The following is a 118,236-nucleotide window of genomic DNA, read 5'->3' on the forward strand; positions in this document are numbered from 1 at the left end:
TAGGACATGGATGCAACCTGGAGACGGCTTTTGCTATAGGAGCAGCATCATGAGGAGCCGGTCGACAGTGATGGTGTGGAGGTTGGCGGTGGGAAAATTAAATGATAGCACGCCAAAAACAGTCAAATGAAAGCAATAAGCAATCGTGATTGCTCAAAAAAAAAAAAAAAAAAGAGAAAGAAAAAGAATTTTGTGCCCCATAAAACAGTTCTTTCATTTCCATTTAGTACTCTTAGATGGGATGGTTTTCCCATTGTTTGTGATATCTTCTGGAATATTAAGCAATAAAAAAAAGAATACATGAAAATGTATGAAAAATGTATATGCTGTTAAAAAAAGTGAGCCAAACTAAATAAAATAATGTATTTTAATGAAAACTAATTGTAAATAAATATTATACATCAAATTTTTCGTGACAGTATGAAAGACCATTTTCTTCAAATTGCTTTCTAGTAACAATAAGTTTTGAGAACTCTGGATCTTTTGAAAGCATAGCTCCTCCTTCCCACGCATATGTGACAGGGCTATGTAAAATAACATTAATTACAAAATATACCAATTTATTATATAAAAAATTAGTATGTAAAAACATAATAAGTAAAAACTCACTTTTCTGGCAAGGTTACTTTTACATTGAATAGATGTGGTGCGTTTGAACGAACATCATTATATCTAAAATATAAATTATAGAGATCTTTTATAACTTCAGTTCATTATATATAGTACTCCAACCAGTGAATGAACAGTTCTAGTTTTATAAAATACTAAATAAAACTTGAAAACTTTGCTTGCCTACCGATTAAACATGTTCATTTACTGGGTTTCTGAGTCTCCCCCCCCCCCCCCAAAAAAAAAAAATTACACGGCAATAAAAGTGTTTTTAATGTTATGTTCAAAATACCATAATTCCTAACAAAATTATAAATTTCTAAAATTAAAATTGTGCTTAAGCTTTTTTAGGGCAACAAGAATTTAGGGGAACCTCTATAATTTCATAAATAATAGAGGTATAGAAGTTTTTTCAATTTGCCTGACTTTTCCAGGTTTTCCAAACCCCAAACAAAATATTTCCAGGTGCTTTTTTAAAGGTCAGTTTAGCTACTTTCACTATTTTTTAAATGGTTGGCTGTGCTTATGTGACATTCTATAAACATTGCATTTATATCACTGTTTAATGTAAATTTTAAACCATTACATCCATCCATCCCTAAAAAAGATTTTTTTTAGGGTGGGGGGGGGGGGGACTTTTAAGTTATTGTTTTTTTGGGAAGCTTAGAACTTTTAAGAAATCACTTCATTAAATTGTTTTAAGCATCAAATACATCTCTTCACACAGGAAAGGGGGCATTGGTTTAAGAACCTGGAATCTTTTTTAAAAACCTTGCAATTCTGATGCCACCGAAATAAAAAATCCAACTTTGCTTCCAAAAGTTGTCATAGGTATTTGCATTTTGTTCAACATTAGCAACCTCTTGCCTTTTGAACAAAAACTTTCAAAAGTGGCAAAATGTCTAAAGCCCTTGTTGCAACAGCTGAGCTCTCTATCCACTGAATCAAACAAAATTTTAGTGGTAAAACATTTTTCTTTGATGACATTTTTAGTTTGTTTGGTTCTGTTTCAAGAGGAATTGTTCCAAAGTATTTAAACATAAATTAACAAACACATCTCTACAGAGATAAAGAACTACACAAACACCTAAGTAATACTGAAATCGAATAATAAGCTATAAACTAGTTTACCCTTACTTTGGAGAGCTTATCTATAACTGAGATGGGAAAACTGAACAGTTTTTTATCAGTAGTTGCAGAAGCCACCTAACTACCATTGTTAGGGGGTGTAAACTTCTGAACTCCCAAGGGAAACTGGAATGTGCAAAACTAAAGAACAAAAGGTGGAGTTGAAGAACTATTTTAAGGGAAGAAATGTTCTCTGTTAGTAATTTCAAGTTGCATGAATTTCTGACCAAATTTATTTTACTAAACTGCAAAAAAGGGAAACAAATCTTTGAAACTGGTTATAATTTAAAAAAAACATATCCAGGTTTTCTGCATACAAAAGTAAATTTTCCTGACTTTTCCCTGACATTTCCAGTACAAAACATTTTCCTGATATTTCCATGTTTTCTAGGAAGGTACACACCTTGAAGTAAGAATTGAAAAATATTTTTGAACCATTATTTCAGGCCACTACATATGAGTAAAGAGAATTAAATATTGCGCTCTAAGATATGGCATGAGGTCATGTGCAGAATCGTAAAAAATGGTCAGATCTTATCTTTTTAAGCATGCTCTTTCAGAAAAAAATACATATGCTGCTACTTTGTATTCTAAATTCAAGTGTATTTCAAAGTTACTTACAGGTGAAGAACTAAAGCTAAAACACCAAACTACAATGGGGTTTCCTTTTAGTCACTGAATTGATAGAAAAGCAAAAAAAAAAAGAAAAACATGGAGCGAGGAAAAAAAACTTTCATTTTCCAAATGCTTAATTTTTTTAAATGTCTGATTTTGAAAATAAGGCGTGTCTTTATGACGTCACAAATGACGTACCTTGGCGCATCTCCTGAATGTTGACACTAGCTGTTTCCTGCATTTTCAGATTATGATAATTCAGAAGCAAATTAAAATTGCATTCTACGCTTGCTATCAACCATATCATTGCCACTACATATGAGTAAAGAGAATTAAATATTGCGCTCTAAGATATGGCATGAGGTCATGTGCAGAAGCGTAAAAATGGTCAGATCTTATCTTTTTAAGCATGCTCTTTCAGAAAAAAATACATTTAAAATTTTGGAAACGACCCCATTAAGCAATCCATTATGTACTGCAAAAGCACTTATTTTCACGAGCCATAATTTTCGCGAAAATGAAGATATTGGTGATTTCAAGTGCTGAAAACTGAGCCAAAAGTTGAAAAAAAATTTTTTTTTACATATTTCTCGAGGCTTAAATTTTTGCAATTACGACAGCTAAGTGAGAAACACGAAAATGAAAGCCATGCAAAATAATTTCTGTAATATGGAGTAGCCAATTAATTCATACAAAAGCAAGCATGGAATTGAAGTTAGGATATAAAAGTCAGGCGCCATTGGTTGGCACCTATGTTTTTTTTATTTTAATTGTCTAAAGCATAATTTTGAAAAATAATTTCTTAAGCAGAGCTGCCGATTGCTAAATGCTACGAAAGTTATGCCACTGTTAAAAAATATCTCAAAATATCCCAGCGTTTTTGACAATATTATGGATGAGTAAGCAAATAATTGTTGGAGAACAATTTCTAATGAAAAATTTTATGAAATTGGCAGTGTTACTTAGGTGCATTCATGTGTACAGATGCTTACATACATTAGCGTTTGCAAACTAAAATACAGGATAATAAGCTTAACCATTTTATCATATGATTTATACAGAGGAAAACATTTACATTATAAAATATGTAATGCAATAAATTATTACAATACAAAATACAATTATGGAGACTTGGTACAACCTAGAATCCCGGAAATGTTCTAGTTGTCTTGTGCAAAACGACTTGCAATGGCCATTGACACAAGGAATAGGCAAAGCTCAAAAAAACTAGTATGTTGTGGCCATCACGAAACTTTCTTCTATATCTTTCTTATAATTCTGATCCTTCCCCATGCTTGACGAGGAAGCAATATTCCCAACAAAAACAAAATTACACATGTAAAAACTTGATGACCATCCCAATGTCTGAATTACTGCAAAAGCAAAGCAAAGAGCGAAAATTGAAAGTTATTTTAAAAGCCTTGCTTGAATTAATTACAAATATTTTATTTGTTAACAAACATAAGATAGCAACAGTTAAAAATTTTAAATCATTGACACAATATTTCCGATCATTTTCATCCAATTAAAATCACGAGAAATATGCAGATGACGATCTATTACGATTTATCTCTCTTATTGTCGCATTAATAAAGCTATTTTTATTCGAAAAAAAAAAAAAAATCAACACCTCTTGGAGCGATTGGCGTCAAAATTGAACCAAACCCTGTTTACATATGGATTCACTATATTCCAAATTTCAACCAGAATGTAGCATTACTTCTTGAGATAGGGCACTTACAAAGGAAAAAAACAACGGGCGATTGCGCTACCCTCTTTTTAGCTGTTGACACCAAAATAAAATCAGCTCTTATACCCACTAAGGGCTACTTGCCGATAAATTTTTCTTTCATTCCGTTCATTATTTCTTGAGATACAGCAGTCACAATTGACGATAAAAAACGTTCTGTGGCTCAACCCCCGTTTGAGTTATCGACACCAAAATTGAATCAGCACCTGTTCCTATTAATGGCAACATATGGACCAAATTTTGTTTGATTCCGCCAGCTACTTCTTGAGGAATAGCAAGCACGCGTAACTCAAAAAACGTCCCATTGCTCCACCCCCCTTGGAGGAATTCGCGCCAAAAACCAATGGGCACAAGTTCACATAACGGCACATATGTGTACCGAATTTCGTTCGATTTCATGTGGTAGTTTTTGCTGTAGAACGACCACAAAAAACTGGTCACACACAGACGTGACACACACATGGACACTAGGGTGGTCACAAGGTACATGGGGAAAAACTTTTTTCACCTAATCTTTTGCGGCATCCCCCTAAAATGTGCCAATATACTAGAAAATGTGATTTGCAAAGTTTCAAGTCATTTTGATGATATTAACATGTGCCGCAAAGAGACTAAAGTTACGAAAAATGGCAATTTTTAGCGAAAAATTGTAGTTTTTCAGCTGTAAAACCAAAACTATTCATCCTAAAAATTTCGTTCTGATCTCAATTTATAGGGAATTTTATTCTCTTTAAGTCTAATTTCGTCTAAATTCTTGAAAAAATTGATTGAACATTATTCAGTATTTTTCAAGTCAGGTCGTAGCTAATATGCTCAAAGTCGCGTAAAAAGAAAGAATCATTATATAATATAAATTGTACTGCTTCTTTTAATTAATGGTTGTAACCCCCTTACAAAGTTAAGCTAACAGAGCAAAAACAGCAATATTATCAGAAATATATGCAGTAAAATCCCGTTACAACGAAATATATGTTTCAACGAAAGAAATTTTCAGCTCCGATTTGATTTCCATTACGTTGCTTGAATTTCATAACTACTAAAACCTCGTTACAATGAAAATTTCTGGTTGAAATTCGAAGTTCGTTGTAACAGAATTTCACTGTACTATAGTCATGCCTCTAAAACTGAAAGCTAAAACAAACAACTGCATGTAAAACTAATGAAATTAGCTGTAGAGGTCATAAATACGGAACGTTGCTTTCCTACTCGGTGGTCAGCGCTAAACACTAGCTTAAAAATCCCAGTCATGTAAGGGTTTTACACCCGCATCCCCCAGAGAAAGGAAAAACTACGTTTCCCAGGAAAGTAGCCTGTGTTCTTAGACGAGGACTTGTTAGGGCTTTAGTTAAAATGACAGTTATTTTATGGCTCCTTTCTGCAGTACAAACTTGCATTTTGTGAGTACAGTTGTTACAGGAAAAGTTTTTGTACTTAGCATGTCGCTACCACATTTTAGAAGTTGGTTTGAAAGGAGTTTTGATTTACAAAATGGGTACATCCACTAGTCCTGAAACAGATGTTTTTCAAGAATTTCAGGATGAATGGTATAGATAAGAAGCAATTCAAAGCAAGTATAGAAAATTAAAAACAAAATCAGCAATCCAGGTGAAATTTCAAGCTTTCTTTTTGAGAAATGAAAACATTAGCAGTTTAGGGATGCCTATAAAAAGTTCATTCCACTTTGCTTAACTTATTTAGGGAGTCTTTCTCCAAACAATGTTACTTTTCGAGTACCTGGCGCTATTCATCACACAAGATGGATGGCAAAGGCCATATGACGTAGTGAGAAGCAAAGGGATGTAAGTAACTTTTAGTAAAGTAAACTTTTTAAAGTTCCTTATAAAATGCCTTCAAAGTGCAGATCCTAGGTAGGCTTTCATTGAACTTTTTTCCCAGCTCATGCTATACAACAGAACCTACCAAGGCTACTAGTAAAATCTCTTGCCCCTAAGCAGAGGAGATGTTCCCCTATAATTTGTAATGATTATCTCAAAAATTTTAATTTTGTCAATTACATTCCTTTGCTTCTCACTGCTTCATATACTCTTTAAAAAATATATCTTCTCAGCGATCAGCTTTCCTTAATCGATTTAAAGATAAAAGGTATTGAAGATATTTGGTTGTTTATCAACAATATTTATGGAGAAGTAAGGTTTATTGTCTGCGATCCAGCTTTGGCCCCCAACCAAGATCTACAGTTAGTAAAATCTTTGGTTCAATACAAGAGTATTTATGAAGATGATGTAGGTACAGAACTACCTAAAATAATTAACCATTTGTAGTCTCTGAACTCAAAGAAGGTTGCATTTCCCTTTTTACTTTAGGGAGAAAAAAAGAGATAAAACAAAGAAGGTGGCAAAATTAAAGTCCGAAGTAGGAGATAATGAAGAGGATTGTGATGATAGGGATAGAAAAGCACAGCTCAATTTGAAGGAAGCTTAGTTTATTGGATAAAGAAGTAGATTTTTTCATTTCTCCTCAAACTTTTTAAGAGATAAATTTTTTTAAATGGATTCGAAATGGATACAAAGTTTTTAAATACTGATCTTGATGAATAGTGAGAAAACCAATATTATATTAAAGCTAAAAATATAGTAAACAGTTTAAGGGTTGTCAATAGCACAGCTAAAACAGGTGTAAAACTAATTTCTAACGAACGACAGTTTCTATTACAAGTTATGTCCGAATGCAGGCATATTTTTCCACATTCATCAAAATCTATCATATCAAAGTCATTATCACTTTAACTTCTCAACGAAAAGTAATAACATAATGATGCATAATTTAACAGTGTAAACAATAGAATGCATTAGAATTTTTCTTTTCTTTTTTGTAATTTTTTTAACTCTGCTTTCTCTTCTGAACTGCTTAGTTAATTTGTTTTAAATCAGCAATTTGTTGCATTTCATTTTTAAAGTACCTCCAAATGAAGCCTTTTTAATGGATACATTAAAATCAGCAAAGAGCAAATAAATGTAATTGAGTATTGTAATGCTTTTTGGTCTTTGCACAAAAATTCCTCATGATGATATCTTCCATGACATGACCTGAAAAATGCCAAGTATCATTCTATAAATTTTGTCTAAAAATTGAATAAGATAACTCATCACGAGAACAAAATTTCCTATAAGATGTGACCAGAACGAAATTTCTAGGATGAAAAGTTTTGGTTTTAAAGAAGAAAAACTACGTTTTTTCGCTGAAAATCACTGTTTCTCGTAACTTTAGCCTTTTTGCGGCACGTGTTAATATGATCGGATTGAGCTGAAACTTTGCAAGTCATGTTTTTTATTCCATTGGCACATTTTAGGGGGGTGCCGCGGAATAAATTTGGAAATCGATTTTTTGTGACCACCCTAATGGACACACATACACACACATTTTCCAAAAATAGTCGAAATGGACTCAGCACACCTCAAAACGTTCGAATCCGTCAAAATTCGAAATTCGAAAATTTGCCCGAATCCAATACTTTCTTCTATATATTAGATATAGAAGAAAGTAAAAAGGGGGGAGGCACTGAAAGTAAATGTTCAAATGCTACATAGTTGTACATTTTTTTTTATTATTTAATAGGTGATAAAAAAAAATGTTTTTGAAACAGAAATCTGAAGGTTTTCCCAAAAGAAAAACCTTCAGAACATTCTAATAATGTTCATTCATTCTAATCTACATTAAGAACTCTAGAAATGTTGAATATCTTGTTTTCTTTTGTTGTGTGTGAATACAAATACATACATATTACAATTCGTAACGTTCAATTACAATTCGTTCGACCACAATCAGCTTTTGTGGTCTATATTCAAATTCTAGATCATGTCATATTTTCTTTTATTCTACAAAAATTGCAGTTATTATAAATTAAAAGAAAAGTTTAAAATCTTAACTATGTCTATAGTATTGTTTTTGTTGAGTGGTATGAAAGCTATTTATTTCTTGCTGCCTGAAAGTTTTCATACCAGTGTTGCCAACCTTGGGGAAACAATTTGATTAGCATCTGTGGTGATTTTGAGGAGCATTTTGAAATTTTGCGGAGCAGTGCGGTATTTTGCATAAAATTCAATAGAAAAATTAAAACCACCTATCTAAAATTGTTTTTAAACTTTGATAATCTCTTTAAGCACTAGTGTAAAAATAAACACTTTGTCATGCTTGAAACTGCTCGTCCGGAAAATGCGGAGCAAGATATCTTTTTTGCAGAGTTTCACTATTATTATTGCGGAGCAACTTTGCAAGGTGGGGAGCAGTTGAAACCCTGTCATACTATTCTTTTTAATTTGCTGCACATATTTAAAAGTTCAAAATAATAATTCAAAGGTAAATAATATGGAAAAAATGTTGATATGCACTTTGGGGAAGGTTGTTAAAGGCTTTGAAGGCCAAAATAATGATTGTTTGTTTTAATTTAAAAAAAAAAAAAAACTTACACTCTGTCTCTGAATCCAGGAAAACATGCATTTCCTCCAGTCAGAACAATGTTTTTGTATAAATGTGGCTGGACTTCTAGAAAAATAAACAGTCAAGTTTAATAAATAAGTAAAATAAAACTTGAAACATTTTGATAATTTTTTGCAATTTTTTTTGACACTTAAAGTAATACAAAATATTAATTCATAAAACCCCAGTTTTTAAAATATTTTAAAAATTTTCTTTACTTTAAGTTTAAAAAATGAAAATAAATACTTGATAAAATAGTAATTTTTAAAATGATTTTGTTAAAATTTTGCAATACAGATTAAAATTTTTGACACATAATATAAATTTGTAGGAATTAATTTTTTATCACATAATAGTTGAAAGGATCAGAATATATTCAAATGATTGAGTTAAAAAGAAGATATGCTAATATAAATATATATACGTAAAATGTAAGAACATGCATACCTTCAGGTGTAGTTGAAATGCAATAAAGTATGGAATCAGATAAGCCCATTTCATTGAGATTAACATCAGCTGGATGAAAAAGCGTTTCAGGTATCATATATCTTTCTGTATTCATTCTTATTAACTAAAATGCCAAAGAAAGGAAGCAAAAGGAACTCTCATTAAGAATTTTGAAAACAATAAAGAAATGAAAGCACAAATAAAATATACAATAGCTTTATACAATAGTATGTGAGTGGCTTTTCCATTAAAGTTACATTCAAGTGTCTAAATTAATAAATTCAATCTTATTCAATCCTTATGTGGCTTTTTAATTAAAAAAATGAGACTTTTTTGAGGGGTAACCAAATTTGCTAATGAAAATAGCTTCTAACAACAAATGTGACTGACACCCAATTTTTTTTTTTTTTTTTTTTTTTAATTAGGTTTGAATATACCTTAAAAGTTATTACTTCTTCACGTTTTAAAATTAGTTGCTAAAATTGCAAGTTAAATCAAAACATATTTTTTTTTTTTTGCATCGCATTATCCGCTGATTATACGCCCCAGCAGATTATACGAAGATTTTTTTCTTTTTCAGGCTGATTTTAGGATCTGTGGATAATATGCAGGAAAATACAGAAATATGAAATTTCCATGTGTCTTTTAGCAACCCATTTCTGCCCATTTGGCTCCAAATTTGCTGCAATCACCCTTAATACAAAATGAAGATAATTGGTTGTTTTGGAACTTTTCAGAACAGTCTTCGGTTCGTAATATTGAATTGAACAATGGGCCATATGTGGCCCATGGGCTGTAGGTTGGGAGCACCATTGCTTTCCATTATTTAATTTGTCAATATTTACTTATTGTGATGATTCCAAAAATACTAGTGGGCAAGTCATCTGTACAACAGTTAAGGTTATTAAGTTTTAAGTTATTAACCTTGGACCATGTAAAAATATTGTACAGTGAAATCCCGTTACAAAGAACTTCAAGGGATTGTAAATTTTGTTTGTTGTAACCGGAATTTCAGTGCAATGAAATTCAAATAACGTGATGAAAATTAAAGCAGAACTAAAAACTTATTTCGTTGAAATGGATGTTTCCTTATATTGGTATTTGTTGTAACAAAATTTCATTATTTTTATATGGATAATAATTATTTAACAAAAGAAAAAAAAAAGCTGCAATGGAAAACAAAAAAAATACTGATAATTTGTTTGAAAGTATAAAAACAAAGTACAAAAGCTAAAATTTCCCACCCCAATCAACTACTTATTTTCCAAATTTAGAAATTCTGTTCTGAAAATGTGATCTTTGTGGCACAAGTACATGAAACTCGGCACCTTGATACGTTTATATCAACCATATGCAATTCATTAAGTTTCCATGTGCAATTTAATGTTTATTTTTACAGTAACATATGACAACAGAAAGAGCAATCGAGTGAGTTTTGAAGTACTTGTTCGTTATCCTTTGCACGGCCATTCGTTTCTTCCGGTGGCCTCACATAGCCTCTTTTAATAACAGTGTAATCAGGTAGCACATAATCTCGAATTATTGTATTACTTTCATTTTTCAACCTATAAAAGTTGGAATAAACATAATTAATTTGGCAAAAATTATTGACAAGTCAAACATTTAAAATAAGATAAAGAAAAGTTAAAAAATAAATAAATCATATAACGGTTTCATATTCTTGCAGTATAATATCAGCTTTCACTGTAAAAGTAAAATTTTTCTTCAGAGTTTGTGTCATAAAAGAAGTTCTGCTAAAGTTTGTTAGACATACTTTTCAATTTGTTTTGCCCATCATGCTAAATGAATGAATATTCACTGTTTGAGCTAAGTTTTAAAAAAGTGATTTTCCTGCCCCAATAATCTATATACATAAATGGCTACTTCTGTATTTAAGGATGTCTGGGGTAGTTTTCAAAACTACTGGACCGATTTTAACCATTTTCCCACCATAGATAGCTACATTCTCAGGAAGCAACATAGGCAATAATTAATTTTTTAAAAACTTAGTTTAAAAAAAGTTGTGATGGAAAACAGTATATTTCAGGCAATTTCCCCATTAAATGATTAAATATAAAACCCATTGTAACAAAAATTTGTTGCCTTACAACAGCAATATTCAGAGTAATCATAATGAAAATTTTGGATCAAGGCTTCTCCGAAGCAAGCATGAAATTTATTATTAGGATTTTTATCCTCATCTCTGCCAATAATTAATAAGGGTGCTAAGTAAAAAGACAATTGATTTTGGAAACATTTAGAAAATAGAAAGTGTTTATAGTCTAAAATTACACAAGCCTGAAAAATTCAGGTCACGAAAAAATGATTGTATGGTAATGAGTGACTTTCTCAATCACATAAGATATTTAAACCTATTGAGCTTTAACATATAAGCAGAAAAGCCTATTTTTTTTCTATTTTGGGAGAAAGAAAGTCTTTTCAAAATATCTGTAAGTTTATTACTTACAAACGAGTTTATGCATCAGACATACATTTGGAAATCATTTACTAAATATATATTAATTTCATAGTAATTAGAACAGTTACCAATAATTAATTATAACAATTCAATTATGACGTAAGTCAATTTATTCAACTGGCGCTGTTTTTGAAGCCAAAGACAACGTAATAATGTTTCTCGGCTTTCACCATGTAACCAAAATATTGCTGTTAAAAGACTCTTTAAAACTTTTGTTACAATGTAAAATAATCCACTAACTAAATTAGGCAAATCCATAAACAGGGGATATTGCTATAATTGAGAATCTGGCAATCTTTCTTCATTGGCACCAATTTTTGGCTCTAGTGCCTGCACGAGAGGTATTTTTCATTGCAAATCTAAACAAAGAGAACAGAAATATCTATTTACAAAGGGTTGATATAAATCAGTAGAGTTACCAAAATAAAACTACTTAAGCCAAAAATAAGATGACCACGCAAGATTCCCAATTATCGAAATATCCCCATAAACAGCACAAAAACTTCTATTAATTTGTCTTTGTGAACAATTTCAAACACTCGCCAAGTTTTGTTTTTTATTTCGGAGACATTTCAGATGAAAATGCTTAGCATCATTTTATGGTCACCAAAAAATCTCAGTATTTGGCGACAATATCTCAATGAAAATTAATAACAGAAAGTTTTACAAAGTAGAGAGGGGGAGCATTAACCAAGGTATCCCAAAATGGTTACTAAAAATTTGGTAACATTTTAGATCGCACCAAGAGCTCACAATAATTGAAATTTCCCAAAATAACTGAAGCAAGTATAGTGGGATTACGGGCAACTGTATTTTTCAAAATCGTTTGTATTTCAGTAGCCATAAGGAGAAAGTATTGGACTATGTTCAAAAAAAGGAAAAATATATTAATCGATAAATCTTAACTTCATACTTTATAAATTCTTCAAATTTTTAAATGCTTAAACATCGTTCTTTCATTTCTAATTGTATACTATTTTCTTTTTTATACTTATTGCTATTTTACTTTTATGGGTAAGGAAGAAGCTAGATTTTTATTCACGTCAAAGTGGTGTGTTTTGAGTTCTTTCAGTTAAAACAGAAAACGAATGAAAGTAGTAATTGTTTCTCAAAATTACTACTGACCCAGGCAACGGCGGGTATTTTTATTGGTTTATTCATAAAACTTTTTAACCAGCAGTGATTAAATTAAAACATCTTGAAATGATAATTCAGTAACATATACAACTAGTTCTAAGTATGGTAGATCAAGTCTATTTCCAATTGATCCACTTTAGCTCTGAACGTTTCATTTAAAACGTACAAAGCTATAAAATGTTAAGTTTATAAATGAGGCATTCAGAGCAAAAGTTGATCAAATCGAAATGGGTCTTAATTCAATTCATTTTATTTCAATCAGCATAACATTTTTTACAAAAAATGCATTTCACAGATAAAATAACAGAAAAGAAACTACAAACAGAAGTATAATACTGATATACTTTAGCTCTGAATGCTTTATGTATTTCTAAATCTCAAAATGATTAATCCGTCCTGTATGCAATAATGTATAGCTTAGTTTCGATGATGTATTTTTCAATGTAATATAAAGTTATACATGCAAAGTAATAAAAAAAAGAGATAACATACCGTGCTATTTTGTCATCTTCATATACATTACTTGAAACATAGCAAACATCTTCTTTCACTTGATTCACAACATACGTTTCATCCATGACGTTTAAATGACGATATGAAATCACTTCTTTCAAATGATTTGTCAAAACCTTTCCTCCTATATCAAGTCTGAAAGAGTCAAATTTTTAGTTTTGTGGATTTCAGGCGGAAGAAACAATCAAATGATGGAATGAACTTTTAACTTTTACCTTGAAAAGGGAAATGAAATACAAAAATTACTTTTACTGTCATAAGCTCATCTCTTTTGCATTGAAAAAGGGCCCAGTTCGTATGTATGCAGTTTTCAAAAATTTGTGCGATTTAACACTTAATTTTTTTTTTGTACCTTATAAGTGGTTCTGATTCCTTCCATAATTCTAAGAAATGAAGGTCAACATTTACCAACAAGGAGGTCAATTTATATATATAAATTGATGAAAAACGTCTTTATCTGAAACAGAGGTTTTTGCACAATTCTTTTCCAAAGTAAACAACTTTTTAGCAATTAACTATTGATACAAATCCTTTTGGAGTTCAGTATTAATTGTTCTGAAAAGTTTTTGGTCTTTTTTAAGCTTAAAAGGGATTTAAAGTAGTAGAAAACTTGTATTTTCTGCAGAACAAACTTTTTTTTTTATTTCAAAACAACAAGAAACACCCTTTTACTTTTTTTTACATAGCAAGAGAATGATTTAAATATGGTACAAAAAAAAAAAAAAAATTGATACAGATCATAGTAGATACTCCAGAAATATAACTTATTTAATCTCCCAATTGAAAAAACATAAAAACTGACTTTAGATAAAGAGTGGAAACACCCAACTCTGTTCATATAGAATACTTTCTGTCATTCTCACTAAAAGAGAAAAATATTAGCTTGAAATTGATACCAAATTCAGCTTAATTGGTAAATATAAAGAAATTATAGATTTTCTGAATTCATGCAAAAACGGCGACTCCAAAAAATGATCAAAAATCGAATTTTTAAAAAAATTCTCCAAAGCGTAATTTTTATTCAAAAAATCTAAAAAAATAATTTGGACTCTGCTCATAGTTATCCATTTGTAAAAAAATAATCGACAAAATTGGAGACATGACGGCACAGCCGACTATTAATTTAGGCCATTTGACGTGGAATGATCCTTGCACTTTTTTATTAATTGTAAAATCTGTCTTAAACAAAAGCCAATTTTTTACAACTACTCGGTATTGTCCGAGTATCTGATCAAAATTTGGCTGAGTACTGAGTAGTTACCGAGTAGAGTACTTGGTACGTTTCTATTTTATTTTATTTCAAGTGCTTATATGACTACTATAGACAAAAGATTACTTAGATTTTTCCCTCATATTTCTAACACAATATCTTACCTTCGGGTTGAATTCCGAAGTTTCTTTCCCTTTATGTATGGAATAAAATGCGTAAAAGAAAATCCAGAATCTACAACTAAACAACACATCTCTGATGGAAATGTCTTTTGAGCTTTATATGCAGAAAGTGTGGCAGCTAAAAAATATCATAAAGACAAAACAAAACATTATTCAACAAAAACTAGCAAACAAAAACATGTGAAAATGATTCCTAACATAGGTTTAGGAGCAAAAATAAAGCTAGTTTTATATATTAATATTTATATTTCAAAAAATAATTCAAATAAATGTATGAAATTTAATATTCATAATCAAATATGCAACAGATTGACGACAGAAAATGATGTATTTATTTACAAATAAAATTTGTCTGCAGGTTTAAAAATTATTCCAGATAAAATCTCTTTGATACCTTATCAACATTTTATCTGCTACTTTATCAATCTTAGCAGAATATTTGAATACATTTCGGCACAAAATGTAGCTTATTTCTTGCATAGCTTCCCTTCTTTGCACGGAAGAAAGGCTCAGGTGCTTCCATGGCACCAGCATACATTGCTGCCATGCTATACCTCAAAACTCAAATTTTGAATTGGTAGCCAATGGCTACCAGATCCTCACAAAATGGTAGCCAAATCTCAAAAAATGATCGCCAAACTTTATTTTAATTTAAATTATTTAATTTATTTTAATCCGTTTATTTATTTAGTAATTGTGAATATGTCATTGGCATAGCAAAGAACGTTTCTTATAAAATAATAATTAAAAATAAATAAGTAAATAAAAAATATTAAAAAAATAAATAAAATAAAATAAAAACGAGCTAAAAATAAAAAAGGAAAAGAGGGTTGAGGAAAAATTTTGGAGGGGGGGGGATTGAACTTGGGGGGAACGGGCACCCCTGCCCAGATATTATTTAACACATCTTTTGCAAACTATAATCTGCATTAATTTATCTTTAAGCAAAACACATCAGGATAAAAAAATAAATAAAGAAGATTATTATTATTATTAATTTTTTTTTCAGCTTTCAAAACTTCTAGAAACATCACAGCTTTCAACCAAAACACGAGTTAGTTCCTTGATAAAGAAAACAACAAAATACCAAAAACTTGAACAGAATGTAAAACCTAAACCATTTGCGATTCTACAAAAATATTTTTTTGTTTTTACAAATGCATGCAGAATTTTATAAAAATCGAAGCCAGAGTGTCAAAAAATAAATAAATAAAAGAAAGGTAAACAATATAAAACAAAACGAAAAAAAAAATAAAAAGTGAAATAAAAGATCCAGCAGAAGAAAAAATGTCATCTTTTCATGTTAAAACACCAAAACCATCTCTCATAAATTCACCAAAGATTGCCTAAATTAGTGTTTTTAAGACTCCAAATTTTTGATTTTTTTTTAAACCTCCCCCTCCCCCCTTTAACATCATTAAAGACAGACTAATAAGTTTTAAGAGTTTGCAGAAGAGAAATATCAAACTACTCCTAGCTTCAAAAATGGCTTTCAATTCAGTTTTTCGATAGTTTATACTGTAACCCTTAAGTAACACCTCCCCCCCCCCTCTTAGATTGTCCAAGGTATCAACTTTTTAAAACCTCAGTATCGTGGGTTAATTTGCGAACTGATTACCCTCTTTGCAAGAGCAGCGTTTTTTCGCAAATTCGTGCCCTCCCATATTTACTATCTAGCGATTGTTAGATTCAATGACATTGGAATTTAGTGATTCCTAAAGTCTTTGAAAAAAATGCAGGAACGATTGCTCATCGGTGTTTCCAACCAGCTTGAGATTTCCTCTCGATTATTTCCAAAATTCCCATTTTCATTGAAATATTCAAAAACCCTGATAGTTTCCGTTTTACCTGGTATGTGGACGCACTTTGATGTGGCGAAAACATTTCATCTTGTCAGCAATCACTCTCAATCGGTGATTCAGATTCAGCTCTTTAAGACATTTTAAGAGTGTACATAATTTTCATTTATGCGTGTAAAGTTTGCAAAAAAAAAACAAACCGCAAATGAAAAAAATGAAAGAATGATCGAAAATAGCATGAGAAAAGGCTAAATTTTCAATTAGAGTCAATTATTTCGAAAAAACAGGGAGAATAGCGAGTAACTCATCGGTCTGCAATGCAGTGAGTTGGAAATAACAGAGCTATACCTAAAAAAAGTCAAACGGCGCAAGTCGAAAAGCCACTCCTCCAAAAGCACGTTGCAAACAAAACAAGCCCATGGCAGAAAACCGAGAGAATATCGATGTAAATTCGTGGTTATGGAACGGTCCAGTAATTAAAGCATATTTTCCAAACACTTAATTTCTCTTTTTTAAGTAAAAACTGAAAGATAGGCATCGAATTTCTTTCCGTCCCGACCTCCGTCTCGGAAATTTGTCCAAGACGGAAATCCGTCCTGAGACAGAAGGTCTTGCACCCATGCCTCCCTCCCCCCAAAACCCGAAGCTGAAAATAGTGTAACTTTTTACCAAACAATATGTGGACTGCATAGAACAATTTGGAGATGGAGAGAAACTTTTACTTTGGATGTTGAGGTTAGGCCTTTTTTTTGTCTATTTGCACCGTACTAATAAATATTGTTACTGTATTTACCGTACAGTACTATTATAGTGCAACATTTTATTATTACTACATACTATGTTGTTGTTTTTTATGTCTTTTCCTCCCATCGATCATTCATTTTATGCAACTTAAAGTATTTCATGTTGAACTAAACAGTTTTTTATTTTTTAAATACAATACAAGTTCAGTACTTTAAGTAAGAAACTGTAGTGTATAGTTGAGGAATGCTTTATAGCAGTTTGAGGGGTGTTTATAAGTATCTAGAAGAATTTTGTATGCTTCTAAAAAAATTATATGCATATATTTTTTTCACAACGCGAAATTTTGACTTACGCGAGGAGTCTTGGAACGTTTCCCTCGCGTAAGTCGCGACTCGACTGTATTTTTTTTTAAATGGCATTTTTTGTGAACTACCAATGGGCAATTCAACAATTTTTGTGGGCTACTTTTGGCCCAGGGGTTGTGCATCTCCGTCCAAGTGGTTTTAAATTTGTTTTGAGCCGTAGGTCACTCCCTAGTGATCACAATTTTATTATTTGCATTGTACTTCATTAAATAAGTGTTAGAAAGTTTGTAATTGGCAAGTTTCAAAGGCTATTAACATGTATATTTATTACAAGGATTATAAAAATCAGTAGAATGCTTACGATTTATTCTTAGAGCTGAATGAAATTTGTAATCTTCAAACAAAATTTCAGTTAACATTTCTTGCAAAGATGTAAAATTGAAATAAGGTTCAGTTACAATAAGACACGTTTCTTTGAAATCAACCTGAAAAGAAAGTGAAATCAATATATTTAGGTCTATAAAATCACTAAAGCATGCGCTCAAAAAAAAAAAGTGAAAGGAGCACTGTAACCTCCCAAAAGATATCTTTATATGGCAAATTTTTTCTACCGACTACATTTTCTTCAGAAACAAACTAAATATTGATCAATAGGAAGTTCAGAAATAGACTTCTTGCTTTCTGTGCAGTATATCATATATTAGAAAAATTTAAGCTGCATAATAGTCATTTCCCTCCCCCCCCCCCCCGTATTTTTTTTGAGGTATGTACTCGACTAAAATAAGCAATGATTATTTCAATCAAATTCCAAGGTTTAAAAAAAAAATGTTGGGGTAAAATACTTTGATTAATATAAACCAGCCATCTGTTTTTTAACAGCAGCTTAATGCAAGATTTCCAAGAGAAAAAGTCAAAAATTTCAAAAGTCAATTTCGATTGACCCTCTCTTACATCTGCCCTTACTGGAAATAACTTCGAGATATGAAGTAAAAACGTACACTGTGTTCCAAAATTAAAAATGTACAGATTATTTTTTCCTTTGATAAATTAAATGCCAAATATTTTTTACAAATTACGTTGGTCTACAAATCCTCACCTCAGGTTAACTATAATATTTCGCTCGAACGTTACTGCATAAAGGCGCTCAAAAGACTTTTGCACGACGGCGTCAATCGAGTTGGCGAGGGCCTGGGGACAGCCATGCAATTTTTCTTTTTAGCTATGCCCAATGCCTCTTCTCAGTAGATGTACCTGTGCATTCTTACATTTTTGTCATTTGGTATAGTTCAGCTTCCTTTTGTATACAGAGAACCTCCTATTTCTCAAAAATTCAAGTGCGGCAAGGCAAAAGACACTTGTTTATTAGGAATACGAAACAGCCTGAAGTATAAACTAATAGCTATCCTTCACAAAACTTGTAACATGTATTCAATGAATTAGAAAATAAGTAATATACTTTAATTTTAAGTTCATTTTGTGTGCATAAAACTATAAAAACAACTACTATCAGGGTTGGCAAGTTTCTGCCGAGGCGATTAAAACCACCGGTAGAAACCGGTTAAAACCGGCATGGCAAAAACCACTTTCTGCCACATTGCGGCAGAAACTAGCAAAAACTCACAAAATGAAAAATTAATTCTTGATATACAACTGAAAATGCATGGAAAAATTAATTAATTGTTAAAAACAGAACTGAAATTTTATTACAAAATCATTACAATTTAAAATCAACTGTTACATTGTTTGGAGCCTGCAATTGCCTCTCAGAAAAGGTGGTTTCAAAAAATCTAAACAGGTTCTCAATTCACTACGCACAAATGAGAAATTTTGGAATATTCTTATAACAGAAGAGCTAGCAGACAATGCATCAAGGAGCAAGCAATGTTCATGAAACTTTCATCTATTGTATAACTGGTCCACTATGTAGTAACTGGGGTTGTGGTAAAAATTTCACTGGAAAAATAAGTTTTGAGAAATGGGGCCAATTTGCTTTGCTAAGCTGTGACATTAGGTAAAAAATTTAGGCAAGTAAAATTCTGGCACTTTCTTCTTGAAGTACATGACATGATGATTTCAATCACAAACCATTTAGAGGAAGCATATAAGTGAGCAAATTACAATCAGTAATGCCTGTTTAGTTCTGTATGTCACTCCTCTTTCCTAAGCACTCCTATATGATTTTTTATCCTTTGCTAAATTAATCCAAATACTACGAGCCTCTGCAATTGGAAAGTTAACTTTCTGAACTAAATCAAGGGCACTAGCATGGGATTTTATTTTTTTAAATGATGAAATGATGTTTAATTTTTTAGTTACTTAAACAAATATCATTTACTAATTACTTGAGTTATTAAAGACATTTTAAAGTTTTTGCCAGTTTCTGCCGGTTTTTACCGGTTATAACCAGTTTCTGCCACTGGCACGGCAAAAACTAGTTTCTGTCGGCAGAAAGTCAACCCTGACTACTATATATTGTGCTGCTTACACTGTTTGAAAGATATTTTAAAACAACTATGACATGTTTCTCCTATGATGTCACTTTCTTAAACATCCCACCATTTACTACTTGCCTAGGGTGCAAATTAACTGCTTACTGAAATAATGAACAGTGACTGATTATGGGATTGATGTTTCATATGTCTTTTAATTATGTACTCATTTATTTTGATTAAAAATTTCATTATTTCTTGTATCCACATCTAATGGCCAAAACTGGACAAAACTGATTTTATCCAAGCCAGTTTTAGCCGTTTTTATCCATGGTTAAAACTACCACTGGCTGAAAAACTCTTACAACTCTGCCTTTAAGTGGGATATAGAATATTCCCAATTTTAGGCGGTGTGGGGACTTCTCCCCCCGGAGGAAATTTAAAAAAAAAAGATGTAGACTTTTGCCTTTTGAGGCGCACTTAGTGAGGCATTCTTCAACCTGGAGTACGGAAAAATGGAATTCAATATTGAAACAAAAAAGAACTCGTTTTCCCCATTGAAAAAAACCAGGAAAAAAGTCTCCAAGAATGTTCTCCAACTTCCATGACATCAAGACTGATAAAAGTGATTGAAAAAAAAAGAAGATATTATAGATTACTAGAGTTTTTGAGGGAAAAATGCTCATTATCCTTATAATTTTGCCTGGTTTTAACAATGACATTTTTTAATAAATCACGGGAACACATTTATATTTTGTATTTTTTAATGTTCTGCATTCCACTTCTAGCATAAAAAGGCACTTTGTGTGTAGATTTCATTGAATTATTTGAGATTTTTTTTTCTGTGCATTTTTTTCTGCTGTCCTTATAATTCTGACCACCACTTTAGAATGTAATATAATTTTTACAATATAGTAATGAAAAAGCTAAACAATAAATTGGATTTTAAAAAGGAGCGCAAATAGTAAAAAGTATTCATAAAAAAAAGAGTAAGATAGAAAAAAAAAAACTTACATTATACATATCACTGCTAAATATATGATCCCATACTGTCTTTTCAATATCCCAGTTCACTAAATAACCCTAGAATAAATCATTTCATGTAAATATGAATTATATAAATTTAACATTAAGCAATTAAATGATACAGACAGAAAGGAAAAATAATGTAACTATATTTTTATTTCATCACTGACAGATGTATGTGCTTGGTTACTTTATGAACTTTAAATGCAACATATCAATGCAAACGAACAATAAAAATTTAAATTTAAAAAAATAAATAAATGCTTTATTAATATTAAAATATTGTGGTTTTATTCCTTTAAATTTTATAACATTAGTAAATTTATTAATGACAAAATGTTAGCACGGCTATACAGCAATAAGAAACAACTCATCTCAAGAAAAAGATATTCAAAAAATGTTTGATAATTAACAATGCAGTCTTTCAGGTCAAAAGATTTCATGAAAAACATACTGCTTTTGAATAATTATGACATGTTCTGCACTCAGAGCAAAAACTTCAATTTTTTTGAGCCAGGACAAATCTTGAAACTGATGCTCTTACTCATCTTCTATTCAATTTTTACATCAAGTTTCAAAAAAAAAAAAAAAAAAACGAAATATAGCAAATTGCCTCCCTTCCCCCAGGTGTTGCTGCTGGACTTGCTCCTCTCTAGATACAGCAGTAGCTGCATTGATGTACGATAAAAAGATTTTGAATAGAAAATAGGAAAAAATGAAAACAATATACAGTGAAACCTCCCTTAACGGACACTCCCGAATAACGGACACCTCTAATTAATGGACATTTTTGCAAGTCCCAGTCCCTCAATATAGGCCATTGCATGTAATTCACTCTGAATAACGGACACTCCGAATAACGGACAGTTATTTCACAAAAAATTTCCCTTACGATCGTAGCACTTCCGGGTTTTTTTTTCTTTTCACAGAATATCTTAGTAACTGCTTGCATTACAAAGCTTTTCATCCTTCACAACTGATATCCCCCCCCCCCATCATTTCCTTATCACTGTTTCTTGGAATTAAAAGGGTGGTAATGGGCAGAGGCAGCGATTGGGGCTTAAAAGTTGGGAGCAAAAAAAAAAGAACTAAATGGGATGGTACTTTTTGCGGGCAGCAAAAAATGAAAAAGAAAATAAAAGTCATAATTTTGTAACGGCTAGTTTTGAGAGTATTGAAGCAAATAAGTGAAAACTGATGTCAGTCTAACAATTAACGTACGTTTTTCTTAAGATTTTAATGAATTTCGTACACAATAACTATTCAAAAGTTACGATAAAAAAGAGGAAATTGGGCGCTTTTTCTAACTGGGGCTCTCAGGAGATGCAATTGAGCAGACCGGCGCCGGTAGTAGTCGGCTTTATGGCGCCGTGGTTTCGTTGGGTTGTTTAATTTTTAGACATGAAAAAGATTTGCCCATATTCAAGGTCATATTGCCAACTGTCAATCATACATCATGCAATAGTGATACTCGAGATAAAATAAATAAATTAACCATAAAAAGTGTGTGTGTGTGTGGGGGGGGGGGTTGCTCCGCCGAATCGCCGTCGTTGGTAATGCAAAAAAGAGATGTAAAACTGTTTTAACTGTTTACTTTAATTGATTAAATGCTTTTTAAGACAAATGTATGCTGTCAGTATACCTTTATTAAGAAAAAACAGATTAATTACACTTGACGTAAAATGTAGTAAACCTTTCGCAATTGTTTCGATTGTGTTCTAAAAAGGGAACAACAGCCCATTTTGAAAAAGGTAAATTAAGTAGTTCCTCCTAATAGCGGACACCTCCCAATAACGGACAAAACTTCTGGTCCCTTGACTGTCCGCTATTGGGAGGTTTCACTGTAATACAATTTCTCAAAATTCAAAATAATTCTATAAGAATTAAAATGCATGCAATATACCAGACAGCCTAGTTATCACTTCCAGAGACTGCAGTTTCATTCTTATTAGAACTCCTCAGTCTGGAATAGTGAATAAGCGAGCTGGAGGCAGATGTCATCTCATTGAAGCTGAGAGCACCAACAAATTGGTAGATAAAGTTTATCTTACCAGCAAGTGTCTGCAGCATGGTATGGTTTGACTTGTGAATTGAAGCCAAAGCTTGGGTATTTAGCAGTATGTTACCGTCCATAAGCCAGGGCCCCTAAGGCAGAACGATATGCAGTACACCAGACAGACCACTTATCGCATCCAGAGACTGCAGTTTTGTAAGATGTCTTTCGTGAGACATCCATTTCTGGTGAGATAAATTTACTTTATCAACCAGTTTGTTGCCACTCTCAGCTTCAATGAGATGACATCTGCCTCTAGCCCGGGTATTCACTATTTCAAACTGAGTTAAGAACAGAACTTCAGTCTCTGGATGTGATAACCAGGTTGTCTGGTATATTGTATGTGGTTCTGCCTTAGCTGCGGCTGGTAACTTACTGCCAGAATAAAAATGGATTTAAAAAACACCTTTCAATAGCTTAAAAGATTTATTTCTTCAAATATTTCAACAGACATATGTACCATTCCCTAAAACTAAGATAACAGAAGCAGACAATTCCCAATTCAAATAAATTATAGGTTATAGGAGAGGCTGTTGTCTCTGGCTAATGGTAGCTAAAAAAGGTTGAATAACTTAATTTAGATTGTTTCAATAGTCCAACTTCGGACAAATATCATTACATACAGTTTTTAAAATGCTATTTAAAATCGTGTAGAAATCAAAATACAGTGAAACCTGTGTAAGTTGACCACTCGCGGTGCAGTACTTTGGCGGTCAACTTAGACAGGTGGTCAACTTATAAAGGGTGTTTTTTTTTTTTTTTTTGTCATTTCTTGCACCATGTATTCCATTTTTTTTTTTTTTTTTTGAGGAATTCACCCTTACTCTTTCTGTTCAACTTCACTTTCATTGTTTAACATTATTGAAAGTGAAACAATAATTAAAAATACTATTCAAACACTTTTGTTATTTTTCCCTTGTTTTTAACTATATGTAGTTTCAGAAATTCCATATATGCCAGCTAATCTTCTCTGGCTTATAGCACAAAAAGCAACAAGCTCAACTCTCCCAGTTCATAAAGGCAAAATTAAAATGTCCTATCTCTAAATCCCTTGCACCAGAAACATGTAACTTTACTCATTAGCAGGCCCAGATCTGCATGCAAGGAGTGCGAGGGGCCCGCGTCCTTAAAGGAGATAACGGCCCTAGAAACTGAAAAAAGTGGGAAAAAAAATAGCACTAAGGCTTATTCGTTTTACAAATAGACACTGCTGGCCACTAGGGAGAGATCCTACATATTTTGTTACAGGGGGCCCAAAATGTATAGATCTGGACCTGCTCTTTTTAGCAGAATTCCTGTGCTGCCACAACATATTGCAACCGAAAGAAAAGACTGAACTTTTATACCGACACCCATTTTCATTGAACAGAGTACAAAAAGCTATCTCAAATAGAACAACAAATGAAAAACAAAGTTTGTAGAATAAAGAGCAGCATAAGCTTTATACTGCTGGGGGGTTTAGTTAGTAAAATTCTAGTATGCCATCAAAGCATTAAAAACATTCTTTGAAAGTTATCAAAAAAAAAAAAATATATTATTATTATTATCATTATTATTATAAATAAATAATAAAATAAAATAATATTCTGAAGAAAGTTTAAAAAAATAAACCAAGTGGTCAATTTACAAAGGGTTTTTTACAATACTCCAGACCAAATTTGGCGTACATTAGTGGTCAAGATAGACAGGTGGTCAACATAGAGGAGGATGCTAGAGGACATCTTGGAGTATGCTGTTCAGTTTTGGTCGCCTTATCTGAAGAAAGATATTTTTGTATTGGAAAGGGTTCAAAGAAGGGTAACTAAATTAGTAAGGGGACTCTCAGATTTAGATTATGATACCAGACTTAATAGGCTTAACATGTACAGCCTGGAGCAAAGGAGACTCAGAGGGGACATGATTCAGTTATTTAAATTTATCAAAATGAAAGATGTAAATGGATTAAATTTTTGCGGGAAAAGCAGAACAAGGGGTCATTGTTTTAAGCTATTTAAATCTCAGGCTAACTTGGAAATCAGGAAAAACTACTACTTTAGCAGGGTCGTGGGCACTTGGAATAGCTTACCGGAAGGGGCGGTAATGAGCAAGGGATTGGATAGCTTTAAGAGGGCCATTGATCTTCATTGGGGACTAATTAATTGACTAGGACCAGCCTAGCTGGGCCCAGAGCCTGTTGCTGGTCGTCACATTTGTATTTGTTGTATTTGTATAGAGAGGTGGTCAAGTTACAGAGGTTTTCCTTCATTATATGAGATAGAGCTAATTCCGTTCCTGACAAAAGCGGTCAACATAGACAGGTGGTCAACTTACAAGGGTGGTCAACTTTACAGGTTTTACTGTATACATAAACTCATTTGTTTTGATATTAACACTTTCAAGGGGTTAAACTTTTATATTTTAAGAATTCTCTAATGATAATTTCTGAATACTTGGAATCAGATATTTAAAATTTATTTTTTCCCCAACACTTTCAGTTTTATTTAGATTAAAATGCCTATAATTTAAAAAAGAAACACCTTTCTAAATTTTTAAAATATATTTTGTGCCCATGATTACTTAAAAGCCCATTAAAGACATAAAAATTAATTGGAAAACTGTTCACATACTGAAATATGTATTACTAACATAATACTGAAAATCTTAACACTCATTTAGAAGTTTGTCTTAAATTTACTTATTGAAAAAGACCAAAAAGAGATCTTGTAACCAAATAATTCAGATAAGAAAAAAAAAATATTATGAACAAAGTAACTTACACGTTGAAATGGATATGAATAATATAATGCTGAATAATCTTTGCATTCATCAAGCTGATTACCAATAAAAGCTCTGCGCCTTTCACTCTTTGCCTTTGTGATGCAATTTGGAATAACACTGAAATAAAATTGAGAATTCAGGGGAAGCACCTTAAAACATTATGTTTAAATATAATTTTTCTGCAACATTTCCTTTTGTAATTAAACTTGAAATTTGGCTTAAGTTTAAAATTTTGCAGGACACACCCATGAATTTTGCAAGAAATAAAAGCACATAAATAAATAGACCAGCGGCTCCCAAACTTTTTTTAATTTTAAGACAATGTTTTTTAGAATTAAAATCTTCAACACAGCTTATCCCCAGGCAACAGGCTTGGAGTAATCGCCGATTACAGTCATAATCTGCGTAATCGATTACATTTTTGTGTAATCGTAATCATTATCTGGCAATGAGACACTCTTGTAATCGTAATTTTAATTAACTGTTTCTTGTATAATCGTAACTGTATTCTAAATTTCAATAATCGAAATTTAGCTTCATAATTGTGTAATCCTGACTTGCTGCAACTGAAAACTTATTAGTTGAGATTCTACAATGATGTAAAGGAGATGGAATTCAGACAGAGAAGAAGATAAGACTTCAATAGAAAAGTAAAAAGGAGGGCCTTTAAGCACTGCTGACGGTTGTCAAATGAGACGTTTCATAAGTCTTTTACCCTGTAGGTGCCATCGACAGGGACCCTGCAGGAATGTCTCTGTCTCTTGGGTTTTAAGGATTGGTCATCAATTTTCCTTTTTATCACTCAATGACAGGCAAACAAGCGAAGCTACCACCTCGGAAAGGGAACAATATGAACAGTACTAGCATAAGTTTTCGGTTTGAGAAAGTTTTGAAAAAGAGTTATATGCCTTTTGGTGTTTTTTTTACTTTTATTCGCAGAAGATGTGTCACCAAAACTGTCTTTAAAAAAAAGAAAAAGAAAGAAATTGCTCACATTTTTGGAAAACCTGCCCACACTTCCAAAAGTGATAATTCTTTCATAAATGGAAGAGAAACTAAAAGCTTACGAAAACAGCGCACCAAATGAGCATGATATTGATCTCCTAAAATACTGGGTATCAGTATCAAACATTCATGTGTATCCATTGCTTAGTAAAATTGCACCTTTGCACATCATCTGCTCCAGTTAAGCATTTGTTCAGCATTGCTGGAAAATTTTACATTTTTGGAGAATGACAATGAAACCTGATAGTTTTAAAACTTTAGTGTTATTGAAATGTAATAAAAGACCACAAAAACTGATCTTAAAAAACATAGGCAAATTAAATTGCCGTTTTACGAAAATACTGCGCGTGTTTGTGCTCTTTTTCCCCCTCCTTTTTCAAAGCCAAAAAATATGTGTCAGGCTTGTCAAGTGGCCCGGAGTCAGAGGCGTAGCGTGACGAAACATTTTGAGGGGGCACAGGCCTCTAACGCCAGGGCAGATCCCCCCCCCCACCAACTTAGATTATGGCAGTACACTACACACACACACATTAACAATTCCTCGAAAGAAAAAATAATATGTTGAGATGACTCAATTTTAGAAGAAACAAAGATTCTGTTCAAACCTATTGGGTTTTATGCTAAAAATCACGAGTTTCAAAAAGTTTTCTTGCACTAATTGAAACGAAGGAATATTGTTTTTCGCTCTTGCAGTGAGTATGATTTTAAAAATAATATTTATTTATCAAAATAATACGTGTTTCTTGATTAACTACACAAAATTTTTAATTTAGCAATTTAAATAAACAATCTTATAAAAAGGTTAGAACAACATTATGATTTTACAATTTATGTTTATTATTACTGTGCTTCTTCTTAAGTGGTACGACAGCCCCGGGTGGGCCGTGGTCATTTCAGGAATTCATTGATTACTGATAGCTTGTTTTAGTCTTCCTAGAAAAGAAATATAGTGTGTTAGCATTCTTTTGAAAAATATTACTTATAAAGTACGGTTATGAAAGTAAGTAATTTTATTGTCGCTGCATCATTCGATGTCTTTCTTATTTAAAGGTTGAATCCGGTTCCGGGCCGTTTCCTTGAAACTCAAAAGTAAACAAGAATGAAAACCAAAGTTATTCCCTTCTGTTCAAAATACTCATTAAATCAATTTCATATATGATTGTGTGTGTAATTAATGTCAAATTATGACTGCTTCTATTTATATTTCTAAGTAATAGAATTGGCTATTTTTAGCTTGTACACCCCCCGATTGAGAAATATCTTGTTCTGCTTTTAGAAAAGACATATAAAGAATGAATGCACGCAGTCGACAGATTCTCAAGAAAGGACTATTTCTTAATTGAGGCGGAATTTTTTTTTTTTAAATAAGTAAAAAATCTTAAATTCTTGAGAATAAATTTGTATTGTATTTCACGGATTCTGGCGGATATAGTCCATATGTAACAGGTATTTGTAACTTTAAGCTCAGCATCTTTTTTTTTTTTTTGCATTTTTACGAATGATCTAATTTTGATTTATTTCGCAATATAATTTTTTAAGCATTTTAAACCTGCATCGAATAGGGCTGAATTCTTTTCCTGTGCTAATGCGTAGTAACAGTTAATAAGCAAACCCATCTTAGTTACAGCTCTTATTGTAAAAAAGTGGTGCATACACGTACGTCAGGGTTTTAAGAATAGCTTATCAAAGAATACAGTTGCATTGCAGTTCTTTGTAATCATAGCTGAAATTCTACTAAAAGAAGCGAAAGAACCCTACATTTCCCTCAACTTAGTTTTAACTTTTATACATAAATAGCTTCAAGTTTGCCTAAAATGATAAAATCTAACAAAAATTGGAAGGCAATACTGGAGCTCGGCGGCTCGGCCCCTGTAAGCTCCTACGCGAATTTAACTCTGTTTTCCAAGTTACGTTTGTGCTACGCCTTTTATAGCAATATTTGTTACAAACACTATGCTGGTATTTTCTCATTAATTTTTTTCATACAAAAATAAATGTTTTACAATACCTTGTAATGTCAGTAGAATTTGAGCCTTCTATCGGTTGAGGATGCAAATTTTTCTACCAGATCGTCAAGCTCGTTGGGCTCCATCAATTGTGCTGTAACCTCCTGTTCAACAGCCATTAACGCTAATCCGCTTAATCTGTCCTGCCCCATAGTAGTCCTCAAATATGTTTTTAGACGGCGAAGAGTGGAAAACGATCGTTCTGCGTTTGCTGCAGTGATAGGCCATGACAGTGCTACTTCAAACAGCTCCAAAATAGAAGGGATACTAGTTGATAAGTTGTGTTTCAGGAATGAATTTCCAAATTCTGATAGAGTGGGAGACAGCTTGTTGAAGTTTAATTTTGCATAGTTGTGATAAAATCGGAGCTGTGTGGTGACGTCAAATTTCATTTTGTAAAATTCTTTAATGCTATCTGCAGAGGACTCATTTAAGGGATCTTTTAAATTGAGAAGTATGTCTGAAATAACTTTGATTTTACTATAATCATTTTCAGAAAATCTTTGTCTTAAATTGAAGAGGATAGTGTCTAATCCTTGGTAGTAAATATTAACTTTGTATGCCTCTTCTGCAGAAGTAGGAAAAAATGCCGATTGGAAATTTCCATCGTCAAGTCTTCTTGGCACTTTTCTTTTCCGGTGGAGGTGTGGTTGTCTAATTTCGAAACCATCAGAAGAGAGTTTGTTGCATACGTCCTCAGTCTCCTCCCAAATACGCTTAAAATACTCATCATTTCTCTCAGATGATAAACAGTGTAGCAGTGCTTCGACTTTTGAAAAAAAAGATGAAAGGTCCAATGTTATGCTTTGTATTTCTTTTGACAGAATATCAGTCACACTTAAAACACGGAACAAAAATTTTAAACAGAATATAAATTCAAAGTTCGTTACTAATGTCAGCAAGCCATCTGCTTGACTAGCTATTTTTACATCTGACAAATCATCGGAAATATTAAGTAGTGTCTGAATTATCTCTTGCAAATTTTCTATCACCACTGATAGAGCACGATGACGAACTGTCCAACGTGTTTTGGACAAACTACAAAGTCTTCCAAAAACTGAACCTTCACTTTTCTTGCAAATATTTTCAAATATTGCGAACCTTTTGCATTTATTAAGTTATATAATGAATTGACAACGCTAAGAGCATCTCTCAGCTCCTTTATTTCTTCACAGAATCGCATTACTGCCAAATCAAGAAGATGAGCGTGACAGTGAGTGTATAGTGCTCTTGGTTCTTCATCTTTGAATCTTGCAGCAACTCCGTTAAATTTTCCACTCATATTTGAAGCGCCATCGTATGCCTGTCCACGCAGTTTGCTCAAATCTATCCCTGTTTTCTGCAAATAATTTTTTATAGTACGATGCAAATTTTCTCCCGTCGTCTCTTCAACGTCAACAAATCCCAAAAACCTTTCTTTAACTAAAAAGGAATCTGCTGTTTTCTGTGGATACCTCACGCAAATACTGACTTGATCATTTGTGCTACGGTCGGTTGTTTCGTCGCAAATTATTGAAAAAGCAGACGCAGAATTTACTTCATTAACAATATCGACTACAATCTTGTTTTTTATGATATTTATTATTTCGTTCTGAATCTGGCCACTCTTATATGAATGAATTTTTGAGCTCATCATTTGGATAATGTCCACTCCTTTATCTTTAGCACGAAGCTGTAGCAACTCAAGGAAGTTCCCTTTGTTCAGAGAAGACATTGTTTCATCATGACCCCTCAACGCTAAGCATTGCTTACCCAAAATCAAAATAGTTTCGATAACAAACCTCAAATACGTTCTATTTTGTTGCACTTGCTTTGTATGAGCATAAGACAAATTGTCACATATGGTGTTACCACTAATTTTCTTCTCATTCCAAAACTGCAATGATTTCAAATGCATCTCTGATTTTTCATGTTTTCGGAATTTTTCCAAAGCTTTCTTCCAGTTCGAAACCCCTTTTCTTGTGAAATTATCTTCACCCCGACCTAATTTTTCACAACAAAATAACCTGCAGTAGTAGCAGAAAGCTGCATCTTTCATAATGCTATACTCAAGCCAAGGAAACTCAGAGTACCAAGAGTCTTTAAAACTTCTAGACTTTCCTTGACATTTCTGAATTTATTAAAATCTTTCGGCTGAAAAGGACCAGTGTTAATATTTGCATATCTTATGCCAGGCTCGGACTGGCCCGCCTGCCAACCTGCCCGAGGGCAGGTGCGCCCTTCCTACTTTTTAAGATAAAATGCAATGCAAACGCCTTCGCTGAAAAACAAAAATAGAAACTTGTCTTGCAAATTCAGAACGAAAGTTTTCTAATTGATTCGAAAGCTCTCATACCTTCCCCTCATTTTGAAGTTTCGAAAATTTTCCTCCAAGCCCGCTTTACCTAATGTTATCGTCTAAAATTTTCCGTCTTTTGAATTTCAATTTCGAAAAATTGCCGGGGAAAGTTCCTTCTATCCCATTCCCTCCCTTCCCGTAATGATTCTAAAGATGACCAACAAAAGCATTTTTAAGACTCTTATTTCAAAAAAAAAAAAAAGAAAAGGGAGAGACCTTCGAATCTTCAGTCAAAAAGACTGCCTATTCTGGAACTTCGATTTCGAAAACGTTCTGGAAGACAGTTTCGAATCTCATTTTTTCTCTAACGTCATTAAAGATGGACGGCAACAGCGTTTTAGGATTAAAATTAGAAAAAAATTCTGGAGGTGGAGGCCTTCTCTCTTTATCTTCTAGCATCATCGAAGTTAGTCTAAAACTGCATTTTTGAATTACATGAATAAGTTTATTATTATTGGTAGAGTCGGTAGTGGTTGCCGTTTGAATACAGTTGTCTAGGCGTTTGTCAGTGAGTTTTTCTACTCTTATTTTTAATGAATTTCATAGTGGAAAAGTTGAATTTCGTGTAGATATGGAGCAGTGCGCGTTTTATAACACAATGACCACTTGACATCAATGTAGCCTAGTGGAAAAAATATCACTCAGAAGATGCGAAATCAAACAACTGGGCGACTTCAGAAATTCCGAATGTACTTATTCATTATTTTTTGTAAATTGCCGTTTTTGGCACTTGATTGAAAAAACTAGTGAAACGTGCCTTCCCCTAAAAGTTAACAAAGATGGCCTACAGTCAAGTTTTTACAATTTCAATGAGAAGTCCACAAAATCTCTCCTCTCCCAAATAAACAAAAATTCTCTAAAATTGTGTTAAAAAAATTACGGGAAAAGTTCACCAAACTTCCTTACTCCTCGCACCCCCAACACATCACAAAAAATCGTCTACAACTGTATTTTTATGACTTTAATTCCAAAAATTTTGCAGGGGAGAGTTCCGCAACCCCCTCTCCCCAATGCCATCGAAGATTGTCAAAACTTCTGTATTTTTGGAGCTTTAATTTTGAAAAAAATCGCCGGAATCGAGAACTTTTTCGAAAATGTCGTTAATGAGGGCTTTCAATTACGTTTTTGAACTTTAATTCCGAAAAAATTCCGGGGGAGAGCCCTCGATTTCGAGTCCTTCTCCTAACGTCAATAAAGACCCACTAACATTATGTTTTTGAAGTTTCAATATTGAAAATTTGACGGTTTACTCCTGATTCCATCCGTTCCCTTTACGCTACCAAAGATGGCTAACCATCGTATTTCAAAGCTCCAATTTCCAAAATTTTCCAATGGAAAGTTCCAAACCCCGTTCCTTCCCCCTACGTCATAAAAGATGGCTTACAACTGCGTTTATGAGACTTCAATTTCAAAAAATTTCCGGGGAGGATCCCCCATGTCTTTCTTTCCTCATCTTCCAACATCATTCAAAGCTCGTCTAAAACAGCGTTTTTGGAACTCCTACATCGAAAAGTTTCTGTTGAAAAGTTCTAAACCCCATGTCTTCTGCTACTTCATCAAAAATGGCCTACAGTTGCGTTTTTAGGACTTCAATTCCAAAAAATTTTCCGGGGGAAAGACCCCGAACCCCCTGGTTTTTAGCAGTACTAAAATTGCGTTTTTGAAGCTATCATAAAATGACTGGGGAGAACTCATGTCTCTCATCTTTCCCTTCAAGAACACAAAGATAGCAAATAATTGTGTTTTCAAAAATATACCCTTAAATTTCCAAAAAAAAAAAAAAATCCGGAACGGGACCCTCCCTTCCACTTGTTAACCTCCAAATAGTCTAAAAATGCGTTCCGAACAAAAATTTTCGGGAGAAAACCTGCAAACACTTTGAGCGAATATTAAACAAAACTCAATCAACAAACAAATTCAAATCTATCTTCAAATTTTACTTACAAATGCAATTTTAGTATTTCATTATGTTCGGTACGTAAACTGGTAAAAAGAGATGCCATTTTGGTGCTGCAACCTTTCTTTTATAAGGAAAAAATAACAGTTGAGGACCTGAATAACAACTGAGAAAACTTCACGAGTTTTCAAACGAATCAAAAGTTAAAGGGTTTAATTTAGATAATAGATCTAGAATATTAGTAGAAACTCTTTTTTCAATTTTTTATTTTTGTGTGTGTGATGTTCGAAACACTTATAACTTTCATTCAAACTCTTTGAACGAAGCACATTATTTGAAAAAAAAAAAAAAAACATGCTTCAGTTCTTAAACTTTTAAAAATTTTTTATTTTCATTAGTCCCCCTCCCCCTCTTAATGAATTACTCAATGGCCCCTCTCAACAGGATCGTCTGGATCCGCCACTGATCGCTCCCCTAAAATGATCGTCTATATCCTTTCCGCGACCCCCACCCCCATTGGCATGCGCCTTCAGACAAATTGGGGTATGCGCCTTTTTGAGGACCCAGTCCGACCCTGTCTTATGCCATTAGCAGGATTACCATTGTTTATTTCGGTATCTCGTTGTTGACTTTCAAAATCATCAGTAGGCTTTGATTTTTCTTCATCTATGGTAATCAATTCTTCATCACAAGATTCATCATCGCATAACATATTATTAAATTCTGTTGCTTTCGCAACATCTGCAAATTCCTCAGTGTTATCTTCATTACTTAGTAATTGGTTCGTTGAAGGCTTAGAGTTTTCTTCGATCCTAGCTACGAATTCACCATCATTGTTTGTGTTAAAAGAAGACGAACTCTCTGTCACAGAAACTTTTTTGAAAAAAGATAAAACAGTTTTCTGTTTCAACATCTTGCAGATGAAGAGATTTAAGTTTTAAAACTCAAGAGCAAGACGAAGTATTCATTTCAGAATTTATTCGATACTGCATGATAGCTAAATCTTTGGAGAGAAGAGATATTTTCCTTTTCAAGAATTGGAAGAGAATGAGCCTTTCTGCACAAAATGTTCAACTCGGCCGGCTTTTTCTTTCCGCGAGAAACGTCTATTATCCTTTAAAAAGACTCATTTCTGAGAACTCTTTCTGGGAGGTCAATCATGATACTCTAAGTATTCCCACAGGGACGATTCCCTGCTGTTCTGTCACTTGATGATCTCTTATTCTGTGATGTAGTCACTAACTCCCTGTTGATGGTTCCCAGGTTCCCATAATGGCACTTTACAAATACAAATGTGACGACCAGCAACAGGCACTGGGCCCAGCTAGGCTGGTCCTAGTCAATTAATTAGTCCCCAATGAAGATCAATGGCCCTCTTAAAGCTATCCACTCCCTTGTTCATTACCGCCTCTTCCGGTAAGCTATTCCAGGTGCCCACGACCCTACTAAAGTAGTAGTTTTTCCTGATTTCCAAGTTAGCCTGAGATTTAAATAGCTTAAAACAATGACCCCTTGTCCTGCTTTCCCCGCAAAAATTTAATCCATTTACATCTTTCATTTTGATAAATTTAAATAACTGAATCATGTCCCCTCTGACTCTCCTTTGCTCCAGGCTATACATGTTAAGCCTATTTAGTCTGGTATCATAATCTAAATCTGAGAGTCCCCTTACTAATTTAGTTACCCTTCTTTGAACCCTTTCCAATACAAAAATATCTTTCTTCAGATAAGGCGACCAAAACTGAACAGCATACTCCAAATGAGGTCTTACTAAACTCCTATATAAAGGCAGAAGAACTTTCTTAGATTTGTTTAAAATAGACCTATTGATGAACCCAAGCATTTTGTTGGCTTTGTTACTAGCAATACTGCACTGTTGACTAAACTTGAAGTCCTGATTTATAAAGACACCCAGATCCGTAACATTTTCTGCCTGATTTATGACTGAACCCTGTAAACGATAACTCATACGCTTATTTCCATGACCTAAGTGTAGCACTTGACATTTCCCTACATTAACTGCCATACCCCATTTATCTGCCCACTTAGTAATATGATCTAAATCCTCTTGCAGCTGTTTTACTTGTTCTTCATTTTCGACAATCCCCATAACTTTTACATCGTCAGCAAAACAATTCATGCTTCCAGAAATATTTTCATTGATGTCATTCATAAATATAATAAACAAAAGAGGCCCTAAAACTGATCCCTGAGGAACCCCACTTAAAACATCACTCCAATTAGAATGATTTCCTCTCACAACTACTCTTTGCTTCCTACCAGTAAGCCAATTTCTAACCCAAAGTAAAGTTTTTCCTCCTATTCCAATGTCAGCTAACTTGCTGAGAAGAGCAACATGCGGTACCTTGTCAAAAGCTTTTTGAAAATCAATATAAACAACATCCACACATTTTTTGTTATCTAAAGCTGAGGTAACCTTGTCGTAGAAATGCAATAAATTAGTAGTACAGGATTTACCTTTCCTGAAACCATACTGCAAACTAGTCAACAGACTATTAGTCTCTAAGAACATCATGATCTTAATTTTGATCAAAGTTTCGAAAATCTTACAAATCACCGAAGTCAAACTTACAGGTCTATAATTCCCAGCAATACCTTTAGACCCCTTCTTGAAGAGTGGCGTTATGTTAGCCAGCTTCCAGTCCTCTGGCACCGTCCCCGAGTTATAAGAAGCATTGAAAATATTCAAAATAACATCCACTAATTCCTCTGCACATTCAACTAAAATTTTTGGATAAATATTATCTGGTCCCGGAGCTTTAGTTGCTTTAATCTTTTTCAAATGAAATAAAACCTCCTCCCTGGAAAATACAAAATCCTCAAGCTGTATAATAGCTTGTGTCTTGTTAGTGTCAACTGTTGAGATACAGTTATCGTTAAACACACTGGAAAAAAAGTTATTTAGAACATTTGCAATATCCCTATCGTTTTGGATTAAATTTCCATGCTCATCAACCAAAGGCCCAATTTGACTGTTTCGAGCTTTCCCAGAATTAGCGTAAGCAAAAAACCTCTTAGGGTTCCCATCAATGTCATCTGCCAGCCTTTGCTCCAATTCCCTTTTCTGAATCCGTACCAAATACTTAAAATTTCGCCTTGCCTTACCATACTGGAGCCTCTCCGCACTCTGACCAGTTTCTTTAAACTTACGAAAAGTGGCTTGCTTATAATTAAGAGCTTCTTTAGTCTCCCTGGAGAACCACATGGGCCAAATTTTGGTACTAACACCTTTTCTCCTAAATGGAACATAGTCCCCAACGGTTTTAGCAAGTTTATCCTTAAATTCCGTCCACTGCTGATCTACGTCGCTATTTTCCAACCCTGACGAAAAAACCTCTTTCAAGCTCTGCCTAAGTGCAACAAAATCGGTGTTTCTGAAATTGGGCACAAACCTAAAATTATCATCTTTGCACACTTCAAATTTAACCCGGAACCTAATGCTGTTATGATCACTATCTCCAATATGCTCCCCTACACTCAACCCCTGAACAAAACTACCTATGTCACAAAAAACTAGATCCAAAATGGCCTCCTCTCGAGTTCCCTGAGTTACAACTTGATCTAAGAAACAGTCACCAATTACTTTTAAAAATTCCTCTTCTTTGCCATTACAAGGATAAAAATTATTCCAATCAATACCCGGAAAATTGAAATCCCCCATTATGATAACGGATCCCTTACTAGACATGTCACTAATAATACAGTACATCAGTTCATCTTGTCCCTGGTTTGAATTAGGTGGCCTATAAATGTTTCCAAAGCGTAGCTTTATGCCCTTACTGCTCATCAACTCTAGCCAAACCATATCAATATCAGTAGGCTTATCATTTATGACCAATTCATTGCAAATAAAATTGTCTCTAACATAAAATAAAACCCCACCACCTCTTTTACCTACTCTATCCTGTCTGAATAAATTATACCCAGCAATATGTAATAACTCTGCATCAGATTCGGTAGCCCATGTCTCTGTAATTCCGATAACATCCAACTTCTCATCCATAACTATGCTTTTCAATTCATCCATCTTGTTCCTAATACTGCAAGCATTGGTATAGAAAACTTTAAGCATGCCTAAGTTGCTTTTATTTAACACCCTGAAATTTCCTAAATTACAATTGTTAACATTACTACTCTTGTTTGTCACTTTATTTCCATTTCTAGCAATACCCAAAAACATTTCATTCTCTCGATACCTGGTGCTTGAACCATGCCCCCCATTCCAACTTAGTTTTTTGACTCCAAAGCCCTTAAAATTAATCCACTAACCATTTTGACCCCTGTAGAGCTCAGATGCAGGCCATCCCTAGCAATCCAATCCCGTTTACAGTGACTCCATACATCAATGAACCTGATACTGCGCTTTTCAAAATATTTTTTCTAGTTAACCGGCTGATAAATGCTGAAATCAAAATATTTTTTATAGTTAACCGGCAGAGAATTGCTGAAAGCATCGATGCTTTTCCCCAGGACGAACCCGAAACCTTTTGGTTGCAGGTCTGGCGCCTTACCGACTGAGCCATCACGGCTTCATGATACACTGTCATTGTGATACAGGTGCCGATTACAATAACTAAAAACAGGCGGTAAATGGTAGGCGGCGGCTTTGGAAGTTTGTCATACTGTTGGGAACCTTGTGTTACCAGGCATCCGTAAATGAACATTTTTATTGCAGTCATTTATCAGAACTTTTCACATCGACTAGCGACCGCACATGTTGTAAAAGGAGCTTAAGATACTGAAGTTCTTTACGAAAATAAACTTTAGAGTTCATCTCCCGAAGAATAAAATTTTTGTTAATGAATCGCATTATGCTCACAAAAATTTTAGATTAGTATTTAGAATGCATTTTAAATTTACATTTTACGATATTTAACCCTCAATGAAATACTGTTTGGATGGGATAGTTATCCCAAATAGATAATAGATCCCCAGGTCCTTGTAAATTTGGCGTCTCCCTCTCACAAGAAAATTATCACATTTTCAAAGTAGTAATTTCCAAAAATGGGTTGAAATTAAAAAACTTACTGTATGGCTTCCCTAAAATTCTGTTGTCCAGATTCTCGTTCCTGCAATGTTCCTGTTCCGTGTGTTAATCAGGCCCAGGTTAAAACATCAAAACAATTTTGTGAAATTCCTAAGACCAATTGTGTCAGCTCAACTTAACTTTTTTGAATAAAAAGAAATCTGACACATATATATAGTTTCATTGTGAATTAATTTATCACACGCAATGCACGAAATCAGCGGTACCTTGAGCGTCAAATAAAGTGCAAAGGAAATTCAAGAGCAGTTGTACGCTCCTCCTCTCCCCTCCTCAAATAATGCCGTTTGCATAGTTGAAATAAAAACTAATCCTTTATTTACTGTTATAATTTCAAACACATATGCATAAGAAAATGGTTGTTAAAAAATGGTTATTTTAACATTTTTTCGACTCCAAAAATCTTACACTGCCTTGGAATAAGCCTCTTTTTCGATAACCAGTGAAGACATGGGGATTGCAAAATAGTCCGTTTTTAACAAATACATAATTAATTCAAAACCCCTCACGACTAAAATGGGCGCATTTTTTCATCATGTCATATATCGTGCCATTTCTAGTGTAATTTTTTGTAAAACTTATCGTTTCAGTCGATTTTTTCTTGATCTGCCTCTGCAAGCGACGCAGAGACGATGAACAGTGAGTGAAGTTATTTTTACTTTACTTGATTCTTATATGCCGATTTGAAAGATTTTGTAATTGTAACAACTCCTCCGAGCTCCAAGGCTGGATCTATAGGAAATTTATACATTATTGCTACCTTACTGGGGAATGTCAGCATAAAATGAAAGTAATAAGTAGCCGCGTAGAAACTCCTGAGATGATTTTCGTTTTAATTTCGGGACAACAGAGGCAACCAATTTTAGTAATAAAAAAATCTGTTCAGCAAGTTGGGGGGGCACGTGCCCCCCCGACCCTACGCTTCTGCACGGAGTGTCGAGTTTTCAGGGGTTCTACTGTTGATTATATGACTTCAAAATGCATTAAAAAAAATTTAAAACTTACTATTTTTCATCTCAAATTTAGCATGTTTCCTGCTGCAAGAAAACCCGGTATGCACCTCCCAGATATTTTTTTATAAATCCTTCCATGCAAGTCAAGTGCCCAACCTTATATCAATGCCTAATACCTAGCTAAGGCACTGCACGACTCTTCATAAAATAGAACAAAAAAAATGTCTCTTACTAAGAAATGTGACATGATCTAGTTGAACCAGAAAATGTGTATACTAATTTTTAGATTGTTTTACTTTGAAAACACCATGTCACATACTGTTTGTTTGTTTAAATTATACACACCAGAAAATATGTAAATTGGCATTTTCAAGGTATTAAAATCTGACACTTATTTAGGGGGGGGGGGGTCCTTCATGGGATTACATACCCCCAAAACCCCCAGTGATGTCTGCCCCCCTCATCCAATAATTTTTGCAATTTGGCGCCCCTGGTAATCTCCTGTTTGTCAAGCTTGTAATCGTGATCATAATCAATTACATTCTTTCGGCCAGGCAATAGAATGAATTACTATAATCAATAGTCAGAAACAAAGAAAACTCTAGTACCTTCACAGCAAAGTCTTAACTTACACTTCAGGAGCTCAGCAAAATGTGATAAAAGTCCTATAACTAACAAGTTTCATCACCCAAGCTATCTTTGGTTCTAAAACAGTTGGAATTCTGTAGCAGCTTTCCTGAACTCTCTCATAAAAATGCAAAGCAAATTTAAAATTGAAGTCTTCAGTCATTCTGCATATGGGCAATTCTCCAGAAAACGTAATTTTTGAGTGCAAATATTTTTCAATTTCGTACCTTTTTTTTTCATTCTTACATGAAAGTGTTACCTTCTAGAAGTAACCATAAACAATGGCTTAGCTTTCCAATTATTTTACTCATAAATTAAAAAATGTCTTGCTCACGAAAAAAAAAAAAAAAATTTTTTTTTAATGTTTAAAAATCTAGGCCAATTTAATATCAAAGTAGTAATTTTGTTAATTGTGAAAATAATCAGCTATTTTAATGATTAGTGAGAATCTAATATTAAGATTTTAACATAATCAATTATCCAACGTATTGAAGCACAAAACATGCAAATTGTTGCAGACACATGTTTGGGTGTTACAAGGAACACCTTTTTCAATGCAAAGAAGTGTGAGCTTCTGGATGAAAAGTCATTCTAGAGAAAAGTAACACGCTCGAACAGGAGATAGTATAAATACCAAAAATTAGAAATTAAACAAAACAAAAAAAGATAAAATGAGAAATTTATTATATAATTCCATCAGGAAAAAAAACCGTCAAGTAATAAATTTCCAAGAAAACCCATAAACAATGCAAATAGTCCAAAAATGAAACCAATCTGAATAAATTAGTTGCTAATTTATATTGATTATTTTAATTTTCAGCACAAAGGTATTTTATTCGTTATTAAGCTTTTGCTTGATTAAAGTACAGGGCTTAATTAGTAGTTTCAAATGTTAAAAAAATATTTAGTAAATTTGAGGATATACTGGCAATTTATAATTTTGGTAGAATACCTATTATTGTTGTAATTCCCCTCCATCATTTATTTTCACCTCAGAAATAATAACATTGATAAGGTCTATATGGAATTTTTTTTTCTTCGTCGCTACAATCTGCACACTTTAAGCATATGAAAACACATTCACTTCTTTTTTTACATTAATTTACATCCCTGAAATTCAAGTTCAGGAAGGTAAGAATTCGGAAATTTAATGATCTCTGATATCATGCAACCAGACTTAGATAAAATGAAAAGCTTTCTGCGAACATAAATCCTAACTGGAAAATTTTCTGCAAATAATTATTTTGCCTAACTCACCCTTGAATAAAGAATTAAATTTATATTCAAATATGAACGAGACAAAAAAAAAGTACTTTAATTTTTTTTTTGCAATAACATATAAAGTTTGTGCTTATTTTTCACCAAATAAAAAAAAACTGCCAAACCTTTTTTTTTCACACATGTGCTTTGAAAGGCTTTTGGAGAGAGCATTTAATAGAAATAAACTGGGATTATTTTGGCATTCCCTTAAAAAAAAAAAAAGTTAGCAGTTGAAAAAAATTTTCTGCGAACGCCATTCGCGCATTCGTCTATGTTATGCCAAACTGCATTTGAAACAATAATATTTTCGCTTTTTTAATTACCAATAAACACAAGAAAGGGATTTGAGGGAGTTATCACAAAGCAGAATGTGCCAAATTGGAGAAAAACTTTCCATTGCGCTTAAATAGCTGAATTTGATCTTCCTATTTAAAGATTCAAGGGGATATTTCGACAATCGGACACTGTCATCAAATCTTTGGGATGAAGAATGTTACTTTGGTCAGGGGTGCCCTAGGGAGGGGGGGGGGCAAGTTGCAGACTGTGCCATTGAAATTTTAAGGGGGGTTGTTTTGAGGGGTATTTTTTCCTTTTTCGGAGGAGGGCTCTTGCTTTGGGGGGGGGGGGTGTACACGATATTTAGGGGGGTGCGCCCTCGCGCTTAGGAGGGGCACCCCTGCTGTGGTAATCCTGTTGCTTTATAGTAATGCTGCTATGCAAATAGATTTTCCTTTACTTTTACTTTTGGTGTGCAAAGAAGAAACATTTGTTGTGCAGGTATTGGTGCTTAAAGTTTGATGATATTGGATCATCAAGATTGCAAATTTTCTAACTTTTGAAACATTCCTTTGATTTAACATTTTAATGCAACTTTTCATGCTAGTTTAAAACTTTTTTTTTTTCTGGGTGATTTCACCTTTTAATTGCTTACGATAATTATTTGGCAGATTTTCTTCCATTTAAATGAAACTTTTATTATTCTTCAATGCTCGTTTTTCAAAAAATCTGGCATTAAATTTTTCAATTTCAACAATATTGCTTTTGAAAACGTTTGACATACAGCTCAGCGCTTTGTTTTGATTAGTTTGGGGAAACATTTTGAAAAGGAGTCAAGTATTCCACGCAATAATAAATCTACGAAGGATTGTTTTATTGGTGAAAATTTCTTGATAAAAATGGAGGACAAAAACATTAAATGATTATTACCGTGGTTGATCATCAGTCGAATATCCCACCTTTGCAGTATATCCACCGTTGTCAAGAACGAACACATTCGATGGCATTTCAGAAACAGACGGCATAGTGGTAATTGAAACACATTAACATTCGACTTGCGAAAGGGAAATCTCTAAACCAGAGAGAACAAATACTTAACAGTGAAAAGTTAAGCATTAACTACCGGAAAAAAAGGGAAATGTTAAGAAAAATAAACATTGTCAGGCGCAAAAATGCCAAAGCGCAAGCAGACTATTTTTAAACAATCGAAGTTACAGCTAACTGTTTTCCATGGAGAAAAGAGGGGAGGGGAGCAAATTTTTGTAAATATCATTGGTAAGAATCTTTTAAAGATTGGATTTAGAGATATTATTTCAGTTTTTATGGTATTTTCTAATCATAAATGTTTCAAAAGATATTCTTCTGTTTATGTTTATTACATGAAGTGGCATCACGTGTTAAATGCACGCAATTGGTTTCAGTTCAGACCAGACGATGAATCGTCTGTTTCTTTAATACCTTTTCATGTTTTCCTGTTAATGTAATTGTTATTGCTTAATGACTGACTCATTTTTTAAAAGAGTATTATTTGTTGATCTTCGAGAAAGCATGGCTTGAGGATAGATTTCTTAAAATTTAATTTCAATGTTGACAGTAATGAGAACAGCATACAAATTCTTCATCATATTCTTTGTTTTAATAAGCTATTGAACTTTTCCTAATGAATTCATTTAACAGTTTCTTAACTTTGTAACAACTTGATGGCGTGCAGTTAAATTACTGAAAAACCAAACGATGTCAAAGGCTGAAGCACTTTTCGACTTAGTGCATATATATTTTCTATTTTCCTTAAGCTGCTAATATTTTGCCTAAGGGCAAACAAAACAAGTTACTTTGCTGTCACTGTAAGTTTGCTGTTTTTTTATTGTAATTATGTGTGTACTGCTTAGAAAGTTAATGCAACCAAATGTAATTTACTTTCATATATCTCTATAGTGTGAGTAGATCGTTTATATATTTTGTATGTGGTAATTTTTGCCCGCTCTGAATTAATAGCTCATTTGAAATCTCGTTATGTAATTTCCTTTTGTACCATATCTCTAATGTGTGAGTATATTTGCTTTATAAATTTTGTATATTTTATTTTTTACAATCTCTGAAGCAATAACTCATTTGAAACTTTGTAAGACATCGATTTATTTTGATATTTCTATTATACACTCTTAGTTGATATGTGTAGACTCTTCAAAATCGCAAAATGTGTTCTAATTGTTTCTTAACATCCAAAGAAGATTAAATTTTCTCTCTTAACTCAATTGTCTTTGTTGTTGAAATTTTCAACCCCTTTAACTTTCACCTAACATCTTGTATATTAATTTTTTTTCATGTGCCTATAGGATGAGTTGCTCTGCATGAATGCATATGAATGAATAAGCTATTGCGAATGAATAAGCAGCGAGTGCATATGTTTGCATGCAATTGAATCTCTTTGATTCTTATGGCATTAGTGCATCATAAAAATGCATAAGAATGGCAAATTTTTAAAGGAATGCATGGTATTTTTCACTTGATTTTAGACTTTTTTGTTCTACAAAAAGTAAGAGTAAATATTTTATTCTTCACAAAGAAGGAGAAATAAGATGACTAAGAGAGAACCTTTTATGGAAATAAATACTGCCTTTTCTGGTAGGCAATGAGAAAAGAAAAAAAGCATTAGAGATAACATTAAGTGATGCCTAATTGGAGAAACTCTTGAAGAACAAAAAGTGGTTTACTATCAGGGACGTAATTAGAGGGGGGCAAACGGGGCTCGTGCCCCGGGCGCCAGATTTTGGGGGCGCTAAACTGACTAAATAAGTGCTTAAATGTAATATTTTAAAGAAGGACAAGTTATTAAAAGCCGCCCCCCCCCCCCAAAAAAAAATAAAAAAAACACGCAGAGCAGACGCTAGCAGAAAGTTAGCATGGTTTAATGTGGATAAAGAGTGGGAAAGATAGACAGAGAGAGAGAGAGAGAGAGAGTAGGAGGGTGCAGTAAGTAGAATGGATGTGTTTTCCTAGAGTGACCAGTACTTATTTTTCTTTAAGAATCTCCCTCTCGTAGGAGAAATATAGGAGCAAAGCTGAGGGAAGTACACACCAATACAAAACAGCGGAAATGCTCAAATGTCTTTTTTTCACAATTAAACGTCATAAAGTTTTCAGCATGATGTTTTAATCTCAGCTTTTACAATGACGAGAACTTGTCTACCCTACTCCACGGGGGGGGGGGGGGGGGCTAAAAGGGAAAATCGTTACACTGTCCCCTTGGCCCTAGCCCATGGCTTAAGAATTGGAGCCACTATCTTTATCCAATAGAATCATTCTCTAAAGAGTATCTTCTCTAGCTCGTATCACTTACTTTTTTCCTGCTTTTCATTCCGTTCTCAGGATATGTTTTTCTCATCTTGTATAGGTTTAAATCAATTTTAAAATATGTCGAAAATACTATCTGAAGCTGAATTTATAAAGAGAGCGAAAGACCACGAAAAAGATTCCCCTAACAATCTTCATCTTATTTATCATCGTGGTTAAACGCTGAAGTCATTAGGAGAGCAGTAAGGCATTGTTTATATAATTTGAATGATGTAATATAAATTTGTTGAATTTTACAATTTTTCTCATTCTTGGAAAAAAAATCTCGCACAATAATAATGGAGATTCAACTTAAAGTTCGGGAGGCTGTCAATTTTTCTTTAGAAAATACTAGGGTTTTTTTGGTTATAAATTGAACTAAAAAAGGAAATTTTCGACTTAGTTTCAATACATTTTTTCCACCCGCACAATATTTAAAACATGCTTAAATCATCAACGTCAATCAATGTGTCAGAAATTAGCTATTTTTTACGGCTCTAAACTTGAAATTTTTTGTTGGTACTTTTGATGCATATTTATAATTACAGTAGAACCTCGTTTATTTTGCCCCCGTTTATCCAGATATCTGGCTTATCCAGACTTATCCAAATCAAATTTGTAAAGTTAAAAAATATATTCACTGAAATGATAATTCTAAATTATGATAGCTGGATCGAAACTGTAAATGTACCAAATATTTGCTCTTTATTTTGATTAAATGCACAACTCCTGCATAGGACGTGCAATAAATTAGTCATCTAACAAACAACATGGCATATTTGGAGTGTCAGTCCTACACCATAGCACCTGAACTATAAATGATTGAGTTTTTGCGAGTAACAATCCTATGTAATTTTGTTACAGCGTTTTTTGCTGTTATGAAAGATAAGTCTGCTTATTAACGAATGTGTTTTACGAATTACCCGGATTTTCGTTATCCGGATTGCTTTGGTCCCCGTTAGTTCAGATAAATGAAGTTGTACTGTAAATGGAAATAACTTGAACGGCGCACTGAAAACATATATTAACATTTTTAAGATTTTTTTTTTAAGGTACACAGAAAGAGTTTTGATCTCAAGCACATTAGGTTTCTGTTTTGCTGTTAACTGTTTCTCAGATGTATACTATATACCAGAGTTGGGGGACGTGCGTCCTTTATAAAAATTAGCTGTAATAATCAATATTTAACTGTACAGATTGCGACAATTTAAAATGTATTGCACATAAAATTATTAAGATAAATGTTTAAATAAGATAATCTATCCTTTCGAACTATAGTAATATGTCAGCTTAAAGTCAGGATAAGCCAACTATAGTAATATTCAATTAATTTCAAGTAAGAAACAAAAACAAAAAACCTACTAAATTTTTTATCGGATTTAAAATTACTTCACGTATTATTGCGAAATGTTGCTCTTTTGTAGTTGATAATTGTTATTTTTCTTGCGAAGTTCTGTATAGTAGTATGTTAAAATACTTAAAATAAATAATTGAAAATATTTCTGTTTTATTGAAGTTATAATTTTAAATTTATTTTTTAAAAGAAATAATGCAACAGTTGTTAATTACTCTTGTGGAAATACAAAAATTATTTTCCTTGAATAATTCGTATGCAAAATAATAAATAAAATACTTAATGATATTTACCCCCTATCGCTATTTTAAAAAATGCAATACAGTGATAAGATAAAGCTCTATAAAAACTTATAATTACGTAAAAGTCGCATTTATAAGGCTTATGGCATTATAAGCAGCGGACTCCTTTTTCGCTGCCTAATTTAAATGTGGCTTCCGGTGGTGAAACGGTTCAAAAATGATACCAAATAGAATGTCATTTATCATTTTGTTTTACTAGTTAAAGAGTACTCCGTCACGGTATAACGAAAAGTTACATTACAAGATATGTATTTAAGTTGCATAGCATTTTGTGTGAAATTCATCCTTGGCTAATATGTAACCGTCTCCTCCGTGATTGTGCTCCATTCGCGTTGAAATTTGATATTTAGAATAAAATTTAAGATTTATATTTAAGATATTAATTTTAGGTTTAAGTTCTTGTTTATTGTATATAGTTTACCATGTGGAGCGTTTAGTTCAGTATGTTTTTATGTATTGCATATACTGGAGCTTAAACACTCTCTTTTTAGTTTGTAGTTTAATTTATTGGTCTTTCTACCATACCTATTGAATCCTCCAATGCTGATGAGCTCTGGATTCAACCTTTCCTACTTTTTCTAATAATTGCTGCTTGTATTTTTCTTTTTCTCATCATTATTATTCTTAAAAATTGTTTAAAACTTGTCATTTGGCTTGTATGTTTTATATATTTACTTGGCTTTTTAGTTTTGCTGCGTTGCGCATCTATGGGCTTTTGGTTTGGTCTTTTCAATATTCACTTGTATTATAATTATAACTATTATTATTATTATAAATTATATATATATATATATATATATATATATATATATATATATATATATATATATAGAGCGTGTATTTTGTTGATTTTCTCTGTAATGTACGTTGAGGAGTCCTGGTGTTGACGTTATGAAGTTTATCGGATATTATTTTTTTTATGAGGGATGGGGCGCCGAAACGAGCTCTTGCCCCTGTTCGAAAATGACCTAGTTACGCCCCTGTTTACTATATAGTAAAATCCATTTAATGTGCATACCTTTTTAAAGAGGATGTAGTTACTTTGTGGGTGGGAACGATGTAGGCCATAGTAACAACGATGAGTTTACAAAGGAATGGGATTCCCTGTTGGACAAAGCAACCAACTGTTCGGCAAATGTCCAAGTGGTTGGTTTGCTTCCCAGGTATGGAGTGCATAGGAGTTGGTTTAACCAACGGGCTAGGTGTATGAACCTGGTACTCAAGGAAATTTGCGTTAAGCGTAGTATCAGGTTTATTGATGTGTGGAGTAAATGTAAACGCGATTGGATTGCTGGGATGGCCTGCATCTGAGCTCTACGGGGGTCAAAATGGTTAGTGGTTTGGTTTTAGAGGCTTCAGAATCAAAAAACTAAGTTGGAATGGGGGGCATGGTTTAAGGAGCAGAATTCGAAAGGGTACTAACTATTGGGATTTTGGTAGAAACGGAAATAGGGTGGCTTATAAGAAAAAAGATTTTAACAGTTGGGATTCAAATAATCGTGCAGCATTAAATAAAAGTAAGATGGGCTTACTTAAGGTTTTTTATACAAATGCTCGTAGTATTAGGAACAAGATGGAAGAATTGAAAAGCATAATTATAGACTAGAGGGTGGATATTATTGGAGTTACCGAGACATGGGCTACCAAAAGTGATGATGATTTATTATCTATTGCTGGGTATAATTTGTTTAGACAAGATAGAGTAGGTAAAAGAGGTGGTGGGGTTTTATTTTATGTCAGAGACACTTTAATTTGCAATGAATTGGAAATTAATGATAAACCTAATGAGATTGATATGATTTGGCTGGAGTTGATGAGTAATAAGGGCAAAAAACTACGTTTAGGGAACATTTATAGGCCACCCAAAGTTAGCCAGGGTCAAGACGAACAGATGTTTAGTATTATTAGTGACATTTCTAGCAAGGGGTCAGTCGTCACAATGGGAGATTTTAATTTTCCAGGAATTGATTGGAATAATTTTTACCATAGTAATAGCAGAGAAGAGGAATTTTTGAAAGTAATTGGTGACTGTTTCTTAGATCAAATTGTAACTCAAGGGACAGGACTCGATTTTGGATATAGTTTTCTGCGACATTTAAGGCTCTGTTCAGGGGTTATGTGTAGGGGAACACATTATAGATTGTGACCACAACAGTATTAGGTTTGGGATTAAACTTGATATGCACAAAGTAGAGAATTTTAGGTTTGTGCCCAATTTCAGAAATACTGACTTTGTGGCACTTAGGCAGAGTTTGAAAGCAGTTTTTTCTTCTGTATTGGACAATAGCGATGTGAATCTTCAGTGGGCAGAGTTTAAGGAAAATCTAGCGAATACGGTTGGGGATCATGTTCGTTTTAGGAGAAAGGGTGTCAAAACTAAAATTTGGCCAATGTGGTTCTCCAGGGAAACTAAAGACGCTCTAAATTACAAGCAAGCAGCTTTTCATAGGTTTAGAGAAACAGGTCACAGTGCAGATAGGCTCCAATATTGTAAGGCAAGGCGTAAATTTAAGTATTTGGTACGGATTCAGAAAAGAGAGTTAGAGCAAAGACTGGCAGATAACATAAACAGGAATCCTAAGAGGTTTTTTGCATACGCTAATTCGGTGAAAGTTCGAAATAGTCATATTGGGCCCCTGGTTGATGAGCACGGAATTTTAATTCAGGACGATAGTGATATTGCTAATGTTCTTAATAACTTTTTTTTGAGTGTTTTTAAAGATAACTGTATCTCAATAGTTGACACCAACAATACACAAGCTATAGTACAGCTTGAGGACTTTACATTTTCCAGGGATGACGTTTTACTTCATTTGAAAATAAGTAAAGATACTAAGGCTCTGGGACCAGATAATATTTATCCACAAATTTTAGTTGAATGTGCAGAGGAATTAGCAGATGCAATCGCAAACATTTTCAATGCTTCCTATAATTCGGGGACAGTGCCAGAGGACTGGAAGCTGGCTAACATTACACCGCTCTTCAAGAAAGGGTTTAAAGGGAGTGCGGGAAATTATAGACCTGTGAGTCTAACTTCGGTGGTTTGCAAAATTTTTGAAACATTGATGAAAATTAAGATAGTAAATTTTCTAGAGACTAATAATCTATTGACTAGTTTTCAGTACGTTTTCAGGAAAGGTAAATCTTGTGCAACTAATTTATTACATTTCTATGACAAAGTTACCATTGCTTTGGACAATAAGAAGCCTGTAGATGTTGTTTACATTGATTTTCAAAAAACTTTCGATAAGGTACCACATGTTGCTCTACTTAGCAAATTAGCTGTTATAGGAATAGGAGGGAACACTTTCATTTGGGTAAAAAACTGGCTGACCGGAAGGAAACAAAGAGTAGTTGTAAGGGGAAATTATTCTAATTGGAGTGAGGTCTTAAGCGGGGTTCCTCAAGGATCAGTGTTAGGGCTGTTTTGTTCATTGTCTTTATGAACGATATTCACAAAAATATTTCTGGGAACATGAATTGTTTTGCTGATGATGTCAAAGTTATGGGGACTGTAGAAAATGAAGAACAAGCAAATCAGCTGCAAGAGGATCTAGATCATATTAGGAAGTGGGCTGATAAATGGGGTATGGCTGTTAATGTTGGGAAATGTCAAGTGCTCCATTTAGGGCATGGAAATAAGTGTACAAGTTATTATTTGCAAGGTTCAGTCATTAGTCAGGCAGACAAAGTTACTGATCTGGGGGGTCTTAATAAGTCAGGATTTAAAGTTTAGCCAACAGTGCAGCATTGCTAGCAACAAAGCCAATAAGATGCTTGGGTTTATCAATAGATCTATTTCAAACAAATCTAAAGAAGTTCTTCTGCCCTTATATAGAAGTTTGGTAAGATCCCATTTGGAGTATGCTGTTCAGTTTTGGTCTCCTTATCTTAAGAAAGACATTAATGTATTGGAAAGGGTTCAAAGGCAAAGGGTACAAGGCTAATAAGTGGACTTTCCTACTTAGATTATGATTCCAGGCTCAAAAGGCTTAAAATGTACAGTCTTGAGCAAAGAAGAGACCGAGGGGATATGATTCAGCTGTTTAAATTTATTAAAATGAAAGATGTTACGGGGCTGAAGTTTAGCACTGAAAACAGGACAAGGGGTCATTGTTTTAAGCTATTTAAATCTCTGGCTAACATGGATATTAGGAAAAATTATTATTTTAGCAGGGTAGTGGAACCTTGGAACAGCTTACGGGAAGAGGTGGTAATGAGCAAGGGAGTAGACAGTTTTAAGAGGGCCATTGATCTTCACTGGGGATTGTAAATTGACTAGGACCAGTCTAGCTGGGCCCAGAGCCTGTTGCTGGTCGTCACTTTTGTATTTGTATTTATTTTCTGCATAAATAGTATTTTAATATGTATTTATTGCCTTATCAACAAAATCCAAAAGTATGGTAATTTTTTTTAACCTGGTGTGGTGCCAACTTTTCCCTACATAAGTAAAAAAAATTATTAGTGCATAATTAGGGTGTACCGAGTACCATATTTTACTGAATGCCAAATATGGGCAGTTCTCAAAAGGTGGGAACAAACACAGACCTCAACTTTGAAGCTTCAACACCAAATAACTTTCATTTTAATTAACTCAAAAATTTTTGAGTTAAACTATAATACTGTATAGAGACAAGAATTGACATAAATTATGGAAAAAATGCTCTTCAAATGCCCTTAAAAAAATATTTTCTTTGCTAAAAGGCACAATTTTGGACATACCAAAACGTTAACTGAGCAAATGTACCATTAAAAAAAAATTTTTTTAAATTATTTCCATACGTTTCAAAAAAAAATTAAAGGTATGAATCTTACACTGAATAACTTTTTGTTAATATTTTACACAGATAACAAAAATAAAGATAGATTATTTACTTTGTAAACGATTTTAAAAAAACGTAACTTTGAAATTTGATGTATGTCCAAAAGTTGCGATCTTTAAAATGCTATTATTTGAGAACTAAGTATATGATGTTTTTGTTTTAAAGGTATTTATCGATCCTCAGAATCAATTTTTAATTGTTTAAAAGTGTTTTCATAAGCTTTTATGCAGTATCTTAGAAGAAAAATGATTTTTCTTAAACATACATGTGAGATGTCCAAATGGCGTTACGATCTTGATGCCGATAATTCTGTCCGTTTATTCAATATTTTTGATGATCCACTGTCTTCTAACCTCAATAAAAAAGGTTATTATAATGTTATCTTTTTTAATCCATTGGTATTTTGCATAATTAATACGTTACACATTGAACAATGCATAAATTACAGTAGTAACATGGCTTTCTATGATCGAACGAAAGCCATTTTGCGCTAACATCGCCAAGCAAACTTCCGCTGGCGACATTGGCGACAACACAGTATACGATACGCTAAAGGTTACCAGAGGGGAATTCCAGTCTGACAAATGTAGTTTATCGTCAGCTGTACCACTTTTGGCGAATTTATCACCTGCGCTAGCAATTTTTTTTTTTTTCCGCTTTTATTATTTTAGAATTCTTTTTCTCTTCTTTCTTTTGGAAACATAATTTAACGATCTCCAAATAGAAATACGAATTTCTTTCTTCAATAATTTTTTTAGACATCATTTTAATTCTTATGACATTAGAAAAAATATTCATTATTAAAACTGATGTCACTTTTTACAATTGTATTATTTTTAATTTGAAGCTTTTTTTTAACTTTGCATCAATTTCTTCAAAATCATTCCAAAACTTTATTAAATGTAAGGAGCAGCATGTATAGCCATTCAAGTATTTCATTAATATCCTCTTTATTATTAAATTGCAAAATTTAAAAAGTAATAAATAAAATTTTCATTGGAAAAGTTAAAAATCAGATTAACAATTGTCAAAAATGATGAAACTTACGTTATGATGATGTCCAAAATCCGTTACCTACAGGAAAGCAATGTCCAAAATCTGTTACCTACAGATTGCTGATTTAATTTGCTAATTAACAATTTTTACAAATACCTGCTGTCTTTTCATGTTCATATATTGTGTTCTAGGTATGCATACTATAGAATAAAATCAAAATTGATGTCAAATTCGAAAATTTTTGAAATTGCTCAAAGTTAACTTTTTTGTTCCCACCTTTTGAGAACTGCCCATATCAGACTTGCATTTTTAATCTATTTTTTATTTTTTTATTTTATGCCAATTTAAAATAGGTTTTTTTATTTATTTTGTATCCTTTGTTCCTTGTTTGAAGTAAATTGCATTTTCATTTAACAACTTAAATGTACTAAGTATAGTTATTATTCTAAAATAAATATAAATAAACCCTGCCAAAAGCAAAAACGAAATAATTAATAGAATTCAAAATAATTTGAGTTAGGCGACAGTTTTACATTTTATTTAGGTCTAATAAGGGCTAAAGTTTTGTAGTTAGTCTTCAAAAAAAAAAAAAAAAAAAAAAATGATTTCTCAAATAATTGACGTTTGCATGACCATGGGTCACTTCTGCCTTTTTTCTGCCTGAGTGTAATGTTTCTGCCAGTGTTAAGATTCTGTACGTACATGAAGATAGCTTCATTGTGTAAAATCTTCATATTTTTTTAAATATATTAGGGGCTCTGCCCCCTGCTTGCTAACGCTCACCAACCCCCAAAGATTGCTTCTCAATATTATTTGATTGGCAAAAATTTAAATCTTCAATCATAAAGGAACAGGTTAAAAATGCATTATGAGCTCCCTTTGGAACAAAAAGCACCCGTTCCCCGGGTTTCAAAACAATTTGTACCAACTTGGAGAGCGAAAAAGGGCTAAAAGACTCCTAAGCATTGCAAAACTGCAGTTTAGTACATTTGAAAAGTCGCGTTCATATTCGTGGTCTCTAGTAATATATTTTGCTCTTAAGCTCAGGGCTTGTATTGAGTTGAGCCTAAGATTTTCCGTTTAAATCGAAACCCTAAAAATTTGTGACTAAGAAAGAATAAACAAACGAATTGAAAAGACGTAACTATGGCAACACCAAATAAAACATAACTAATTTGAATGGAAATGAGATTTTTTGAACTTGATTAAAACTGCTACGTAACTTTTTTTCTTTGGGGATAGAAGCTAAGTTTTTCGACCATAGGCCGAGATCTGGAGTATAAAAGAAGCCACTCTTTCCAATAGTGTCTGTGGGACAATTCCTTCACTCTTTACTGAAAATAGTGCCTAAATTGTAACTAAGCTTAAAACAGTTTGAGCTAAAAACGCAAATAACTCCCACGATATTTAAGTTAGAACATTGAAAAAAAATGCAGAAAATTCAACCCTTTCCAAAGATATATAATATTAATGTGTGCAAGTAACTTTCATTCCTTTAATAGGCAATTTACGCAAAGTTTGAGCTTAAAGAATTAATTACAAACAAAGTAATTCAAATTTTAAAAAACAAAATCCCAGGTGCAAACCACTGGGACTCGAAGTAATTTTGTACGAAATTTCAAGGCTGTAGGTGTTATGGGGTCTGATATGGGTGCAGGCCCACCACAAACTTCCCAGAATTTCTTTAAAACCTTACGTTTATTTAATATAAAGAGATAGTTCAGTCCATTGAATGAAACATCTTTTTTTATGGGCTGAAAATAACCATTTTATTTCTCATGTATTATAATGCATAACTTTATATATTGCAGTTTTTCATACAAGATTTTTTTGTAGTGTCCTGAAAAGTAGTCATCATGAGTTACCTTAGAAGCTCAGCAAATTACATGTGGAGTACGTCATTTGTTTTGGGAAAAGGAGCAACTGGTTCTGTTTATCAAGGAGTTCATAAAGTATTTATTTATCCTTTTTTGTTAAAATTTGTTATTGCAAAGATTCAGTGGTCTTCCAAAAGGGGTGAAAAGCAGATGGTCTGCCTGCTTCCCTGATTTGATAGTGTCCTCAGAATTTTTATTTTGTTTCCACTATATTTGCAAGACAGGGGTGCCCACCCCCTAAGAGCAAGGCACACTCCTAAATATCACAAAGACCTCCCAAATGCAAAATATACCCCTCAAAACACCCCCCTCCCCCCAAAAAATTAAGAAAATTATTTGCAATTAAGAAAATTAAGATTTACTATCACTTGGGATTAGTATGCTGAATAATTAAGAACTTTTTTTTAATTTTATATTGACGTTAACAATTTATCTGAATAATAAAGTTAGAAAATATTTATTTGAAAGAGTTTCATTTGCCTTTTATTTTTAGTATTGTGAAACTTTGAGACTAAAAATAATGAATGTACATTGTACCATGTGATATCCGCACCATATTTAGAGCAACTATTTCGTGCTGAGTAGGCCTTTATACTCGAGACCTCTCTCTCTTAGAATACCTCTGCCAAGATTGCTTTAAAATTTTATTATTATAAGGAAAATTTAAAATGAGTTTGATGAATAAAGTTTCTTAAATTGTTTATTTTAAATTAATAAAATATTGAATGATTTATATATTCTTTGTTTGATATCAGAAAACAGGTGAATCTGTTGCTGTCAAAGCATTTAATCATACCAGCCATTTGAGGCCCTTGGAAGTTCAAATGAGAGAGTTTGAAGTAATGAAGAAACTCTCACATGAAAATATTGTTAAAATGGTATCCATTGAGGAAGAGGTTTGTATCATTTATGTGTATATTTTTAATGAAATATTATCCATATTTGCCAACCTATGCATTATACTAAAGTACTAAATAATTGCAGCTTTTCGATAAATTTACAACAGAAAATTTTCCTGCTTTAAAAATAATATTAATTGAGTTTTAAAAAAATCTTAGTTTTTCCTACTATACATTGTTATCATTTGTTTTAAATCAAATTTATGGAGGGGATGGTATACAAAGAAGGGACACCCACTTTCGTCTTCTGTCTATCAACAATGAAATCATCACCAATGACATGAAACATGGATTAGTATTGTATTTTAAATTTGTTTTAAAAAGGCCATAGTTCCAATTCTGTCTAGCTCGGATGTTTTAAATAAATTCCATTAAATGGAGTAAAGTTAGCTCTTTCATATGGTTCTAATATATCCAATATGCTTTAAGTTTTTACTGCCAGAACCAAAATTACAAAACATACTAAGTTTCATGGTTTTTGATTAATATCTTCAGTAATTAAAGTTCTAAAAACATGGGACCTAGCTAAGAGCACTGTTAATCAAGTCACACTTTTTGAACAAGAAAAGAATGATCAAAATCAGTTGATCCATGTAGGAGCTACCATACCACAGACAGACACATCAAAGTTATAATTCCCTTCCTTTTGGGTCAAGGATAAAAATGATATGCTGAAAAATTGCTTTGTGTTTTTACCAGCTATAAGCAAATTTCAAGACTCACCTGTATCTTTTATTTAAACAATTTTCTTAAATTTAGAGGCCTTTCATAAACACTTGGTTCTTGACAAATGTATCATACTTCCATTTAGTGCACAGCTCCCAGTAAACAATTCATGTAGTTATTGTTATTGATTACTTTTATGAGCCTCTGAAATAACTATGTACAAAAAACACAAGATATTCTTTCTGTTTCATCTTTAAAATTTTTTTAGAAATAATTCAATTATCTTGTGCCTACAATTATTTTTTGAATAAGTATTAAAGAAAAAAATGCATTTCAAGTTTAAACGTATGATTATATTTTGTTAAGCTTTATGATAACAATTTATTCTTATGCATTTATTTTCTTTCTTCTGTATATTACAGATTGAGAGTCAAAAAAAGGTTCTTGTTATGGAACTATGCAATGCAGGAAGTCTTTTCACAATATTAGATGACCCTCAGAATAGCTATGGTCTTGAAGAGGAGGAATTTCTTTGTGTTCTGAAAGATCTTTGTAAGTAACTTCCTTTTTTTTCTTTTTTGGTATGCTTTTTGAATTTAAGACTGGCATTGTTAATTTTTTATCTATTAATATTTCTCTCATTCTATATATACACCCTTGTGCAAATTAATTGAAACAAACTCGAAAAATTGAGAAAACTAAGAAGAAATGGTATTTTATTTATATTAATGTAAAATCAAAAGTTTTAGTGCATAATATGATGTCCAGGACTTGATATTAACATTTGGACACGGTTTGGAATGGAATCGACCATTTTTTTGCAATCATTTATAAGGTTTGGGTCCTTGGACCAGACATGAATTATAGTAGTTATAGGCTTCTCCATAGTTGAACAGTCTGTATGCAAGAGATGACTCTTGCATATAGCCCAAAGATTCTTGATTGGATTGATATCAGGAAAGTTCCCTGGCCATTCCAATATCTCAATTCGGTTCTCAGACATGAATTTATTAACCATTTTGGACGTATGGAAACAGTCTAAATCCTGCTGGAAACCCCTCGTTCCATCTGGATATCAATTTTCAACTCTGGTAAAACCTTTTTTCCCAGAGTAGTAATATATTGCTCAGAATGCACCATGCCCTCAACAGGCTGCAAAGAACTAACGGTTAGTTAACCCCGTTGTAACCAAAACAACCCCAAAACATATTCTTTTGAGGGTGTTTTACAAATTGATTCATGTTTTTTTGCTTGGAGACTTCCGCACGTGTTGAGTTCTTTGGCCTAGGACAATGAAATTGCTTTCATCGCTAAATAGTACTTTCCTCCTATCTCGGCCGTATCCAGAGGGGAGGGACCTCACGACCCCATCCCCCCCAAAAGAAACCTGAAATGTTTTGAACCATAAAACGGAAAAAAAAGTTTTTTTTTTTTAATTTCTAATGTCAGAAATGGAAAATAACAAAATTATTTTATTCTTAATTTCACAACGAGTGAAATTTTGAAGAAATACAGAAAAAGCAATTCTTGTTCTCATTAGCTGCAAAGCATACTTGAAATTTACACTCTTAATTAGGATGTCCTGCTCTCTTTCACAATTCAATTCAGGGCTGTCCAGGGCCAAGGCTTGGTAGTCCCTTTGGTTGATTTGCCCTCCTCCAGGGGCATAAACAAAAATTTTAGGGCCCGTCACAAAAGACTTTTTTGGGACCCCCTCCGTATTGTTTACTCCTATTTTTAAAATATTGGATCCCCTTCAGGCTCTGGTCCGGGCCAACAGGTATCCCTTCTCCCCCGTGCACGCCCCTGCCCTCATCCTCCTAAAACTCTTATAAAACTTACACTGCACCAGTTTGAGACGGGGATCCCCAAGAGCTGGGCCCCTAGTTTCCGACTAGTACCTGGTAACCAAGATGTGCCAAATTCAGCTCCTTGATACATCCTGAGTAAAAAATAAAAAAAACTTGATTCTTACGTTTTTGTAGCATATTTTTCAAGATAAATTTTTGTTGTTGATATGTTCCATGTCTTGCCATTTATTTAATACTGAATTCAGTATTTTGGGTTCTTTTGTTATTGCTTGTTTTTAACTCACTTCTACTGCATACTGTTACTGTCTTAAGCATGAGAAAAAAAAATAACACTTATTCTACTCTATTTCATTTTCTGCACTACTTGTGACTGAAAACAAAAAAAAATAAAATTGTTTGCTTTGAGAAATATTTCGTTACATTTATTTTTAACTTAAAACGAGTGTGTCTCACAAAGTTATAATTATTTTGTGAGACTTCTGAAAAGTACAAATAAAGTGCTTTAAATAATTTCAACTGTTGTAGAGTCTTTGAAAATTATTTTAATTTTTGAAATTCCTTGATAAGTTCTTCAATTTTGTCTCTTATTAAGAAAATAAAGTATGAATTGACCAAATGGCCATAATATTACTCTTTTGTTCTTATTTTCTGAATCTCTACACCTTTTCTTTTAAGCCATTTTATACAATTTTTGTACTGTAGGGCATTTGATGAAAAGGGGAGGGGGTATGTTGGAGAAGTGATCAAAAACAAACTACAATAAAAGCCGATATGAGCAAATGACGATGTGTTCCTCTTTTCTCCTCTCTCGTTTTTCCTCTCTGTCGATTAATGTCAACGATTTGTCGAGCTAGCTATTTTTATTTTGATTGATCTTGATTTTCAAAAGAATGCATAACTTTAAAAAGACTTTGTTTGACTATTTTGCTTCATATTTTTGTAATCTCACCTCATATAAGGCCTCAAAATACAGATTTTTATACCTATTTTTCAAAGAATTTCTGCAGGCCCCCAGAATTTATGGATGTTTTACATCCGACTTAAAGGGACATTCTCTTGTTACCCTTACCGCTAGAAGGTGAATAAAAATATAATAAGAAATGAAAATAAAAACAGTCTAAACAGTGGAATCATTTAAAATCGAGAAAAAAAAACATCATCTATGTTAAATATTTTTATGCATGTATGTGTATCTATATGTATAATATATGACCAAAAGTATTGGGACACTTTAAAAAATTCTCATTTTGAAGTTTTCTGTTTGTAACTTATGTCGCATAAAAGGTATGTTTTAGTTGTCATTTTCCATTAAAAGTGATATAACCTACGCATTTAGGGGACCAGCAACAAATTGAGGAAAACAAAAATGTTTTTTGATAATCATTCATCGCAAATAGCTGAGAATATGCTGTAAATTTCAGAAATTAGTTACCTTACTATGTGAAATCCTTTTACGTACTTTCGAGAAAATATCACTGATATTCATGAATATATAAGCATTTCACTTAGAACTACCAATTTTATTTGAAAGTTTTTATCTCATAACACGTAAAGTTTTCCATCAAAGCCCACCAAACTTTCAGAAAATTTTACAGCACACATGAGAAGTATAAAATTAAAATTTGAAACTAAAATGTTGAAAATTTGATAAAATATGGACATCTAAAGCTATTAATTTTTCTCTGCGCATGTGCGAAAGGTAGCAATTTATACCTTTCATAATCCAAACCCTAACTAGATTCTCCAACTCATAATAAAGTTCCAGTTCAATATCTTAAAAATTCAGAAAGTTATCAGCGATATAATGAGCCAAATTTGAATAGATCTTGGATAGGCGATGACTCGTTAGGAGTCGTTCACAAGTTTGCAACATTTGCTTGCTATTACTCAGTGTAATTCATGATAAAAACAGATTATTTGCAAACAACTCCTTAGGAGTTCTGGAGATTGATTCGTTGTCTGCCCAAGAGCTATTCAGCTTCAGCTTGTTAGAATGCTGATAACTTTTTGGATTTTTAAGATATTGAACTGAAATTTTATTATGAGTTGGAAAATTTAATTGTGATTCAGATTATGAGATTCTAAATTGCTATCTTTGGCGCATGCACAGAGAAAAATTAATGGCTTTAAATGCTCATATTTCATAAAATTTTCAACATTTAAATTTTAAATTTTAATATTATATTTCTTTTGTATGCTGTCAATTTTTCTGAAAGTTTGGTAAACTTTGATGGGACCTTTTTCGCATTATGAGCCAAAAACTTTCAAATAAAATTCATAGTTCTGAAAGAAATGCTTATATCTTAATGAATATCAGTGATATTTTCTCGAAAATATGTAAAATAATTGTACATAGTAAGTTACCTGCATTGAGGCTACTCCAGAAGGTTTTTGTAACATGTAATACACTTTTTCAATTTTTAAAGCGTAATTTTCTGGGTTACAAATTTTAGTGATGATTTTCGAAAACGTTTATACTTTTTACGCATTTTCTCGATTATTTAAATGTATGAAAACTGAGACCTCGAATGAGAATACCGATTCATTCTCAGAAAAATATACGCCATTTTTATTGTATTCTTAAATGATAAATCTACCGTCTATCTACCATACAATGAAGGTGATTCAAACTTGAGCTGATGCTTGTGAAAATGTTCGTTTTATGTGCAGTAAAAGTTGGAAAATCTTCGCAGGATTGGAAATATTGCGGGATTTTGCTCTGAATCTCACGGGATTAATCCCGCTAAATATCATGCGGAATCCCACGGGAATCTAATCTTTTACACTTTTCTTGGAAAACACATATATACCTCTTTGCCATTATGGTAGACTGGCACAGGTTAGCAAGAGTTTTTCTGGAAAACTGCAGATAATAACTAAACTGACACTAAAAGCATTGATAATGCAAACCGTCATATAAAGTTTATTTGGATTTGTTTAAAATGTTACTTCAACTCAGGGCCGGATTTAAGGGAGGGCAGGCGGGGCTACTGCCCCACAGGGCCTCCACAACAAAGGGATTCCCACAATAAAATTTTTACAAAATATCCTAATTTTCATGGGTTGAAAATATCGGATATATACATATATATCAAAATTTTCGGATCTATATCAAAGTATCGGATATTTTCGAAAATATGATGATCTTTTCAAACCCTGATTAGGGGCTTACACTCCTTCGTTGCCCCGGGGCCTCCACACTTCCAAATCCGGCCCTGCTTCAACTTTCACAATAGTATTTACTCCTGTGCTAACTTCTTAGTTTTTTACTAAATTTTGTTTTCTGTTGCAGCTGATATTTTTCGCATAATATTTTCTTACTGGATAATTTGATTTCAATTAAAAAAATTTAATGCTCTATAACAGCCGTTCCTAACCTTATTAATTGTGCGGCCCACCAGTTTTGTAGGAAACATCATTGAGGTCCACTAACTACTATATATTATTTGCACAGCCAAAATTTACTTTCTGGGGTTGGGGTGGGGGGGGGATGACTTCTGCTCATATAACTGTCCTTAAGTATAAAAGTCACAAAGTTAAAGCTGCATTAGATTTTTGATGCTGTTTTTCCTCTACGAGGGAGTTGATATCTGGATTGAAATTGGATAGTTTTAGCCTCTAATTACTGGCAACAGTCGATGATTTCTACATTATTTTAAAAAAAAATACTGGAATGAAGTCTTATTAAAATAGGTATGTTGCCGAAAAGCCCCACAAGTGTCTCAATTCACTGGTTAGTCATACCAGTTCAACAAAGGAGGAGCACTTTTAACTTGAAGCTTGAAGCTAATGTGTACTGGTTTCTTTGACAATTTTCTTTGAAGGAGTTTCTGGTTCATTAGATTTCATCTCTCTTTAATTATAGGAGAAGGTTCCTAAGAAATAAGAAAAATCTTATAGTTCTTTATTGGCTATGAAGCGAGGGCTTTTGAGTGAGAGTGATGATACATCTAATTAGTGAATTTTCTCAAAAGAAAAGAAAATTAAGACCCCAAGATTGGTCTTGATGTTTCATATTCTCAACCAGTGTCCATGGGCCAGTAACACAGTATTCGCGGCCCACTGCCTATGGGTTGGGAACCGCTGCTCTGTAACCATGAATAATGGTTTGATTCCATATCCTCAAAGTTAATTTTAAATGCACCATAATTATTAATGATGATGAAGATGTATTAGTATATGATTGTAAAATATATTTGTATTGAGCAAAAGGCTGCTGCATTATATTTTTTAATTTTATAGCTGCTGGTATGAAGTACTTAAGAGATAACAACATAATTCACAGAGATTTAAAACCTGGAAATATTATGAAGTTTATTTCTGAAGATGGAAGGTATATTTTACACATATTTTTATTTTTGTATATCTTACCGAAATTTTTTATGTGTATTAAAAATTTGTCATATTAAAATGATTTTTTTCTACATATGTATGGACAGCATAATGTTAGGCTGATATAAGGCGAGAAATAACTGTTCAGAAAGTTTAAAAATCTGAAGCTCTTTCATGTCTGCCCGCATGAATCCTATGTAGACCAGGCTATTTCAATGTTCAAGTCATAGAGTATTGTAAAATGTTAAGTCGAATATTTTTTGTTGTGTGAATATTTGTTAATGTAAGAACTAGTTTTGTACTTTTTTCTTCTAGTGAAACTTGTTTATTTATTTTTTTTTTAAATTTGTTTATTGCTTTTGAAAAGTCGAATTTTATTAATATCTATTTCTAATGCAGCATTAATATAATTTTGGTATTTTTTCTCCAAGAATACATTCAACATTACTGATTCTATGTAATTACTTAATAAATTAACACATAATTTATCCACAGTGAATTAGATGATTCAGTATGTGCTTAACTGTCACTAGTGTTAGACTGTTTGGTAAATAAATATAGGTGTACACTTTATTTATATCAACATTCAACAGATTTGTATTTGTTTATTAATAATAATATTATTGGGAATTGAATGTATTTCTCAATATTTGCACTGTTTTAATTTAACAATTTTGGATTTCATGTTTTTTTTTTGCATTCAAATACATTTTCTTTCTTAGATCTATATACAAATTAACAGATTTTGGTGCAGCTAGAGAATTAGATGATGATCAGCAGTTTATGTCACTGTACGGAACTGAAGAGTATTTGGTCAGTAATAAAATTCATCGAAAATAATTTCTTTTAGTTTTGATTTGTATCATTAGTATAAATCTTACATATTGCCCAAAATTAAGAATAATAAATGTCGTGTGAAAATTTACCTTTGTATTAAAGACAACAAGTTTAGTAAAAATATCCTGACTATTAATGTGAATGTGAATTGTGTGTACGGTTCAGAGCTGCTTACTGAAAGAAGCTTGAGTAGCTCCACAAAGGCCTCTACATTTTTTTGTAAAAAAAGATAGAATAATGATGAATGAAAAATATAAATGACAACCAGGTACAGTATAGACACTAAATCAAAACTTTTGAAATATTTCAGTAAGATCCCCCTGCCCCCTACAATTTCTTAAAGTTATGTAACTTACCCCAAGCATTTGAATTATTCATTTGAATAAAAATTCCTTGTCCTCTTAGGTCGTCCATTGATTTTCTTTTCTTTTTACCATTGGTTGGAGGTATGCTAGTGACTAAATATGTGAAAATAAATTCTTGAATAGATAAAATATAAAATATTTTCTAACGGACAACGGGCAACTATTTCATTTAAAATGACTACCAAACAATCAATTCTCAATCGCCAAAAGTGCTGACTATGTTTCTTTATTTGTTGAATTTAATATCTCGCTTCTCCAATTGGTTTCCAATTTACACTAAATTTTACGATTCAAGCTTCTACATGTACTACCTTGACTTTTATTGTATATCGTCACATCAGAGCAACTGTAAGACATCTAATCCTGAAACAACAGTAACATATCCTAGTGTTATTCTGAGGCGATGATAGTTGTATCAACTATAATGACTGTAAGCAGAATAGATTTTTTAAGATTGCATAAGCTCTCAGAGATTTCCTCTTATAAGTATATATAAATGCTCAAATAGTAGCAGAATTGGATAAGCAGCAAAATGTGGTAGTGCTCAAAAATCTCTATGTTAAAGGACTCGGTAAAGTGTTTTACTGCGGAGAGAACATTGCAAAAACCAAGAAACTTTTTTGCAAGGTAACTAGCACATGCAAAACTTTGAAGGCATAGCTTACAGCATGTTCCTTCATGCATACCTTTTGTTGCCATAACAGCCTTACCAATAAAGCTCCATATTAGCTGTCACCAGTCGCCAACGGGTGACTATTTCATTTGAAATGGCTACCAAACAATCAATTCTCAATCGCCAAAAGTGCCAACTATGTTTCTTTATTAGTTAAAATTAATATCTCGCTACGGAAACTGATTTCCAATCCTATCCTTTGTGTTATCCATCTTATTTAGCTCATGTGTGTGATGGCATTGTTTAACTCGAAGTGAACTTACATGTGGGCACTGTTTGAGCCCATCTCTTGAGTCTCTAGCAAAAATTATCTTGGTTTTGTACAAGTATTTTTTTTTTCATTGTTCCTTTCAAATCGAAAAATTTCAATCAAAGTAACAAAATCAATGATACCAATTGTCATTTTTCTATCTACTTCTATTTAAAAATGATCCGTTTTTACGACTGCAGTTTTTTTTTTTTTTTGTGGAAATTGTTTTTACATTTAATTTTACTAATAGGAAACCTATTATTTACTTTTTGTGCTGCATACAGACTTTTTTTAATGGCTACCAAAAGCACATATTATAATTAAAACAATTCTTTTACAGCATCCAGATATGTATGAAAGAGCTGTGTTACGCCATCACGCCAACAAGCCTTTTAGAGCAACTGTTGATCTCTGGAGCATTGGTGTCACTTTGTATCATGTAGCTACAGGCTCTTTACCATTTCGACCCTTTGGTGGACGAAAGAATCGTGAAACAATGTAATTTTGTCTAAATATTTGTTAACTACTTGAGTAAAATGTATTACTGTTGTTCAGTTCACAAACATTTTGAAGTTGACTGAATACTTCAACACATATATTGTTTTAAAAGAAAATACAAAATAAAACTTCAAATTTTGAATGTTTCAAATATGCACTTAAGCTGCCACATTCAGTTTTTTTATTAACCCTTGCGTCAATGACTAAACTTTTCCCTTACTCTATAACCAGGTACCCAGGTACCCATTTTAAATTTTGAAGATATAGCGCAGGAAATTTTTTTCCCCCGACACCTCTTCTATTAAAATGGAACTTTTTCTTCCACCCTCACCTTGGGAAGTGTGTATCCTGTTTTTACCAAGAAACGAAATGGCTTATTGTTTTTCCAGCGTTTTATGCTTACTTTTCACGCTAAATGGTCTGTTAGGAAAAAAAATGTTTTTCTCCATTTTTTTTTGTAATACTAGATGTATCAGGTTGTACACTTTGGTATTTCATTGTGAATCTGTAGTATTTTGTTTATTTATACCAGTGATGCTGTTCAGGCAAAAAGCACCAAGTTCAAAGTTCTATTCTCGAGGCAATGTCAATTAAACTTATGAAACTAGTAAAAATTGCTTTAAAGGTTATCCAACTAATACAGTGAGGTTACTATGTTTTAATTATGTAATTGTTTTATGTCAGAGGCAGGGAGTGGGAGGTCTTTGTGAATGCTAACTCTTGTATTAGACAATTTAAAACTCAGTTTAAAAATTATTGCTTGTAAAACAACCTGGATTATGTTCAAAATATAAAATCCCTGTTGAACTATTGTAATTTGTTGGCTTAAAGTCCTGATACCCAGTGTAACATTCAATAACTTTCAGGCTTTTGATTTATTTCAGAAAATTTAGTCTCAAAAAATTCCAAGTTCTCTCTTTCTTATGTATGTGTGAGAGAGAGAAAGAAAAAACTTGATCATTTTATCCTGAATTGAAGAGCATTCAGTAATGAATAAATATAATGCTTAATGATGATAATGGGAGAGCATTAGTGTACTTTAATTAGCTTATGAGATAAAATTAATACACTTCAGATAAAATTTTCTGCACCCGCTACCTAAAGCAAACCCTAATGTAAATAGGAGCTTCTCAACTGACCCAAATGGGTCAAAAGTCGTTCCCTGAGATGCTGTTGCCCCCATCTGAAAGATAACATTCAAACTTAATCCTCATATATATATATATATTAGCCGATGATCGAGTAACGTGCATGTTTTAACTATGAAACGGCGTGATAGTTTGATAATATGTTTTGGTAATATTTAACATGCAGGGAAAGGCTTTATTGTGGCACGACTGAACTGGATTTGGTAACTTAACTGTTTTACTGGTAAGACTGTCAATTCAGGGAAATGAAGAAACGAAAAAATGGTCAACAATGAACGCTACCTACTGGAGTAGAGGGTTAATCCGCTGAAGTAAGGGATACAGTTTCAACCATCAAAATCACTAAACAGGCAATGGCTTTGTTCAAATATAGAAGCAATTTTCAACTGTCATACCTTGACGGACGATTTTCTAGTATATATGTATATATATATATATATATATATATATATATATGTTCTCATTCTCATCTTTTTTATTGGTTAATTTTGTTGATCTGTAATCTATATGTTCAATAATTTTTTAGGCATTTCATAACTACCAACAAAGCATCTGGTGTTATCTCAGGTGTACAGCATAGTGAAAAAGGACCTATTGAATGGAGTAGGGAGCTTCCACAAACATGTCTTCTGAATCAGTAATATTCTATATTACCTAGCTTATACGTTTCATTAACAGCTTCATAGTATTAAAACTGCTTTAAACCTTTTTTTTTTAGTTTTTACTTGTCATGCTTTATCAAAATTTTTGTAAGTAATGTTTAAACTGCAGTGTGATGCATCAGCATTTCTGATCTTAAAGTGAAAAATGAGGCTAATCTGCATAAAAAATCCACTTTGAAGAATATCCTCCTTATGTAGTATTTTTCTTCTTTTACATTTATAGTGAACTGTTATAGCTGATAAAATATCATGTTATATGAGCATCAGACTGAGTGTTCAACAAGCATTTTCACTTAAATGTCATGGGAGGAAATTGGAATGTAATACACTTACTGCAAATCATTTTACAATCTAGTGTCAAATGTTACTTTTGTATGTTATTACACAACATTTGCTTTTTTGTTTAATGATTAACATTTGGTAGTGTTTTAATTTGCATTTGAAAATTTCTCTGCTCATTTATTTGTTTAAGAAAATGAAAGAGAAAGAAAATACCTGTTTAGTTAGATGTATATGATGAAATCTAACTTAGATAAAACGTAACTTTAATCCCAAAATATTATTTAAATTTTCCTACAGACAATTATAGCCAAGAACTTTAGTGATGGTTTTAGTCACTTCATTTTGGCATGATGTCTCTCCTGTAAATAGTGTGGAACAGAGAAATGTTTGAAGCATAATTTGGGTGACAAGAGCAGGGCCTAAATTAGTTTCTTTTTCTCTTGCATATGTTATTCTAACTTTCTTCAATGAATTTTAGAACAAGAGACCAAAGTTTTGATGATAATATTTATTTCTATTAAACTATTTGTAGCTATAATTAATAATGCATAACCTTGACTTAACAATTGTCAAGGGACTGGAAAAAGTTATTGTTAAATCAAGGATATTGTTAAATAGAAGAGCGTAGACACTTAATACAGTCAAATTCAGACCAGTGAACTGTTTTATTAAATTGAGAAAATTGGTAAATTGGGTATCGTTAAATCGAAGTTATACTGTATATTGAAAAACCTAGTTTTGAAAACCTTTAACTGTTGGTGAAATTAAAGATGACAACATTACCAAATATATGCATATAGGTATAAAGTTTAAAAACTTTTGGCTGATACTGCTGTTCCTATTATTTCAATTATTGGAATGCATATTAATAATGTTGTAATAGGTTAAAAATTTGTTGAAGTGTAACTCAAAATTGTTCAGATGCTTATTCACAATAACCAAAATTAAAGATTTAAATAAAAACTTCAGAAATTGTCAATATTTTCTTCTATCTTCGAATGATTTTCAAATTAAATCAAAATTATATACGTATATTTATTCGTATTGTGGTTTTAATGTTACTTTTAATTTTTAGGGGCCTAAGAGACTTAGTCACTATTCTACTGGCTGGAATACTGGAATGTAATAATGAAAAGATGTGGACTTTTGAGCAGTTTTTTGATTGTGCTACTGACATAATCACTCGAAAAGTTTTCCATGTATTTTACATGAATGAAGGAAAAGAAATCAGTCTTTACATGCAACCAAAGGCTATGTAATTTCTCTATCATATAATATTTTGTATATTTATATCAGATTTTTACATTGTTACTCCCTACTAGAAAATCATTATATATTAATAGAGGACCCGACAGACGTTGTTCTGCTCAAACTTTGTAAATTAAAAAGTTAAAAAATTAAGTGTTCAAACCATTCTGTTTAAAAAAGTAAGTAAAAGCCTCTATGGTATCAGAATGCATATATTTATTACAACTTGATTTATCTAATGCCCACTGAGCAGTTGTTTTATTAACTATTTTTTCTCCCGTACTTGATGGTTTGTTCCTTCAGCCATACTCAAAGGATAAAGAGCATCCTCAGATATTAAGTGTAAAAGTCTAACTACCCATCTAGAACAAACAGGAAATCCCGTTGCAATATTCCCCATATGAAAAAGAATAAAACAATCAAAAGGATATCGTTTAGAAAAATGATAAAGGTAAAAACAGTACTCTGAATAAGCAAAAATCACTCATCCCTCCCCCCCCCTCCCGATGTAAAATAAACACAGTCTTCAACTAAAATGACTAAAAACTCTTTAAAAATGAAAAACAATTCTTTGCAATTTGAAATATTTTGCTAAATAAACAAAAGATACAATAAATTACATTAACAGTATCTTTAAAATGTAAAGAAATGATTGTGCAACTCTATTGTTTATAGCCAAAGTCACCAAACCACCACGTTACTGTAATCCAGCCGATCAGAGAGCGAAACCAACTCTGACCGATTAGCGGTCTGATCTTTTGAACGAAAACTTTTAAACTTCATGTATTGCCTAATTTGTTCTTTCCACCAAAGATAAAGATCTTCCACTGTACTGATCTTTTGTGTACATAACTACCCTGCTGTAATTTATCTGGACGAAAATAAAATTTGTTTCGTCTTTAAATTTCATCATATTTTCCTTTAATGATGTACTGATTAGTTAGATAATCCTTAAAGTATTCTTGATATTGGTGCCAAAACTCAGATGGATTTCAGCTGAGGAAGTACCGTTTCTCAGCTGAAATCCATCATAGGTACGGTACTTTCTGATCATTTATTTAGGAAAACATAAAGCACTGATCTTGTCACATGGTTCAACTACAACGACAGAGCACACGTTTTGCGTGAACCTTCCAGTACTTTACTTTAAAATATATCATGGGACCTAAACTCTTTGCTTTCAAAAAATGAAGGCTTCACTCTTTCTCTCTATGTTTTATCTATTCTCAATTGACATATCACAGTAGGAAATTTCATTACAAAAAGCAGAGCTGGCTTTCTTATTGTCCTTTGGCAACGGGTTAAATATTTTTTTCAATTCTTGATCAACAATAGGTTAAAATAAATATTAATCATTTGGGAGATATAACCATCCAATGTTTAAATTAATTAATAAAATGACAAAAACGTTTCCGATTCGATCCGTCGTGCTTCGAAACCATGTTTGCCACAACTTGATTACACACAAAAAAAACTTGATCAAAATCGGTCCAGCCGTTTAAAAGCCTTATGGTGACAATCGTCCGCACAGAAGATTTTTATATATTAAGATAAGGACACAGGTATGATGATTATACATACTTATGGATTTTTAATTAGTTAATAATTTTGCGAAGTATGGCATTGTATATAGGGCAAGACGTTTGTGTAATGAACTAATTGTTTACAAGAATCTCATTTTTAAATTATTGTTTTGTTGTTTAGTTAAACTATACATCATATCTTTTACTTAATATCTGTTCATTCATTATGTAACTAAAATAAATGTGCTATGTTAACTATTTAATCTACTATTAATAACAATATTTTATATTTTCACACTTAGGCTTCAAGATTTACAGCAGCAAATATCCATCCAAATAGCTGTGCCTACAAAAAATCAACTAATTCTATTTGACAAGTCTCTTTTTGTCAAACAAATAAGTTCTTCTGCTGAAGTATCCTCTTATCCCACTACAAGCGAGATTCAGCCACTTATACTAGTGCATATGGAACATACAGATGTGAAGGACATGACTCGGTTAGGTGCCTTATCAGCGTGTTTTCCAATGTTCCCATCTGCTCCTATAAACACAGATCATGATGCTTCTTTAGCAAAGACGTGTTGCAGTGTTGCACATGCTGTGAAACGGTGTGTTGTGAAGCTTGTGAGATGCAGAGAGCTTTTATTGAGGATACCACAAGTTCTTATGTAATTATACTTTGACTTATTATTTTTCTAATTGATGAAGCTCCCCTTTGAAGTTTTGCCACTATGTAGTTAAAATGTTTTTTCTAAACAATTTCAAAAAAAAAAAAAAAAAGAAAAAGAAAGACCACCCTAAAACTCAAGATTTGCCAAGGATGGATCCAAAAATGCTTTAAGGTGCGGTTAATATTTTAACTTACCTTTGGGGGGGGGGGGGGGGGTTGCAAGAGTATTTTTATTAAAAGCAACTATGATATAGAGATTTTGCTCAGGAGGTCCTCAAACCTCTTCCTTTTCTTTTCTAAAATTCTAAAATTGTGTTTTAGAACTTCAATTTCGTAATGGTTCTGGGTAAGTGTTTTGAAATTACCATTCCCTAGCATCATCAAAGGTCATCTAAAATTGCCTTTTTAGGATTTTAGTTTTGAGAAATTACCGGAAGAAAGTAGCTGAGCCCACTTTTCCCCCAAACGCTTCATAAGATGTCTGCAGTTATGTCTTTAAAACTTTAATTTTGCAAAATGTCCAGGTGAAGACCTTCAAACGCCTCCTTCTAACATTGCCAAAGATAGTCTAAAATTGTCTTTTTGAAACTTGAATTCCGAAAAGTTACCGGGACTAAGATTTGAACCACATTCCTTTCTTTAGCGTCATCGAAAAGGGCCCACACTTGCATTTTAGAACCTCCAATTTGGAAAAATTACCAGTGCAAGGTCCTTCAAGGGAGGGGCTATCGCCCCTCCCTTGAATCCGTCCTTGAGATTTGCTTATATTTCTGTCTTTCATTTCTGTGAATTCACTTCTTTTTCATATTCTATTTATCGTTGACTGAACTCGACATTGACATGCTTTTATAGTTATGCTGAATCATGAGTTAATATCTTGATGTTTAGCTCTGTTCTCATTCCCCTGCATTCTTAAGTAGCTAACAGATTAAATGAGTTAGTCATATTTAATGAAAATAAGTAGTGGTCTAGTAAAAACATTTATTTTGTCTTAACTAATTGAACCCTAAGCGTAATAACCAAAAAAAAAACTTTAGAACATATATGGTGCAATGAATTATGGGCCCCCATATGAGGGGGGCAAGTGGGGGCTCAAGCCCCCCTTAGAAATTAGAACTTTCTTGCTTTTAGTACTTTTTTCTTTGCAAAAATGTAAAAACATTTCTTCTCCAGCCGTTAATAAGTTATTAAATACGTCAAATTTCAATAACTCTAATCTGCACTAAAATCAGTTTCCATTAGGAAAATATCCAAGCCCCCCCCCCCTACAATTTTGCATGTGGGCGCCCTTGCAATGAATTATACAAAACTAGCCTTCAATAGATTTTACATTCTATTGCATTTGTTTTGTAGCATAACAGTACCAAAACTTGTTTGTTTTCACAGCTAGTTTTTAATTTTTTTTTTCTTTCTTAGCACCAACATAAATATCAGACAGGCATATTTTTAAAAAATATATGTATTATGCAGTTTAACTTGAAAATAAAACAATACAAATTCATAATTTTCAATAAAATTAAATGAATTCTGTAAATTGTTTTTCTTTGCAAGTGCAGTGTCATTGCAGAGAAAACTATCTCTTCACTCCAGATTTGAATAAAAATGTTCATATGCTATATATATCTCACATTTTTGAAAATAATTCTTACAAACTAAATTAATTTTAAGATTGCTTTGGTAAAATTTAGTTGGTTTTAAATGTCTTCATGACAAGAAAATTTTATTTTTAAAGCCATTAATACTAGAAAATTGATTTGTTTGTGTAAATTTATATGTAGCACTCAGATAATGTATGTGATATTCTATAATGTTTCCTTATGTCATGAAAGCATCACAGCTGTTGTAATACTGCTATACTAAAAACAATATTTTATTAATTTAATCTAATTTAAATATTTTACATGTACATTTAAATGATTTTGTTTCGTAACATTTTCTAAGTTGCATAAATTACTAGCATTTGTAATAAAAGTTTAAAATGTCATATTAAATTTTGCCCTGAAGCATGATTGAGATTATTTTATGGAATCCGTTTGTATGTATTTATATTGATTTCTCAAAAGATATGTAATTTATGCACCAAGAAGGAGTTGTCAGAATGAAAGGAAATTTTACATACACGAGGGCAACCTTGACATAAGAAAGTAATTTGAAAACAAAAGCAATATAATAATTTATTACTGGAAAACTCCCAAATAAATGGAGGTTTTAGTACCCACCACACGAGAGGCTTGAGCCACATCTAGGGTGAATGTATGAGACGATGCGGTCAAGCATTGAGGCATAGCAGTCTCGTACGATATCCTACGTCATCTCGTACCACAGTTACAGTAAACGCGTCACTAATTCGTTCAAACTCATAAGCTGTCCAACTTATAATCTCAAATGATCCCAGATATGCTCGATTTGTGGCAAATCGACGAGGGGAGGATTGAATTGGCCAGAGTAGGTGATCATTTGGAAGAGGATGTCCTCTGACACCCTTGCCGTGTGCAAAGGTGGATCCAGCTTCTGGTTTTGGAAGGGGTCATCATCAGAAAGAAGGGGGTTCAAAGTGCAATTTTCGGACAAAAATAGTGGGTCTGAGACAAAATTTCTGAAATATAAGCCCGATAACGCTGATTTAGACTATATTTGGTCGCTGAAGAGGAGAGTCATCACTCCCCTCTGTTTCTGCATCTGGCTGTGTGTGACCTAGTATTGCCCTGTTAAAAATTGGCTCTTGGAGTCGCCACCTTGACTGGCACTCAAATATTTGACTTAAGTGTGACACAAATGTACTGTTAGTTTGTCAAGGTGGGGGTGAATGTGTTAGGGGTGAACATGTTTCGTATATGATAGCACTGTATTACATCACCAAAGGTGTGTGTGCGGTGTCCTCTGAAAGGCAAAGGCACTATTAAGAGAATTCACGCTGTCTCCTCCGCTTGAAGTAGAGTTGAGTTCAACAGGATTGGACTGTACCTGAATGGACCCGGATCGTCTTTAGCATTGAATAGCAATTCTGTGCTTTTTCAATGTTATTTTTCATGTACTTAAGTGTTATAGTTTGTATAGTGATTTTGTTGTTTAGGTATAAATTTACTAGTTTTTTGTATTTAATTAGAAATTTATAAAAGATCTATTTAACCCATAAAAAACATTAACTTTTTTCTTTTGTAATTTATTTTTTTTGCTATCATTCTGTTTTTGTGGTAATGTGATAATGTTTTCATTTCAGAGCCATTACTTTCGATAATGTAACAAGGCTTTGCTCTAATTCAGATATTTTGAAGCAGAGGATAGAAGATGTCAACTATAGATGTGATCAACTTGAAAGAAGGTATATTTGGGTAGATTTGTATTTTTATATTGAAAAATTTCCTTCGTTTGACTTGTACTGTGTATGTGATGTCCTTACAAATTTAGTTAATTGTTTAATGTTGCATAATTTATTATGCTGTTCACAACCCTGCCTGCCTGAATTAATAAATGTAAAATTAATCTACACATCTATTTTTTTCATTTTTACTACACATAACTGTTCGAAAATGTTGACGGCTCTGTCTGTTTAATAAACATATTACTACATCAAGTGCTTTGGAATAAGAAGAATGTTAAGATAAGGCCAGTGAAAAAGTGTGCATTAAATAATTTTGGCACAATGAAAAATTGCTTTCTATTGCTACAAAAGAACATGGAGGCAAAAAAATATGTAAAAATGATGAATCCAAGTGTGAAAAAAGGCAAAATCTCAAGCCAAAGTGAATTTCTGAACACATTTTAACATGAATTGCAATAAGCAATAGGCAAGGTAAAGAATTTAAACTTGTTTTTTAATGCTTCTGCAAATGGTTTGGATTATAGGTTTCTTTTTACTATTAATTCTGGTGTGGTAAATACAGCTTGTTGAAATCACTTTTTAAGTTATTTTGTAATTAATTTAATTAGTTATTTATTTTAATTTTTGATTCAAGCATATATTGCTATTCAATTTTTCCTTGTAATTGATAAGTGGAGCAAAAATGTAGTTAAAGTGACATAAGCATTATTTATTTATTTATTTTCTTTTTGCTTTTTAAAGTTTGGTGGCAGCTTTCAATTTGGTACATTGATCAGTCAAATGAAATTCATTTCTTTCTATGCTGATCCACTGTTTGAGAGTATCAAAACTTATCAAAAAAAATATTTTTAGTGTTCTGTTGGTTTCTGAATTTTTATCAATGTGGCCCAATCAAGAACTATGTGAAAATGAACTGCAAAGGATGCTGCATCTTGTAGCAGATAGAAAGCAAATCAAAGATCAGGTATGTTCTTATGTTTTTTTTTTTTTTTAATTATCAGTTTATTTTACATGTTTTCTATTGTAGTACATCAGAATGATTCAATTCCAAAATCGATTCCAAAAAAATTGAGGACTAAATTATGTATACATAATTATTTTCTCTTAAAAAAAATATATTGAAAGATTTTGTGTGTTCATAAGAAACATTTTTAAATCAGTCACATATAATATGCTTTTATTGAAGTTTTATAAAAAAAATATGTTTTGCTAGTTGAACAAATATTTTTTGTACTGGGGGTTATTAGTCAAGTTAGCCAGTATTGAATTATGTAGAGCTCATTCTAATTAACATTGGAGCCCGAAACTAGATGCATATGTTATGTAAACCAAAGGGGAAAATGCAATAAAAAGATACTGAGTAAAATTTTTTTACTGCCATTAGAGACTTCTTTACTTTTTCTCAATTTCAATTTTCAACACCAAGATGCTACAATTGATATAAAATCCTTTTTAAACACCTTGTGTGTTCCGCAGAAAAGGACGTCCATCTTGTCCCACACAAAACAGCTAATATATTTAATTAAACTAATATTTTGAAAAGGTAATGAAAATTTTTGTGGTTTAAAAAAATCACAAACATATTTATGATTTTTTAAGCAAAAAAATATGTTCACTACCCTTCAAAATTATTTTTAGTGAAATATATTTGCTGTGACAAGTGGAGATAAAAAGGCGGTTTTTCCATGGAATGATCCTTTAATTTGTATCCTTTAAGCTTAAGGTTTAAGCAAATTTTTTATGTAATGAAGATTTTTATTCCAAATTGTTGGTTTCTCTTCATGTACCTGTTTCACACAAGGCAATAAAAGTTCGAACTGGTGTTTCAAAATAACTAAATGTGTACAGTTTCTCTAAAAAGTATATTTGCAGGCTCTATTTGCTTGAACCTGTCTCAAAAGAAAAATTCAACAGTTGTCAGTGTTCAAATAAAGGTTAATTATTGCTCATCTGAAAATGGATAGTCTGTTTTAATGAGTTTTTCAAGAGGTTGTGTCTTGTCATTATAGACAACTTTTACTGAAGTATAAATTCAGACAAAACTTTAAAAAAAAGCTTGGTTGTTTTTTTGAGCAAATTGAAAGCTCTAAATTTTAAATGCAGAACTAAATAATTAATAAATAACTAGATTGATTTTTCTCATGTAAAGAACATTTTAATATCAAAATATCACACATGGGTCATTCCATGTCAAGTGATCCAAAGTTTTTTCCCTCACCTTTTTGTATTTCTTTGAAATTTGGCTCATCGTTTGTACCCTTTGAGGTAATCAAAAGTCCAAATTTTTAGATTTTTATCTCCATTATTTTTTTTATTTATGACACTTTGATTTTTCGAAAAACCCGCTTTTTTTCATGGATGCTTGAACATAAAATGAACGATAACTCAGCACCAAATATAGATAGAAAGATTTGGTAAAACGCATTTTAAAGTACATTAGTTGCTGTTTAATAGGATATGCAACATGACTAATTTCAAAAAAAATTTTAATTTTTAAAAAATAAAATTTAAATTTTAAATTTATATTTTTCAGAAAAGGTATAATGAATTTTTTTTAAAAAATTCTCAAAAATTTGTGTGTATTTTATCTTCATTTGTGCAAAGTTTCAAGTTGGGATCTCAATGTGATCATATTTTTATGAATTTTTAAATAAAATTTGACTTATGAAATAATGACATTTTTCAGATTCTAGCTAGTTAAATATGGGGTTCTTTTACTGGGGATGGTTTAGTAAGTAGTAATTGATCATGACTACACTTGAAATGAACTGACATGACTTTGTAGATTAGTATCCCCCCCCCCCCCCCCCGCCACACAACCACTTTTTATTTATTTATTTATTTTTTCAAAACTGTATTTAAAAAAAAAAGCCGGCACGTAAGAGTTATAACCATAATAAACTGGGATGCACGCTGCTAAACATCAGTAGTGACTAAAGCTTATAAATGAGGGGGGGGGGGGTCATAAAAAACTAAAAGTCAGAAAAACTGATGAAACCACTCATTTGCAGCTTTTTTTTCTTTTGGAAAGTGGGACGGTAGGGGGAGGGGGGGGGCGCAATCTGGAATGAAACATAACATGGAAGGTTATGCTCAAATTAGCAAAATTTGATCTATAACTGCTTTTAATATATGTATAAATAGATCTCGCTTCATTGCTCTCGTTTACAAGTGAAATTAAAAGAAATCTAGCATTAAAGAAAGGAAAAACAGCTGCACTCCAAATGTTGTAGAAAGACAGTTAGTTTTATGCGGACAGACATATGACCTGATACTTAGATTTATTTTTATTTTAGTGTAAAAAGGAATGAAACAACACGGGGGGGGGGGGGAACACTCCTATTTTGCTGTGATCTTAGGGCAAACTATTTCTTTCCTCCATCCAAAATTAAAAGTTGTGCAGGGGTAAGGGAAGAAGTGAATCATAACTTTCCTTATCAGATAGTGAAATAATCAAGTACACTTTGTGAAGTTCGGATTGAAAGAAAAAAAACACTTGGTCTGAAAAAAAAAAAGCATCAGGTGAAGTGTGATACTAGTATAGTGTTAATCGTATGTGTGAGTGAGTGGGGGGGGGGGGGGGTAATGTACTTTGTCTTGCTTTAAAGAAGAACATTTACCAGCTTTTAATATGTTTTCTATTCATTTTGTTTTATTTTATTCATTTGTTTAATTTTTACATTTTGAAAATAGTTTTAGAAAAAAATAATAAAAGTGGTGGCCCGGGGGGAGGGGGGGTCTTTTTCTTACTTTAAAGAAGAACATTTACCAATTTTTAATAAGTTTACTATTCATTTTGGTTTTTTATTCATTTATTTATTTTTTACATTTTGAAAATAGTGGTGGTGCGGGGGGGGGGGGGGGGGTGCTTGCCAATTTACAAATTCACGTCAGCTCATTTCAAGCTTAGTTATGATCAGTTACTACTTACTAGACCATCCCCAGTGAGAGAACCCCATTTTTAACTAGTTAGAATATGAAAAATGTCATTATTTCATAAGTCAAATTTTATTTAAAAATTCATAAAAATATGATCCCATTGAGATCCCAACTTGAAACTTTGCACAAATAAAGATAAAATACACAAACATTTTTGAGAATTTTTTTAAAAAATTCATTATACCTTTTTTTAGAAATTAAAATTTGAAATTTAAATTTCATTTTTTTTAAATTAAAACTTTGTTGAAATTAGTCATGTTGCATATTCTATTAAACAGCAACTAATGTACTTTAAAATGCTTTTTACCAAATCTTTCTATCTATATTTGGTGCCAAGTTATCGTCCATTTTATGTTCACGTATCCATGAAAAAAAGCGGGTTTTTCGAAAAATCAAAGTGTCATAAATAAAAAAATAATAGAGATAAAAATCTAAAAATTTGGACTTTTGATTATCTCAAAGGGTACAATCGATGAGCCAAATTTCAAAGAAATACAAAAGGGTGAGGGAAAAAATTTCCCAAATTTTGGATCACTTGACATGGAATGACCCACATACATGTTTATTGACCAACAGTAGGAGAAATATATTAAGTGAAAATTATTAAAAATTAATAATAATAAGTTACCTTAATTAGAAACTATTTTATTTAGCACATTTATAAAACACATGAACATCAACTTTAAGTTTTAATCAATTTAATAGCAATAATAATTTACAGTAAATTTTAACATCTCCATCTATCATGTGGAAGCTTTAGTGCCAATTATGCATTTAAGAGTTAAAAGTAGAGGAAAAAGTTTAAGACTCGAAGATCAAAATTCTTATACTGAAATAGTATACAGGTGTCCCTCGAATAACACAGTTAATTGCTTCCGTGTAGTATTGAAACCGTGTTATACAAGCCTTTTTTTTTAAAATAACATTTTTGCTTATTTTTAATACTAATTATGTATGTTTATGAGAAAAATCAGGTTAAGATGTATCATGTTATATCGAAACCGTGTTCTGTGTTATATCAAAACCGTGTTATACGAGACTTAGAAATAATGTAAATCAAGGGATGTGTACTGTGTTGTTTCAAAACCAAGTTTCATAAAAACAAAGTAAAATATTAGAGATTTTAGCAAAAATTAACAAAATGTATTAAACAAAAATGAAATTCCATCTTTTATAAATATAACATTCGCATTGTATCAAAACCACGAAGAATTAAATTCAAGTTTCGTACCATGAAATATCAAAACCATGTTATAATAAGCGCAAATTTGGTACCATGTAATATCGAAACCCTATTATACGAAGGTCGCCTGTAGTTAGTTCACTAGCGCAGCCAAAAATACCGTCTAGAGGATTTTTCAATGAAAAACAGCTCTTTTTCATGTGCATAAACTACTTTATTAGAATTTGCATTTATGTTAAAACCAATGGCTCTGGGGGGTGTTTTCACCCCAAATCCCCCCTTTGCTGCGCCACTGATTTAGTTAATGAATAAATGTTCCATTGCAAATGTGGCATTTGTTTTGGTTCAAGTTGTAATTTGATATTTGTTTTCAGTTTTGGTTTACTATTTCATTCAAATGTAACCAAAACCTCCCATAGTATCATATGTTTTCAAATAAATAAATGTTTCAATTCCAAGTCTTAAATAATGTAATTCATTAAGAAAATAATAGAAATGTTAACGATTTTCACATTATATGTTCAAGTGCTATTAACTATAAAATCTAAGCTTTAATTTTCTTTTTGTCATTTCTCCACAGTTAAAACAAAAAGTTCTTCCTCTTCAGTCTGCAATTCATATTTTGAAGCAAAGAGTGATTATTTCAAGGAGGTTGCAAACTGAGTGGGAGCAAGCTCTTTCTGAATGTTCTTCTCTTGTAGGATGGTAAGTTGTCTTTAATAACTCTTGTTATGTACAGGGGTGGGGTATCCCTCGTATAACATGGTTAATTCGTTCCGTGGAGTATCAAAACCATGTTATATGAGACTTTTTTTAAAAATAGTTTTTTTACTTATTTTTTAAACTAATTAATCATGTACATATCACAAATCATGTCAATATGTTTGGTGTTATATCTAAACCGTGTTATATGAGACTTTGAAATAATGGGAATCAAGGAATGTGTACTGTGTTATATCAAAACCAAGGTGAAAATTTTATAATAGCTGAAATTTCGACCAAATAGAACATACAAACGCAAACTGGCAACCAGAACATGTAACGGCCCACTGATCTAAAATTAAGAGCTGTATAAACAATATAACTTAATTATTGCACATACCTAAAATTAAAACTAGAATTCACAACAAGGAAAACCTTTATCTCTTTTTTTACTAAGAATAAAATGCATTCTGTCAGAAAAAAAAAAAAGAGCTTTTCTATAGCAGTAAAGTTTGTCTGAGCATCAACAATGAAACAAAATATAAAATAAAACTAACTGCCAAGGTGGATAAATTGGCCACCAATCAAAATAATAATTGATAGAAAGACATGATGCCGTGATTCGGGAAGTTTTTTCATTGATTTTTTTTTTTAAGTCTTTTAATTTGTTCTTTATATTATTTTGTTTTGCTATTATATCTGAATTGTAACCTTTTAGTGGTAAACCTTTTGTTAAAATTATCCATGTTTTATTTAAAATTTTGACAATTAATTATTCTAGCTGTTTTAACATTGAATGTAATATTCAAATTAAAAGTCATGTTTTTCAAAGTATTTCTAAGCTTAGTTGTTATGGTTTTTAATTACTGCAGCGTTGAAAGAGCAGACACTTATGTGAATAAGATTAGAGAAAGCTGGCAGTCTTTTATGAGAGATAAAAGTATGAGAGGTAAGTTTTTCTTTTAATCATTTTAATTAAGAAAGTCATTTTATTACCAGTTTTTACTTAAGAATTGCATAATGTTAATACAGTCTGACCCCGATTTAATGAACTCACCGGGACCAAAAATTTTATACATTAAATCGGGGATATTCGTAATATCCGGTTGTGAAAATTTTAAATTAAAAAAAATGCACTTACCTTATCTCAAACCCCTAATAAGCAACTGCGCAAAAATATCTATAATTAGAAAGTTTGAACTTTTTATTCAGCAAGACTTATTACACGCTAGTTAATTTGAAATTTTAAAGTACTGAGAAATAGACGATTGGACAATTTCCTTGCTACTTGACTAGAAATAGTTCTTTTTCGACTTTATGGTAAGAAGAAAATGCTGTGTCTTTTGCAGTCTGCTGCACAAGATATGTTTTTACAGTTCCCAGGCCATGTAAAGCATTTGAAAAAGTAAGTTTTAATGGGAGTTTTACTATCACTTTCAGCTTCAGAATCACTAGTGGTTGTTGCCCCCTCACCCATCAGAAATTGCTGATTCCAAGAAAAGCCTTTTTCGGCTTCAGACAATATGGATGTAACATTTAGCAAAGAATCCAATATTTCCTGACTCTAATTAACAAAAAACCTTTTTTTTGCTGTTAAAATAATTCATTATTTCGGGGTTTATTATTTGGTAAATAGGAGTCTTTGCCTTCATTTTAGTCGGGGGGGGGGGGGGGGGGGGGAAGAAAAATTTGCTAAATCTTGAAATTTTGTTTAATAGAGGTTGGTTAAATCGGGGTCCAACTGTAATACATGTGCATATCATGTTTTTTAACTGACTTTTTCTCTAGTTTTGTCCATTATGGTTTGGGTACTAGTAATTTTAGCTTGCTGATGCACATGGTACAGTGCTGGATAGTGCTCTTTTTTTTGCTTTTTTTGGAGGGGGGGGGAGTTCTTTTTTAAATATTTCATATTGCTATATATTTAAAAATGATTTATTTTAAAGCAAAGAATGCTATTGAAAATTAGGTTTAGTAGTCAAGGCCGGCTCTTACAGTTCTGCCGCCCTAGGCGATATTGGCAAGTGACGCTCCCCCCTTATTGAATAATAATAATAATCTGTACTAATAATAAATACTAATAATAAAGCTGAAAGTCTTTCTGTCTTGATCTCTCTCTGTCTGTCAGGATCTCTGTGACGCGCATAGCCCGTAGACGGTTTGGCCGATTTTCAAGAAATTTGGCACAAAGGTAGTTTGTAGCATGGGAGTGTCACCTCGAAGCGATTTTTCGAAAATTCAATGTTTTACTTTTTCTCATCCAATTTTAAGAACATTTTCCCAAGCAAAATTATCATAAGATGGAGGAGTAAATTACAAAATTATCATAACGTGGAACTGTAACATGGGCACAAGCCAATTGACGAGAAAATTCACCATAGATTATTTGTAAACATACAAGCAAATTAAAAGACCTTTTAATTTTTTATTACGGACAAACCCGTGCGGGAACTACTAGTAGTAATATAAAATATTAATCTTTATTAATAATAAAGCTGAAAGTCTGGATGTTTGTCAGGATCTCTCTGACGTGCACAGTGCCTAGACTGTTCGGCCAATTTTCATGAAATTTGGCACAAAATTAGTTTGTAGCATGGGAATGTGCACCTCAAAGCGATTTTGTCCTTTTTTTATTCCAATTTTAAGGACATTTTCCGGAGCAAAATTATCATAAGATGGATGAGTAAATTACCAAGTTATCATAGAGTGGAACCGTAACGTGGGCAAGCCAATTGGCGAGAAATTAACCATACATTATTTAAATATACTGGCAAACCAAAAGACCATCTTATTTTCTACTACGGGCAAAGCCATACGGGTACCACTAGTATATTAATAAAATAAAAATAATAGTTAAGTGCTTAAAATTAAAGTGAGTTTCTAGTTAAATTCCAAACTGGGTTTTGCATATCCAAGCACTGCTACCCACTTTAAATTATCTTTTTAGCATTAAAGTAGTGCATCTTTTGGCACTAAAACAGATATTAACATTTTCAAAAGACTTAAATCACGCAATTTGCCGTCTAAAATTAAGTTGAATTTCTAGTAAAATTCCGAACTATGTTTTACATATCCATCCAAGCACTGGTACACATTCTTTTTTATTTTTTTCAGCATTGAAGTAGTAAATCTTATGGCGCTGAAACAAATATTCATACTTAAAAAAGAAATGTTACAACTTTGACATTTGCCGCCCCTGAAATCTGCCGCCCTAGGCGGTCGCCTACCCCTGGAGCCCGCCCTATTATTAGTACAGCAGTAATTATTTTCCCAGTACATTTTGAAGAAAAATATGTATTCTCATTTATTTCAGCAATTTGATCCTTTTCTTGTACAAAAGGCAATTTCGCGAAGTGTAAACATAAAATATAACAATGTATTCTAAAACCACTTTTCAAAATATTTTAATAAATTACATTTTAATATATAAATCCGAAATATTTTTAACATTATCAGTATGGCAAAGTTCACGAACCAACAGAAAATGACGTCAAAAGTGGGATAAGGTATAAAATGGACTATGTAAAATCGAAGTTTTGCTGTATTTATGAATTATGCTTTAACTTATCTGGTAATGTGTAGATTGACAAATAATAATTTGTAAAGAATTATAGGTGACAAAAAGATCTAAAAATGACGCTGTTGATAAGTCATATTGTTGGTACTCCTTTACAAGAAAGACTTATTGTTTTTCAAAAACGTGAGATAAATGGAATGCTTCATAATTTTCATGGCAACACTATTCACCTTAACTAGACAATAAGCTTTAAGTCCAAAAAAAAAAAAAGTAAATTTTTGCCATTTGTTCAACAACCTACATCATCTATCAGGAAAAGATGATTAATTTTCATTGGCTGTGTTTTATGTAGTAAAGTTGCATTTGTTAATAACCTATTGGAGCTTTCAACTTTATTTAAGCATTGGGTTAAAAAAAAAAGCAAATTTAAATAATTGTTTTTTTTTTTTTTTAATTTTTTTTTATTTTAATTTTAATGTTGGGAAAAATTCTAGAATCAGCAGCTTAGTTTAGAGAAATATTAGTTTTTGTTTTTTGTCAAATGAAAATATGTTATTTAAGCTGAAGCATATTCATTCAACCTTGGACTCATTGACCAGTAGTTTTTACATTCACAGGGCGCCAAACCCAAATTCTTCCAGCTGTTTTGAATGAATCTATTAATTATAAATGAGGTTTTTTGGCTACAAGATTCGTTTTATTTTTTGCTTCATGGCCAACACAAAATCTCTTACAATAGTACTCTATTTTTTTTTACATTATTACAAATTTAAATTTTCAATTATTTATATCCTTTGTTTATAACCTAAAAACTCTCTGTTTAATGTCAAATGCTTTTAAAAAGTAATTTAATGAACTAATTGATTCTCCCCCTTTTTATTTTCAGTTCTTTCCACTCATGATGAGCAATTTCATATATTAGAAAAGTGAGTTGAATGGCTGAAACTTATTTTTATTTGAATTTTTCAACATGATTAAACAGTTGAAAGTGTGTGCAAACTTCAAACTGAAATGCTTTTCCATTTAATTTTTCAATTTTGTGTATAACTAGTTTTTGTTTGTTTTTAAAGAATATTGTGGTATTTGCAGAATTTACATTAGTTATTATAAACTTTAATTTTCTTCTGGTCATTAAAAAAAAGTGTTTGTGTATTTGTATGAATTTTTTTTATCTTTTCAAGAGTAAAAATTCATAATCAGTACAATTTTGGCTTTTACTAAATTGTTTGAATACAGCCGTCATTTCAAAATTTTCCAAAGGGAGACAAAGTGTATATACTCATATTGAATCAAAAAACAATTTAAAACCATGCTCCCATATCGCAGCTTGAAAAGAATAGTGACACAACTCAAAAAAGCATCTTTTTCAAGAGATCATTTTTTAAATTATTGCGATTTGTAATTTACTATTGTTTTATTCATAACAATTTATTAATTATTGTAATGCCCCTTAAAAATGGTTAATACTATTCGTTTTGTTTATTTCATGCAGTTTTTGTGCTAGTACTTCATGTTTCCAAGAATTTTTTTATCAAATTTAGTTCAAATTAGGTTTTAATCAAAGTTGCCATCTACCTATGACTTGCTATCTATGACTTGTGTCATTAATCCATATAAAACATGACTTTTTTAAAAGTATTATCAATTAAAAATCTCATTTTCGGTATTTTTTGAGTTTTGTCGCTATTTTTTTTCAAGCTGCAATATAGGAAATACCTTGATTTCTCAAAGCCAGAGGGGTCACTTACCCCCTTCTGATCTCCAGAAATATGATCTGAATCAACACAAACCAGTGAAGTCATGAGTGAATGTTCACTCACAACCAGGGTTGGCAAAAACCAGAGTTTTTTTTAAAAAGCTCATGGACCCAGGGTTTTTTGGGTTTTTTAAATAAAACCCAAAAAACCCAACTAAAGCTGGGTTTTTTTAAAAGAAATGTGGTTTTTTTTTTAAAGGGAAAATGTGGAGTGCTTGTAGCATATTGTAGCGTAAGTATATGGACAAAGTACAAAAATTCTCTTGAGGTAAAAAAAGTTGGAAAATTCAGCATTTTCTGAAGAAAAGTAAAAAAGACGACGAAACCCAGGAATGGTGAAGTTTCAGATTTTTTAGTTTCCATGATTACCAACAGTTAAGGCAAAGTTACTTCTTGAGTGATAAAATCTATTGTTTACTACTTTTTTTTTTGCATTTTACTTTATTGTATTTCATTTTGTAGTGCAAAACTACTGTAGAACCTCAAGTAGTTTAAATCCCTTTTTACTGAGTTCCAATTTAATCAAGACATTTCTTTGAATTTTATGTTGCCTATATTTCTATTTCTGTGTACAGAGTAAGAAATATTAAACTTTTTCGTAAGATAATGAAAATACTGTAAGATAATGAAAATTCTATTCTGTGTTTTCTGTCCGACCGTTTAAAACCTGTTAATTTCTAAAAAATATACCTTGTTTATTCGAGATTTGTGACGTGTTGGTTTGCAGAAAATAATTAACCTGAAAGCCTTTTAGCTAGAGTAGTTTCCTCTGTACAATCTACAAATATTGAGAAAATCATACGTGACAGGATTTAGTCAAGATAATTTAAGTTATTTATTGACCAGTTAAAGAAAAAAGTTAAATATATTTATTTAAAATTTTTGAAGTATCTTTAAAGCTGTTAAGAGTTAAGAAAAACTATTGAAGTTCAAAATTCATTTTTTATGTCCATTGTCTGTGGTAAGAACAAATAAAAAAGAAGTTTAAATTGTGAAAGTATTCGAATTAATTATTTTTTTAAAAAACTTCTCAGAAAATTTTAAAAAACCCAAAAGTGGGCTAATTAATGGGTTTTTTTCAAGAAAACCCATTGGGTCCAACCCAATTGGGTTCAATTCGGCCAACCTTCCTCACAACTACTCAATGTTGAGCTCTCTCGCTGATAATGAGGCTCCACTACAGCCTAAAAGCAATTGTCAGTATTTTCTTCATGATTTGTTTTATGTTGACAACTGGTTTTATTCCTATTTTGAACCAAGGAATTTTGATAATTTTAATGAATAAATGTTATATGAAAAATGAGTTTTATGTTTTGTATTTACTTTCAATTTAAAACCTTTTTCCCAACAAAACCACACATTAAAAAAAAAAAAAAACATAATAAATGACATGAAATGTTTGAAATTGTTTTATAGGGTTAAAGTACAACAAACAAGCAAAAAGCTATTAACTTTACTTCAGGATCAATGCTTAAAGTCTTGTTTGCAAGCTTCAAATAAGCTGGATGAGTGGTACAGGTAAGTTCATTTCTTTTACAATTTGAAAAACTAAACTATGTCCACTTGAAAGTTTTTCTTCATTTGTGTACAAAACTGTCAATTTAGAGCAATAAATGGTCTCATTTTTCCTTCAAGTTTGCTTTTTTTAATTTTTAAGTCTTCAAATGTTGATTTATTCGACTTCTGTTCCAAATTCCAGCTATAGCTTTAAAAAAAAGTCATTTCTATAATTTTTGCTTTCATCCCTTTCCGTAAACTTTTCTCTAGTTATTATATTTCCTTTCAATTCTTTTGTAAGAGTTCAATTTATATTTACAATGACCATCAACTGCTTTCAGTTTTTTAGTAGATTTACAAAAATTTAAAGTTAATATTTTCATACAAATATAAGACTCTTGAATAGCTTTTTTATCTGCTATACAACTCTTAAGCTAATTGCTTTCTCGCTTAGTAGTGTTTGATTTCTTTTAGTTTTTTTCAGTGAAGCTCCCTTTGTAAGTTTTAACCTTATTAAATTTTTTAATCAGTCCCAATGCATAATCACTTATACCTATTATACGTTTTCTTGTTTTATGTTTCTTTTTTTTTTAATTTTTTTTTTTATTTATTATTATTGTTCAATCCCTTTAAAAAAAATACGTATGAACAGTGCTGCACTGTATTTATTGTACAATTGAAACACTTATTATCTTTTCCAATGCACAATGTTATTTTTATAACATTTTGTTTAACAACTGCAACTTCTTTTTAAAGTTTTTTTTTTTGAGCAAATTTTTTTTTATTAGGATTTGAAAAACATATTCATTTAGAAATTAAACATAGGAAGAGAGATTTTACAAAGCATATCAAACTCTTCTGTTATTCCCAATATGATGGGTAAATTTTAATCCAATGTTCATTTTACAAATACAATTACAAAACTGGAATTTTAGCTCTGAATTAGAAAGTGAACTCTCTGAAGTGTCTGGTTTTCAGATCACCAGCAAGAATATAATGGAGAAATAATTAGTATTAATTCAAAATAACTCTAAGTGATTTGCATGGAACTTTTGAACTTGTTATGAAAGCTAACATTATTGCTACAAAAATCATATCACGACATATCAATTAGTGGAATTTATGGTCCTAATATTTTCACTGAAAGAACTATGATAAGTTTATACTTTATTTTTAAAACAGTTTATGTGCGTGTTTGATTGTTTGTTTTATGTGCTCTTTTATTATAATAATATTTCTTTCATACAAATCTAGTGGTATGCAAGCTACAATGGTGCAGTACAAATGCTTAGAGGAAGATCTTATTTCAGTTAGCATGCATGTCAAAAGTTATTCCTCATCTTTGGAAGAGGTAGGGAATTATATTTTGTAAGAACCTGTAAATAACTGATTACTATGTGCCAAATGAAATTCTTCTGTTAATGTCTTGTGTTTGACTAATATAACAACTTTTGTTTAGGTTTTTACTTCATTATTTTTATGTACTGTGAAGAAATGAATGAATTACAATGAATTACATATATTAAGATACATTTCTTTAAGAATTTTAAGCATATTCTCCGAATTTCATTAACTGTTTCAATAAATAAATTAATAAATAACGAGACTGATAATGCTAAAAAATACATGTTGTGAAGTGTCAGACTCTTAAAATAAAAATTTATAAGCAGTTCTGAAATTTGCTTTTCATATTTTATTTTGCAGGCTGAGATTAAAGCTTTTGAAATCTGTGATCAAATTATTTCACAATTAAAATCTGCAGAAGTACCTGGTACAAATACAAATTTTTCTCAGTCAGTTGTATCTTCTGATGTAATAAAAGAATCTCTGGCAATGAAAAATGGAGATAATTCTGCTCTAAAACGAAAATTATCTTATAAAACTGTTCTTTCCAAGTAAGTATTATATGCTTTTAAAAAATATTGTATGCATGTTTATCTGTTGTGTTGATGTATTGTTAATAACATGATACTTAGTTCAATAATTTTTTTAATAGACTTCAAAACTTAAAGCAGGAACAGTGCAATTTGTGGGAAATAGCAGAGCAAAATAATGCTATCATTGAAAGGTAATTAATTTCATTTAATTATTTTTTCTGCACTTAGACATTTTATTATTTTTTGTCATGTTTTAAAATATTAAAACCAGAATTGTCTTCACAACTAGCTTCAGTCAAAAGTATATTATATTAAAAATCCCCCCCCCCTCTCCCATTGATGCAATCCTTTTTTTTTAAAATCAATCTATACAATTATAACTTGTATGCCGTAAAATATGCACATAACTTTCCTCAATATGTTTCAAGAAGAATTGTTGACAATCAACTATATTAAATTTTAACAAATTATGTGTAATTTTTAGATTTAAAAAAATATATATACAATTTTTAAATTTGAGTTTTTTTTTATTTTGAAATTCAGTACATGTGTTTGTAAATTTATTGAATTTTCAGATTTTGCTTATTGTAATCAATCGGTTACTGTGCTATCAAAATCATCGTGTCCCATAAGATCACATTACGTGGAGACTACTGTATTTATATATCTCAAAAATGTTTTTAGAACAGTAAATTATATTATGTTATATCACAAGTCCATGCTCAATGGTTGTTCATGATAAAGTTCAGAAAATGACTCATTTATTGTGTGTGTCTAAAAATGGTGTCATTTCTTTTTTATTGAAGATTCTGATTTCAAATTCTGTGTTCATTTTAGGCTCGGTGGTATGCTGAAAAACATGAAAACAGATAACGGCGAAAGTGTTCACTTACCTGCATGAACATTCTGTGATGAAATTGTGCCTAAGTATTACTCAGAAAGCTCCTTCTATCAATTGTATAAATCCCTTCTTGATAAGTAGATATTGATGCTTTTGTTACTGATCGTCATACTTTTGTATGTTGTTCCATTGGGAGGGTTTTTGTAATGGCTGTTCATGCCTGTTCAGCAAAACATATTTTTCTGATTACTGTATATAGAATCGTTTTTATTTCACATTGAAGAAAATATATAATTATACATCATTTCCATGTCTAGAAATAATGAGAATGTTTCCTGCTTCCATAGAATTTTGAGAACTTCAAGCAAAATTACTTTTTCTTAAATATTTAAAAGTATATTTGATTTTTTAATTTACTTGCTTTTTTTGTTCAAAGCATTAGTAAGTTATTTTGGATATTGTTGTATTTTTATCTAAATATGCATTAATTGGTGCCAAAAAAACATTTAAATGAGAAAAATTATACTTTTGTGTCAAGATTTTAGTTTTTTTTTTTTTTGATACATTACTTTTAGTATTATATGAAATCTTTTGAGGTTTTGATGCATTAAATTTTCAAAAATATAACTGTATCCTTTTTAAAAGTAAAATTTGAAGGCATTAATCTCGACTAGTGGTTAACAATGTACGAAGGCCATCCGGAAAGTAGTACAGTAAAACCTGTAAAGTTGACCTTCTGTCTAAGTTGACCGCTTTTGTCAGGAACGGAATTAGTCCTATCTTATATAATGAAGGAAAACCTTTGTAACTTGACCACCTCTCTATCTTGACCACCTGTCTATCTTGGCCACTAATATACACCAGCTTTGGTTTGGAGTATTGTAAAAAACCCTTTGTAAGTTGACCACTAGGCAAAAGCATTAGATTGTACTAAAAGTTTCATCAGTTATGCCTCAAATAAGTAACCAAACATTTTAGAAAAACCCATGAATATATGAATATTTATGCTTCCATCGAAAAACATCGGGCTAATGTTAAGTCCCAGAAAATGAGCCAAACTTCGATAAGGAGTTATTTTGTTGAAAAGTAGATTACCATGGTTACAAATGTACATGAAAAAATCAAATGAAGGATTTGAGTCACTTTTGACTTGTTATGAATTTTTAGGAATTGTTAATATCAAGTAAGTAGTTTTTCATAAGCAATGAGGCATTTTTTTTTTGATCGAATCACAGAAATTTTAAATTTGTATGATACTTTACGTGCATTCTGGTAAATAAGCTCTAAAAATATTTAAACAACATTTTTTCTTATTGTTTTAAAGTAATGTTAAACAATGAAAGTGAGTTTAAAGTATTCCAATTAGTTAAAAAATGAATGCATTGGAAGAGAAATGACAAAAAAAAAAAGTTTTCATTACTACCCTCTATAAGTTGACCACCTAAGTACTGCACCGCATGTGGTCAACTTACACAGGTTTCACTGTACCCGTTTCCGCCGCATGAGGCGCTGACGATGCGAATAGCCGCCGGTCAAGATCAGACCACTTCAGTGGCTTTTCTGCCTTCTGTGTTGCAAGTTCTGTGACGCTAGCATTGCCTGTGTTGTATCTGTGGCCATTCATAACGTTTAAAAAAAATTGAGAACGCCGCCAATTGTGAAACATTAAAGAAATTACTGCGGGCAATACAAAATCGACGGAGAGGTCTATTGTCTGATGGCATCATTCTCTTCCACGACAATGCTAGGTCTCATGCAGTGGGGATAACACAACAACTTCTGCAGCAATTCAATTGGGAAATATACGACCATCCACCGTATAGCCCAGACTTGGCCCCTTCAGATTTTCATCTCTTTACAAAACTTAAAAGAGTTTTTGGCGGGAAAAAGATTTGACAGCGATGAAGAACTTAAAGAAGGCTTGACTATGCATTTCAAATGGCTGACGGCAGAGGAATATGATGCTGGAATACAAAAACTCGTCACACGTTATGACAAATGCTTCAATTTGCTTGGAGATTATGTGGAGAAGTAGTTTAAGGTATGCTCTTTTCAATAAAAATGTTTACATTTGTTAATACTTACTTCTGTGTCTTTATTTCACAAACGGGTATTACTTTCCGGATGGCCCTCATAGTAGAGTAAAATAATGAAAAGAAGGTTACACTTTTTTCTAGTAGGTTAAACAGCTGATCTAATTCCACTTATTATGCATCTATTTTATTTTTATTAGTACATGTATGAATTTACTGAAGTGTAGAATTAAGATTACAGAATTTACTTTTAATAATGGGAGAAAATATTTCAGTCATTATTTTCCATTCATGAATTTCATAGTTGAATTTTTTTTTTTTTTTTTTGGTCTTCAAATTTATTTCATTAACTGACTGATCTGGTTTAAATGAATTATAAGACAAATGTAAAAAAAAAAAAAATAATAATAATAAACAAATAAAATAAAATAAAAGACACAAAATATATTTTCTTCTCTCTTGTGTCTTTTGAAATAACTTACATTTATGAATCACTCAGGATTATGAATTTTGTAATTACTTGTATATAGCATATTTTGTGTTGTGAAGTTCTTTGTGGCAATGGTATATGTTATACATATTTATGTTATTTTGTGCTAGATACATGTTAAAGCTTTTCTGTTGTTTGTTTTGTGTGATACAAAAATTATATTATGAATCATTTTATAATGATTTAAATGCAGAAACATATTTTTATCTAAAAGTTAACATGAAATATGGACCAAAATAATACATTTTAAGCATTTGAAAGTGAAATATTGAGATAAAAGGAATGAAAGAATGTTTTCATAATGATGTTTAAATTGTTAGTTGTTAATAAATTACTTTTTTTAGTATTCATATTTGTGAAAATTATAAAAATTATTTCAGTTAAATAACTGATTTGAAAAAAAAAAATGTAAACTGATTAATTTATGATGATAAATGTTAATGATGTATGCTTAAGAAATTATAATTGCATGAAAAAAATATGTGTACAGTGGATGCCGGATAATTGAATTTACTGTTTTAATGAATCAAATCCTTAAAAACAGAACAAAATTCAGCTTTAATATTAAAAGACTACTAGATATTAGAATCAGACACGCCGCTACCGCTTAAATGAATCAAGCATATGTGACTATTTCTTGCCAACACGTAGTGCATCAGTGAATTTTTCTCCTTGCTTTCTTTTTGTCAAATCAGTTTTTTTTTTTTTTTTTTTTTTTGTGATTAGTAAAAAGGGGATGTGGCACGGTGTGTTGCACACTTTTTAGTGATTTTTCTTGGGAAAAGTCAAACAAAACCAGTGAGGCAGAGAGAGACCTATGGTGTCAAAGTGACTTCTGCAGTTTTGGACTTTGTTACTGGTAGCCGGTAGAGTTAACATTGAAGCAATGAAATGCGAATTCTGAGGAGCATAGGTAGATGGGTAGTTTATGATATTGGAAAAAAGAGTGCCTAAAATACTTACTTCCTATTCTTAACAATCAACAGCGTACAGATTTTTCGAAGCGAATAAGTTAAAATTTGAACTTTATAATTAGTTTTTCATACTATTTTACGATAAAATTCATTAAAAAATCAATGAAATGAACATTTTGAGTAAACAACATACTCTAAATGATGCTTTAATCTTGTTTGACTAAAAGTTAAATAAAATTCTCTTAATTTGCGTGTAGAATACCACATTTGTAAAAGTATTTACACATTTTTGCTTTATTGAATCAGCCGCTTTATTGAATCAAAACCGTTTAAAACAGATATGATTCAAAAAAGATGCAGTCACTGTACTGAAATGCGGTTGTGACTTGTGATGCCATTTGCGTAATCTATGATTATCTTCTGGAGAATGTTTTTTTTATCAGGGAGTCGGAGTCATAGCCTCTAAAATTTTCAGTAGTGAAGTCAGGAGTGCCTCCCCCCTAAGGGCAAGGTGCACCCCCTCAATATTGCGGAGACTACCTCCCCAAAGCAAGAGCCCCTTCCCAAAAAATGAGAAAAATATCCCACAAAACACCTCTCACCCCTAAAAATTTCAATGGCGCAGTGTGTGCCATTGAAATTTGGTGGGCACCACTGGTGTAGTTGGAGTCTAGAGTCAGGGGGTTTAAAATTCCAAGAGTCAGAGTCTGTGTGTCTGTCCCTCTAAATGTGCAAATCTGCCAGTGCTTGCAGAGTCAGAGTCTGACTGATATTGGAGTAAAGGAGACTGAATCAAAGGCTCTAAAATTCCTAGAGTCGGAATAGGTCATTCTTCTCCTACTCTGCAGCCCTAGTATTTTAGCATCTTTGTATCCATAAAACAAAAAGATTTCTTAATTTTAAAACGATCATAATTTAAATCACATTATTTACTAACATATTTTTAACTCGGAAATGTATGGGTGACTCAGTAGACTAAAACTTAATATAAATGTAAAAGAAATGTCTTTGTAAGCAAGGAAGTTTCAGACTTTTTTTTTGCTAAAATTTAACTTCTGTTCAGATTCACAAAATAAGAATACTTACATTAAGTAATAATAAGTTTTATTACACTTTATTTAATATGGAGTGTATTTAGTTTTTAATATGATCAACTTTAATGTTCACAGTCCTTTTTCAGTTTAGATAGAATTTTAAAAGTTTGTTTGCTCCCAATTTTACTATCTTTCAAATGAATGTGTATTACTACAGTACTTTCAAATAACTCATGAAATGTATTTTGTGTTGAATTCCATTACTCAATTCTTTTAACTTCAATTTTTCTTCGTATAGCTATTATCAAAGTACTATGGAATGTGAATGAATTTTGACATAGCTGTTGTAATACATTTTATATTTATGACTTGGTACATAAATTTTCAAGAAACACTCAAAATAATATGGACAACCATATACATGTGTTTGGAATTGTAAAAACAAGTGGTTTTCAAATTAGGCGCCATAAATCTTTTAAGAAACCCAAAAATCCACATTGTATACATGCTTTTAAAAATGTAGTCAATTTTGTTTTCTGGATTATTAGGTTTGTAAACAATTTATTAATTTTATTTTAATTTAGATTTGTTTTTCACTGACTTTTATTCTAATATGAAAGGCCCTTAAATTAAATTCTTTTTTTTTTTTTTAATTTCATTTATTGTATTTTAAGGAATCATTGCAAAATTAAGTTTGAAAGCTACTGGTTTAGACTGTGAGTTTAGATTTTGAAGTTAAAATGTTCCTTTCATTACTTGGTGTATAAAATTTGTTTTTAAACAATCAGATCTCCATTTGCATTTGAAATGTGTTGTTCTTATGGAGATTTTTATTAAAAAAAATATTTTGTCACATTATGTTATTCATAATAAACTATTTTTATACATTCTGCTTCATATTTTTACTTAGTGACTCCAATTTTTGAGACATTCTTTTTAATTTATTATTAGATGCTATTTACATAACTTTGTTTCATTTCACTTTTAAATTTAATTTTTTCAGTTTTAATACAAACAGGTTTTATGCAACATTTAGTTTTATACAACAGGCTCTAAACATTGTAAATAATTGAAAAATGCAATATTATTAGCTGAGCAAAGAAAACAAATTTTAATACAATCAATCAAGATATATTATAACTTAATAGGAAATAGAGTAAATCGTTTTTGAAAATAAAAGTAAAATGCTTTTGGATGTAATAAAAAAAATTAAATTTCTATTAAAACGCATACTTATATTTTCTCGCTCCAAAACAGGAAGGAAGAAAAAAATAAGGAAATAAAATAGCTTCGGTGCCCAATTAGTACAATATTAAACTTATTTTTTTTCATGATCCAGAAAATTTAAATTAGAAAAAATCAATGTGTAGGATAGTTATGACTTATAAATACTTTCCTAACAAAGTGGATATGAGTTGAGGAATCCAACAGTTCAGAACAGTGGCGGTGTTAAAGGGAGGGATTATAGACCCTCCCTGAAAAGAGCAAGAAAATTCAATAATGTCCATTTTTTCATACATGATTTTCCTGTTTGTATACCGAAGGAAATTCAAGTTTGAATTAATTCAAATCAAATTTCAGTGCATGTAAATTTCACTGGACCCTTTCCGAAATGAAATATGCTACTGGTTCCGAATGATTTCAGGGTTTGGTAACTGGAAAATGGTAAAGTAAGAGCAGCTTGGGCACAGGCAGAATTATATACAGGGGGTTGCACCCGCTTGTAAATTACTAAAAAAAAGTTTTTTTATTCATTTTTTTCCTTTTAACTTTTTAATATACAGGGTGTTCTGTTTTAACCTGCAAGACCTTTATTTTCGCAACCGTTAGTCCTAGATGTATACAGTAGAGAACTAATTGTCCTCGAAGTTCGGGACCATTACCATCCCGGATATCTGAATTTGCCGGTTTTCTGGATCGCTAAACAGCGCTATTGGCCGATTTTTTAGCAAACTTAAATTACTATAGTATATATATATATATATATATAAATAAGAAGAAAACAGTTCAGAAATGTTGATAAAAATCGAAATATTAAAAACTACTATAGTGAGAGAATAATTCAAACGCCAAAAAATTCAATTTATTCATAAGACCTGAAACCCTCACACTGTTTGGATAAAAAAAAAAGTTTTCGACATTTTAAAACGAAAGAAAATGAAGGGAAGAGCAAGAAACAAGTTTTTGAACCTAAATGTGCGATTTTTCTACTTTAGTGTATGAAAACGTTTGTTTTCATGAACGCATTGCTTTCTTTCTTTTTCTTTTTTTTTTTTTTTAATTTTTTGTAAAGATGTTGTATTTGCGATTACGATAGTTTATTGATAACTATTGCTTTTACATTAAGTTAATATCAATAGGAATTTGATTTATGAGTTCTTGCAGCCTTATTATAGTCTTGTGTGTAACGATTTCCAGATTCCACGATCAGCTATCCGGAAATTCACGAATCTGGTTTTCGGCGTTTCCCGACTTTCGCTCTAAACGACTATAATTTAATTTAAGGCCATTCACAATAAAATATTGCACTAGAATGTGACAATATTTATTTCTTTAGGTTTCAGTTGGAATAAAACACGAAAATTTTTGACTTACGAGCGTAAGTTTTGATTCAAGAAAATATTTCGGAAATTTTGTCCCGCTTAAAGAATAACCTTTTGAAGTTCGTTTTTGTTAACATTTTCCCGAGTTATACTTGAGTAATATGGTATTTATTAAGAAACCGTTCATATTCTTTTAGGTATTTCAAAAAAAAAAAAAAAAAATGCTTAGTTTTTCAAAAATTGCCAAAAATGAGTATTTTTGAAAAATGGCGGGAAAATCGGCAAAAAGTTGCCGGTTTTCTGGTTTCCCGGTTTTTTGGTTCCCGGATAAAAGGTTCTGCACTGTACTTCCAATTGTAAAAATGTTCAAAATCAGATGCAGGGTTAAGATATTGAAAGCTTGCAGTGAAAATAAAAATGAGTTAAAAAAATACAAAATTAACTTTTTATATGAACTCCAGGTCCCCTAACTTATGTTTAGAGAAATAATCTCTATTGAAAAATAATTCCAATACAAAAAGTTTGAAATTAGTATGACCAGTATTCACCGAGATATGAAACGCAGCGTTTTGCGACTTACACCACTTTTCACTCGCTGTCAATAACGCCTTTGGCGGGTGGGGGATATAGTGGTTAACAAGTATGTTTAAAATTACATGTGTTCATAGAGTGTGATTTATCTAATTATTCGAGGTTTTGTAGTATGTTTTTGCGTATCACGGCATAACATTTGCATTTATTTTTGAATAGCAATGAAAACTATAAATACCTTGTCTCTCTTACTTTGACGACCTGTCATTTTTCTGAAAGATCGATAAGTTCCAATCTCATCTCCTGCATGGTCCTTAAAACTTTAAACTAGAATATCTCTTTGAGTTTTGGTCACACAAATGTCAAGTTTTTTGTGTTAGTAATAATTTTCAATGGAGATTATTTCTCTAAATATAAGTAAAGGGACCTAGAGCCCGTATAAAAAATTAAATTTCGTATTTTTTGACTCATTTTTATTTTTGCTTCAAACTTTTAATAAATTGACTCTGCATCTGATTTTGAACATTTTTGCAATTGGAAGTATACATCTAGGACTAACGGTTGCGAAAATAAAGATCTTGCAGGTTAAAACGGCACACCCTGTATATTTATTTCAAAGCGAAGATGTATTTTCCTCTTCGTTAAAACTCTTGAATTTTCGATCTTAATTTTTTAATCACAATATTTTTGCAATTTGTCCTTTGCTTTAAATGAATTTTATTTTACTTATTTAATATTAATAATTATTTTTAAAAATTAATATTAAATTATTTTTTGGATTAAATAATTTTTTGTTTTAATAATATATTTTATTTTTAAAAGCCTGGGGTTAAAAGTGTATCTATCCCCTTGCAGCTCCCTGTCGGAGCTTATGGACATAAACGTGTTATTAATATTTTTGTGATGTATTTTATAGTTAGTCCTTATTTAGTTAATTTTGATTTTTAAAAGCCAAGGGGTGTGAGAATGCATCCCCTTACTGGCCCTAATGGACATAAACATGAGTTTAATAATTTTCGTGATGTATTTTACAGTTTGTACCTTTTTACTTAAATTTTATTTTTAAAATCCAAGGGGAGTTCACATCTTACAATTTCTTTGCATAAATGTGAAATTAACATTTTTCGTGACGTACTTAGTAGTCTAAATATTTTGTAGTTTGTCTTTTGTTTAAAATGAAATTAATTTAATTTATTTAAAAAATTATTTAATCTTTATTGGTATGTATTAAAAAGTTACAAATTAACATATTTTTAAGTAATTTCGTTTTAAAACCAGGGGATGCATGTGCACTCCTCTACTCCCCTGCCACAGTTCATGAACAACAGTTGAGTGAGAGCGTCTGCTAATTATTTAATTTGAAAGATCAATAAATAAATAACCCTTTGTAGTGTCAAAATATTTATTAACAATGATTTTGTAGCGTGTATCATATAAAGCAGTAGAAAAAATTGAAGTTTGTTTCATGACATGAGAAGTTTTAAACGCAACAACTCGAACAATTGTGATATAATGATTGCTGTGTTTTAAATTGTCCTGATAAATGATGATTATCTGTAAAAACGGATACAAAGACGTGGACGAAAGTTGACATAAAAATTAACCAAACTGTGAGGTCATTTAAAACATCCATGATGCGATGCTGTCTCTCATCCTCAATATCAAACCTTTCCTTTACAACCAGAAGCACTCCAATGGAAATCTATGAAAAAGGGGAAAAAGTTTATTTTGTTTTATTTAAAATATTTCAGAACTAAATAGAAATAGTAATCTACAACCCAAATTCAAAATAATAGAATATCAGAACTGTTTGAACAAAACTTGTCCCTGAGTCGGGAAAAATGAACGCATGCAAATTAAAAAGACTAAAACTCGTTATTCATGAATGGGTGAATCAATTTAAACAACTTTTCAGATATTATTTTAACAATTTATGGATCATTAACACATTGGAAATATAGATAGATTTTTTTACATGGGTCAAAAATTAGAATAATCTATTCATTCAACTTAAATTTTAAAACGTAGTGAAAATATTTGCATACCTGTTAACCTATAGTTTAACACAAGTATGGAGCTTGGCTCCCGGATAACTTTACGTTCTTTTAAAAGCCTTTTATTGCTCAAAGTGGTTCGTCAAGGTGATGAATAGGAAAAAAACGAAGTTACATATTGTATCATTTCTTAAAGTTAGAAAAAAAAAAAAACTATCCAACTGAATTCAAATAAACGTTTTACAATCTATGGTACCTAAGTTTTTAAAGGAATATAGAAGGACGGACCAACTAAAAAATAACCGAAGTAAACGCATAGGCGGATTTAGGACTGAGTTCCTGGGGAGGAGGGGCAGGAATTCTTTTTTTTTGGAGCAACATTTTTATTGCCTCCCACTCCCATGCTTTTGTCTGTTTCCTATGATGCATAAGTCCATGCTTTACTTTTTTGTGTGTCGTTTTCATTAATGTGTGTTTTCATGCTGTCCTTTTCGAATTGACCTTAAGAGATGGAGCTGGCATCAAGAATCAAGAGAGTGACTCAGGGCTCCCTTTTAAGTGGGAAATAGAATATCTCCAATTTTAGGGGTCCGGGGTTTTTTCCCCCGGATGAAATTTTGTAAAATGGATATAAAATTCTGCATATTGAAGCCTTATAAAGGTTAATTGGACAGACATAGAAATTGATAACTAGACTATACAGTTATACAGTATTGTTCAAACTTTAAGAAACAGTCATTTTAAGTTTGAAAGAAAAAATAAACTATAGATTACAGCAACCTTTATTATCATTACAACAATCTTATCATTTACAACATTAATTATCATTACAACAACCTTTTTTTAACATGTATAGCCTGGAGCAAAGGAGAGTCAGGGGACATGATTCAGTTATTTAAATGTATCAAAATGAAAGATGTAAATGGATTAAATTTTTGCGGGGAAAGCAGGACGAGGGTTAATTGTTTTAAGCTATTTAAATCTCAGGCTAACTTGGGAAATTACGAAAAACTTCTACTTTAGTAGGGTCGTGGGTACTTGGAACAGCTTGCCGAAAGAGGCGGTTATGAGCAAGGGGATGGATAGCTTTAAGAGGGACACATTGATCTTCATTGAGGACTAATTAATTGACTCTGACCAGTCTAGCTGGGCCCGAAGCCTGTTGCTGGTTGTCTCATTTGTATTTGTATTGTAAGTAGTGCAGAAAACCAAAAGGAATAGAGGTAGTGTATCATTTTTTTCCCCTGGCTAATCAGATTAACAATATGGTGTAGAAGTAATTGGAGCCCACTTTGCTTAGGATTTTCAAAGACTTATCTAATTATTTTCAAGGACTCTAGAATAAATAAAATTATTTAACGCACTTCATTTATACCTTCCAGTCTCTGATATTTTAGTACTTGAATGTAAATTTTTACAGTCCTGTTCTAAATTTGTAAGAAATATTTATTTTAAATTTAAAAGAAAAAAAGAAACCATAGATTTCTCATGATAACTTTTCTTCAGTTGCAAGTGGGGCAGAAAACGAAAAGAAATAGAAGTAGTGTGTATTTTTCCCCGTGCTAAATAGACAGACAATATGTAGAAAAAGTAAGATAAAAGCAATCAATACAAAAGAATTCCCAAAATACTGCATTCGGGATTGAATAAATAGATATGAAACAAGAGCAAGATATGAAACATGTGAGTTACAAAAATGTATTTCAAACAATATGTTACAAACGTGAGAACCATGATTTTTACATTTTTAATACAGGAGGTGGCAAGGAGCTGAATTTGACATATTTCGGCATTCCTCCCCTTCTACCATTTGTTAGAAATTTTAAAATTTAAGGTTTGTAGCCACACGTTTCCAAATGTTCAAGGTTTTCAAGCACTTAAAAATGAAATTAGTTTTTTCAAGCAATTTCCATTTTTTAAGGAACAAATCATGAGTTTTCTTTTTTTTTTGGGGGGGGGGGAGGAAGGGAGTTAGGAATCCACTTCAAAGCAGGGGCCCTAAGCAATAGCTTGTTTATCTTACAGGCAAATTCAGCCCTGTTTGTAATTCACTCTTACCTGCAGATTTTTCCTTGATTTTTTGTAATTTTTATGAAAATTCGTCAGTTTTTACGGTGAAAGGATTTTTTCGACTTTACCAATCTTTGTTAGGTTTTTATAGACTTTTATAAAATTTCAGCAAATTTTTCCAAAACTGTTGATGACTCAATTATTTAGATTTCAATAATGACAAGGACTGTCTCGCTTAGACTTAGATGATTATGACTTACCTTACTTTTTAAACAGTATTTATAAAGTAAGTAAAATTGTACTCTCCCTCTCAGTAAAAAGATTTATTTAATCAGAACACTCAGATAACTGAAATTTATTCAGTTTATGATAGTATTTATTTTCTCTCTCTCTCTTAAAAAAGAGAGAGAGAAGGGGAAAAAACTATGTTTTTTAGAATTTCTCAAGGGCCAATTAATCTACTAAAAACAAATATTATGCACAAATATACTTTAAATAAGGACAAAAATCATAACGAGTAGATCGTTCTGTTAGCGCAAATGAGGGGGGGGGGAGTTTTTTCCCTTTTGCTTTGGATTCTAATTTGTTAAAATAATCGTCAATTATTATAAAGTGTTGCGGCTTAATGTATAGCTTGTTTAGCATATATTTTCATTCATATACTTGCCCAAATGGTTTTCAGTCCAAAATAGTGAATTTAGACACATTTTCAGCACCCCAGTGAGAGCTGTGCTATTTGTATTTAATGTTCTAATGTTCTTTTTTTTTTTTTTTTTTCATCCTTTTCTTTTATCAGAAAAGGACATTCGCTTTTCTCTTCATTTTCATTAAACTATTCAAAAAAGAAAAAGTCATGATTTTTTTGTTTTAAGATTTTGGAAGATGTGTTGTTACTATATAAAGTCCTCCCAAAATTGGGGTGCATTGCCCCCGATGTCTCTCCCCTATAAATCCACCCATGCCCTTCTAAACTATTCAAAAAAGAAATAATAATAATAATTTTCTTTTTTTTAATTTTTGGAAGGTGTGTTGTTACTACATAAAGTCCTCCCAAAACTGGAGGGGCATTGCCCCCCTCTGCCCCCCCATAAATCCGCCCATGAGTAAACGAGGTAGAAAAATTGTAACACCTGGCAGAGATGAACCCAAAATAAAGTAAATTGTCCAAAATGATCTTTGAAAAATGCTTCTTACGTCCATAAATGTTGGACAGAATGTATAGTTATCTTATGCACATCAACTATACTTGGACGGTTGCATAAACTGCAGTTTTAATTACGAAGTAAGACCAAAAATAAACATGAAGCAGAAACGTGCGTGACTCTCCTGGAGCAAAGATAAGCTCATACTAGGGTAACAAGGTTGGAAAAGTATTATATTCAGTAATGAATCTTTTTTTTTTTTTTTTTGAAACATCTGTTTAAAAAAAAGGTGTTCCGGGTGTGACATTTAAAAAGAAAAGCGTATGAGAAATCTTGTGTAAGACGCTCTTTCCACTTGACACATCTTTCTTGGTTTGTGGGTGCATGAAGGCTGCTTGAATTGGGAAGTTATATATATCTTAAAATAAAACAATGCATGACTTCCGCTGTTTATCAATAATGCACTCACTGCGTGATACTTCATCTGAGGCAGAGCAGTTACACATTTAGTGACGCATTTTATCTTTCAGCAAGATTCTACTCTGTGTCACATCTCTAAATCGACTCACATATTTTAAACAGAAAGAGGAATTTCGGTATTAAACTGGTCAAGCAACTCTACCAATCTCAATGCGATCAAGAATTTGTGGTACCGTCAAATCTGAAGAAAGCGGTTCAAGATCTGGTGCCGCCAACATAATTGAGCTCGTTTCCGCATTGAAGAGGGTATAGAAACTGTCAGAAACGATTAATGTAAACATTGGTAGTAAAATCCGTGTAAGAAAGGATTAAAGCATTGAATCCAGCAAAAAATGACGCATTCTAGTATTGATAATGTTTTTTTTAAAGTGCTTTTCCCCCTTTAATTTGAAAAGTCTAATTTTTTGACTCAATGTAAATCTTCATCACTATAAACTTTAGGATTATTCGGTCTAAGATTATTTTTAATTGAGTATATTTGAAATGAAATGCACACTTAGAGGTCTAAGAAAGTTGACACGTTCATTTAAATACTAATTTACACTTATATTTGGTTAGAATAAACTTTTTTACAAAAAGTGTGAAGTATTCTATTATTTTAATTTTGGATTGCATTTTAAAGCAAATGCAGGGCTGCCACTGGCGACTGAAGCTACTATTTATAAAACGGCAACTATTTTATTAAAAAGGTGACTAAAATATCTAAAATCACCACCCTTCTTTTTTTTTTTAAACTAAGGCAAAGAAAATGAAAATTCGCTTTTCGTTAACTTCTCACATTTCAAAAAAAAAAAAAAAAAACGGGGAAGACGGGAAGAGGGTAGGCTGCGTTTTCCTTTTTCTTTTTTTTTTTTTGAAAATAAAAGTTATTTTTTTTTAAACTAAGGCAAAGAAAATGAAAATTCGCTTATACGTTAACTTCTTACTTTCCAAAAAGGGGGGGGGGGGGGGAGAGCGGGGAAGAGGGGAGACTGCGTTTTTTTTTTTTGAAAATAAAAGTTTTAAAGTGTAGGAAAAAATGAAATGTAAAACATATTTCTGATCAGAAATGTGTGATGTTCATATTTGTATATGAAAAGTTTCGTTTTTAAAATCGCGATTTTCGTTAAGGGTTCATTTTAGTGTTTACGATTTTTGCAAAAAGTTCATTCCCGCTACTATTATTTTTAAGCACTTTTATTATACTTGGCCTGATTGTCACGGAGAAATCTGAGGACTGGTTTTGCTTATACCTCTGCAACTAGACCACTTAGAGACTTCGGGATTTCACTAAATGATTTGCTTAATCTTAAGGCACAACTTAGCGCTGAAAAATTAAAATTCTAGAATAAAATTATTATTTCGGTCAGGATAGAAAACAGCAAATTTCATGTAATTTCCTTATTAAATGTTTAAATATATAATCCACTAGCAAAAATACCCGGCGTTGCCTGGGTCAGTAATAATTATTAGAAAAAATCGTTACTTGCTTTTGTTTTTTGTTTTAAGTAAAAAAATTTAAAACATATCTTTTTGACGTGATTAAAAATCGAGTTTCTTCCTTACCCATAAAACTAAAATAGCAATAAGTATAAAGAACAAAGTAGTATTGATTTAGAAACGAAAGCACTATATTTAAGCATATACAAATTTAAAAAACATGAAATTAATCTTCTCATGTTTAAAAAGATTAATCTGTTGATACTTTTTTTTTAACATGGAGTCTAAAACCTTCTCTGTATGGCTAATTAAGTACGAAGTGATTAAAAAAAAGTAGCTGCGCTCGTAATCCCCTTATACTTGCTTTAGTTATTTCGGGAAATTTCAATTATTGTGGCTCTTGGTGCGATTTTACCGAATTTGCGATAGTCGTTTCGAGGTACCTTCGATGATGCTCCCCCATTCTTTCCTTACTTTGTAAAACGATATGATATTAATTTTCGTTACAGAGATATCGTCGCCAGATGCTGAGATATTTTTGGTCACCATAAAATGGCGCTAAACAGTTTCATCCGAAATGTTACCAAAATAAGTAATAAAATTTGGTGATTGTTTGAAATTGTGCAAAAAGGAAAATTAATGGAAGTTTTTGTGCTGTTTATGGATTTGCCTAATTTAGTTGCTGGATTATTTAACACAGTAAAAAAAGTCTTTTGAAAATTCTTTGATTGGCGATATTTTGTTTACATGGTGAAAGCTGAGAAACATTATGACGTAGTCTTCGGCTTCAAAAACAGCAACGTTGAAAAAACTGCCAAATGCATCAGCTACGGAAATCTTTCTGCAAGAATTTTGGCGATCTGCTGGTTGTTTGGATAATGAGTAAGTGTTCAATCAGCATAAATAATAATAAAAACCATTAATTACATTAAAGTTCCGTTTAAATGGAAAATCATCAGCCAAATCATGTATTATTTGCCAATCTTGTGCAAAAATCTTACTTCAAGATTTGACTTGAGAAAAGCCTTGAACAATCACGAAAAGCAAAGAAAGTCAACAATACAACAATTGTCGCTATCGACAGGGAGTTGAGATGATACACTAAATACTGTATTGAGTTGAGGAAAGCCTTCGAACATGGATCTAAAAAGCTCATAACTCGTTTTTTATTCTACTTAGAAATTTCGAACAGGTGCCATCTTCAGCAGAAAAATCAGAGCTTTCGATGGACATATAATGTAAATATGTGCAAGTATTTTTTCATCCCAATATTGAGAATTTATACAAAAATTGTGTTTTATTGCCCCCCTAAGGGGGTTTTGCCCCCCATAACGGGACGAAAACTACCCTATGTGTTATTCTGATGCATAAGCTATATTATTGTAAAGTTTCATCAAAATCCGTTCAGTAGTTTTTGCGTGAAAGAGTAACAAACATCCATACATCCATCCATACATCCATACATCCATACAGACAAACTTTCGCATATATAATATTAGTAAGATTGTTAGAAATTTCGTTGCCTTGCAACCGTAACGTTAAAAGCAATCCAAATGAAAATTTTGAATCAAGGCTTCTCTGAAGCAGGTATGCAATTAGCAAGCATAAATCCTAGAGAAGATCAAGGATTAAATTTTAGTGCCAACTGCTCCAAGTTTTAGACACGTATATAGGTTTTCCCCTTTTAGTACCAAGCATTTATATGAAAAATAAGGGGAAGTAAGGGGAAGATTTTACCCGTGGGGGTAAAATTATTCTACATTTGAAATACTTTTACACTAAAAAGGATAAAATAACAAAATTTACAAAAAAAAAAAAACTAATCACTTTTCGTAATGCGCTCAAAAGGACAAAATAATTTTTCTGGGTTAGAAATGAAAATTTAAGAATTCCTGTAGTTTTCGAAAATTCCAAGAAAATGACACCACAAACGAAGAAAAGTGCGGTTCTAGTCATTTTAAGCGTACGCTTCCCAATTGGACGTTTTTATCACGCTTCGCACTCCTTCGCTTCCCAATAAGAAAAATATGCATGTTTCAACACTTAGAGTAATGATTGAAAGCTAGATGATAAGAGAGAGAGAGAGAGAAATTCTCTTCATGACTTGAGCCGCACTTTTCTTCGTTTGTGGCGTCATTTTCTTGGAATTTTCGCAAACTACAGAAATTTTTTAATTGTCTTTTCTGACTCAGAAAAGTTATTTTGTCCTTTTGAGTGCATTACGAAAAGTGCTTAGTATTCTCTAAAAAAAAACTGTTATTACTAACTGTTGTTACAATTCTGACGAATGTCAATAGAGTTTTGCTTTTTAATGTCTTGTAGCTTTGTTACGACATTCTTTTTTTGAAAACGAGCATTCACTTTCACGAGATCAGAAATCTCGTAAATGTGGCATTTCAGTTTCATTTTATGCAGTATGTCTTTTACTTTTGTTTTTAATTAACAATGAGGCAATGCGAAATTTTACAAGAAAGTTTTGGTACTTTTTTTCTTTGGTGTTCTTGTAAAAAAAAGTTAGACTGAAGTCTGGAAAAATGTGTGTGTGTGTGTTTTCCCCTTTCTCTTAAGTTTTTTTTTTTTTTTTTTCAAAGATTGTTTAGGCAAAATTTGCGTCGCGTGTAAACCTAGGCCACTGCTGCTTACATTCCACAGAGCCAAGCTATGACTGTTTATTGAAATCATTGCATATAAATGCTGTTTAAAAAAGGGAGACTATTTAAGAAACTATTTTCTGCATCTGGTGATTTTTTAGAGACTATATTTCATATTTCAGGATTCTGAAGCAACTATATTAAAAAGCGGAACTCAGTAACAACCCTACAAATGTTATTAATTAAAATAAGAACGATACAAATACAAATGTGACGACTAGCAACAGGCTCTTAGCCCAGCTAGGCTGGTCCTAGTCAATTTATTAATCCCCAATGAAGATCAATGGCCCTCTTAAATCTATCCACCCCCTTGCTCATTACCACCTCTTCCGGTAAACTGTTCCAAGTGCTCACAACCCTACTAAAGTAGTAGTTTTTCCTTATTTCCAGGTTAACCTGAGATTAGAATAGCTTGAAACAATGACCCCTCGTCCTGTTTTTGGTGCAAAATTTTAATCCATTCAGGACTTGATCTAAGAAGCAGTCACTAATTACTTTTAAAATTTCCTCTTCTCTGCCATTACTAGGATAAAAATTATTCCAATCAATACCCGGAAAATTGAAATCCCCCATTGTGATAACGGATCCCTTACTAGACATGTCAGAAATAATACGAAACATCTGTTCATCTTGTCCCTGGCTTGAATTAGGTGGCCTATAAATGTTTCCAAAATGGCAATTTTTTGCCCTTTATTGCTCATCAACTCCAACAAAAAAAAACAAGTTTGGTTAAAACTTGCTGAGTTAGGCGTAGAAGAGGGGATAATTTAGTAAAATACTTTGTACTTGGGTTTTGAGAGGAATTGCTTGGCTCAAGCTGAATTTCATGCTAATTACATAGTAATGAAAAGTAATTGACATTGTATCAACAGAAAGTCAAATTTCAGCTTAGATTTTCATTTTAATCATTCTTGATTGAATTGTAACTACTTTTTCCAGTACGTCCGAGCAACTGAAATCCCCTCCCCCCGTTTTAGTGGGTTGTTATTTTGTTCATTTTCTGTATGTAATTTTAAAAAAAAAAGTAACGTCAAAGAAGTGAAAAGATATATGTGTTTCGGGCCCGCGTCTACGAGACCCAATAGCACCTACAGCCTTGAATTTTATACAAAATTACTTCGAGTGCGGAGGGTTTGCACCTTAAAACCTTTTTTTTTTAAGTTTCGAATTAGTTTTTTTGTAATTATTTTTTAAGCTAAAAGTTCCCATAAATTGACTATTAAAAGGAGGAAAGATTTCCCACACCCCTTAACATTCTATGTCATTCGAAAGAGCTTTTTTTTCTGCATCAAATTAAGCTTATTCCAATTTTCTCAATTAATTAGAACATCAGATATAGTAAGTGTTTCTAATTTAGCGAAAGTCCTAAGTTCAAGCCCGGAGCTTAAGAGCAAAATGTTAGTAGATGCAACAAATTTGATCACGGTTTTTTAAATGTTCAAAACAGAGGTTTTGTTATGCTCAGAAGTCCCTTAGCACGTATAGCTGTGAAATTAGGTAAAAGTTAGGACCCTGGAGGAGGAGTGCTCTCAGAAGCGTTTTGTTTTAAAATAATTTTGTTACACGTATTTTTTATCATGCTCTTTTTATCTTCGCGTTGGAGTCGTATTTAATATTATTTTAACTATTATGAGCTTTTTTTTCTGAAATTCTATTTTCTACGGGAAGCGGAGCGGGAATTTTATAATTTTATTTTGTTCAAATCGTAACGCGTATTTTAACCTGATTCCTCCTAACAGGCACTTTAAATCTTCAGGAACGAAATACGATTGCGAAGCAATCTTCGGGGGTTGGTGAGAAGCAACGAGCGGGTGGCGAAGCCCCAGATTTTGTAGAAGCCCGAGATGGTGAAAGAAATTGGATAAAAGGAAAATCCACTGCTTTTTGATGCTTGATATGTTAATAGAATTATGCATTCTGTCTACATTGTTTAGTAAAAAAGAACTTCCGTCAAATTACGCATTTCGTCAAAACAGAATGATTGTATTTTAATCATAATCTAATAAATTCGAAAAGAAAAAAACAAAAAAAAACAAAAAAAAAAAGTAGTTACACTTTAGTGCAAGGAATTTTGGGCAAGTTTTTATTGTAAAAGTAATTAAATCTAAAAAAAATATGTAAGATAATATAAAAAATATATTGAACATAATTTGCATTCTTGTGTTGCATTTAAGTAATAATTATTAATATCATTTAATATGATAATGATTGTTTGCTCTTGTAATGATTGTAGTCAAGAAAACTAGGACTTACTTAAAAGTATTATATTTAACTTAGCGTATGTACAGTAAATTAAATTAAAATAACATTATAAATAAAATTGAAACCGTTCTTGGTTTATGAAAGTACTGCAACATGCAGTGTAATGGACGAGTGTCCAATGTGGTTAAGATACATCAGGTAGGAATTTTTTCTTCTCATGGAGCTTAGCCGTTTTATGTCTACAGTCACCTGTGCTGCCCTCTGCGGACAGCGCATTTGCATATTGGCGCAGACATACTCCCACCCTATCAGGAATTGAGTCCTGATAGGGACTTGAGTCCTGATACATAGGAATAGGAGATAGTTTGCAGATCGGTCTCTGGAAGATCCCTTTAGCTGTCTTTACTGTTGCAACGCGGACCAGGTCGTCCGCTCCCGGGTGAACTTCAAGAACCCTAGCCAAGGGCCACAAACCAGGTGATGAGGCTTCTTTCACTAACACAATATCGTTGACTTGAATGTTGGCATGAGGGGTGGTCCACTTTTGACGACTCTGCAGAGATGAGAGGTACTCCTTTGACCACTGCTTCCAGAAGCCTTTGCGGAGATTCTGGATAAGTTCCCACTTTCCTTTGAAGCTATGTTCGTTCAGGTTTGCTGGATCCGGAATTGAACTTATCACATCACCTGTAAGGAAATGAGAAGGAGTCAAAGCATTTATAGAGTCTGTGTCATTGACGTCAACACATGTGATTGGACGTGAATTCAGAAGTGCTTCAATTTGAGTAGTTAATGTAGTTAGCTCTTCGAAGGTTAGAGCTGTTTCTCCTATAACTCGTTTGAGGTGAAACTTTACAGATCGAATTCCTGCTTCCCAAATTCCTCTAAAATGAGGGGCAGAAGGAGGAATGAAATGCCATTCAATTGAGAACTGTGTCAAGTAATCAACGACAGGATCCGAGCTAAGAGCGTTGAGCCAGGATTGTTCTATCTCATTCAATTTTCGATGAGCTCCATGAAAATTAGTGGCGTTGTCGCTGTATATGTGGCGAGGGGTGCCACGGCGAGCACTAAAGCGTCGCAAAGCAGCGATGAAAGCTTCTGTTGTCAGATCGCTTACTACTTCGATGTGTACTGCCTTAGTGGACAGGCAAATGAAAAGTGCAATGTAACCTTTCGTAACTTTAGCACCTCGACCTTTATTAAATTTTATAGAAACAGGTCCGGCGTAATCTATTCCAGAATGAAAGAAAGCTCTTTCTAAAGTCACTCGTGGTTTAGGCAGATTGCCCATGAGTTGTGAACTGTTAGTAGTTTTGAATCTATGACATTTTATGCATTGATTAACACATTTGTTGATCAATCTTTTTCCTCCTATTATCCAATATGATTGCCTTAATATATGAGATAATAAGGTAGGACCAGCATGCAAATAAGCTACGTGTTTTTCGCGAATTAACAGTTCACAAAATCTGTGTTGTGATGGGATAATGATAGGATGTTTCCTGTTCATGGGTAAGTCGGCGTTCTGTAACCGACCTCCCACCCGTAAGAGACCGTTTCCGTCTATGAATGGGAAAAGTGACCGCAAAGGACTGCGTCTTTTCAGTGGCTTTTGAAGCCGAATGCATTTTTTCTCTTCAGAAAAATGTGTGTCTTGAACCCAGTGAATGAGTTTTTCTTCTGCAGTCCTTGTTTCTGCAGAAGTGAGTGAACCGAGGGTATTGCATGAAGCAATATTGAATCCGATTCTTTTTTTACAAAGATTAATAAATCTGTAGCAATATGCCAAGATGCGAATAATTTTCGATAATGATGAATATTTTTCGACTAGACGAACGAATAGGTCATTTGTTGAACTAGCATGAAAGTTAAACATTGGATTTGATTTTTCCTCAGCTTTAACTGCGCTAACAACGTCTGTAGAATGTAATTCAGCCGTAGGCCAATGCATTTGATTTGAATGTAGCCACTGCGGGCCATGCCACCACAGATCGCAATTTGGTAGACATTTAGGGTCGATACCACGTGAAGCGATGTCTGAAGGGTTCTCTCTGGAGGATACGAAATTCCAGTGAGCTGGGGGTAGAACTTCTATTGTTTCAGAAATTCTATTTGCGACAAAAGTCTTCCACTTACGTGGATGAGAAGATAGCCATGAAAGAACTACCTTTGAATCTGTCCATGCGAAAACGCGAAGATTGAAATTCTTCAACGAGTTGAGAACAGTGAGAAATAATTTTGATAACAAGTGCGCGGCACATAATTCCAGTCTAGGAATGGAGATTTGCTTGAGTGGAGCAACCTTAGTTTTAGCAACCAACAGTGAAACTGTTGTGGACCCGTCGACAGTTTGACGACAGTAAATCACAGCCGCGTATGCTAGTGATGACGCGTCTGCAAAACCATGTAATTCAATTTCGCATTCTGAATCAATGGTGACACTTCTAGGAATAGTGATATCATTTATTTCGTTGAATGATGCCTGAAACTTTAACCATTCGGTTTCCATTAACTTCGGAATGGGTGAATCCCAATCCCCCTTGATAAGCCACAACTTTTGATAGAATATTTTGATTGTAACTACACAAGGTGCAAGTAATCCCAAAGGATCGAAAATACGTGCAGACTCCGATAGAATCCGTCTTTTAGTGTAGGGTGGTGAAAGTGATAAATTAACCTTGAATGCAAATGTATCATTTGTTGAATTCCAAAATAAACCTAACACTTTAGAACTAACGTGTGCATCACGATTGATTTCAAAGCTTGTTTCCGAGGAACATTGCTCGGGAAATTCTTCAAGGAATTTGGAAGAATTTGAATTCCATTTTCTCAAGTTAAATCCGTAGGATTGTAAAATTGACGCAATATTTTTGCAAATTGAAATTGCGTCTGAAAAATTACTCGAACCTGACAAAAGATCATCCATATATACGTCTTCTTGTAAAATGCGTGATATTTTAGGATTAGGTGTATCAAGAGCAATTTGTTTGATACATCTGGTAGCTAGGAATGAGGCGGAAGCTAAACCGTACAGTTTTTAACCTGTACGTTTGTATTTTATCTTTGGCATTGTATCGCCAAACAATTTGTTGATAAGGTTGATCTTCGTCCGATACTAAAATTTGACGGTACATTTTCTCAATGTCCGCAGTGAAAACTATTTTTGGAAATCTGAAGTTTAGCAATATTTCAAAAATATCTCGTTGTAATTTGGGACCCACTCCTAAAATTGAATTTAGCGAAGTTCCGTTTGAAGTTTTACAAGATGCGTCAAAAACTACGCGTAATTTTGTAGTGGTACTAGATGGCTTGAAAACAGCGTGATGAGGCAAAAAACACTGTTCATTTTTTAGAAGAATATCTGAATTCTTTGTTAAAGGCGACATGTGACCTGAATCTTCGTAGTTGAGCATAAATTCTTTATAATGTTTTTCGAATTCCGGATTGAATTTGAATTTTCGTTCCATGGCATAAAGTCGCGAAATAGCCGCGGATTTTGAATCGCCTAACTCAGCTTTCGACTTCAAAAACGGTAACTTCACAACAAAACGTCCATCGAAATTTGTTGAATAATTTTCTTTAAAGTGTGTTTCTACGAATTCTTCTTCCGGTGAAAGAATTTTACTTTTCGCTACTGATACTTCTTCCATTTCCCAAAATTTTCTAAGCTCACTATCAACATTTAATTCGTAAATGTGTAAGCTAGTTGATGAATTTGAATTCGACCGATTTTCTGGCAGTCTTCCCGAAACTAAAAAACCAAAAATTGAGTTTTGAGCGATTAAATTACTTTCCGAACAATTTATCTGACCCGGAAGGAAAATAGAGAATAGGTAATCAGCACCAAGAATCATATCCACTTTACTTGGAAGGTAAAAGTTTTCATCGGCTAATTTAATGTTACTTAAATGTGCGAAATGTTCCTTTTGAATTGCTTCAGTTGGAAGTGGGGCCGTCAATTTATCTAGAATTAAAGCATTTACGGACAGTGTAATATCAGGGTTGAATCTGGAACTTAAATTGACTTCAACACAGCCTTTAGTCAAACCAATTTTAGAACCTGCAAGACCAGTGATGGGGAAACGTGCATTTTTTCTTTTTAATCCCAAAGAATTTAAACAGGAGTTGGATAGGAGCGTAGTCATGCTTCCTGAGTCACACAAAATTCTTAAGGTTCTCGATTCCCCGCTAGTATCTTTGACAAAAACACAAGCTGTAGGTGATAACGCAAATGCAGCTCTAACGGCATTCACAGATACGCTTTTTTCGTTTCGTGTTGGGACATCAGTTTGTTGTACACTAGAGTTTATTTGCGGAAAGTTTTGACTTGAACCTTTCGAATGAAATGCATTCGAGAAAACATTCTTTTGCTCATAACTTTCATGCAGAAGTGAATGATGTTTGCGTTTGCAAAAATGACATGAATAAGAAGAATTGCATGATTGAATATCCGAATGCTTGTTAGATAAACAATTAAAGCACAATTTGAATTTATTCACGAATTGCTTGCGTTCTTTTACATTCATTTCTTTAAATTTCGGACATTTTGACAAATAATGAGAAGTGTCCTTACATTTTATACATCTATTAGATGCACTATTTTTATTACTTCTGGATGAATTTCTAATTTCATTGCATTCGGTTGAATTGCATAATTCTAAAGATACACATTTATTATTTAGAAACTCCAGAAACATTTCAAATGTAGGAAATTCTTCCTTAGTTGTATGTTTCGCCCATTCTTCCCGTGTCTTGCTATCCAATTTTTGTAATAAAATATAAATTAGCCAAATATCTCTAGAATCTGCTTTAGAATCTATAGATTTTAGACCTCTGATAACTTCGTCAGAAGTATCAGTGAGATTGCGCAAATTAGCACAGTTAGCGTTAACAATATCTGGTTGATCCATGAAGGTTTTAATTAAAGACGAAATTATTTGTTTCTTATTATCATAGCGAGCTAACAGTTTATCCCAAGCTTCAGTATAACCAGTTTCCGATATAGGAATATGCTTGATTATACTTGCTGGTTCAAAACACAAAAGCCCTTTAAGATATTGAAATTTTTGAATGTTTGAAAGCCTATTATTTTTATGCACTAATGAAAGATACAAATCTTTGAATGAAGGCCAGTCTTGATATTGACCAGTAAAAGATTCAATGTTTAACTTGGGTAGCTTAAAATTATTACTTATTGAATTACCTATAGGCATACTATCATTATTTTCAATTTGCACTGGATTTAAATTCACAGATACAGTTTCAAGAGCTTTTTGTAGCTTGACTTTGGTTGCATAATACGTTTCTTCGAACTGCTCGATTTCCGAAAGTTCTTCCGGCAATTCAGAATCAGCTTTGTTAAATTCAATGAATATAGAATCTAATCTTTCAAGTTTGTTTCTTAAATCAAATTTATCAAATATTTGTCCTTCGACATTAATGAAGTTAGTTATTCTAGTTAGAGCCGCTTTGGCTCGTCCACGAAGCATTTTAACGGCTTTTTCATCAGTGCCGTGTTGAATTTGTGAAGTTTTATCTTCAGCACTATTGCCGGTCATTTTGAATGACGAATGGTAACCAAAGTCAAACTATTTGATTGAAAAGATATACTTATCTTTGAATTCTTTAAATGTTGAATCCTCGAGTAGAATCCATATGATCTCGCCTGGTGCCTCCAAATGTTTGCTCTTGTAATGATTGTAGTCAAGAAAACTAGGACTTACTTAAAAGTATTATATTTAACTTAGCGTATGTACAGTAAATTAAATTAAAATAACATTATAAATAAAATTGAAACCGTTCTTGGTTTATGAAAGTACTGCAACATGCAGTGTAATGGACGAGTGTCCAATGTGGTTAAGATACATCAGGTAGGAATTTTTTCTTCTCATGGAGCTTAGCCGTTTTATGTCTACAGTCACCTGTGCTGCCCTCTGCGGACAGCGCATTTGCATATTGGCGCAGACAATGATAATAAACTATTTGAAAGCAAATGCTGCCTCATTAGTTAGTAGTAAAGTGTGTGTACGGTGTCTCCTCAGTTTCACTGACACGAAATATGCCCCCCCCCCCTTTTTTTCGCTTCCAATCATACCTTATGATACATTAAAGGGGGGAAGAAATTTTAAATGTCGGCGAAACTGTAGATATATAAAGCAAACAAAACTTCATGAATTAAAGAAAATACACATAGATAAAATTAGTTAAACGTGCACCTTCTCAGAACTAAATACTAATGATGCGACATTTTGATGAAGGGGAAAAAAAACGATGTTTCAAAACATTGATGTTTAAAACGTCGATGGTATCGATACATGGGCCCCTAAACGTCGGTGTTTTTGATGTATAATTGCTGCATAATAAACTCTAAAAAATGAAAAAACGGCAGAGCTAAACTCCCAGTAATCAATTTATTAATTAAGAAGATTCTTTAACTGTTCAAGAAAAGCAAATAATAATGATGATAATTTGTTATTAACATTCCAAGTTACGTAATAAAAGGACTAATGCATTTAAAATCAAACTCATACATTTAAAATACAAAAAAAAAAAGGAAACATCAATACAAATGTTAATTTCCTAATGTCTTTAAATTTCCGTCTGAATAATATAAAAACTGAAAGTTAGTTATTTGTTAATTTATGTGAATCAATTAAGAGAAATTTGTACAATTTTTAAAAGTTGATAACATGCACAATAGGGTGTCGCAAAGTAAGTGAAAGTCAATTTTACGAGTCGCAGACTCTCTTATATTTTTCCTTTTATTTCAAAACAATTGTCAGAAAAAGTTTCATGTATAATTTGAACAACGGCGACTTGCGTCTGAAAGTGTGAATAAGCACTTTTATAGTTTAAAAATGTATTAGAGAACACATTTTCAAACCAACATTTGCAAATGAATACAAATAATTAATTTAAAAAGAAAAAATTAACTGAAACTTGAAAAAAATGCATATTTTGTGTACTATATGGAAGACTTAAATATTGCATGATAGCAAAAATTTTTATTCAGACTTTTGTTTTTAAGTACCTACCTACTTATTGTTAAAAATTTTCAGCTTGATAATTTCTCAAAATGTTACTTAGAACTTTTTAAAAATTTATTGAAAAAAAATCTAATAAAATAAATTTTAGGTCTAGTGCGGACTGCCTAAATATTTTTTAATTTAAATAAATATTTTTATTGTACACTTAGGACTATAAGGGCAACGTTTTACCAACATGAAATTTCGAGGTTTTAAAATAATTTTATTTATAACTTGACCTAGTTACTAGAACACAAGTGCTGGTTCACTTTCACACGCAAGTCGGCACGGATTACCGTTGTTCAAATTTGCATAGAAAACTTTTTTTACAATTGTTTTGATATAAAAGGAAAAATATAAGAGGGTGTGCGACTTAAAACATCAATTTCATTTTTTATGCACCCAAATGCACAAACACAAAATAAATAAATGAAACATAAAAATAAAAAAAAAAAGGAAAGAGAAAAAGAAAATGAAGAAGAGAGAAGGAAACATAACCAGTGGCGCCCCAATGAGAAGTCAAGGGAGGTAAGTCACTGCAACCTTCCAAAAAAAAAAAAAAAAAAAAAAAAAAAAAAACTGGGCGAATTTGTCAATACTATTGTAACATTGAGTTTATATTTTATTTTTAAAACTTTTAAATTCAAAATTTTTTTTCATCCCACAAATTTTAGTTTGGAGCGCTCCTGTACATAATAAATGATTGTTCAAGAACAGTTTTCAACCTTTTTTTGACCCGCCGCCGACCGGTAAGAGCTTTTAAAAAAAATTTCAAACTCGTTTTTTTTTTTTTTTTTTTTCATCTTCTTTCTTTCTTTTTGTTCTGGAAAACGAAAAGAAAGTATTGCATTTGCGGCTCCGTTAAAAACATGCAAATTCTTTTACGGGATAGTAAGGTTTTTTCCATTTTTTCTTTTGTTTTGAAAAAAAAAAAAAAAAAAACTTTCTACTTGGGGACCCCTAAATACATGGGAAAATTTTTTTAAAACGGTAAAGGGTTGTTTCTTTTTTTCTTTTTTACAAATAAAATAGTAATAATAAATAAAGTAAGCCATGCATTAAGCCCTGGGTCTTAGTACAAACAAATGCAAAAATTGAGAGAATAAAACCAGAAAAATCTTACTTACCTCCAAAAATATTGACAATCCAACCAAAATGAGTTTCACAAAATATAAGCTGTCATGATTTCCCATCCTTATAATTTGTGTCATGTGTGCAGCGTTCACGACAATTAGAGCTATGTCCATCGAAATTTGGGAGTAGGATTTTCTTCTGCAATAAGTGCAAAATTTCAAATTTTTGATGTAATTGAGTGCCGCACATATTTGATCGCCTTGTCTACACTTCATGATTCACAAATAAGTGGAAAAACAAAACAAACTTTTTCTTCAACTACGTTCACGACAACATTTCGAATCGGAGAATTTCGAAATTCTCGGCCGCTTCTAGTAGAACTACAAAATAAAAACATCTTTCCAGACAGAGCTAGCTCTGCATGTTGAACAAAACCTGTTTAGAGTTCGCCAACAAATCGTCAAAAACTCGCCAAGAGATTTTTGTTATTCTGAACTTCCTGCTCTCTTTTTTCTTCCTTTTCTACGCAGGAATGGTTTTTTTTCTGTTTATTATTTTTTTCTAACGCTCTTTCAAATCATATAATCTCACTTTCCGCGATTCCTGTGTGTAGTAATTTATTACATTTGCTCTAATTGGCGGCAAAATAATGTACACTCATTCGTATTTCGATACCATTCTTTTTCGGATTGAAGGTTATGATCAGATCGATGAAACACGTAGCTATAGCAACGCAACAACACTATTTGGAAAATTAATATGACACATGTATTTAGCTGCTTTGTTTGCATTGTTAAATTATGACTACTACAACAAATCAGAACACTTATGAAATTCAATTTTGTTTCCAATTTTCATGAGTACAATAAATTCGTGAGGGTTATGGATAAAGCTTTATTACTATCTAATCATAGCTAAGTTATTTCTAAATAATATTTAACGACATTTATGTGCCTCGATCAGCGGTGCTCAAAGTTTTCACTTCTTCGTGTGAAGTAAAGATTCACAAAAAATATCACACTCAAATTTCAGTCTAAATTTTCCTCCAAAAGGGTCCCAAATATAACTTTTTTGGAAGGGGAGAAGTCTCTCAATTTGCTGAACAAAACTCCGAATTGTAACGAGGAATTAAATACGAGCTCGCACACACCTGCATCTAATTAGAAGTTACGAAAGGCATTAAAAAATTAAAATATTGCAATATTGTCCAGGGGCGGACTGACCCACCGGCTCATCGGCCCGCGGGCCGATGCACTCTCAAGTCTGAACTTTTTTATTTAAAAAAAAGTTTTTTTTTTAAATTAATTCATTTATTTTTAATATTTTGATGTAATTTCCTTTTTTTTTCGCTCACAAATCTGTGCTACTTTTCTTCGTTTTTTTTCTTTTCTTTAAACTCGTAAACCTATAACTCATCGGGTTTTTTTTCTTTATTTTATTTTTTATTGCCCCCCCCCCATTTTTTTTTCTTTTTTCACTTTCTTTTTGCGCTCTTTGAAGGCCAAAGTTGACGCCCTCTTGCGGGACCCAGTCCGTCCCTGATACTGTCTCTAATTTTGTCGAATTTTCAAAGATAGCCGAATAAGGAGTTTTTTAGGAGGTCATTGACCTTCCGTGACGTTCCTTCGGGTCTCCTCTGTTACCATTTTACTCATCCATACTTCCATTTTCACTTGTTCTATTGTCACGCTTACACTCCCATGTACGTATATCATGACGTACATAAAAATTAATTTCGAAGGAGAAGGGAGAGCTAATTTTAGTAAAGCAGAGGTGCCTAACGGGTTAAATCTGAATTTCACACTGTAAGAAATTTTCAAAACGTCATCACATATTAGTTTCGGGCAACGTTCCGGGAAATTTCAGTTTTTCATCGATTTTCTGTGAAAACCAAGTAATCTTCGTCAAAATGTTCCTGAATTGCTTCAAGTTGACTACGAATGCAGACTTCTCACTTTAAAAATTTTCTTTTGTCTACTAGTTCAAAGAATAGAAGTTATTTATGAAGTGTATCGCCTTCAGCTTGATTACAGCTTGTCCAGATTGACAAAAGCTCCCATTGAGAGTGAACTGTAAGGGTTTGAACTCCGTAGCTTTGCAAAAATTACTGGCAAGTAAGATGTTTGGTACTTGCAATTCTGTCTTAACTTTGGTCAGCGATGCAGGTAAATCAGGAAGGGTTTAAGCTTTTATTTTACACCTACCTAAGTTTTCTTTGCAGGGTCTTAATTTGTTCCAGAGACATACCTGACTTTTACCGGGAAGATATCTGAATTCTTCAGAAAGATTCCAAGGTAATTTTAGGAAGGGGTTACTGATTTTTAAGTTACTGACTTAAAACTTTCCTGTTTTTTGCAAAATATGTTACTGGCTGAAATTAGGCAAATTAACTGCTCATTATTTTCTAGGAACGTTTCTGAATTGTTTTCACAGCGCACAACTCATATCAAGATGAATCTCA

The 118,236-nt window shown here is 32.3% G+C and overlaps 3 protein-coding genes across 3 annotated transcripts; 1 reads left to right on the forward strand and 2 right to left on the reverse strand.

The window, feature by feature from the left end:
* Positions 1–349: 349 nt before the first annotated feature.
* LOC129222292 (actin-related protein 6-like) lies at positions 350–42,239 on the reverse strand. The gene is made up of 11 exons (XM_054856778.1): positions 41,978–42,239; positions 25,620–25,737; positions 20,799–20,867; positions 17,717–17,840; positions 14,490–14,625; positions 13,095–13,250; positions 10,431–10,551; positions 8,987–9,110; positions 8,530–8,605; positions 610–672; positions 350–524 (listed from the first exon to the last, which is right to left on the reverse strand). Exons 1-11 carry the CDS (start codon positions 42,070–42,072, stop codon positions 395–397), a joined length of 1,212 nt encoding a protein of 403 aa, XP_054712753.1. The 5' UTR covers positions 42,073–42,239; the 3' UTR covers positions 350–394.
* A 211-nt stretch (positions 42,240–42,450) lies between these two features.
* On the forward strand, positions 42,451–90,955 carry LOC129221909 (serine/threonine-protein kinase TBK1-like). The gene is made up of 20 exons (XM_054856285.1): positions 42,451–42,885; positions 53,692–53,807; positions 54,488–54,628; positions 55,720–55,849; positions 61,351–61,441; positions 62,163–62,253; positions 63,906–64,063; positions 65,738–65,848; positions 67,231–67,410; positions 69,229–69,594; positions 72,817–72,918; positions 73,771–73,882; positions 78,621–78,745; positions 79,615–79,691; positions 83,146–83,185; positions 85,432–85,533; positions 86,767–86,863; positions 87,217–87,407; positions 87,509–87,580; positions 88,227–90,955. The coding sequence occupies exons 2-20, from the start codon at positions 53,712–53,714 to the stop codon at positions 88,288–88,290; spliced, it is 2,346 nt and encodes a 781-aa protein (XP_054712260.1). The 5' UTR covers positions 42,451–42,885; positions 53,692–53,711; the 3' UTR covers positions 88,291–90,955.
* A 6,204-nt stretch (positions 90,956–97,159) lies between these two features.
* On the reverse strand, positions 97,160–116,190 carry LOC129222188 (ninjurin-1-like). The gene is made up of 2 exons (XM_054856655.1): positions 115,829–116,190; positions 97,160–97,477 (listed from the first exon to the last, which is right to left on the reverse strand). The coding sequence occupies exons 1-2, from the start codon at positions 116,048–116,050 to the stop codon at positions 97,256–97,258; spliced, it is 444 nt and encodes a 147-aa protein (XP_054712630.1). The 5' UTR covers positions 116,051–116,190; the 3' UTR covers positions 97,160–97,255.
* Between the last annotated feature and the right edge of the window lie 2,046 nt (positions 116,191–118,236).

The sequence above is a fragment of the Uloborus diversus genome, chromosome 5, assembly GCF_026930045.1.
Source record: "Uloborus diversus isolate 005 chromosome 5, Udiv.v.3.1, whole genome shotgun sequence".
Taxonomy (NCBI): Eukaryota; Metazoa; Arthropoda; class Arachnida; order Araneae; family Uloboridae; genus Uloborus; species Uloborus diversus.

What these genes read in the sequence shown, in the direction of transcription:
- LOC129221909 (XM_054856285.1), top strand. Translation starts at nt 53,712, where the DNA reads ATGAGTTACCTTAGAAGCTCAGCAAATTACATGTGGAGTACGTCATTT. An exon ending in GAGAGATAAAAGTATGAGAG is followed by an intron (nt 79,692 to 83,145) that starts GTAAGTTTTTCT and finishes TTTTATTTTCAG; the next exon opens with TTCTTTCCACTCATGATGAG. An exon ending in ATTCCTCATCTTTGGAAGAG is followed by an intron (nt 86,864 to 87,216) that starts GTAGGGAATTAT and finishes TTTATTTTGCAG; the next exon opens with GCTGAGATTAAAGCTTTTGA.
- LOC129222292 (XM_054856778.1), bottom strand. Translation starts at nt 42,072, where the DNA reads ATGCCGTCTGTTTCTGAAATGCCATCGAATGTGTTCGTTCTTGACAAC. An exon ending in TTCAGCTCTAAGAATAAATC is followed by an intron (nt 14,626 to 17,716) that starts GTAAGCATTCTA and finishes GATATTTTTTAG; the next exon opens with CTGCCACACTTTCTGCATAT. An exon ending in GAAGATGACAAAATAGCACG is followed by an intron (nt 10,552 to 13,094) that starts GTATGTTATCTC and finishes CAACTTTTATAG; the next exon opens with GTTGAAAAATGAAAGTAATA.
- LOC129222188 (XM_054856655.1), bottom strand. Translation starts at nt 116,050, where the DNA reads ATGAAGTGTAGACAAGGCGATCAAATATGTGCGGCACTCAATTACATC. An exon ending in GATTGTCAATATTTTTGGAG is followed by an intron (nt 97,478 to 115,828) that starts GTAAGTAAGATT and finishes CCTTTTTCATAG; the next exon opens with ATTTCCATTGGAGTGCTTCT.